The 144,179-nt window shown below is 40.3% G+C and overlaps 2 protein-coding genes across 2 annotated transcripts; one reads left to right on the top strand and one right to left on the bottom strand.

Annotated features, from left to right (window-relative positions):
- Positions 1–50,797: 50,797 nt before the first annotated feature.
- Positions 50,798–88,386, bottom strand: mmp15b (matrix metallopeptidase 15b). Its single transcript, XM_031739452.2, has 10 exons — positions 87,456–88,386; positions 76,371–76,519; positions 75,928–76,050; positions 75,303–75,610; positions 68,929–69,090; positions 68,579–68,775; positions 65,722–65,860; positions 60,382–60,532; positions 58,276–58,394; positions 50,798–56,682 (listed from the first exon to the last, which is right to left on the bottom strand). Exons 1-10 carry the CDS (start codon positions 87,570–87,572, stop codon positions 56,174–56,176), a joined length of 1,974 nt encoding a protein of 657 aa, XP_031595312.1. The 5' UTR covers positions 87,573–88,386; the 3' UTR covers positions 50,798–56,173.
- A 7,014-nt stretch (positions 88,387–95,400) lies between these two features.
- On the top strand, positions 95,401–97,635 carry LOC120441114 (adhesion G-protein coupled receptor G5-like). Its single transcript, XM_039614872.1, has 5 exons — positions 95,401–95,450; positions 95,572–95,632; positions 95,803–95,900; positions 96,903–97,018; positions 97,359–97,635. The coding sequence occupies exons 1-5, from the start codon at positions 95,427–95,429 to the stop codon at positions 97,633–97,635; spliced, it is 576 nt and encodes a 191-aa protein (XP_039470806.1). The 5' UTR covers positions 95,401–95,426.
- The last annotated feature ends 46,544 nt before the right edge of the window (positions 97,636–144,179 follow it).

Raw genomic sequence — 144,179 nt, 5'->3', positions numbered from 1 at the left:
ACTCCACCTAGAAACACCCCGGCCAGATGGTGGAGTCTAACTCAGGCAACAGTGCCACTGCGCCACCGTGCTGCCCATCAATAAATGAATTTATTTTATTCATTTGGTTTATAAATTAATTATTCAGAAACTTGCATCATAATCACAATATCAAGACAATTCTACATATATCGATTGTGAAGGAACTAAAGAGTGGACAATCAAAGTTGATCCCATTTGTTGTACGTTGCGGTGTCTAACACTAGAGGGCAGCAGGTGACGGCTAATCTCGGTGGCCAGTCAGCTGAGGAAAAATTAATACAGGGTTGCACTAGATTTATAAACTAGAATTTCTTTTTATTCACTCAAGTGATCTTGGACCTGACTTTAGACCAAATTAAACAATGCTCAAAACAGTAACTGTTGAACCTTTCCTAGATACGGACGCTCTTTGTCTTTCAATAAAGTAAAATTGTGCCTTATCACCACTATTATGTTACAAGAGACTTGCATAAGTAAAAAAAACAAAAACATTATCGAGACAAAAGAAGAATTAAAGGAGCTCTATTTGACAATAGTTGTCAAAAGGATTCAAGAAATATGCTGAAAACATCCCAAACTGAAAATCTACATTTAGCTACGTGTGTTGGATCAAAAAGCTGAATTGTGAGTTGGTTCATCCCAAGATGGAAAACCTAGAGCTTACCTTATCTTTTTGCAAAAAAATTCAGTTAACTGTTTTCACTAAATATGCTTCCTTCAGCATAGCTCAGAGCTGCGATTGAATGGGATTTGCCATAAGTTTGTTCTCTAAATGACTGTTTCCAGAAACCTGAGCTCAGTCTGTAAAGCGCTCGTGAAGCCACAAAGAGGACATCTTCTACATTAACACTGGATTTTCTCAGCATGACTGTAGGGGTATTTGAGGATGCATTCTCCTCTAATGAAGGTGTTAGATGGAAACTCTACCTTCAAGCCACAGTCTAAAACACCTTTTTAGGGCCCCTCATAATAGGTGAGGACAAGCCATTTGTTGTTGATAGCTTGTTCTCAAGTATCTAGTAATCCATCAGAACTGGCGGCCTATTGTGCCACGTAAGCACAATAGGCCGCTTTACCATCAGTAGATCCCCTTTGAGTGTAATAATACATATTATGAATGTAAATCAGTTATGATAATGGAAGACCCATTGATTCTTCTTGCCTTTGTGCAAAGCTAATGCATTATGGGTCCGATTCATTACATTGCATCACATAGAACCAAATGACCTTCGACTCCTTTTTTATCGTAACTGGTTCTCAAATTACCCCTGAAGGCGAAGAAGTATTGCTGGAGCTTGAAAGGGGCTTCACTGTGCAATGACCGGATTCACCCATAACCAAGTTGACAAATAGCCCTGTGTGAATGAGATGGAAATCTGAAGAAAGACCCCATCTTTTTTTGTGATGACACTAAAAGCCAGACTATTGAATTTGCCAGTGGAGTTCAAGCACCCATCCAATGAATGTCCAGTGTTCACAGTAAACACATTGTTGAAGCCCCGCTTTGCAGCACATTCATCTGTAGTGAGGGGCAGGTGGGGGTTATGGGGCAAGAAAAAAAAAAAACAGAAAAAGTCAGGAGATGGAGTGAGTGACAGCGAGAATAAGAAGGAAAGACAAAACAGAAGAATGAATCATGCTTAATGCACAATGGGATACTTGGGGCTGGTGCCACTCCTCAGCTAAAGTTGGCGTGATTTCCCAAGAGACCAAATTAGTTTTTATTGTAAGTTTGAGGGCTAAGAGAGTTGTGGGTAAGAGTCGTAAGTGAGCAATGAAAGGGGCACCGGAGAGGTGGGAAAGTACATGATTTGTCAGCAAACTGTAGGCAATGATAATTCACATATACCATAAAGTACAGCAGACCACTAAAGAGCATTCCAGTCTGCAGCAGGGCCTAATAATCACATTGCGGTGCGTGAGGCTAGATAGGCCGGCTGCCCGTGGTCGGTGGCAGAGGAGCAATTCTGGCCGTCATAATGTTGATTTCTTGTGCTTCAGGTTTGATGGTTACATTTATTGCAAGACTTTTTTTCTTCTTCAACAGCTTAGCCAAAAAAAGCCACTCAAATCTTCCCTTTTTTAAGCATCACAGGCAGCAGCTTTGTCAGGTTATTCACCACTTTGGTCAAAACTGTAGTGAATCTTTTGTAGCTCATAATTGTTCTGAAATGCAGTTTCTGACTTTTGTGATCCTTGGACATTTCCTAAAGTACCTTCACCGCATCGTTGCTCCAAAATGAAAGCCACACAACTGCTAACATAGCTTTGTAGCTTTGTTCATTTTCAGCAACTCAACATCTCTGAACCCTTCAACTCTCTGACAGCTTTTTTCCCCACATTCTTCCAGTAATCTTCCTTCCTTCCTTACACCCTTTTCCCCCTCTGACCTCTGACCTCAAGTCCAGTCTCTCTTAACTAATGATAACTGATGAGACAACCGGACTGACCATCAGACTAAACAAAAAGTCTCAAAAGTTGTGCGATGGTAAATGTCAGGGAATAGTTAATGCTGACAGTGTTTAACAGAGTAAGAAAAACTGCAAAGATGTGGCGACTGCTGAAAAATCTTTTCAAGTCAGAGCTTTAGTCAGATATCTTCATTCTTAGATGAACTTTATGGCTCTGCTCCAAATGCATCTGTGTCTTTAGCCTGTAGCCAGACAACACGTCCCACCTAAACTCTTAAGGCTTTCTCTGCTGTGGTCTTCCAGACATAGTGAAATGGGTCTTAAATTGAGAAAAAGGAGTTTGCCAAAGTAAGCTGACAAAATCCTATGCCTATATTTAAGATTTGTCTCCTTGTAAGTTACTCAGGGTGTTGAATTAAAAAAGGATTAGGTGCAGAGAAAGAATTAGATGGATTAAAAGGGATTCTCAAGCTGCACCACAAATCCATAGCTGATGTGGTAAAAAAAAAGAAAAAAAAGATTGGTTGTAGATGCTACAGCTCATATTAACAAGGCTTGTGAGGGATGGAGCTAACACTCGTCACACATGAGTGGCAACACCAGTAGACTGGGCAACAAATTGCTCATATTTTACATGTTTAGAGTGTTTGGAGTGTTTGGAGTCAAGAGTCTGACTTCCCTCTGCTTCTCCTGCGAGTTGATAGACAGACAACACTTGAGAACAGCTTGCGTTCTACACTGCCAGCATTGAGCCAAATTGAGCCTGACAAAGCTGGAGGGAAGCTGCTGTGGCTGTAGTTACACTCTCACTGTTTACCGGATAATAAACGATGTTGAGAGATCAGCAACATTTGTGATTACCCCTGAAAACACAACTGAAGCACCGAATAAGCAGTTTATTTTCCACTGAACTCACAGATGTACACACCATAAGCACAAACAAGGAAGCTCATGAACAAGTTTTTGAGCATAATGGCACATTCACAAGAAACAGATGGATAGTTTCCATAAGGAGGGGATTTCTTGGACAAGTTTGGTTGCGTTGGAAACATACACATATGCATATGAGGGTGTGGCAGAACTGCACGAGTGACAGCCAGTTGTCTAGAGGGTAGGGAGTAGGGCAAGGAATATTTGTTGGCACCAGACTGAAGGTTGACTCTGCCAAACTGAGCAGAGCCTCAACACTAAGGACAGCCTCTGACCAGATTTTCCCTGCCTGACCAGACCTCACCCAACTCCAGAATTTGGAACATTAGCTGGCATGGCATCTGGTGACAAGGACACCTGCTGAAAGTAATTTCAGGGTCACACTGTGATTGCAGGTCCTAATTACACAGGGACCTGCAATCACAATAGACAACACAGCATGCTTAGTAGTTGTGGCACTCTTTTTAATTTTTTTGATATAAAATAGACAAAAGCATGGCGATTCCACCAGAAACACTGCCCTGCTTAACATTTTTCTTGATGAAGCTTTAATGTGGTGTAGACAGTGGAGCTGCACAGGTGCAGCGGTGCAGCATGGGCCAATTCTCTCAAAACACTTCTGCAGCAACATGCAACACCTTTGCTTTTTTAAATAATAGTTCTAAATCTTTTGAACTGTTTTTATATATTTAAAAATGGTTAACGGGAACAATAGGCTCACTCTCTCAGTCACCAAAGTGTCCTCGGGCAAGATACTCAACCCCATGTCGCTCTTTGAGGATGCTAGATAGAAAGCATCTAGGAGTAGAAAGAAGTGTTTGTATGAATATGAATCTTAGAAATATGGTATCTAACCAGATTCTTACTCTGGATGGCATTACCTTGGCCTCCAGTAACACTGTGAGAAACCTTGGAGTCATTTTTGACCAGGACATATCCTTCAATAAACATATTAAACAAATATGTAGGACTGCTTTCTTCCATTTGCGCAATATCTCTAAAATTAGAAATATCCTGTCTCAGAGTGATACTGAAAAACTAGTTCCTGCATGTATTACTTCCAGGCTGGACTACTGTAATTCATTATTATCAGGATGTCCTAAAAACTCCCTGAAAAGTCTTCAGTTAATCCAAAATGCTGCAGCAAGAGTCCTGACAGGGACTAGAAAGAGAGATCATACTTCTCCTGTATTGGCTTCCCTTCATTGGCTTCCTGTTAAATCGAATTGAATTCAAAATCCTGCTCCTCACATACAAGGTCTTAAATAATCAGGCCCCATCTTATCTTAATGAGAGCACTTTGCCTCCCATTCTGCTTTTAAATACTCTAGGAACAACAAATAAGTTGCACTGAATCATACTTGTTCTTAACCTCTGTCTCTCTTCCACAGCATGTCTTTATCCTGTCTTCCTTCTCTCACCACAACCGGTCGCAGCAGATGGCCCCGCCCCTCCCTGAGCCTGGTTCTGCTGGAGGTTTCTTCCTGTTAAAAGGGAGTTTTTCCTTCCCACCGTTGCCAAAGTGCTTGCTCATAGGGGGTCATATGATTGTTGGGTTTGTATGTATTATTGTAGGGTCTACCTTACAATACAAACCAACTTGAGGGGACTGTTGTTGTGATTTTGGCGCTGTGTAAATAAAACTCAAATCAAAAATTGAAGCTGAATATGAGTGAATGAGGCATGTTGCATAGAGTGCTGGAGCAGAAAAACACTATATACTGTAAGAACCAGCCCATTTACCATTTATGCTTAAAAGTGATCTTAAAAATAGATATTCTAAATATTCTGTAGCCAACTAGTCTAAATACTGAAGGAAACCTGGAAGCCACTTTTCTTTTCTTGTTGGAAACCATAAATTTTGAGATAGTTTTGAAGTCTTGAAACAGCAACTCCATGAAATGTGATGTGTGAACTTCATAGCTACTGATATCACCTACAAAACAGTTTTCTGATGTTTTATAGCATGGAGAAAATATGAAAATAGAATCAGATGTATGATTCCATCTGAATATCATCATTTTATCAACTTTTTTTGTCTTCCTTGTTTGAAGAAAAGTCTCGCTGGAAATAAAAAATGATCAGTAAAAACCAAATGCTTACCACTCCTTACAGCTCCAAACTTGTAAAGCAGAACTCACAAAGAGATGCTGAATGAGCCTTTCACTTTTCCCTTACCAATTAGCTGACTGGTCTGAACTGGATCTAATGATAATTTGGTCTGCCGCAGCGCCTCACACAGCTCCTAATAGCCTTCTCTTTAATAAATCTCAAATGCAATCACTCTTCCATTACCTTCAATCACACAGGCTTACACCATTAAAGCACTGCACTGTATAGATTATACATGATGACAGCAATCCAATCGGTTGTCTTTTAAATTGTCTCAAGTAGAACCAGAGGTTGGACACAACACAATGCGTGGTGTGAAGTCAGCAGTTTTGGTCACACGTGAGCCTCATAACTGTTCAATCTTGCCTTTTGTTGGCAGTCAAGCTGCGTTTTTTAGCTTTGTTTCACATTAACCACGCTGTTCCCCATACTCGGTATATTCTGCTAGCCATCGTAATGCTGAGCCTCACTCTTCCTTGCCACTTTATTAGCTTTGACCTTTGCGTGTCAATTCTAGTGTTGATCCCGAGCCAGAGAGACTGTGCCAGAATCTAAGCCAGAAATAAAGGGCTAACACATGTTGCATTTTATGAACAGTGCAGCTATGGATTGTACTCATACAGCCACGAATACAGGTCTGCAGGGACTATAAAACCACGCTGGGCTCTCACCCCACACATCCCCCCCTCACACACACACCCTGCAACTCTCGCTTGGGTCAGACTATCTGCGTATATGTCATCCCATCTCATTCGTCCTCCCTTACTCCCATTTCTTTCTTCACCTTCACCCAGCAGGACAGTCTTTAACACATGCTCCCATCCCCTCCCTTAATTTGACCTTCCCAACCCTGCCATCCTCTCCTTTGACTACTGCAAAAGCTACAGGCTCACGCTTCATCATTCCTCCTGTATTCTCGTAATTCTGTGAACCCACCACCACGCATGATTAGGTCACCTCTACTCCCCTTCACTCTCAAGGATCCCTCATGGTCAAAAGAGTGGCGTCCTTATCAGCTAATGGTTTGTTTGTTTGTTTTCTGCTGTCTCAGCATCTTTTGAGTTACTGATAATCTGTGACTTTATTGCCAGACAGTTGTATGGCTCATCTGCACATTCTGAAATCACAGAAAATGTGACTACATATGATTCATTCCACATTCAAGCTTCTTTGTGATACAAATAAATTAAACTAACAGTTCTCTGCAAAAAGTGAATATACAAAAGCCAAAGCAAAATGATGCAATGATGGGGAAATTTTGTTTTTTGGCAATTACTCTGCCTGGTAATCACTACCAATATAAAGTACAAACCGCCTCTTTTACAGAACAGGCAAGCTTTCAAGAAAAAGGTAGATGGCCATTAGAAGTTTTTTTCTTGACAGCTTTATTCCATTTTGGAATCTCTTTCCAAAATATGAAGCACCACAGATCAGTGATGCTGGTAAACATGATACTGTGTACTGATGTTACTTCAGAGGACTCGTGCATATTAAACTGAAAATAAGTCTAGCTTCTCTAACAGCCCTAGAGACATGCTGCAGACCTTAAATTGCATTAAAAGTAAGCCAGTAGGATCTACAAGTGCTGTTTACATGAGAATATACCTACAAAACTGCAACGGCGTGTAGCAGAGCCACCATATGAGCAACTTTATCTCGTTCTTCGTATTATGCATGCTAATACATGGGACCAGCTTTTTCAGATTTAGTCATTGTGCCATGGGGGTAGTATTGAAGGATAGACCACAAACTATCCATCCATCCTCTTCCACTCATTCTTATCAGGGTTGTGGGTGGCTGGAGCCTATCCCGGCTGTCATAGGGCGAGAAGCACTGTACACCCTAGACAGGTCACGTATCACAGAGCTAACACTTAGAGACAGACAACAATTCAAACTCACATTCACACCTATGGGCAATTTAGAATCATATATTAACCAAACCCTATTAATTAATTGCTCATGGACTTCAAGCTGGAGAAAATGCCACACAGAAAGGCCCCAGCCTGATGTTAGAACTGAAATTCAGACCTCCTTGTTGTGAGGCAACAGTGCTGACCACCACACCACCACGCTGTCCGACCACAAGCGAGTAAAAATAAAAAAAGATCATCCTTTTGAAAACAGGAATGTTTTAAACAACTGTTCATATTTACTGGATTCTGAGATACAGTAAGGTTTAAAAAAGTGGAATTTCTGACCTTGTGGTGATACCAGAAGAAAGCATAGATCATCTAAAACAGAAGGATTCTTCCTCCTCTCATCCGGAATATTGACTGATGTAATAAAAACAGAACTTTTGATACTTTATAACATGGGAAATGAGCCAAGTGTCTATTTTGGCAAGTTGCATCTCATTCATTTAATGAAACTTGTGCAGAAAATTTCATGGAAAATTTTTCTTCTACATTTTGAAAATTTTGAGGTTTAAGATAATTTAAATGGAAGAGATGAGGTGGCAGTAGATTTAATATGAAAATACAGGAAACTTGGCTCACCATATATTTTAATATCCATTTCACAGATTTGTTGGTTCATCAAATATGACCAAGTACATAGTACACATTGTACATGCTGATTAAACATGCACGTGGAAAAGTAGTTTGGTAGAATACTCAGTAACATGAACAATATGATAGTGAAAAAGGATGATACAGCCATGTTTGGTATTTACTAAAAAAAAAAAAAAGATGTATTACTCATATTGGTGAATTATTAGTTTGGCTTTTCACCAAAACAAATAAATACAGTAAATGTTATTTTTGTAGTGGCTGTAGTTGTCCATGCACCCTCATATTTACAGACTTATCTAATATTCACTTGTACAACACATCACCTGCATCATCACGCCATTTTCAGAGCAAAAATTAAAAAAATAATGGGAGTTCATTTATTGCCAATATGAAATTTGAGACAAAATCAACTATTCTTTGTTTGTCTAAGAAGCAAAAATGTCTTTTTGTAATATTTATTTTGTAATATATATTTGTAACTTTATATTAAACATCTCACCGATCTCACAGATATCTGTCTAAGCTTTCCAAGATTCCTGATGATCTTATTTCCACTTGTGCTGTTTGATGAGTTTTATGCTCCTTGTTTTTAATATGGCCAACTTTATCTCTGACAGGAGCCAGAGGATGTGTGGGTGATCAAATATTCATGTCATCTTGGGTACATTTAGAGGGGAATTTAATATATTTTGAACCCCTCCTAATTACAGTGATCCTGCTGTCTGCATGCTAATACCTGATGCAAAGTGACATGCTGTATTAAAATTCTTTCCTCATACTAAACATTGATGAAATGAGTTGAATTGGTTGAATAAAGACTATTTTTACAATTCAGTGGAGTCGAACTACCTAGTTTATTCACAATAATAAACTACCAGTAGGTTTTTCATGTTGTAACTTCAGTCTATAAATCTTTCACACAAACAGTGGCTGGATGGATGAATGGATTTCCACCATAGTCGGACGTTGCTGTTCAGCAGAGCAGTAGGATGTTGAAGGTATTGTCATCAACCACTCTGTGCTTCCTTTCTCCACTTCCTTCTTCCTTTTTGGCCAGTGGCACTGCGAACGAAGAGGGTCTCCCTGTCAGAGAGTCAGTGTGCATGTGTGTTTATTTGTGTGCGCACGAGTATGTGAGTGTTTATGTTTATTTAGTCTTGATCTCCAGGAAAAGAAACACTGATTTCATCCTCTCTTTACCTCTTTTGCAGTTCAGAAAGTTTTATCTGAATTGGTTTGTGCACGGATGCACGCTTGTATTCCTGTGTGGATGCACAGGATTTGCAGGCCACTCCAGGACACTGACATGCTCTTTGATAAGTCATTCCAGAGTAGCTTAATCCAATCATGGGGTAGTCTGTTTGCTTATAAAACCACAATAGGCAGCTGTTGCCATCCCTCGATTATCCATTAGTCTTTTGCTGAGCTCCCACACAAGTTCCTTTTGCATGTTCACACAGGCTTTGCGTCAGCTCAAGTAAAATTTACAGCTGTGCCATTTATTTCCCACTTCTTAATGATTAATTTAACTGTATTCAGAGGGGATTTTCTGTGTTTAGAAAATGTTTTTGTATTTATCTCCATGGTGAATGTTTTTCCCCAAGGCGCAGAAAAACTGCTATTGCACTGAAATCAGATGGACACAGCTCTGCTTTCTCCTTTAATCTTTAATCAAGTATGAACTGGATATTGTAGTCACTCATTTAATGTGTGTAACAGCTGAATTTATTTGTATTATTATACTTTTCAAAAGTGTTCACTGCTCTCTAGACTCTGTAAAAAAGATCAACAAACTTTAATCTTTTAATTCAATTCAGTTTTATTTATATAGCACCAAATCACAACAACAGTTGCCTAAAGGCGCTTTATATTTTAAGGTAGACCCTACAATAATACATACAGAGAACACCCCAACCATCATAGGGCCCCCTATGAGCAAGCACTTTGACGACAGTGGGAAGGAAAAACTCCCTTTTAACAGGAAGAAACCTCCGGCAGAACCAGGCTCAGGGAGGGGCGGGGCCATCTGCCGTGACCGGTTGTGGGGAGAGAGGGAAGACAGGATAAAAGACATGCTGTGGAAGAGAGACAGAGATTCATAAGGATCTGAGGATTTAACAATTAAAAGCCAGACATTCTCAAGACTTCTCAATACATTACATATCAAGAACAGTTGCATTGGTACAGTGCAGTAAGAATAGAATGATCCTGATATTTTTGGCATGAACATACTTTGAATGAACTTTGAATGACTCATAGAATACACTTCACATAGATAATATTGATTTAATATTTCTGCAAAAATAAAACAATATTTCCCTCACTTTATAGGAAAATGGTTAATGAGACAATTTTCAAGTCAGTCTAATTAATCGGTATGCATTTTCTTCAACCCCTCTATTAATCTTCCTTAAGTTTATTAGTAGTGATGCCAATGGTACACATCATTGTATTTTATGGTTTGGTGGTCCTCTTTCAAAATTAAAAATGATTCTCGCTGCTATTTTTTTCATCTACAGAGCTCTGAAAAGAAATGCTCTAATCCTCGGATAGACTTTATCACTTCTTCACTTACTGTTTCTTGCTTCTGTTTCAATTTAACATTAAAATGTGTTTTTCTCATGATCATAAAAGTCACATTAAACCTACTTTGAGTCAGTGTTGTAAAGCCATAAATCATTCACACTTCCAAAGAGGAAATGCTTCATGTATGTGTATTTATAAAGGCAATAAGACCTCTCGCTGCTGATTCCCATCAGCGGCTGCCACTGTGATCTATCGGCTAGGCTTTGTGGGCGACCTGTTTTTAGATGGAGGGAATGTCACTGGATTTATGTGGCTAATGCCAAAACAGCTGCTGCCATGAACAGCTGAATGAGGCCTCATAGTCAATATCTACATCCAGATTAGTGTCGTTCCGGAAATGTTACAGGTGAAGGTTAAGACAATAGAAAGTGAACGTGTTTTATAGTATAGCAAGTTTGCAGTTTTTGTATTGATGTTAAAGAGCTTTCACTCAGTCTTTATCTCCTTGTCAAACAAATACACACTTAAATACACACACAGAGACATACACCAGTTTCTCTACCAGCCAGCTGGCTCTGAGCCCATCTGCATCCTGTCTACCATTTATGTTCCCAGCTCGTCCATAGAGTCTGTGTGTGTGTGTGTGTGTGTGTGTGTGTGTGTGTGTGTGTGTGTGTGTGTGAGTGCGCATGTGTGTGTGCGTGCACGTCTTCCTGTCGAGGACCAGTCCCTTTCACACACAGTCACATTTCCACACCCAGTTCCGAACACAGCTCCATCCTCACAGTTTCCCATTTACCCAGTCACACTGCCGTAGTACATCACACACGCACTAAAGTGTTAGCTGAACTTGCTGTTACTGGAAAGGAACTGTTGGGTGGAGCTTGGATGAATGAAGAAGAGATAAAGTCAGAAGGCTGGGCAGGAATTAAATGTATAATTCTAATTCAGTCTAACTGGCAAAGAAACAGTCTCCATGTTGATCATTGATAGGTGTGCAAGATACACAGCACAGATGTATAATGTGCAGCACAGTAATTTCCAGAGAATCTAGATACTAGCAATAAAAACTGTTCACCAGAGCGGCATTTAAAGACTGTACTTATAATGGCTTGAAACGGGAAAAAAGGACCGTGAAATACAAGATTGATCCAAAAGGTCTGATAATAAATACAAAACTCTTATTGATTGATTTACTGATCTTCCCTTTGAGATCCTCGTGCACTTGTGGTCCACCCCCACTGCTCCTATAATGTTTAGATTGCTCTGTGGAGGTCCTATTCTGAATACTAGTACAAGATTATTTTGAAATGGTCTAACCTTTTCAATACACAGTGGAACACAGCACAGTTGCAGTGGTCTCCCTCAGGATGTTAAAGCCAAAACTCAGAGTTGACTGTCTGGGTGCAAATTCCAATGCACGACCCCCTTATTTTGATGAAAGAAAATGAGCATGCTCTTTGTTTCACTTCTAACCTGATAGGCCACATTTAGACTAGACAAACTGGAATCTTACACGTAAGACTGCTATTAGGTCTCTAGGTCATAGCCACAGAACAAGCTGGGTCACACCATATAAAATCAATCAAATATGAAAAGTTCAGAGAATTTTGTTGCATCCTTCATGTACTGGCAGATTGCAACTATGAAACTGTTTGAAATATGAAAGTAACTGTTGCATGGCTTCAGTCATACTACAGTTATTGCTTAATTTGCACAAATTTAACATTGCTGTGTAATTGCAGTTATGGGACTTGCAAGGAGCTTTCTTAAAAAGCGGCAGTAAAAAAAAGTCAGCAAGGAGAGATAATTTGGAAGAATTAAAGAGAAGAGAAACTGATTCCGATGATCAGTCATGGCAGAATCAGTCCCAGTGATAATATGATTTGGGATAGGACGCCCAGAGTGTAGTGGCTGGTAGAGCTGAAGATGAAGATTGAGAGTTCGATGGAGCTCTGAGTGACTTTGGTGAGGTGGTGATGGTGAGGAGGAAGGTTGCATGAATGGGAGTCTGAAAGCGCGACTGATGGGGAGCACCGATTTAAACCACTCAGAGCAGAGGCTGATTGGCTCAAAGAAGAGGATGATTGGACCAGAGTAATGACGTCAGTATTAAGACTGACAGGATAGTGATGTAAAGAATAAATTAGCAGCAGAACACCCAAGAAAGTAGGTGGATGAGTCATTACAGATCTTGTTTACTGAACTTATAAATAAGCTTATTTTCAGAGTTACACGACAAGAGGAACCTGAAGGGGAGACCGCGCATCAGCATAGGATCAGCAATGTATTTAAAGTATTTGATTATGTCCCTATATTAAAAAAAAACAAAGAGAAGTATCTGGTCTTCAGAAGCACACAGAAATAAGCCTCTAAGGCTGCATGAGAAATTGTAATTTCCCCTCTCCTTTCCATGGCTGTTGCATCCATCAAGACTCTTCAGGGGCTTTGATGAAGCATCTTGGATGTTGTGTGTTATTTTTCACGTCACACATACAAACCCAAAACCTTGTAAGAGGGTTTGGAGGCGAGAGAAAAGAGATCTGTCTAGATTAAGAGCAATAAAATTTGATCCCAAAGTCACAGTGACATATGAGTATTACTCGAAGTGGCTGCAAGCGGGAGTTACTGCGTGTGTGTGCCGGTGTCTGTTTGCATGTGGGTGGGTGAATCCCTTTATAAACCTTGGCTGTTAAGTGGAAATGGAATGTATAATGCATAATGACAGCTATGGATCTCGTTGGAAGCAAACACGCACACACACACACACACACACATGCAGAAATCAATTGTGGCCCCTTTACGATCTAATATGCAACAATCTCATCACAGACAATGTTGGTAGTAATAAGTCTGGGAATCAAAGCTCTGCTCCTCCTTCCAGTGAGTGCAACAGCTTCCCATCGTCTCTCTTAGAGGCGGCTGCCAACCAAAAACAACTGCAACTGATGGAGAGGAAGCACAGCAGCTGTAGACAGAGACAGTCCTTCTTAAGTTTAATAGTTTAATTTCATTACTGGATAAGACTGACAATGTCTGAGTCCACGTTGTCTCCCCAGATTAAGATTCTGCAGCTACTTAATCTAGTGCTTAATGTCTGTACACCTCATAACATTCCTCCTTAATAATTATTCGCTTAGGGAGCTATTTATGTTTTCACATTTGCGTTAGTTCCACAGTTGTTCAAGCACAGGTTGCACTGTGTAAAGCCATATTAGCATTTACTCATCAGTACACCGAAATAACGAAACAATAAGACTCAGGCAGATACACCGAAAACAGCAAAGGATAAATGATATCTAAACTCTCTAAACATGCTGTAAGGCATGAAGTGTTCAGATTACAAGTTGCTGAATGAATGATAAATTGTAAGAACATTTTTTGAGCTTTAAAATACATATAGATAATATGGGCTGATGAGAGTTTGTAAGAAACTAACAAAGAGAGAAGAGAAAGAGGAAAACTGATTTGTGTTCCCTAACATCTTACACAAACATTAATCTGATTTGTGTCCACGCACACCAATTAAACATTTTGCATCTAGGGAAAATATATGCAAACAAACTGAAGGGAATTAATATAATTTGTATGTGGAAAATAACAAATAAGTCACAAATATGTCCTTACCTCCTTTTCTCCATCATTAATGACCGATAAACTTACAATTATTAATCTAGAATAAGATTTTAGGTTTGACCTGTTTCCATCTTGCAGTTGATCCTGGTTGGCAGTTAGAGCAGGAGTAGGAGCTCACTGTTAGGTCCCCACATAGGAAGTAAAAGTTGGGAAACAGCATATTTAATGGCTGCTAAGTGTCTTCATGTATCTTGTATAAAATGAAGTTTCACTGCAGATAAATCAGTTTTTCTTCCAAGAACTGGGAGACCCATAATCTTAATGACATGCAAAAATTTGTTAATTAATGTGTAGGTCGAGCAGCTAAACCGGCCTCTGAGAAATAGAGGATTCTGATTTACCCTGATGACGTGTATCAGCAGATACTTTCAGTTCTCTGTCTTTCTTAAATGTTTTTGTTGTCCTGTGGACAAGGCATTACAAATATAATAGGTTATTAGCTTATGACTTATTTTTCTTTGGGAATGTTGCATTTTCTGTGTCTTCTTGTAATCTAAACAGCTCAGTAATGTGCATCTACATCACTCTGGGGGACTCAGATCACTGTTTCTACTCTTTTAACTACATTAATTTTAGAACTTGCTAGACTGTTGATCCTGTAATGCACAGGCCCCCTCCTGTCAGATCTGGCAGTGACCCAAAGCTGCACATCATGGTTTAAATAACTCGAAAGGATACCAATCATTTTGTATCATAACAGATAAAAGTCAAATGTATCAAAAACAGAACAAAACTACAGCTGACTTGGCTGCCTCTGACCTCCTGAGACTCCACAAAGGACTTCATGCTGTGTCTGGCACCTAATTAATGAAGACCCCACCTTTTTATTTTCTCCTCTACATCCATTCACTACTTTTGCTTTTAACTGTAGGCACACACAACCTATGATTGATGTTTTCTAATCTTTTTTTCCTTCTCTTTTCAAATAGCAGCTTTCAGACTGAGTAGAGGTGTGCATCTCTCAAATGCGCAAGCGGTCATATTCATACTTATTCCAGTTTTTTCATAGTAGATAATTTATTTCAATGGGTCACAAAATAGAGGACATGTTGTGACATCCTATACAGTAGTAAGAGAGAAGAGTTATTGCTGTATGAGGAACTTAAAGACATTCTGTGACTGAAAGAGAGTAGAAGAAGAAATTAGAGAATCGACGAGAAAGAGGTGCACCCTTCAAGGACACGTCCTGTTTGTACTTTTTGTCACTCGTCCAAATTTCCGCACTTGAGAGCATAAGTGGAAATAAATCAGCAGACAGCCCGAACGTGAATGGGCATCAGCAATGTTTGTGTGTATCTGTGTTTGTGTGAGATAGCTAGAAAAGGAGTACACACTCATTTATTACCTTTGGGCCAGACAAATTGCGAGTGAAAAACCATCCGTCATTTCTGCCCCTCCTGCCCCCACCCTGACTCCACCCCCTCAGTCTCCATTCACATTGTCCCATCCTCAACAAGGACCAGAAAACCTCTATGGCTATAATTGGTGAACTGTCTGCACTGAATGACTATCACATCAGTCCTCTGTCCTCCTCACTTTGTGCTTTGTTGTGTCTAATTTGGACCGTTTTTCTGTTTTTCTTTGAACATCCACCAAAAAGTATCATTTCATTTCTCTTCCATACCACTTCATCCATCGCACTTACTATTTTATCCTTCTCTTTCAAGCTCCCATGTCGCCTCTTTCTACATATTCATTTAACTGTGGCAAGGCGTATTGTGAATGCTAATAGGTTCCCACGCTCACAAGGTACAATACAGTGACTAGTAAATGACTGTGTGTGTGTGTGTGTGTGTGCATGTGTGTGTGTGTGTAGGAGGCTGGGCGGTCAATCCACCGTTCCATTAGCCTGATGGAGTTTCTATTAAATTAGAAAGTCTCTCTCTCTCTATCTCTGTCTCTCTCTGTCTCTCTCTCTCTCGCAATCACATTAGTGCTCTTATCTCATTTGTGGAGGCTCTGCAGGCTGGGAGGAGAGGGGGAGAGTGCAGGGTGGAGTTATGATCTCAGAGTGGACATGAAAAAGGACAAACCCTTGTAAACAGAAAGACAGAAGGTGGGCAACTGATGTGTATCTGCAGTACGTGTGTGAGCCAGTACGTCTGCGTGCACGTACACGTTACGTATGGATTCGTGTGTATGATGAGTCAAATTTTTCAATTGTCAGGGATGCTTAAAATGGAATTGGTCCATTAACAACTCTGACAGACATGCCAGCCTTTAATGCAGCCTGATGACAAAATGCAGCAGAGACGAGCTGAAACGACTACTGTGTGTGGTGTGTGTGTGTGTGTGTGTGTGCAACTAAAGAACAGATGTCTGTAAAGCACATAGTGAGGAAAATGTGTTGGTTCTTACTTTGATGGTTTTGGACTTGAATTATAATCACATAAAGGCAGATTACAATAAAAACAAAATGAATTTGAATTGGCTTTAACTCACTTTTGGCAATCTAAACCTGAAAGTGAGTCTGAAGTCTAGTGGAAGTTGACACGACACTCATACCTTTGTCTGTAATCAATCATTAAGCACGGATTACCAGGCATACCACATTGCACCTAACACAAACAGAAATGAAATAAAACAACAATTTGGGACTTTACAGGGACTTGCTCTTCTAACTAAGAGGTGTGCCAACTGTCTGGCAACTTGAAGGTGACGACAGTATTCAGGCACATTGACTGCATCCAGCTGCCTTTCAGAATAAAAACAATTACAGCATTTAACTCATTTTAAAGCCACTAATCTTATTTAGTTTGTGTACAAATCAAAAAATGAAGATGGAATAAAGGAAGACGATAAAAAACTGATTTGGAGGAGTCTGGGTTCCCAGAAAAAATGCCACTGCTGTTTATTTGTTTTGTTTAAAAAAAAAAAAAAAATCCAACAGATCCAGAACAGTTAGGATGATCAGGAGAAACACTTAGATAAGGAGCGACCGAGATAGATTTAAAGTAATAAGCAGAATCATTTATAAGCCAGTTAAGTTTTCTTAAGCACGTCGATTATTTCAGACAAATGAAGATTAATGAGAAAAAAGCATCTTAAATTGGAAACAAGAGGCTAATTCCCAAAAGCTAAATCTAAATGTAAAGAGTTTGAGAAAAATGGTGAAAATCTCAAAGTGATTTTTAACTAAACTCAGTTGTAAATGGGATAAGAGGCTGAAAAAAAGAAGAGCTAGCTGGAAGAATTGCTTTTCCTACAACATGATCAGTCAGAATTTAAGGAAACTTATACATAATGATCACCTAATTGGTATCCACCCAAATAATACACGGAAGCAGTGAAAAGAAAATCAAATCAAGTGATCAAAAGCTGTAATGATGCCTTTGATATTACTAATGTGTGTTCGTGTGTTTGTGTGTGTGTGCCCAGTACAACAACAGCAGCACAGCAAGAGCTCAAACAAATATGTGCTCGAGGGCCTATGACAGAGTTGTTAAACCTGTGATTGGTGTTTTTACTTCATCTGAATACTTTTCCCACCTCTTCATATTTTTCGCTAGAAAGACACCTTTTTTTAAGTTTGACTGTTGATTAAATAACAGAAAACTTTGTATATCTAGAAGTGACTGTGTTCAGCAGATGACTATGTTCCCCAAAGTAATTTCCAAACCAAATGTGTTGACAGTTATATTATAGTAATTATAATATTTTTTTTTCTGCTGGTAATTAAAGCCCCTAAAGACATCTCATTGTCTTTGTTCTTGCTAGAGGGCTGCTATGACCCAACAAAATAGCTGCATCTTACGTTTGAAATATTACTCATGCAGGATTGTTACTGTGTGGTATCAGACAGCGCATTCAAAAGACTGTTTCAGACAATTGCCATTCCTTTCATCTGCCTGCAATACAAATGTTCCTTTTATCTCAGTCCTTCTATCCACAGCATGATGGTTGTGCTCATTTGGAAAGTTATGCATTGTATTATTTGAGTCCACTATATTCTGTAGGACTTAAGGGTATCTATTATGGTTTTATTTTATGTCATATGTATATGTTACAGTGATGGATACTTAAATAATGTTGGTTTAAAGTTCCAGATAATTAAGTGCATGCAAGTGGGCCCTGTGAGGGAAAAGGCTGTTCTTCATACTGCTGCGAACAGCGATTTTCAGACATTTTTTACTACTCTTTGCTTTCTGTGATGTAAATGACTCTGGCTGTGAGCGCAGAAATACCCCCACATGCCAGGCTGCTTTGTTTTCCAATCAGGACAAAGCTGGTTTAAAAGGAGGGGTAAGCAAACTTGTTTCAGATTATGAGGTTAAGGGTCTCACCACAGACCAAGGGTTATTATAAAATATGAATCACACAGAGCTTGGCCCTGTGCTGGACTGGCAATGTAACTGTCTTAGGATGAAAAAAAGACCCAAATTCAGGATACATGTAATGATCTTAAAATCAAAAATCCAAATCTTTGACCAAAAAAACAGGAAGTGGTCACACACTTAAAGATACTCAGTGAAGGCAAACCATCCAAGCAAGCGGCAACAAGGAAAAGTCCCAAAACAGCAAAAGGTCAGTTACAATAAACATGATGAAACATACCAAAAACACAACGGACATGTGGAGGCTGGAAAGCTTGACAAAATAAACAAGACTACACGACAATCTGGCCACTTGGAAATGATACACATGAAGTATGCATACTGAGGTGGATGATTGGCTAATTGGAAACAGTGTAATTAACACAACACAGGTGACACTGATTAAAGCAGCAGTACAGATACCTAGGGCTGGTCCTAACTGAGTGAAGTGACCCAGATGTATCCGCCTGGCAGTCATAGTAAGCACACAAGATGCTTCATTGCTTACTTTAGAACTAGTTCCTTTAACAGAGGATACACTGGAGTATCCTTTATGCAAGAAAAGGAAATAATATTTCACATCATTCACAATGACGGTCATCAGATCATGTTAGCCAACTGAGTGAAGTATGAACATTACACAGCTTCTTTTTGAAGTGTTGCATTGTGTGAAGAACATAGATTTATATAAGCTCTCCAAATCCAAATCCATGACATAGTTCAGTTTGCATTAGTGATGTCTGCTGTTGTACTGTCAGCTTTTAGAATGATCATGAATTAACTTTTACATCAGGTCCGGTTCGGTTCCTTTTTCTAGACAGTTCAAATCCTTTTACACAAGGTGATCATTTTAAACACTGGTTGTCTTTAGTATGGCCTGCAGGAAACAATATTGTAAGAAGATGAGGTAAGGCAATGAGGTAGCATTGTGTAATGTCACTACATTACATTTTAAGCAGACTAGTATTGGATTCTCTAAACACCATGTTTCCAAAAGCCTTGCAGATTCTCCGTCACACCTTTCCTCGACCCTATGAGGCTTTCCACCCAGGTCAAGGAAAAGTGATCAGGAAAGGGAGGTAGGTGTTAGGTTTTTGGGCTATTTTACCGCATCCCAAGGAGGGGACATGGGGACACGAACAAAGACAGGAAGTTAACTGACAACAGTGTAAAGAGGCTAGGAATTAAAATATAAAATAAAACAGGAAATTATTTAACAGGCTCAAGTCCTCCCGTGACCCTGAGTTGAGCCACTCTAGCAGAGTCCAAAAATAAAAACATGAGGTTGGAAACAAGCATGACAGATTTCCTTTAAAACAATGCTGTGGACAACGTACTGAGCGTTATGATGTTTCAGGCACAAACATAGGAGTAAACAACAAGATAATGTCCCCAAAGATAGTTTATACCTTAGGTCACATTAAAGGTGATGTAAGGTTAGAGGTAAGGGTTGAGATAATGAATTTAATCAGGGCATGCCATGTTAAAGTGCAGTATTTTGTGCAAGAATGTCTGTGCTTGATCACCTCCAGCCATCCAAGGATGTCAGCCCACCTGAACAACCGAAGTAGCAAGCATGTGGCAATAACAAGAGATGCAGTGAACCAAGCGAGAAGAGATGGGCACATGGAGACATTCCGGCATGGAGACCTGTTAAACGGAGACAATGTGTCCCTGGAATGTATAATTATCAGCATGTGAATGAGTGTGTATGTGGGTGTGTGCAGGCGACAGTGAGCCATTAGCCAGGTTTAAATGAAGGTCTGCATCAACAGCAGCCATTCTAATAATGACTATCTTGGTCACAGACAAACTAATGTACGAGTGGCGTCTCCGATGTCCTATTGTCTTTATGTAAGAGTGTGTTTATGTGTGTGTTTGTGTGTGTGGCTGAGTAAGGAAACATACCTCTTAAATTGGCCAAGGTGACACTCGGTCTCTATGTGCAGACGCTGTTCATAATGCACCTCTGGCAGCGATTGGGTTTCTCTGTTCTGCTGAGCGCTGTGAGCGTTAGACATATATCAGCATCAAACAGCAACAGTCACAATGTATCTGACTTTATTATCCTCATCATCAAACTTTCTTCTATGTAATTTTATGTTAAAACAGGATTTATATACATCTATATCATAGGTGGTGTCTTGTTAATGTAATGCATCCTTATGAAGGTGACCTCATATGCACGCATGCACACTTGCCGGCACTTATGCAAACACACACTCCCACATGGTTTCAGAGAACAGCCCCTCACCTCTAAATCACCCAACCACAGAGATTAAATTCAAAGGCTGCAGGTAGTGACCTCACCGCTTACCTCATTTGTTGAACCTCTGTGATTGGTTAATGGTTAATGTGAGCCATTTAGTACCATCTGTCTCAGTAATTAAATAGTCTCTTTGTTCTTCCCCCTCCTTCAGTCCAGCCTTTGTTCTTTCAGAACAGTTTCAGATATTCTTCTCGTCAGCTGTTTTTGATAGTTTTCCCATGTTGCTGAAACCCTCTCAAACCCTAACCCTATAGCAGGTTCATGTCCATGATATTGTATAACAGAAGCTCACTTTCATCAAAAAGCCATACTAGAGTAGTTTTAGCTTCAAGGACTTGTCAGTTCAAGGTTTGCAATTGTCACAAATTGCAGTAAATGGAAACTGCTACAGTCAGATTTAATTGGGTAAGAGAAACCAGTCAATATAAAATGTCATGCACAGTCCCCTGTTGACTGAGCATGCAAAATGCAGCTCAGTGGTTTAGATTAGTGAGGGTCAAGCATGCAGAATAGCCCTTAAACACTGTTTGGGTCAAATTGACCTGTTTTGACATTTGACAGTGGTAAAAATGTCTTATCTGTCATTCTTTTCACCTGAAATGTGATGACCTTTGTAAAAAAATAGCTGTAATTATACAATAATGATACATTTTAAAATTTTATACTGTTGTACACTTTCTACAAATGTATAGATATTGAGGCTGTTCCGGGTCATATCTATTGAGACAGATTTTAGATCCACCAGTGGGGGTCAGATCAAAGAAAATGTTTTTTTAGAAAACCTTGAAACTGTAAATACCATGTCTGTGTATATGTCAGATGGGAGTGGTGATAGAGTGCGAGAGGGACCTTGACACTGTCATGAGATCTGTCTGTTTTACAACCACATTTGACCAGATTCCCACAGAGACAGGCACTTGCTGGACATTAAAGGATTCCCAAACAGAGAACTAGTAAAACAGCTGAGGAGTGATCATATATGATGCATATAAGGAACAGAGTCATACTGAGGTTAGAGGGAGCCCTGAGAGAGGGTGACTTCACATAGACATGAGATCTGTAACAGGACAACACAGTGCTGGGTGGTTACCACTACTGGCTCATAGTGAGAAAGTTCCTGGTTCAAATCCCATCTGGGGTCTTTCCATGTGGAGTTTGCATGTACTCCATGGTTGTGAGTGCTTTCTTTTGTGTTCTTTTCTGGCTTCCTCCAAACAACATGCATGTTAGGTTAATTGGTAATGTATACTAGCCATGGATGTGAGCTATATGTATAGAATAAAGTGCATCTTACATTGTGTGTACTGCACTTAAGCCATATTATTTGATCATTTAACTGAATTATCAAATGAAACTTCCAAAAGCATTACAAATTGAAAGGTTGAGTTCAGTAATTTGAATTAGTGATGATCAAGGTTGGCACGCAGCGATCAGCTAAAGTTTTGCTTCGCTGCAGCCACACCCCTGTACTCTGAACTTCACCAGTCCAACTGGATGAGTAACGATAAAATAATACTATGGAAAGAATTGGAAAGAAGAAATCAGAGGCCAAAATCTTTTTGCATCGCAGGGTGGAAAATGTGATTTTTATTGATTTTGTCCATTTGAGCATTTTTTTTTTTTTATTGGACCTTATTCACTTTTGGATACAATCTTAAGTGACCATTAGCAGAACTGCAGTACTTGACTTCATTTTTCAGCTTCAGTTGGTACTTAGTTTTAGCTGCTAATTTAGCACACATAGTTTGAGCTATATATTTACATATTTTCAGGGTCCGGAAAATCAAGGTGGCAATGGCCATGAAGCTTAACTGGAAGCTCAAAAGTGCACAGTTAAAAAGCCGGTGGTTGACATCACAGAAGCTTTTTAAATATTTTATAGATGCAAAATGTATCAGAAAAAAACACAGGCAATCTCCTTCCCCCTTACCATTACCTGAAATGTTTGTTCAGTTTCTGTTGTTTCCCAAAGCAGTTTGTGAAATCGATGGTTAGGAAAATCATTACCAGTCTAGATGGAAGTATTAAAAATAATCAGTTAATGTGTAGTAACATAATATGTACCTGCTGTGAATAACGTTTCCTATATTACTTCAATTACTACATTTTACTGCTTTTGTTGTTGAAGGCACCAAGGCTCTTAAATATTTTTGCTTCCATTATGCTGATGCCCAAAGCGAGAACATGTTATTCTCCAGCTGTTACAAAACAATCTGTTGTACCCTGTTTCAGAGAGCACAAAGACTTTATTATCGTCACCACTGCACCAATCAATTGACCTTCAATGTTCAGGCCTCCAAACTGCAACGTAAGTTTGCGCGTGTTGATTCTCCCAGGGTCTTATGTCTCTACGGGTCCTGGGAATCAAACACAGCAGAGGACAGTAAACACAGCTGGGGTCATGTGGGAGGAGGGATATATGTTCTACATGGTCATGGTCAGTTCAGCAGAGAGTGATATAGCAGCAGGCTCTGTAAAGAAAAAGGAACTTTTAGTTTTAACACAGGAACACCAAGCAGGCGGGAGAATCAGGTGATATCTTACACACTTGTCCTTTCTCACATGTAGCACACTGCAAGAAATCATTCCTTCTCACTAGCATCTCTTCTGGGTAAGTCCTAGCCTTTTAATAAAAACTGACACTGAGACAGGTTTCTGGATCAAAGGTTTGTCAGATACATTATAAATGAAAAGAAACAGGCACCAGGTGAAGGGGATCATGCACAGCTTGGCGTCTAATGCCATCTGTGCAGTCTGTGGTGTGACGTTCACAACTGTTTCATATCCCCTTTCATATGTTTACTTCCTTACTTCTTTCTGACTGTTTCATCCTACATGCTACTTGAAAGATGCTTTATTTGTCAATAACAGCCAGTGAACCATGTAAACAAAAACCTGATTGGGAAATTACACAGAAATGTGAAACTGAGTGATATAAAAAAGAGATGGAAGAACTTTCTCACGGATTCCTGAATGTTCTCTAAAACTGCAAAAAATGCTAAAAACATAGTTCTATCTTTTATAGTTGACAGATCCTAATCCTAATCTATTAGTGTGTTAACTAGCTCTACTAGTTAACATACTAATAAGACGCTACAACCTCAATTTACTTTATTTGTTAAATAACTATAACTGAAAAGTATGGTAGAGAGCTTAGTCTGACTTTGTTCACTATAAAAGGACACAGACAGCATGTGTGAATTAGAAGGTCAAGAAAAAAAATTGTGGTCACAAAACACGTTCTCATGAACTTGGCTTGATGGGAGTATAAATTTACTGGACACTGGGGTTAAGTCTCAGTGGTTTCCAGTATCTGACATCATTAAGGTGTGAAACTGCTGGAGGAGGTATAGTGACCAGCAATGTTGCCCAATATCCTGTCTAACCACTGCCCATCCTCAAGTCACTCCATTCACACACGAACCCGTTCCTTAGGTTTGTCTCAGGCATCAGCTCTAGGTGAGCTTGTCTCTTTCTGTCTGTATGTCTGACTTTCTTAAATTACTTTTTTAATGAATGTAAAATGCAAAAAAAAAAGGTTTTATTTGAAAGTGTTCTATCAATTTTATGACGTTTTGTCACTCACGCTCACTCAAACACACCCACACGAACACCACTTCCCACAACAACAGCACATAGTCACAAACGTAGTTGTAAGAGGAAGGAGGTGATGTCACCAAAGTCTCTTCCTCCTCCACCTCTGCTCCACATTTCCACCACTTCTTCTGATATGTCTGTAGTTACGTAAAGGAAAATAAGTGTAAAATGCTCCTGAAAGAAAGGAAGGAAGGAATTAAGCCTATGTTGAATGACCATATAAATGAGGAAAGAAGAAAAAAAGTCATCTGATAACATGAAAACCAGATACACCAAACATAAAAGCTTTGATAGTGTGAACTTTGAGGTCACAAATTATTATGAGGTAGCATTTCGCATTCAGTTTCCTTGCTGAGGGAGCAAGCTTGTCATTAACGAGCTGCCACTTTGTATGTGTGTGCATATATGTGTGTGTTTTGCATGTGTGTGTTGCTCCATCATTTAGTCCACTCCACCATTCTATGATGAATTAGTATGACCCTTGACCTCCATTATAATAGCTGATAGTGAGTTATGCCCATGGGTATCTGTGCCAGCTAAATCATTTAGCAGGAGGGACTGCATTACAGAAAAGACTTTTACTACACAACTCTAAAAAATAAAATGAAATAAGACTGCTTTTTAATGATTTGACACGGGATAAGTTCTGGGCTTTGAACAGAAGCTAAATACTAAAACCACAAGTGTGACAGAAGAATATATCACTACAGAAACATTTGATTCACTGCAGTCACACTTCTCACATTTGAAATGACTGATTTTTTTTAAAATTTGTTTTTAATGTTCAGAAGATTTGAACATGAGCTGAGACCTCGATAAAACGCATCTGAGATATTAAAACAAAGAAATTATTCATTGTCGCAAACACGTGACAAATACACAGACAGAAGGGCAAAAAATTAGGCTGATGTCAGGTAAAACTGTCACCTCATATATGTATGGCTTGTGTCAACTCAGCAGGCATATTGTTAAATGAGAAAAGTTGACAGCAGTTATTTAAATCAATACTGAATATCAAAGCGCCTCACTGCATTATGTATTCCAGTGTGTTGCCTCATTTGATTGTTTTTCCTCTACATAAAAAAAACCTAATGCACAAAATAAAGAAATTCCTGCATAAAAATTCATCAAATGCTTGTGATTTTTGTTAAAATAGATCCATGTGCAACTTTAACCCTGCATCTTAAAGCTTTGCAGTGCTTTTCAACATGACGCCAAAGGCGTCAAGTAGGGACCTGTCACAGTTTTACCATAACGTATTGCATCATGTCACTGATCTGTATTATGCCAGTGTCTTTAAAAAGGTGCTAGTATTTCACACCAAGGGAAAGACAACAGGATCATTTAATGTGGAAAATGTCAAATGGCCGTTTTTTAGTGTGGCAAAAGATTAAATTCAGCTTATTTATATAGTGCCATATCACAACAAAAGTCGCCTCAAGGCACTTTAAGGTAAAGACCTAACAATAATACCGAGAATACATATCCTTTAGGAGCAAGCACTTGGAAGGAAAATCTCCCTTTTAACAGGAAGAAACCTCTGGCAGAACCAGGTTCAGGCAAAGGCAACAATCTCTCTTAACCAGTTGGGGGTGAGGGGAGGAAGACAGGACTCATGGTGATACATTTGAGATACTCACAGTTTTAAAATACCATAAGTTATTAGAAGGAATACTATAGGTTTCCTATCCCATGTAACCATGCTGAATTAAAGTCATCTGTCTCTGAGCGTACTAATAATCTGTTAACTTCCCCACCTCTCCTGGACTTCTTGGGAAACACAAGACTGTAATAGCCCAAAGATTTTCATGTTCATAACTCATATAGTCCAGATCCAGATGTCATTGCTGTAAGGGCTGCAAACAAAAAGACATCAGTTACTGGAATATCGAGAAGGTGAAGAAAATAAAGTCCAAAACAGAAGACAGGGATAAAGATTATCACCAGAGCATATCGCCAAATAGGTAGTCATTACATTAATTGAACACTTTCCTCATTTTGCTGGAGGACTTCCACTTTTAAAAACTGCTGGTCTGGAACCATGGTGGTTGGATAATTAGCCACTGCTTCCCCTTCCGCCCTCTCCACGGTCTCTCCTCTTTCCCGTCTCTTTCTTTACTCCTTGAGGCACTTCTTCCCTTTGTGACCCTCTAATCCATCAGGGTTTTGTTCTTTGCCTTTGTGGCTGTCAGAGTGGGAAGTGTGGTCAGAGTGTTGAGACCATCCTTCTTTATTAAATATCCATTTAAAAAATCTATTTAAATATGCCAATAAAAATGCCCATTAAAAACAAAGTAATACATAATCAGCAGTAAGCAACAGTCAACTGAAGCTCAGCCATTATTATAGCCAGTGATATTCCAAAGGTGATGAGCATTAAAGTGAAACCAATCGATACTTAAATGGATGACTTGGTTTATACAGCTCTGATATACATACTGTAGCACTTTCTATGGTATTTTTGTTGTGATGAGTCTAAGACATCACTCTTTCAAAGAAGCCAGCCAACACCGAGACAGAAAGATTTTTAATGGACTCTGCCACAACTAAATAGAAATAAATAGAAATAAGTTCACATTGTAAATAAGGTCACATTGTCACATTGCTCACTGATTAGTAAAATATCCCAGAAGTTTGCTTGTCTTTTATTTACCGCTACAGGAATAACTGCATCTAATAATTGAATATATCATCACTTTCCAGCTAATCTTCCTTATCTGAACTTTTGGGTCTCAAGGCCAGCCTTTCTTCTTGCAGTTCACTTACTGAATGATAAATGCAGACTAAATCGAGTCATCGGTCCTCCCAGAGGAAATAGCTGTTGAATTAAACCATAAGGTCACTAGCAATGATGAAGGCTTTCACTCTTCACTTGACTCCTGGGATTTGATCAGTCCTCTTAAAAGTGCCTCAATACGGCTTAAAATAAAGCTCAACTTTTCATTGCGACATGCACAAACACATGGTACAGTATCAAACACAGGCAGCAAGAGCAGGCAGCAGTGTATGAAAGACGATACGCCTGTTTACTTGATGACCTTTCAATGAACTGCAGTCAGTCTACCACCCATGGTGCATGGTCGCTACACGTAGGATGAATAGCTAGACTTAATTACTGAACTCATATGGAAATCCTCTGAAACACAAGAGAACTGCTACAGTTGAGCAGAGTAGGCAGACTCAATCTGATGCAACCCTGTAATTTACATAAATTGGGATGACAGACATGGAAGAATAAAAACGAAATGTGAAATGCCTTGTGTTTATTGTCTGATTTGTGCATGAATGTGTGTGTGTGTGTGTGTGTGTGTGTGTGTGTGTGTGTGTGTGTGTGTGTGTGTGTGTGTGTGTGTGTGTGTGTGTGTGTGTGTGTGTGTGTGTGTGTGTGTGTGTGTATGCACGTGCACGTTTGTGTGTAAGAGATACAGTAGGAGGTAGTAATTACCGGCCTACACTAGAGATAGAGATCAAGATGGAGGGATGATTATGGGATCAAAGAAAGAGAGTGGGTAGTATGAACTAAGAGTGATGGACATTCACCCAAATACTGTCTAAAACTCACAAGCAGCTTAGAAACACTGGTACATTTATGTTAGCAACATTATTCAAAATTACTACAGCAACTATAATCTACAGCTGTCCAGCATTTTTTCATGTGCATCTATGGCATTCTACATCCACCAATAGAGTGTCAATGTAATAATTACAGACATTTAGTATAAATTAGTATCTTGATAGCAAACTGTGCACAGAACCATATAAAAGCCATAATTGCTGTACTGATTTAGCGAGAAGCTACCTCTATTGAGAGTTAAGGACCAGCTCAGGAGCACCTGCTTCCACAATGGCCATTTTGTACTGGGAGGTTTTGTTGGTATTTCTGTTAGTATTCACAGAGTTGTAAATCTGGTAACAGGGCACATAAACTGGTAACAGAACAACTATTTCCTACTTCTCTTGAGAGACTACGTTGTAGAGCAGTAGTCTTCTGCCGGTGGTCTCCTTGGTAACACTGGCTCATTTCCTGGTTAGCATGCTTGGGTGATTTGAGCACACCAATGTTTCCTTTGGGATCCCTATAATGAACCCTGTCTGGCCCACTGTCTAGATTGAAGTGATACTAAATGAGGAAATGGGAGTTAATAAACAAATAAACATGACATATTGAAATTAAACATTTATTAGTATTTATGTGCAACCTTGTACACAACCTAAAAAAATGAAACCAATATAACAGTATCAAAAAAAGTTCCTCAGGTGGTCATCCAACTATTCATCCATCTATCAATCCATCTATTTTTTGCTGCTTGTCTGGACTCTGGACCTGGGCAGCAGTCCTTCAGCACATCTGGGATGAAGCTGAGTCCAAATGTGAGTCAGTCCTCATGGGCTCCAAATAGACTTCAGCACAAAAATTCCCAACTTTACAGTCAAAAAGTATGTATACAGTAATGTTTTAAATGGTTTGGGACTAGCTACGTAAAATTACATGCATAGCTGCTTTTAGCAAGGCTAAAACCAGCAGTCATCTGCTAGTTTTCACTTCGAGAATAGAATAGAATAGAATAGAATAGAATAGAATAGAATAGAATAGAATAATCCTTTAATTGTCCCACAAGGGGAAATTTGGTTGTAACAGCAGCCAAAAAGACACATATACAAACAAACAGTACACAGGACACAGAACAGAAACATACACAATTTTTCTTACATATTCTGTAATTCTACTACTTAGAATCACAAAATCACCCCTCTCCATTGTGTTTCTACTGTTTGTGGCTTTTGGGGCATGTTTTATTGAATTTATCTGAAAATGAATTGCTGCCTTGTTAATTGTAAAAACTGTACAAGAACTGTGTAAACAAGTTTTCGATGAGTGTAGTATTTTATTTGTATGCTACCTCGCACCAATAATCAATACCTGTGTCTGTGTGTTGCTAGCTTTCTAACTTTAGTTGATAACTTAGCACACCACTCAGCACAGCTTAGCACTTTTTCCTCACAGCAAGATGATGCTCAAACCAACAATATGTCTGTTATACCCCATTCCTACAAGACTGCTCAAAGAAGTTCTACCATTAATTAATACACCAATAAATATGATCAGTCCATCTTGATTAATGGGCTACGTGCCACCGGCCTTTAAGATGGGAGTAATTAAATCATTACTTAAAACGCCATCACTTGACCTAGCTGTCTTAAATAATTGTAGACCATCCCCCAACCCATCCACCATCATTTTATCTCACAAACTCTAGAAAAAGTAGTTGTAAAACAGCTGACTGATCATCTGAAGAGGAATGGTTCATTTAAAGAGTTGAGTCAGGTTTCAGAGCTCATCACAGTACAGAAGCATCTTTGGTGAAGGTTACAAATGATCTTCCTATGGCCTTTGGCAGTGAACTCATCACTGCCCTTATCCTGCTAGATGTCAGCATTCAGTAGTACTGTTGACCATAATGTTTTATTACAGAGATTAGAGCATCTGACCCTATATGTCTGACCCTGAATCCTCCCTTAGTTATGTTGCAATAGGTGTAGGCTGCTGGTGGATTCCCATGATGCATTGAGTACTTCTTCTTTAGTAACCCTTTTCACTCACTATGTGTTAATAGACCTCTCTGCACTGAATCATACTTGTTATTAATCTCTGGCTCTCTTCCACAGCATGTCTTCTATCCTGTTTTCCTTCTCTCACCCCAACCAGTCGCAGCAGATGACCGCCCTCCCTTACCCTGGTTCTGCTGGAGGTTAAAAGGGAGTTTTTCCTTCCCACTGTCACCAAAGTGCTTGCTCATATGGGGGTCATATGATTGTTGGGGTTTTCTGTGTATGTATTATTGTAGGGTCTATCTTATAATATAAAGCTTGTTTGAGGTGACTTTTGTTTTGATTTGGCACTGTATAAATAAAATTGAATTGAATGTATTAAAGGTGTGTCTGCTGTGGTTTGAATCATGTCTATCTAAATTTAAAAACGTTTTCTTTACACACAAAGGTGAATTATGGAGTCCCACAGGGTTCTGTGCTAGGACCAATTCTTTTTACATTATACATGCTTCCCCTAGACACCATCATTCAAATACATACATTTCTATGCAAATAATATCCAGATTTATCTATCTATCAATGAAGCCAGATAACTCACACCATAAATACTTGGATGACTTCTAATTTCCTGCGTCTAAACTCAAATAAAACTGGGGTTATTGTACTTGACCTTAAAAATCTTAAAAACTACTTATTCTGGATGGCATTTCCTTGGGCTTCAGTAACACTTGGAATCTTGTTCAAATTAAGACTATTTTTATTTTGAGGTGAGGTATTTCCTCCACATACATTATGCAAATGTACTGTTTATAAGATTGGGGAAACCTGCAGTCAGCTGAGACTGAAGAAGTCACTTGGATGAGTGTTGAAACGTTTCTCCCACTGAAATCTTTGGCTCACAAGCCAACAATACTTTCACATAGGACAGATGAGGCGATATCTGCAAACTATCAACATGAAAAGAGAGCATTCCAGTGAGAAGCAGGTCAAGACCAAGCTGCCAGTCTCTCATAGATCATGTCCAGTTCTTCTTTTTGTCTGTTTTACTGGAAAGAGTGCAGCAAGGGACAAATTCATTCACAAAGGCACAAATATCTATCCATTTCACATGAAGGACAATATTCTGGCTCACATCCACAATGATCTGTGCCAGCGGATTGGCTCGCTCTTTTTCTTACATGACTTGGCAGACTCTCTCTTTCTCTCTCTCTTTCTCTCTCTCTCTCTCTCTCACACACACACACACACTGGCAAACACAACCAGCAGTACTGCTCAAGTGGTGCTAAATCATATATTCAGAGTAAACAATCCTTTAGATGGAAACAGGCAATTAGTTGTGCAAGCATACTGCATGCCTTAAAGCACTAATATGAACACTGAAGGTAAGAAAGCTGCAGAGACTGAGATAAATTCGGCAGTTTGGAAAAACGACTGCTTTCGTATGCAGGGGTTTAAAGAAGTCGACTGCAAATTGATCTTTCAGATCTGTCTACTTCCTAATAAACACCAACTATTTGATTCACCAGCTTACTGCAATTGATAAAAAAAGATATGATGTGACTCGTTTCATTTCCTCCACAGAAACTATGAAAATTCTCTCATTTTCTGGAAATCAGAAAAAAACAACCTTTTTTTTTAAATAATATAACAAAAGAATCTTTAAGAGAACACACATACTCTCTCTCTGTGTGTGTCTCTCTCACACACACAAACACACTCATTTTCATATCTTAGTGCTTACCCTAACCCTACCCATCAAAAGTTATTGTCTACCCCAACCCATTAGCCTAAACCTAGCCATAACCTAATTGTAACCCTGACACTAAAACCACATTTTGAGCCTCAAAAATACCTTCAAATTCGTGGGGACAGGCATTTTGTCCCAATAAGTGACTGTTCGTCCCCACAAGTATAGTGCTATTCCAATTCTCTGTCCTCACAAAGATGCCCAAACATGTACACACAAACAACACTGAATTATAAAACGCCTCTTTCTGCTCAGGTGGGAAGCTGGTTAGCTTTGCATTGACATCACTTGAGCTCACTAGATACGTTTATTAACAAACAATGACGAAGGTCTGAATTCCCCACCCTAACAAAATAATCATCACAACCAGAAATATGTTAATTTACCACAAGCTGCTTACGCAAACTATAAAAGGACTAATCAGCCAAAAATAATTAAGACCCCTGTAGGTTTGCAGTGGGTGTGCTTGGCCTTTAAACCCATGTTTTGTTTTGTTTTTACCAAAACCCAGATGTCACCACAGGGAGCTATTATGAACACAACACTGACATTTTAAGTAAGACTTGTCATTGCCTTAACAGATTTGAGAAATTTGGAGTAATTTTCAGAAATTTTCCCAGGTCACCTGGTACGTGCAAATCCACGTTGACAGTACTTGTAGCTCTAATTTATGTTTCTGTTAACTCTCATTATCAAATCACAGTTTAATGATCAGGAGTGAAACAACATGGATAGGGCTAGTATAATATAAACATAAAATAAAGATCAAAGACAGAAAAGCACCTTATTTTTCCCGGTGAAGCGCCTTCGTTGAAGGCAAAAAGAAAAGATGATAGAAGATAATGCATCCATAGAACAACAGTGCCCAAAACGTCCTTCTAATTCAACTGAATTAAGATGGTTAAAACTTCATTTTTATCAAAAGGCAAAACACAAATATACATAATTACACTTTACAGCAAAGAAAACAATACAGATAAATTATAATTTAGTGCAGGTGTACAGAAATAAGGGGTTCAAAAAATTGTTACAGCCACCACATCTGAACTGACAAAGAGGACACATAGAGATAAAAATAAAGGATAAAGGAGCAAAAAATTGGAAAGAAAGTTTTACATGTGTGATCATGAGATGATATTTCCAGAGGCTCAGCCATAGAATTACAAGGGTATTTTTGTTTCACAGAATGAAGTCAGCTGGTTGTCCGTAACCACAGAAGGTGTTCCAATGAGACGGTACTTTCTGGTTTTGTAGTTTCCCTTCCTAATACGGTCTTCAAAGCGTCTAGTTACAGCAGCAAAGTGAAAGTCAGAAAGCTTATTGTTAAATATCCAGTTGTGTAAAAGAACCGTAGCCTGTGGCATCAGCTCGTCTGTAAATGTACCTAACTGAAAACAGAGCAATCTAACTTGAAGCTAATGGGTCTTAAAACACACCAGACATTTTTTTTTACTTAAAAACCACTCATGCCTAAATCAAGAACCAGGGCTCAAATTCAGAAGAGCATCCAATTTCGACTTAATCAGTTCACTGTTTGCTCAAATTAAATTTTTGTGTCTGAATAATGGAGGGAAATGATTTCTGCACATGTAATGTAATTAATCAAAAAGAAAAGAAATGTATCTCCTTGGTGACATGCATCTGCACTCCAAAAAACTGACATTAGATCTTGAAGATTAGCTACCCTTGAAGCTTTTTTTTTTTTGGCTGCTCCTTTTAGGAGATAGCATAGCAGATCATCTCCCATCCTGTTTCCCTAGATATGGAGGCATTTAGCAATTTAAAAGCTAAATTAGTTGATAATGACCTAAAAAGAGAGTTCAGATATCAGAGAAAAACAGTGTAAGTGTTATGTGATCAGCTAATACTAGCTTTCTTTGTTAGCAAAGTGCATCCAGACTGTGCATCTGGGTTTCTTGGACAGCAAGCCATCTTATTCATCCGATAATTGCATTAAAAATGTCAAGACGTGCACATGGTCACACCCAGCAGAGAGCTAAAGCATCTACAGCTGCCCGTTGGGCACTCATCTGCCTTTAGGCATATATTTAAGACTTTTGATTTAATTTAAACAAGGGAATTATATAAAAATGCCCACATTTAGGTGTGGTGAAGAAAAATTATGTATAGAAATGAAAATATGTGTTTTGGGCCAGATTTTAAATGTGCTTATTTTAGTTGTAAAGTTGGCCATTTTAAACTCTATGGGAACTCAGCCTCAAGTGGCTATTTGAGTAACTGCAGTTTTTGAATGCATCATTATTTCAGCATCAAAGTTTTTTATTTGGTGCCAGTAATATATGGATGCTGTTCTACAGCGATATGTTCTTCATAAAAACAAAACCTCTCTTTTCCATTGTCAAGCGTACATGGGTAATTTTTGCATACCAACACCTACATTTCTTCAGCAGTATGCCGGTATGCTTCATGTTGCTGATGACTGCTATGACAGTTACAGCCTCTATATGGTTGTATTGATGTTCAGTGAGTTCAGAGAGGTAGTGCTGCCTACAGCCTCAATGCGCAATTCCCCAAATACTTGCATTAAAAAAGCAAACGAAAATGCACGCAAGTATTTTTAGGGATATTGTCTTTGTCAGCCTGTTTGAAGCAGCCTCATTACATGTCTGAATTGTGACAAATGGGCAACTAAAGCTGAACAAGTACTTCAAACTTTGTAAAACAAAACAAAAAAAACCCCGTAATCCGCAGCAGCATGACATGAAGAGTGGCCTCTATGACTGCTCATTGAAACTGCGAAAAGCCAGAAAACTGCCTTTCCATGTCTTGCATTTGTCAATGTGAGTTACCTTACACAGAGACACAGGAAAACACAGACAGAATTATTCATGTGGAGGACTATTCGTACTGCCAAGAACTGCATTCAAAAACTTCAAGTCCCTTGTTTCACAGAGAAGTCAGAAACATGTCGCACCAGTACTTTTTAGTTCATGCGGCACTATATCTGTCACCGTCTGATAGCTGCGACTTGTAGCCAGTGGGGAAAACATCACAAGACCTCAAAGCTCTGCAAAGATGCAGACACCCGCACAAGCAGCAAGTCCCACAAACATAAACCATTGTGTACACTGCACAATATCTCATGTCCTGAGGGATGTACGCCTCACTGTAATTGCCCTTATGAGACAGGAGACCTATAACTTAGCTTTGTTTAGCTGTATCCCCATCAGCCCCTAACTTCTTGTCTGCTTGTGGTTGAGGTCTCATTTCATTATATTTAAAGGCTCATTCTTAACATTCTTAACTAACCCTCTCATTTTGCATTAAAAGTTGTTTTGAAGCAGTGTAAGGATGAAATAACATGTTATCTTCCATTCCAGCATCCTTCCTCTTACTTTATTGCAAATTGCTGTACCTGTCACACTTGGTGGAAGAGCTTCAGAGCTCAATACAATGCTGTTTTTGGGTGATAACTGCTTCACAGCACTTGATTGTACATGGTGGGAGAAAACAAAGTATTTGGGGGGTTGGTACAAAAGTTGACACACAGAAAAGGTCACAAAGCAGACAGTGCAATATGTGTCTTGCAACCTACTGTGCCCCCAGGGGACCCCAGACAGACAGCTTCCCATAGAATGTATCCAGCTGCTTTGGCATGTGCTGTTAAACATGACAAAGTTCATAAAGTCTGAGAGACATTTAGAGAGCATATATTTCCATTCAGAGAGATCTACATGTAGAGCATCATCCAGGAAGAGGTTTAATTTACACTTACGCACCTGCATGACAAGAATAAATGTTGACTAGACAAACAGCCCACTGCCACAATAAAAACCCCCGTAAATCTACCGAGCTACCTACTGTCTGTGTGAATGTGAGCATCTGCATCACCCCGGGGGCGTAAGTTTGTGGTCGGATGAGAGGTGGTTGCTAGTTCGCTATCTGTCTGCATTCCTGAGCCAGACGCAAAAACAAGACAACACAGTACCGATACAAACACACACCATGCCACAGAGAATAACTGGGTGGAAGTGAATATAAAGATGTACTTATTGTGGCATCTCATTCAGCATTCACCCAGCGTCCATCCTTTCTTTTCTTTTTTTTCACTTGTCTCACTTCTGCTTCTGATCCAGAACTCTGGCTTACAGCCTAGAATCATAATACAGTGTAATTATGTTAAAAAGTTTTACTTTTACCCAGAGCAGCCAGTGATGATTACTTGTATTTCACTGCATTTGATCACTCTGTTTACTTCCTCTGAGAATAGACCACTGCTCCAAATATACTACAGTAAAGGTATGACTTCTCAGCCCACAGACAGTCTGGCTAAGAATAACCGTGAGAGTTTTCATTTGTGGTCATATCTAAATGTGGATTACATGTGCATCACACTGTCTACCACTAAAAGACTTCGTCTCACACATTGTACTTACATATGTACAATTATGGCTAAATGTATGAACACCGAAGAGCCGAAGAAATAGAACAGAAACAGAAGGGTCAGAGTACAGTGGAACTTTATACAGTAGCTTTAGGCTGTGACGCAAGAAAACGAAATGTTTTGCCCAGATTTGAAGAGTGGAAAGATGTTATTCAACTGAAAATGTTTATTAAGATATATTTTTTATCATATAATACACAACATATGTTTGTTTGTTTGTTTGTTTTTTTATTAAAACATAAAGATTCCAGTAAGATCAAATCAAACTCTTGGTCCACAATAAACAATGTTTCCAAGTTTCCAAGAGTTTGATATTTGACCTTCAGATTTCAATGTAATATACATACATTATACAATGTGATGCCTAGGATGCAATTTACATAAACCACAGAAGACAAAGACTGACATCAGTGGACAAGGAAGTATAGATATACACAGGTTAGGCAGACATCTTATACGTCAAACAGTCAGTGAGGATGTAAATGGGGTTCTAACTGAGAAAGTGCAAAACCATGAAAACGGAATTGTGCTATTTAATCTATCTTGGCTTGTACATGGATTTCTTATTATTATTGTTATTATTGCAACTCCCCAAATAAACAAGCAAACAAAAAAATGAACTGGAGAAACCGGAGATGTCACCATATTAAAGATTTAAAAACATCTTTGTATATGCTTAATTATAAACTAGATACTTAACATGTTCATGTTCATGTTTTGTCTTGGAGATGGTGGTGTTTATTGGTTTTTCGGGGGGGGGGGTTAGTCTTGCATTTGAACTACTGGCTAAAATTTTCATATCAAGACAATTAATATTATGTTAAAAGTGTTATTAATTTACTATATTTTCATTGTAGCATGCAAAGTGTTAATGCAGTTCTATTGAGGAGGACAATGATGGTGATGCTACAGCTCAGAAACACCACTAAAGATGCTTGTTGCTGGCTATGTGGTTGAGAGGATGCTAGCAACTAGTGTTGAGCACTCAGGTTTGAAGCCACCATTTCTATCAGCTGCTGTTTCTAAAGTAGAATCGCTGTGGTGATCAAGTCTCTTTTTGGCCGGTTTTCATCTTTGCTGTGAATTGTCGGCTTTGTGTTCATAAGCAAACACTAAAAGAAAGATTGTATATGTGTCCTCATGACTTATTTACTTGCTGGAGTAATTAAGCAAGGACTTAATCGTTTAAGTGCTTCTTACTTTTAAGATTACTTACTGAGTAACGACTCCAACATTGCTAGCAACATTGAGTCCCCGTGCAGTTGGGTTAAGTCATTATACTTAGTAGGCTTAGCGCACTCTGAACAATGAACATTAAAAAAACTAATTGTAAATTGGTGCTTATTTTTAGCAATGCAACAATACTCTAATGAGTAAATTTTACCAGCAGATACTGCACACTGGTATGTCGTCTGTCATATCCCCGATAGAACACAAAGAAGCTTACACCTCATATAATACACTTTATCCACCCCATATATTTAATCAATCAGTAACAACAGATTGCAGTGAAATAAAAATAATAAAAACAAATAAGATTCCACTTTCCAGAAAAGTATGAAGACTATTGAGATATACATGACGACTGTAGGATAATCCATTTCTCTGCTCTCTTTCTTCGTTCTGTGAAAAAACAATGTCAAAACTCCCCAGAAAAGGATTGCTGTTGGCTGATAATCATGTATCTATAAAATGAGAAGCAAATGTAAACCGGGCTGTGTTCTTCCTGTTTGTGACCTCACTTATGCATTTTGCTGGTGGCCAGACTCAGGGATGATGCATGCTCGCTGCATGTTTTAAAGGAAAATGGTGCTTAAATGTCAGAAACTCAGCAGCTCTATATAACGCCCACCTTTGACTGGTTATCAACACTGTTAGCCTGGTAGAAGTCGTAGGCAGATTGCAGACAGACAAGCGGCCACCTACTCAGCCCACTCAGCCAGTCAGAAGTACATCCAGACTGAAGCCATTGCCCTGAGGCTTGAATGCATGCAGAGGCAAGAGTCAGTCAGACTGCACTCCCTTTGCACAAGAATGCTTTATACAGAGACAGACATGACAGAAAAGGCACAGAAGTTATTAGACCAATAGAAGCAGGGGGTGAGAAGAGACTGATAACCAGCTGCCCAGAGAAAATGAGCAAAGCTACAGGCATCAAACACAGCTAGGGAGGCACTGGCTCTACATATTTTCTGTTCAGCTAAAATTCAGCATGATTGAAATCACAAACTAAACTACATTACCGCTTTCCTTTTTCATTTCTAGTCTAAAAGAACATTACTTAAAGGGAGCAGTTTGGTAAATTTGCAAGTTTAAATTTAAAATTAGAAGTCAGGTAAATTGAAGGTGCACAACAACTGAACAGCAACCGGTCTTTCTGAGTCAGTGTCTCACTCTCTCTCTGTTATGTGTTTCAGTGTGCAGGCATATCTTAACTTTGAGGATGCTATCACAGGAATCCTTCTGGCCAGAGGCGGGAACTGATGGAGAAGCTGAAAAGAAGACAGAGTAGTCTCGCCTCGACAACACAATGAATGTGCAAGAGTCACACAGGGAGATGAAGTGAGCAGAGAAGGATTCTGCCTTGAAAAAGATGAAAATGGGAGAGAATGGGAGCCGAGATGTAGAGGCCCAAACTGAAAAGTGTTTTATTCTATCTCTGTTAGCATGATATGAAGCACTGTCTCACAAAAGCATATAAAAAAGAAAAAGCCATGCCCAAATTCTCTGACTAAGTTTACTTACAATATTTATAGATAAGTTTTCAACTTTCTAAATTAATATCTTAATTAATTACCATAAACAAATCGTTATCATGTTTTGATAAACAGTATTGCTCATGCTAATGTGACTCAAAATAGAACTGAATCCCCTCCAAACGACTGCTTCTTGAGGATTTTTGCTGAAGGTACAGTACGTCTTATCGTGCCTTCAAGCAATCGTGCCTCATACTGTGCAGCATCAGATACAATGGAAGTCACAGCATGAAATGACAAGCGTGGCACTTGATGACACTCTGCACCTCAAGGGTCTCTTTTGTTTCCAGTCTACCCATGTCTCTGGATTAATGGGGCATTGCTGTCAAAATGCTAAATGTAGCACCTGCAGCTATAGATCGTGAAGCTTTATTGCATGGCGCTAACTCATACAAGGCTAGTTTGAAGAAATATTCTTATTTCTGCATAGATGAGAAGATCAATACTGCTGCCATTGCTGTGTGTTGAGTCGCTGCAAGGAGGTAATTAACATAAAGCTTGTGCGTCATTGTTGCCCTGCTTTAAGTTATGCTAAACTGAGCTGAGATAGCCGCTTCCAGATCCACCTCTGTACTTGCCAGACCTGTGAGTGGTAGGCTAATGGTCTAATCAGCTAAATCCTAAGAAAGAAAACAACCATTAAATGCATATAAATAATAATAATAATAATAATAATAATAATAATAATAATAATAATATATACATCACTAGCTAATATCTAACATGACACCATAGCAATATATCCTGTGCCACAGTGCTGCACCAAAATCCTCTATTCATTCTGTAATTAAAGTACCATTTTAAGAATTATCGGTATTGAAAATTTGATTTGTCAGTGGCTATGTCACCATATAAGTAGTCCTCAATTATGTGGAATCCGTTAAATCTGTTTAGAGGCAATAAAGTGACCTAGTTTGATCATGAAATCTAGGTAATCTTAGATTTCATGGTCAAACGTATGAATTATAGCCCCAGAAGAGGGTGAAGGTACACAGCATTGTTCAGATCTTTAGTGCATAGAGATTTCTACAGATGTTATATGCAGAAGCACTGAAGAAAAAAAGACTTTGAGCCAAATAATTTGTCTTTGGCTGTCACGTATCCTGCATCATAATACAGGTGTAACATTATCACTGATTTTTATGATTTCTAGTTGTGTAGGCTCATGTCTCTATAGACATGCATGGGTGCTGAGCCCTCGCTCCCCGTGAGCAATTAGGTTGATGCATCATTTTTTCTAGAGTTGTGACCAATGGAGCAACTTGTGCATAATCTGAGTATAAAGTTGGAGCCACGAGCAGTTAGCTTAGCTTTGTTTAGCATAAAGACTGGATGCCTTTATGCTAAACAGCAAGCTGGTTGAAAAAGATGCAAGCGCTATGCTAATCGCTGCCTCGCAGCAGCTCAACATACAGAAATGACAATGAAACTGATCATCTCATCTAAACAGAAACATTAACATTTCACAAAACTGTTCTTTTATGAGTCAGTGGCTGTGCAATAAAGCTTTCGTTATCAAACTAGCTGCAGGTGCTACATTTAGCATTTTGACAGAAATATGGCATTAATACTGAGACACGGGTATATTAGAAAGACAGGAGACATGTTGATTCATACATATATAGAGATGTAGATGTATTTGAGTGGTTGGTTAATTATCTAACCATCTTATCCTAAACCAGAAAGTGAAAAAATAGAGAAAATAATTTTTGAAAAACTGGTAAATATCTAAAACAAGCAGAGTTCCTTTCTCCTTGGTGCATTAGACTTTCTCAAACTCCTTTAACTTCTTTCTCCATTTGGCATCTGTTTGTTTACCGATAGTTTGGCTCACCATTCCTGCTCCAGCTGCCTGGAAAACATGACAGCATCTCAAATGCCTTTCCAGGACCAGGGGTTCCCACTCCTGCTGTGTGGCCTACTAACATGGACTCGTCAAGCTCCAGATGTCCCTGCCCTAATGGGCGGCAGTGTTTTTCCAGATAAAGGTGTATGCGTGTGTTTGCCTGGGTGCCACCCTAACAGTTGTTAGACTGCCCAGAAAACATTAAACTAATCTTGTGTCCAGATGCTCACCGTATCTGTGTGTGTCCACATCAATGTGTTTTCTGCAATATCAGCTGAATAAGCTGCCATAAACACACACCCTTACAACAAACACTAGCATGCATTTACAGTCTGTTTTGGAAGCTGCTGTTTTAATGTGACAACAAAGAACAAAGAGTAATACATCCAGAGGTCCGAATGCATTTCTGAAGGCTATGGATGGAAATAGTTTTGAGCAGCTCTTCGGTTAATTGTGTATTCCAGGATGACTCAATAACCCAGTTCCCATCTGACCCCTTTGCACTTTTTGTTTAAGCATTTGTGTGGAGGGCCTACCGCATTAACTGCTGTTCCAAGTCAACTAAACTGAAGTGAGTGATTAAGCACCTGTTTTTTGTTGATATGCAAGAAACTCCACACTTACAGATAATAGTCCCATATGATTATTTCAGAAGGACTCCATCAGTAACACTCTAAAAACTAAACAAGTGTAGCAGGTGTTCTGCTACTCTTTGGTCTAGTGGGTCCAGAAGTCCAGGAATTTGGACAGCAGATTGGCTTATTTCTGCACTACATTCAGACTCAACAAGCTAAACAAACACTTGTGTGATTCACATTCACATACATCCAGCCTGGTGTGACTATAACTGCTGCACAGCATGCATGTTGGGTTTTGAGCCTCATGTTCCCAGCCTACTACTCAAAGGGAACAGAGATTGATTAGTGAACTGGCATCAACTCTGGCAATCAACCCATCGAGCCATACTAACCCTCTCCTCCTGGAGCTGAGCAGAAGTAACATCCTGCAAAAATAACAACACAGAAGAAAAGAATGAAAAAGATAGATGGGGTCCAAAACCGATCCGGTGTATTTTCCAATGAGCAATGATCTTAATACATGTATTTGATAGCAACATTGCAGAAAGATGCTATTCATGTTCCTGTTTCTGTCAGAGAAGTGAATACGTTCCAAAACCTGCCACTGTGTTTCAGCTTTACAGCTTAGTTAAGAGATCATTAAGCAGCCACAAGTACGAATCTGCGTGTCCCAGTTCATTAACTGGGAAACTTGAAACTCATATTTTATGTGCTATGCTTACACCTCATGTCTTTTGCACTGAATGTGTAAGGATCTAGAACTACACCCCAACACTGAAGAGTTTCCAAAATGCAAAGTTATTTATTGAAAAGTTTTTTTTAGTTGTTTCTTTTATTTTATTACTTTGCAGTTTGATTACTTGGAAATTGCTGCTCTGATCATTTGAACCAGTTAAACCACTTTTGATTCTGAGTATGCATACATTAAACAAAACTATTCCCAAACTATTAATTTATTCAGGGTAAAAAAAAGTAACGTAAGCTGTATTGAGGAATAAGAAAGATTAGTATGTATGAATATCTATAATGCTGCATTGCTGAATCGAATGAGTGAATGAAGGGAACCATGAATGAAATATGTAATTATTTTTTATTCACTCACAAGCTGCACAAAACGTCACTCAGGGCTGCCCCTGGCCCGCAGGCCGCACTTTGAGAACACCGGTTCAGACATGTTCACTCATGGCCGATTTGGGACTTAGAGCCACCCTGCAGCAAATCTCAGTCAGTGTTGGTAATGTAGGATCAGTGTACACAGACACACACCTACACACACATAGACTGTGTTGTACACGGTACCCAGTCTATTTAAGCTGCAGAATTTCCCATCTCTCCTCTCACACTTCAGTGGTGCAGCTGCTCCGCATCGCTGCCTGCTGTTTCAAACCCTCCACTACCCCAGCATCCACTTTTAGGCTCTGGAAGATGTGTACTCATCACTCCCCAATTTCTATGTGCATCATATTTGTGGGGAGAGATGAGCTTTGAGCACAGAAGCCAAACTAACTGCTGCTTTGATGAATCGTTTCAGACTCTAGATGTAACTGAAATGTGCTGCTGCTCATCATCAGCACTCCTCTCTTGTATTGTGAAGACTGCTCTTTGATGCAAGCACGGTGCACTATCGCTCACACAGGTATGCATCTGTGTCCCCCGCGATGTTTTCCTCATTAACTTTATTGCATTCCTTAATTATATGAGCTTTCCTGCCAGTTGTTATGATAGCATCCACATTCTCCGCATACGCTTCCTAATGCTACGCATAAGAGAGATCAGCTGCGCACATCCTCACACAGATGCAGTTTTTATTATACAGATGGGGAAACTTCAGATCACAGTAAAACACAGGAGCAGGTTTGCTTCAACTCTCACCACCTCATCTGGCTTGTCTTTGCGATCTCAGCTTCACAGAGCACATCTCTGCACAGAATTTCACATCAGCCACTGCAGAGTTGATGTAGGATGTAATAAAAAGTTTCGACAGTTATATAAAGACAGTAATATAAAGTCAGGAGAATGCAATGACCAGGTAAGTCTTCCCAAGACTGTTGCTGAAATTCCCAGTGGATTTTTATGCATGAGCTGAATGTAGAAAGTTAGATATCTCCCCTTTTAAAGCTGTAAGTGAAACCTACAGGGTGATGGATTGTGGTTTATCTAGGACACGATGATGTAAGTCCATAATAACTAGAATGACCTGTGGGAAAGGCACAAGATTTTACTCTTTCATTTAAACAAAGTTTAATTGTCCTATTAAGTCATTATGAAGAAATTAGTCATCTAAAGTGAGCATCATTTCTTCACTTCCTCTTCTTCTTCACTGCTTTGATTCTGTGCAGGTTAAAAAAAGTTAAAAACACAAGAGACTGTGGGAAGCTCGTCTGTCTTCTGGACTCATTTGGTGTGGAGATGAGGTCAAAAATTTCTCTCAGGAAAGGAAAATGGACAAACGATGGAACTCTTGTGAAAAACTGCAGCAGTGTCAGCACCACAAGACACAAACCTACATGTTCGGTATCTCTAACGCTCATTGTTTTTCACTTTTTCTTGATTTTCACATAGTTTTTGCACATTCTAACTTGCATTTTATGTCACCTCACATCAACAGCACAGGTTGTAATTTTTTTATTTGTTTTTGGTTGTCATAATTTAGTTTAATAATCTCTTTGTGCGAAGATGACAGCTGAGAAAATGGTTCTGTAATGGACAGCAAAGGAAAATGTGGGCTTACACTAAAAAAACATAAATGACATACATAAAGGAGTAAAAATCAGTAATGTATAATTATCTATCATTACACCACATGCTCTGCTTTGCTAAATGTGCTTTTAAAATACCCACTCACCTGCGTGTGAGCATGTTAATTCACACATTCTTTGCCTGTTTTTACTTATAAGTGCATCCAGGTGTTGTATGTGGTCTCACGAAGGAGTCCAGATGTTCTCCCTCAGCAGCAAACTAAGCGACAAATCCCCACATCATGTCAAGCACAAAGCTTTAATATAAAATCCTTCACAGGTAAATGCTGAGTAAATGTCTCAGTTTAGGCTCAAAGTCTGGTTTTGGTTTAATTACAGTAATTATGTAACCCAGACTACTCCTTTGGGGAATCATACAGAATCATCAGCTTTAGTCATAATTCAGGACAGATCCTCTTACGGCAAGTAAGCTTTTCTTTTTTAAATTTAATGCAATAAACACTGGTTTGATAGCATAATATAGGAGGTACAACTGAAATAGGTTTCCAAGTAGCTTCCTGAATAAGTTTAAATTTAAGGTTAAACTTTAGCAGTGTTATACAAGGTTCTGCTTGAGCCACCGTTTGATTGCAAATGTCCAAGTTTCATTTCATTTCATTTTGTGACTGCACGGATTCATCTGCGAGACACTACATAGCAATACACCAACTGTGTAAGCATCCTTCAGGTGGAATCTTGTCCACAGTTTCTGCATGTGTAGCAAAATTAGGAGTAAAATACTCACTTTTCCTTTTAATGGCCTGGTACAGCATTTTTTTTAAATTATATACACACTTTAAAAAATTCAATAAAAAAAAAACAGCTCCAAACATTTCTGGCAGAGAAAAAAAGGATTAAATAAAAGGATATGGTAACAAGACTGGGATAGGATGAGAGGCAGCAGAGCACACTGTGGACATAGGTTGGCAGCCTTTGTTGGGCAAAACATGAATATTGAATATAAAATGTGTTTTATTAAAAATGAAAATGATTGAAATAAAAACAAAAATGTGTTTCATCATTTTAGCAGTGCAGTCAGCAGCACTGTAGCCTCAGAACAAGAAGGTCAAAGCATGCATGGGGTTCTTTCTGAGTGCTACGGCTTCCTTCCACAGCACACTGACCTGCATGTTAGGTTAACTGGTAATTTCAAAGTTTTAATGATTGCCTCTCTCTGCCAGTGTTGGCACTGTCATAGAATGGTGACCTGTCCAAGGCCCGTGACAGCTGGAATCTCCAGGTATCTCCAGGGAGTTGTGTTTATCTGAAAGAAGTTCATAGAAGTCTGGTGGATAGGTTTCAATGCTGTGCATGTGTCAGCAACCCAAAAAACCCAACACGGAAGAAACAGATAATACATTTTTGTTTAGCTGTTAAATGAAATTAGCTGCTAAATTCTGTGGTGCATTCCAAAGTGAACATTTGACATAAATACACTTTCACTCAGAAGCATTCCTACACTGTAGCTATGAGCTGCACCTCACGCTCCACCAGAGCTTTACAAGCATCAGGAGCACACTGACCAAAATGTTGGCAGGATCGCTGCACCCTTTGCTGCCATGAAGCCAGGACCAAAACACGCTACACTGAGATGTATTACAGCTCCAGATGTTACAACATTACCTCACCATTAAACATCAAACGAGAAGAAGGGAAAGAGATGTGACAGAGGGCAGGAGTGGAAGCTGTTCTTGTGGTGAAGCATTTTTTTGCTACATCACACATCCATGCACAGAGAGCCTTTGTGGATGTTCTGAAAAAGCTCTCGGCATAACAAAATGAATACCACTCTTTTCGGCTTCATTTAGCTTGAAATTGTTTGAAAGTGTTTTTCTATCTCGTGTTTCTCTTAATGTATTTTATTGGGTTTTTTTCCTAATATTGTTGCATTCTGTACATTCCTGATGCTTTTGTTGTAGCCTGCTTAAATGGTTTTACTTAATTTATGGACATTCATCCAGTCTGCTCTTATCTTCCCCTGCTGTATCTCATTATCTACCGCAGCAGATTTACCCCAGCCTCATTAAAGTTTCATCTTATTTAATCAGCTAATCTAAATAAGTTATGTCACACCTAAAGAAATAAGCCAAAGTACATTGTTCTTTGGATTTTTAGTGCATTACACACCCACATTACATTTCTTCACAATACTTTACAACAAGGGTTGTATATAAGTATAGTAGGATTTTTCTTTCCTGGGATAAATGTGAAGAATGAAAAGAAATAAAAGTATATAGTAATTAACTAAATTCAATACTGCAATGACTCTGAAGCCTAAAGATAATCATAGACACAAATATATTCAGTAAAAATACAAATAACTCCAAAATTATCAGAAAACCTTAGGACCATGACACTAAAGCATCATCAGTGACATGTCAGTGAGTGGATATCAGAAGACAGGATGGCACGACAGAATCCCAACCCACCTGCTATTAAAGAATTCTGTTTATGAGGGGCAGCCAATAGGAGGACAGCTGGCTCAAAGAGAGTGTGGCCCTAAAAGGAAGTGGAGCTAAACCTGCTCATTACAGACTGTGGTTACACTCAGAGGCTGCACTAAGACCTATGATAAATTAATAAAGATTATTTTAAACTGAAATAAATGAAAAGAATGGAAAATATAACTAAGCATAGTAGACATGATAGTCCCCCCTTTAAAAACTCCGGCAAACCTTCAAGAAGTCCAGCTCAGCAACTCGATTTAGAGGAGGTGAGAGGCTAAAGCTCTCTGTGTCCGCATCCACCTGCCAGTAAAAGCACCTAAAACCTAGATTTAAGTTCAATTCAGTTTTATTTTTATAGTGCCAACTTATAAAAACAGTTGCTTCAATAAACTTCAGTAAACCTTTAACAGGTGAGATTCCAATAAGGAGACATCACTTGGAAAACTGAACATGATTTAATGAGGTAGAGAAATGAATGTGTTTGGCGATTAGACTCTGATGACCCATCTTGGCAGAACCAAATCCCAGCGGTGGTAAAATTTAAGACAGGACCCCCCGGAGTCTAGACGCTGGTGGTGATGAAGATGAAGACTGAGGCTTAAGAAGAACTCAGGCTGAGGTGTCTGAGGGGGAGATGAGGAGGAGGTGGGTTTCATAAAAGCAAGTTGGAAAGGGTAGATTTAAACGATGTGAAGCGGAGGGCTCAAACAAGTCCGGTGAGAAGGTGATTGGACTAGAGTAAACATGTTAGTAATGAGATTGACAACTTGGGAAAGTGTTAGTGATGTAGAGAACAGAAAAGTAGCCCAACACCCAGGAAAGCAGGCAGAGTGATTACAGATCTTCCTCACTGAACTCACACATAAGCTTAAAAAACACTTACCTGTCATGCTGCTGAAAATGTGCTTTTTTTCCCTGTGAAAAGTTTGCTTTAGCATCGATATTCCTTTTCTTTAAGGAAAAGAATATATAATTGAAATTATAAACTACATTTAAATCTGTTAAAGCCCAGTGACACACAGGTGAGCCAATGCGATCAGGATACCCAACAGGTGTATGGCAGTAAAAGTCCTCTTAAACAGGTGGCACCACCTTCAGACTCCTGCAGCAGAGCCAGTAACTGTGGCTGTTACTGATTAAGTTCCTGTCCTTTAAGCATGTGTGTCTTATGGGCCTGAAGGAAAGTTATATTTCCACCTGGCGGAAAGAGATGACTGTAAGTAATTACGGCACTCCGCAGGGTGTACCTGGTGATAACTGTGGCAGACAGATTTAACAAGCAATCCTAGGACTTTATGTACGCAGCAGGAAAGCTTTAAAAGTATGTAAACACAGCAGAAAGCAAGCCACACTCAAATACGACGTACACACGGGACATGCACAAATTAAGCTTGTTTACAAAGTGCACAGAGGTATGTCTGATGAAGGAGGGAAAGTAAGTGTTGACAATGCAAAGTAGGTCATTATCCAGACAGAAGGTCCGTACATCAGTTAGGTTGAGATTAAAGTCAATTGTCAGATATGGTTTGTTAGATCACAAAGTGATGTCTTACTAAATATTAAAATTACTCTGAATTTTTAAAAATATCTTTCAGCATGCTTTGCCCACAACCTTGTTTTTTAAAGGCAGTGATCAACACGCATCAAAAATTCTCCAAAACCAAAAGGGACCCTACAACCAGCTAGAGAGGCAGATATTTCACTCAGCATTGAAATGAGTTGATTTTACACATGAATCAGGTCCGAGTCTTTTCCACAGTTGCTCTTTGACACATGAAGCACACAAGAAAGAGTGTTCTGCTGGATCCAGCGTGCAGCAGATGGAGCAACCTATAACCTCTCTTTGACAGTGACTCGCTCTGCTTTCATGTAGGTGCAATCGGACATCACACAGACTTTGTGGAAGCGAGCTGACGATGAAAAGAGTGTGGCTGTCACATCTAACTACATTGAATTCTCACACACGGTTACAGTTTTGCATTGGTCAGGCGGCCAGAATGACTGCAGATGAAGCCACTGTGGTCTGGGTGTGCAAAGGAACTTTTTGTTTGATTTTCTGCTGGCTTGTTTGAGCGTTTGATAACTCACTTCAGTAGATATACCATTTAAAAGTAGAGACTAGTGTTCATCTCCACTGAATTCGTTGGCATTTTCACAAATTAAAGGATCCATTTGTGACCTTTCTTTTTTAAACATTTCACACAGAAAAAAATGACTCTGCCCAACTCAGGAGACCAGGGAAAATAAAATCTGTCATAGAATATGTCCATTAGGATTTCAGGGTTTGCTACACAAGTGGTCAATTGGCTGGCATGCTAAAGCAGAAAAAACAGACAGAGGAAGAAAATCAATAATAATAATAATAACAAGAAAACAAGGTCATAGAAGCCTATCACGAGGAAACTGTGCTATGCTTTGGAGTGCTGAGTATGTGGACAATGGCACTAAGGAGAAAACACAGCCTATATCAACAAAGGAGGAAAAAACAGGTGCAGAATAATAGGACAGGGAAGCAAACAATACACACTAATTTAGATATATATTTTGGTGATTTATTGGTTACATCCTTTAGGATTTAATGTCATCTTTACACATTTTTAACATTACACCCAACAGTTGGATAGATTTTTCACTCTGGATTACTGTCGAGACACAGTGTCCACCTGAAACATCTTTGGAGACTACTCAGTGTAGCCTCCTTGACTAACCGATCAGGAAAATTAAGACAACAGAACTTTAATGTGCACTATCAGAAATACATTTCACTAAAATCTCCATAGAGGTATCACACCACAGCTTGTCGGACGTCAAGGTATCTGTATCATTTTTCAAGTATGAAAATGTGCATGTACGTTACCCAGTACTGAAAGCTGAATAGCCTATTTATACTGCTTCTTCAATATTTTAAGATAAAATAACTAAAGAAACTCCAAATCCAAAAAGAAATTTAGTAAAATATCAAATTTACTCTTCGATTTTTAGAATTGATAGTTTTCTTATTTATTCATGCATATTGTAAGCACTATTGTGTATGCTGGAAGCACAATGGTGCAGAAATTAGCACAGCAAACATGTCGATTGGTCAGGTTAAATTCATATGTACAGATGTGAGATAAATAAAACTTTAATTGAGAAGACAAGAGTCATTTCAGATCCACTTCAAACTTGTGTTTGAATGAATAAATACTGTACCTGTTTTAGTACGTTTTTTTTCTGTACATTAAAGTAGAAAATTATCACAAAAAGGTTCGTACTCTTGTAGTTTGTTACAGGTACAAACTACAAGAGTTAAAATAGTACGTCATGTTAAGGGTACGACCACAGATTGTATAAAAAGATGAACTTAGCATTAAATCAATTTGAATGCACAGTTTCTGTGTTTAGGTCATGCTAACACTAGCAGGCTTGGTTGGCAGTCTGCATCCATACATAAATTGTACTTACAGATGCATTGCAGGACACATTTCCCACTATTTATTGCTAAATAACAGACAAAAAAAATACCAGAAAGTACAAACCTCCCCTTTAAAAAACTCCCAATGGGTCATCAAATGGTCAATAAGTTATTGTACAGCTCCTCGTTTTGGCCCACCTGTTAATTAAAGCAGTTATAAAGAAGTTAATCATCATTGAATGTACTGTTGATAGCAAAAAGTAGATAGTACAGTTGATATAAAATGGAAAACTATCCATACAGATCAAAAATGTTCTTTGTAACAGGCTGTAAAATTGCTATTTGATACAGTTTAGTTGGGTGTTTTAGTCTGTTGGGACTGACTCAAGTCAAATGCCAGAAACTGCAGATTTTGACAGTTGGTTTCATTTTTCAGCTCTGGAAGTTGCCATTGGGTACAATGGCAGTCCTTTAAGGAGTACCGCTTCTGTGGCAAACTTTTGTAACCATAAAGGTACAATAAGGTGCTTTATTTTCTGAGTGTAGCAAGAATTTGGGGCAATTACACCTGCATGAATGAGAGTAGGTGTCACTTTATTTAGTCTTGCAGACAACTTGCTTGCACAAAAATATCTCATTAAAGTTTGCTGTCAGGCTGCAGTTCTGCTGTTTGTGTTGTGGTGCTTTGAACAATGAATTTCCTCTCTGTGTGATGACAACATTGCCTGTGCGGCTTCATAAGGGCTCTAAAAACTGCTTGCTAACTTCCTTCTTGCTCACATGGTTTCCTGGCAATCTGCCATGCCCCCCTCCCCTCTCTCCTCCTCCCCTCTCTGGGTCCATAAGGCCGTTGTGTTGCCTGTCCCGTGTGAGACAGGAAGCAAGGCCCTATGGACAGTGACCTCACCGCAGGAAGAGAGTAGAGGGTGTGTGTACTGTATGCGATTGTGCAGGATTGTAGTTTGTGCTGCCGCAGTCACTACACAAACAGAACAAAGACACAATTTGTAGATTTTCAGAGGAAAATTTTAATGTGTACATGTCCAGCATGGCTTGTTAACACACTCTACTAGAGGTGAACACACAACACAAATGTATAAAATCTTACGTTTCCTAAAGAAAATAAAAACACAACCAAACCCCCGAAAATTAAAATAATTGGAATGTTATTAACAGAAACAAATCAAGTTTGGAGAGAAAAAAAATGCACAAATCAAATCAAAATAAGACAAATGATCAAAGACAAACAGAGGGTTTTTTTTCCATCTAGTCCCACACAGGGTTGAAGGTTTTTTTTTTCTTTGTTTGTTTGTTTTTTCTTTCTTTTTTTCAGAAAATCACTGAAACATTATTCAGGCAGTAATGAAGAGAGATGCTGTGAGATGCCATGGTTCATTATGGCTGGTCAGCACAGAAGTGACTGAATCCTTCAAAATATACTCTTCTCTACAGTAGCTGCAGTTAGTGGATGGAAACAGTTTTCCTAAGTTACTCGGTTTCAGTGTCTGTTTGAAGCACGACGAGCGATGATCCGCTGCAGACGGATGCTGAAAGTCATTTGTCAGGAGCTGTTTTTGTTTCATTCCCGAGCTGAGCGGTCGGGTTTGCCGAGTGGTGTTTTCAGATGAGTGGTTTCAGAGTGGATGGGCTCAGAGAGCAAGCTGAGATGCACTCTGGGAAAAGAGAGAAGCATCTGGACAACCCACAATCCCCTTGGCTGGGGTCACTGTAAGCCACAAAGTTAACCCAAGACAAACTGAAACAGGAAAACAGTCTGTCAAGTTCAACAGATTTTGTTTTAATCTTTTTTAGTTCGTTATTTATTAATCTGTTTTTCCTCCTAGAGTTTGGGTTTTGCACAGGGCTGATGCAACGACTTTTTGAAGCTTGCAGTGATTAGGCAGTGCAGAGATACACTGTGACAGTGGGAAGCTGCAAGCTAAAAAGCACACTGTGTGGAGAGAGAAGACACGGCTACAATACAACCTGGCTTCAGAACGATTGTGGAGATTTTAACAGATGTTCATTAAAAAGAACAAAACATCAGGGCTGAGTGAGAAATGCTTAGCGTGCAGTCTTTACAGAAACACATCCTGAGAGAGATGAAAGCTCAGACTGAGATCAGCACATCCTAACCTTACCTAAAATTTGCATTAAGGGTATGCACTTCAAACTGAACTTCACCTTTTGCAAGCGTTGAATCTGAATGTGACATCAACAAAAATCAAAGCAAATCGCTCCAAAGTGTTAAAAGTTGCTGAACAGGGAGGTGGATCTACCAGCAAGCTTTGCTGTGAGTGACAATAATGTGTTAGTGTGTATGTATTAGAGAGACAGAAAATAGGGGGAGGACAAAGAGAGTGAGAGAGAAGGCCATTGTTTTTATTATGATCCCCTCGGGCTTTGAGGGCTGGGCCGAGCGCGGAGAGACGTGGAGTGTGGGAGATTTACAGTCAGAACACAGGCCTAGCTTATAGAGAGGAGGGCTGATTAACTCAACACCTCTAAACGCACACAAACGAGCATCAATCAGCCCTGACAGATCTCTTTCCTAACCTTTCAATACTTCTCTTCTGCTTGGTGTCCTGAGACAAATAAACTGTATTAAACCCGCCAGTGTCCCCTCACAGAAAATCGCTTAAACTGCTGAATCACCAAAACTGTGTTTCTGCGTGAGGCAAACTCAGGTGCACTCGACCTCTCTTTCAGACTTTTGAAGTGGTTACTTTAGCTTTGAAGTGGTTAACTCCCTGTGGGCTCTGTTTGGAGGTTATAGAGGAGAATAGGAGGCTTAATAAAGAAGAACTCCATAAACAACTGGGTGTCTAGCGCAATGAGTAGGCACTTTCTGAGTCTGTCCAGACGCTGGGCTGTCTGAGCGCTCATTGATGTGCCTGAAGGACCAAATGGAAGAGCAGGACAGTAGAGGAGAGGGGGAGGGAGTGCTTTTAAAGCTGATTAGCTGCGTCCGCCAACCCCTCCTTCCCCACAAAAGCTTCATGATGAGGAGATGAGGGATGGACACGGGACACCGTTTCCTGGCAACTGCTATCGACCTGCCTCAGATCAATCTCCAGACTTCTGGTGACGGCTGAGTTTGCTCTTCCTTTTCCTCCTTTCAGTACGGGTGTCCTGTTAACTTCAGGTCTGACTACTTAGGTGTCTCACTTTGTCCTATCTTCTCCTAGTGGGAGGCCTAGCAGAACAGCAGTATCAGGTTAGGCCAATGCACTTATACCTTTATCCATGGACAGAGTGCTGGTGCCCAGTTTAGAACCAGTTTAATGTATTCCAACCAAAAAATGACAAGTACTGGTGCCAAAAAGCTGGCACCAAACATTGTTTTGGATATGACAAGGTTCTACAGAAAAATTCACCCATGACTGTCTGCCAGAATATCCGCAACACTGAAATGACCCCAACTACTATTCATAATTTTTTATAATATTTGATTCTTCACCTGTGGAAATATGGGGTTTATTAAAAGGCACCAAGGAAGAAATGGCTCTGCACTGCACTGACATGAGCACTGGATCCATGGAAAATAAGTATGAATGCTGCCAATAAGGAGGCTCTAAAGCATGCATGTGCTTATACAAAACTACAAGCGAAACACTTTGACAAGCTTTCTTAAACGAGGCCTGTCACCTACTGTAAGCGAAAGTTTCCTCTTTGGCCAGCACTGTTGCTGAACTTGCAAGGGAATCTGGGTCACATGGGCTGTTGCCAACTCTCTCTCCCTCTTCTCTTTGTCTCCTCCTTCTTCCCACCCTTCCTTATTCCTGAGATCTAAACTTTGCAAGCTCAGGGAGACGAGGTCAGCCATGTTCCCTCAGTCCTCCTTCCCCCTTTCCTTTTCTCAGCTGCAAGAAATTCAGACTCTCGTTACCCTCCCCATTTGTGTAACCTGAGCTGGGTGAGCTGAGCCCACCCCCCACCCCCCAGGTCAGAGTGGCAGCTTAGTTCTAAATGCTACCTCAGATAAACCTTCCTCCAATTTATGTTTGAAGTCAAACCTCTGAACACTTTCACTCACACACTCATTTTATGCCTTATCTTCAGGCATAAATTCATCATGATGAGATAAATTGCTGCCATTACGAAAAATGTTGACTTTAAAAGGTCACTACACCTGGTTTTAGCCTTTCATGACTCTTTATCAGCGTAGTCACCATTTTACACCAATTTCCAATGTGTGTCTGAATGCACTGACAAAGACTGAGAACTCTGTGTAATAAAGAGGCAATTTTCTGTGCATGGCTTCTTGAAAGATGAAACGAAAGCCGACTGTTTTGACTCAGTAAGGTCAAAGTTTAGTTTAGAGGTTAACGGCATTTGCGCACACCTGCTGTTATTTGATGAGGAGGATTAGTCTGTGTTCACATAAGCCCTCGTGGCCTGAGCCCACCCTGGTGCTTACAGTAAGACTGCATATCATCCCAGAAGTTTCTTTAAGAAATACTAGCAGTAAAAGATGCATCATGTACTGCATGGCAGACGAGCTGCAATCCGTGAATGCTCTGTAACAGCCTTAGCTTCGTTTCCCCCTCATTTTATGTCTCTCGCACACCCTCCTGTGTTATTTCACAGTGAGCTGACTTTGTTCATTAACTATTAGTCCGTCTCCTTCACGGCACAAAGGACAGGTCTTATTTTTGACATAAAAGAGGCTCTCTGAGAATTAGCCCCACAGTTGAGAACTAAAGGAAGAGGTCCCCTTTATAGTCTATTTATCCTTTCAGCCAGAGAGGTCTTTAACAAGCTTCCAAATAAGGGAAAGAAAGAAGGCAGACCTATTGTCCATCAGTGTGAACACAAGATATGGAAGGCGGTAGTCATCTTAATTTATTTGCAGTGCCAGTGTTTCTATCTGTTATGTCGTATATTGTAATGTAATCATAAGAGTATATGGGCTGATATCAAAATGACTACATGATGGCCTGAAACCTCAGTGAGACAATCACACAGAACGTGACAGTCACTATTTCACTATTTATACATAAAACACTGTGGAAGTTAATATTATGTTTATCTTAAGGCAATCTTAATTAATGGACAGGAAACCAAGTGATTGCTCTCTCTGTTGATTACATAACTATGTGAATGTGTTGCTAGTCAATTCTGTCTACTGGCATAAAAAACATAAAATGGCTGAGTGCGGTTTAAAAGCTTAAAAGCTTTTATAGCTGCCGGACTGGAAAACTAAATCTTTTCCGGAGACAAAAGTGGATATAGACATAGACAGAATAACACTGTGTGTCTGCAGAGTGCATCGATTTGTTTGTCAATGAAGTTAAATAGCCAATTGTCAGTCTTAGGCTACTGTATCATATACCTAGCAAAATGTCATTTTTCACTACTTTGCATTGTCTAAATAAATAATATGTTCACTAGAACCACACAGGCTGACTGAAGGTTACAAGAAATTAAAAGTATGTAATAGCCGCACAGCTCTGGCTTCATTATCTTGTTTGTTTAAACCCTGTTTGACTGATATACATGTAACCTTCTCAGATCTCACAGTGAATACAGAGTAATTATTAACATAAATAGGAGAGACTGCAACAATAAGATTTAATGATTTAAAAACAAACCTGCCCTCCTCTGACTAACAAACTGAACTCTGAATTAACCTTCAGACTTACAATCACACCCTAATCACCATCAACAAGAGTCAAAAAGAATAATATCTGAGCTCGTAGCAGGTCCCAAAACACCTCTTCAGAGATTCTCCTGCAGAGAAAAGGAAAGACAAGAAACACGGAGCTGATGAGAGGACGGAAAGAACCCTTCTGGACCCCACTTGAAGCACTGTGGTCTGTCTACAAATCTTTTTAATGCTTTGAATTTCTTCCTTTTGTGGCAACTGAGATAGCATAAGCAGATGTCAGGTTATCAGCGAGGAAAAAGCCCCTACGGAGATTAGGGGAAGGAGGAGGGCGGAGCAGAGATGTGAGAGAGAATAGACCGGCCTTCCTGGCTTAGAAGTAATAATAACAACAACAACAAAAAAGTCACATAAAATGAACCAAAACAAAAAGAACAAAACTATGTGCAAACTTCTCTCATATAAATAGTCTACAGTCACTGCATTGTAGAGCACCATGGGAGACAGGAGGAGGTTAGAGAGGTGTGTGTCTATGTAAGTGTGTGTGTGTGTGTGTGTGTGTGTGTGAATGTAAGACATAAGTTACGCTCGCGTCTAGTTTGTGTGTGCCTATGTATCATTACAGTATTTGCATGGATCTACTACCACAGAGCTGCAGGAGCCACTGAGCACAGAGACTGGAGACAGATGGATCACTGGGAAGAGGGCTAGATTAGAGGAGGAGGGGCATCTAAGGTTTAAATCAAGTTCAGCGTTCAAGGACCTAACATCAGGGGTCAGACCCAGTCCTGAAGTGAGCGTTTGCAGTGCACCAGCAGGCGTGGCGCCCCTTTGCTCTGCAGCGTGTTGATGATGGCATAGATCAGTCCCAGGATGCACAGCACCAGAACCAGTGGGATGGTTACCATCAGGATGCTCATGGTCCGCTCCTGGCTGTCGTCCACCTTCAGTACCACGTCCACCTCATTGGTCTCCTCCTCGCGTCCCTCGCGAGACTCTTGATCTTTGTCACCGTCTGAGCCTTTGTCTTTGTCCGTTCCTCCTCGATCTGTTCCGTCACGGTCTTTGCCCTTGTCACCGTCACGTCCTGCATCGGGGTTAAATGGCGGTCGGCTTACGTCTGGGTATTTGCGGCCCGAGTCTGTGTCTGTGTCTCTGTCGGGATCCAGGTCCACGCTGCAGCCCATGAAATCTCTCAGGATGGATTTTGGATAGCCCGGCTCGCTTTTCATACGGTGGTTGTCAAACTTCCAGTACTTGGAACCCTTATAGAAGTAGGTGTATGCTGAAATATAAAAGAAGAAAACATGAGCCCACAAAAGAATGTTAAAGCATGACTAAAATAATAATTTGAGTTTTTGAGAGATCTTTAAAGAGTTACCAGATAACTGACAGCTGCACAGATTAAACAAGATATTTGTACATCTTAGAGAGAATGACAGTCTGTATTTGTTCCCCATTAGAGAGAAGTAGGTGGTTTCTCCATAATATGAAGGTTTATACTGAGCTACGCTAACATGATCATTTAAAAAAAATCAAAATGATATTGAGCCTCTTGTCTTACCCTTGGCAAAAAAGCAGATTAATATAATTATCAAAAAGTCAAACTGTTGCTTTAATAACTTCAATATTTTACTCTGTGTTCAGTTGAGGCAATTAGAATTACTCAAGTGGCTATTGTCAGTCCAATAATTGCTTATTCCTAACATATCTGCAAAGAAAAAGAACTCTACACCCAGAATGTTCAATAAATCCAATCATAGCAAAGCTCAAAATCACCTTTTTGGGATTGTTATACTATTAAAATCGATAAAACTCACAAGCTGAGGGACTTGCCTCTGTTTGCACTCTCTTAATCAACAAACAGGTGGAAGTAAAAACTGTATGCAGTTTTGGTCTAGTTTTCATCCATTATTTATGAATTGATGTTGCTTTTGAACACCATTCAACTGAAGAACAGCCACTAAAGACAGCACGTTTTATGAAATCAGTGATTTCATAAATCATCTCAACAAGAGTGTGCACAACTCTTAATAGAAGTCAGCTACCAAGTTAAACACTGAGTGAGCAAAATAAAATTCAAATAGACAAGAATAGAACTCAAAACACTTAGACTGCATGAAGCTCTTAAACTATAAATTTGCGTCCTGAGGAAACAAGACACTGAGGCTACGTCCACACTAATGCGTTTTTGTTTGAAAACGCATCGTTTTCTCTCCGTTTTGGCCTCCCGTCCACACTGAGACGGCGTTTTCCTCAAGGAAAAACGCTCTCGAAAACGCATACATTTCAAAACACAGCTGCCCTGGCGCAGTGTGGACATTCGAAAACGCAGACTTTCTAAAACTATGACGCATTTTAGTCATGTGATGCAGTCATGTGACCATTAAAACAAAGCGGAGTGTATTATACAGCAGTTGTTTTGATTGCTCTCAATTTTGACAGCCCTAAAAAAGATTATTATCAGTTTGTACATGCTCCAGATAGCTTTTCTTCAAATTCTTTAATTCTCACTCGCTTTTGAGCATGCGCAGGACTGGAACGTAAGCGTTTTGGGCCATTTCAATGTGGACGCACAACTCTGTGAAAACGACTGAAAACGCTAGTGTGGACGCGGAGTGTTTTCAGACGAAAACGCCGTTTTCAAATCTGTCCGGGCTAGTGTGGACGTAGCCTGAATCACTCCTCTCCAATAATGAACAGCCAGAAGCATTTTACATGTCAGCTCAAAATGACACCCACACCCTCCCCCATCTCCTGATGACTGACCACACCCTGATTCTTTGTTTCAGGCATGTCTCAGTCTGCCACAGACCCTCTTCTCCCCTTTCCAAACACACACAAATACACAGAAACTACACCGCTCTCCTCAGCTCACCTCCATCATCGCTGAGGAAGGCCCCCTTGGGATTAGAGGGCACTGACGTTCCCCAGACACTGATTGACTTCGGGTAGCCTCTGTCAGCTGAGCGAGACTGCTCGTTGAAGCGCCAGTACCTGAAGACAGCAAAGCGGGAGAAGGTTGATACTGTTTATCAACTGTCTAAACAAGAACAGAGCAGACGTCTTCCTCAGTACACTACATGCTGGGTCTGCACAAAGTGCATATCACAGTACTGCTTCCACAGAATACTTGTAGTTGTTCTGTGAGTTAATATGCTGTGAGCGTTCTGTACACATATAAAACTCCAGGGCGTGTATTTTCACATTTCCCTTACATATGTGTTCGTGCAAAGGATTTTCAATGTGGCTGCAGGACTATAAAGTATAATATTATAAAATAAAGATAATTATTACTGCTCCTCCTGGTCGCACCAAAATCAAATCACCCACTTTGTGGTAGTGAAAAGAAAGCATGTTTGAATTGTGCAGCTTAGCTTTGGTAGAGACTAACAGGAGCTTTTCTGCACAGTGATACGGTTAGGGGGTGCAGTTCAGTTAGAAAAAATAGTTCCTACATCAATCAGCTCACAACAAGGTCTATGGATGGCTTCTGAGTAACTGAGACATGATTTCCAAAAAGAGTAATTGCAGATGCTTTTTTTATTCCAACAAATGTAATCGACTTCTATTAACTTCAAGAGAATCCAATATATCGCCACAAATGATATATCCAAAACTGAGCAACTAAAGACACATTATGGACAAAATAAATCTATATACTTTATTTTGAGTTGAACTGTGCTTTTAATACACTCTGGGTATTTTAAAATCTCTCTCTATATAATAAAAACAGATAAGTGAAAAAAAATGCTGTTCTTACAGTTTTATTTCTGCTGGTATTTGGTCATAAAATCTAGTTGTTTTTTTGTTTTCTTTTCTTGTAACTTGATGATAGAGAGCAATATAACAAGTCAGGGAGTCAATGTCTGAAATCCATCTCACATCAGCCAGGATGAGAGCGAATTCACTACAATCATGATACTGATATCATGATTGTGACAGAGGAAAAGTCTGTGGACTGCCAAAATGAGTAAGATTCATCATTTATGGAGCATGATGGTCTGCACTAGATGTCGTAGCAATTTAGCATTTAACTGGTGAGATATTCCAGTCTGGACCAAAGCAGGACCAATCAACAAATTGCTTTGGCCTTTGTAGCTGGGACGAGTGCAAGTTGATCACTAGGTTTCAAGACATTGCTGCCCTCAATAAAAACAGAATGCAATGATTTGCAAAGCTCATAAACCCTAATTTTATTAACAACAGAACACAAGAAGTATCAAATCATTAAATTGACACATTTCATAGTTTCATGAAAAAGCTAATTTTGAATTTGACAACAGCAATATATCACGAAAAAATGCAGCGAGGGCAACGAAAGACTGGAAATGCAAGTAGGACTAAGGAGAAACAGGTGAAGCAACTAATTAGGCTAACGGACAACAGATTGGTAACATGACTGCGTACAAGGAGAGCCTCTAAAGGCATCGAAAGGCACCATTAGCACTGAAAGTTTTATACAGGTTTTACAGAAACAAATGTTCCCACCAGATGCCCTTTTTTGTTTTTTAAGGGAAGACATTATATATTTTAAGAAGACGATGTTAAACTGCATACTGCATCTCTTACAAAGGCAGGTTTTGTAGTAGAAGTGTCTGGGTGTTGAACTGGGCTGCCTGCAGTCACCAGCTAAAAATGTTTGGCACATCATGAAACGAACAGTACAACACAGAAGGCCCAGGACTGTTGAGCAGCTCATATCCCATGTCACACAAGAGTGGGACAATATTCCTCTCTGAAATTTCAGCAAATGGTCTCTGAGTCTGTAAACGTCAGTTCCCACACATTTGCGGACATCTGTTAAACAAAGGAGATGCTACACGGTGATAAACATGACCCTATTGTGTTTAACACTCCTTAGATTAAACATTTGATTTGTCAAGTGACCCTGCAAAAACTTGACAAAAGAAATCAAACTACAGATGTCCTTTTAATGCAATATACTCAGTTGAGTGTCGGACAGGGCACAGGGCTATATTACCTGTCTCCTTGAAAGAAGTAAGTGTAGCCAGATGGCTCCCACCAGATGGCTGTGTCTATTCGGTCGTAGGGTATATCTATACCATAATCGACTAGCTCAAGTGGGTAGCCTGGTTCCAGGTTAGCCTCTCTGAAAAGCCAGAATCTGTTTCCTGAGGAGAGGAGAGGAGAGGAGAGGAGAGGAGAGGAGAACTTTTATGTGATCCTTTCTGATGTATACATTGGGGCATTCCCCTATCCACTCTTACCCTTATATGGAAAATGTTACCACACACAATCACATTGTATATGCCACATATATGGTTACCTACACATCATAAACCTTTGAGAATGTTTGTGCACACACATTTAATTTGCTAGCAATTACGGATAAGAACAGTGCCACAAACCAAACTAGCATTTACACACACTTGTAAATAATAAGAATGCAATAATGGATTGTTGGCAAGCAATCAAAAAAAAACTCAGCAGAAGTGAGTATGACATCCCTGACTACAGAGTTTGGGTTTGGCCTGTAATTATGCACTAGGAGTGGCTTGTCTCATGTCAGGCTAAAGCACATTTTGTTGCTGAAGGGAACGTTTTATTGTTTCTCACAGTATCTGACAGGGGGCTGTGTTTCACCATTACATCTCCTTTTGGCTTCATTCTGCCTTTCCCTCACCCGCCCATCCATCCACCCACTTCTGGCCCCTTGCTCCTCGTTTAAAAAGAAAGCTCTACACTCAGCATCTGGATAGAACAAGAGGTTGACGCAATGCTTCCCAGGGTTCCTGCGGTGCACAGCCCTCATGTAAAATCCCATGACTTATTCCACGGCTTTTCAAGGCAGTGCCAGAGCACTTCAGTGACATAAAGATCCGATGCCTTTTTTTCCCCTGGAAATGTTTTTCTACAAGGATGAACAATGTTGTTTCTATTACAGCTGGCCTTGTTTTAGACAGGAGCAGCAGGGAAACCTCTGGGTAACACAACAGCTGTGCAACTGGCTTACAGTAAAGATTTACTTTACTTTACCGCACTACAGTAAATCAGTACAATACAAACATCAATTCATCCATTACTGTATTTCAGGCAATGCACAGATGCAGGATATTTGTTACAACAGCAGAATATAGTAATAATTTGTGTTTTGGCTTAAGCGATGAGCTCGATTGTAGAAATTGGGCAGTGATGAAAAAAATATACCCGGGAGCCTGCAGGTGGATGTAGGGCTGGTAGAGCGGTAGAAACAGCAATTTTTCTGCATGAATAGATCTCTAGACTGTGTGTCAGGGTTTCTTTACTGTCTCCATTGTGCTTTGGTTTGATTTGTCAGTTTGGCTGGCTTTTCTGTGCTTCTAGTTTCTAGTTTGGATATAAAATAATAAACAAATAACAGCTCAGTTTATTGCTAATGTAAAAACACGTACAGTGTTAATATTTGGTGTCTGAATTAAAACAGTTGCCATTATTATTACTCAAACCCACATTTCAGATCTCAAAGTCACCAAAGGAAGAAAATCCTTTTCGGCCATTATTTGTAGCTACAACAGTCGAGACTACTATAATCCAGAGTTTATAACAAAACATGTTTTAGCTGGAGCCAAAAAATTCATCACCATTGACACACAATTTTAAGTGAAACCTGTTTTAGTATTTCAATTTAAAATAGTAGCACATAATATTGGTCATCAATCACAAAGATATGTCACTGAGTCAAAGTATCATGAAAACTTAGGACTGAGTTGAGGTGGGTTGAGTGGCTTGCAGATGCACAGGATCTGTGGACAGGTTAAAGCACCATAAAGAGCGCAGGCGATATGAGGTTTGGAACTTGGAGGTGTTGAACGGTATCAGCTGATGTGGGCTTGTCTTAAGATCAGCTGATTGTGCCTGAAGCTGTGCTTGTTTCTTGGCCCATGATTGAAAACTCTATATCACAAGTCTACAAGAATTCATGCACAACTGTGATAAGTGATTGCTTTAGTCACCACCAGAGAAAGTAAATGTATTGACTGATGTGATGGGTTTAAATACAGGTGTTCATAATAGGCATCCTATTGTTGTGCTTGTCCCCCTTAATCCTATACTCTGCCAGTTTCCTTTCTTGCCTCCCTCTTTCCTCTTCCTTTGTCTCACTCTTCCTTTGCTTAATGGCTTCTCGCCAAATGTCATGCAGAGTCTTGCTGATGACATCATTCTCCTCATTATCAACAGCTGCCCGAAAGCCCGAAGCACCCAGAATCAAGCAGCCGAGTTCTTCTTTTTTCATTCAACTTTATTCGCTGTTGTAAAAGACAAGCTGCTCTCAGAGTCTGTGCCAAAATAATGAGCTGTTTTAAAAAAGACTAATACTCAGCATGCTGAACACATTATGTACTGCTGCTTTCTTAAGGAGGTGGGACTATGGATATCTTTAATATTATCTGTAGAAGATAGAAAAAGCTGCAGTCAGTTTTACTGCTCATATAATGGATTGAAACTGTATTTCAATCCATTATATATGGTTGTAAAAAGGAAACCAGATGTGTGTGTGTGTGTGTGTGTGTGTGTGTGGGGGAGGGGGGGGTTGTTGTTTTTTATGCACGAGAGTGCACATGTTTATGTGAGATATATTTGTGGTCCATATGCCCACCTCATCTATAAAGGTGAAACAAATAGAATATTTCAACTCTTAAAAAATCTGACCTGCTCTGACATTAGCAAGACAGACTGATTTATGATAACACCTGGACCTACACACCAGATGTGTTTATCTCCTAAAATGCATTACAACTTTAATCAGTTTTTTTTTTAAACTGCATAACACTAGAATTACTTTCTCATGCCTGGATGCCTTGCATGAGAAAGCCAATGCATGAATTCTTGTATTATGAATTCTGACCTTAACCTTTGACCTCTACAATCTAATCAGTTCAGCCTTGAGTCTAAGAGAATGGTTGTACCAAATTAAATAAATAAATAAATTCCTCCAGTCATTCATTAGCACATTCGTGATTGGGATGGATGTGCGGTCAAAGGGACCCTGATCTTTGACCTCTTTTGACCAAAATCTAATCAGTCATCCCCGCTTCAATTCAGACTGAAAAGCTGTTTCCACTGATTGTTGGAGGCTTAAAACTGCACACGTACATGCACTAATATGCATTTTTCTTTACAGTTACTAAGTGATAAACTGAATTAATCCCATTTGACTTCTCATATTTGGTATCAAGGTGACATAAATCCTTTAAAAAAAGACAATACGTGTAAAATTTGTAACAGCAATTGATCTTTCTGAGTTAACTTCAATAATTAATTCCTCCAAACCATCAACGTGTCTTTTAGACCCCATTCCTACAAAACTCCTCAAAGAAGTCCTGCCATTAATTAATGCTTCAATCTTAAATATGATCAACCTATCTCTAATAATCGGCTATGTACCACAGGCCTTCAAGCTGGCTGTAGTTAAACCTTTACTCAAAAAGCCATCTCTAGACCCAGCTGTCTTAGCTAATTATAGGCCAATCTCCAACCTTCCTTTCATATCAAAAATCCTTGAAAGAGTAGTTGTCAAACAGCTAACAGATCATCTGCAGAGGAATGGCTTATTTGAAGAGTTTCAGTCAGGTTTCAGAGCTCATCACAGCACAGAAACAGCTTTAGTGAAGGTTACAAATGATCTTCTTATGGCCTCTGACAGTGGACTCATCTCTGTGCTTGTCCTGCTAGACCTCAGTGCAGCGTTCGATACTGTCGACCATAATATCCTATTAGAGCGATTAGAACATGCTGTAGGTATTACAGGTACTGCACTGCAGTGGTTTGTATCATATCTATCTAATAGACTCCAATTTGTTCATGTAAATGGAGAGTCCTCTTCACCCACTAAGGTCAATTATGGTGTTCCACAGGGTTCAGTGCTAGGACCAATTCTATTTACATTATACATGCTTCCCTTAGGCAGCATCATTAGAAGACATAGTATACATTTTCACTGCTATGCAGATGACACCCAGCTCTATCTATCCATGAAGCCAGGTAACACACACCAATTAGTTAAACTGCAGGAATGTCTTAAAGACATAAAGACCTGGATGGCCGCTAACTTTCTGCTTCTTAATTCAGATCAAACTGAGGTTATTGTACTCGGCCCTGAAAATCTTAGAAATATGGTATCTAACCAGATTCTTACTCTGGATGGCATTACCTTGGCCTCCAGTAACACTGTGAGGAACCTTGAGTCATTTTTGACCAGGACATGTCCTTCAACGCACATATTAAACAAATATGTAAGACTGCTTTCTTCCATTTGTGCAACATCTCTAAAATTAGAAATATCCTGTCTCAGAGTGATGCTGAAAAACTAGTTCATGCATTTATTACTTCCAGGCTGGACTACTGTAATTCTTTATTATCAGGATGTCCTAAAACTCCTGAAAAGCCTTCAGCTGATCCAAAATGCTGCAGCAAGAGTCCTGACAGGGACTAGAAAGAGAGAGCAGATTTCTCCTGTTTTGGCTTCCCTTCATTGGCTTCCTGTTAAATCCAGAATTGAATTCAAAATCCTGCTCCTCACATACAAGGTCTTAAATAATCAGGCCCCATCTTATCTTAATGACCTTGTGGTACCATATCACCCTATTAGAGCACTTCGCTCTCACACTGCAGGCCTACTTGTTGTTCCTAGAGTATTTAAAAGTAGAATGGGAGGCAGAGCCTTCAGTTTTCAGGCCCCTCTTCTGTGGAACCAGCTTCCAGTTTGGATTCGGGAGACAGACACTATCTCTACTTTCAAGATTAGGCTTAAAACTTTCCTTTTTGCTAAAGCATATAGTTAGGGCTGGACCAGGTGACCCTGAATCCTCCCTTAGTTATGCTGCAATAGACGTGAGGCTGCCGGGATTCCCATGATGCATTGAGTTTTTCCTTTCCAGTCACCTTTCTCACTCACTATGTGTTAATAGACCTCTCTGCATCGAATCATATCTGTTATTAATCTCTGTCTCTCTTCCACAGCATGTCTTTATCCTGTTTTCCTTCTTTCACCCCAACCGGTCGCAGCAGATGGCCCCGCCCCTCCCTGAGCCTGGTTCTGCCGGAGGTTTCTTCCTGTTAAAAGGGAGTTTTTCCTTCCCACTGTCACCAAAGTGCTTGCTCATAGGGGGTCATATGATTGTTGGGTTTTTCTCTGTATTTATTATTGTGCGATCTACTGCACAATATAAAGAGCCTTGAGGCGACTTTTGTTGTGATTTGGCGCTGTATAAATAAAATTGAATTGAATTGAATTGAGTGTGCAAGACAAGTCATCATAGTCATCACCTACAGAATAGGAAGCATGCATCCATCAGTACGTGTACCAGTATTTGCTGCTTACCTTTAAAGAAGACGAACCTGCCGTCATGTCTCTCATATGCAGCATCAATGTCGCCAGGGAGACCCCTCCAAAAGTGACCGATTGGCATGGGGTAGTTATCCAGAACCCTGTTTCTACGCACACGCCAGAACCAGCGGCCCTGAGGGGACACAGTACAAAAGTTTGTCTTAGTTTCTTATCTTTTCAGTTAGCTTTAAGAACTTCCTCCTAGCTGAGACTCATGGAAATACAATCACTGCGAAGTAAATCAATGACAGAAGTGCAGGAGGGGAAGAGCTTCATATCACATCCTTAGCTTTAAAAACAATTCTATTCAGAGAACAAGCAAAAAGACGCAATCATTTTCTCAAGTCATCCATGCAGTCACCCCAGCTGAGGTCACATACACTGTTGCTTTTTTGTCCTCTATGCCAAGCAAACTGAGCTCTGCAGGATAATTAGACCAGAACGTACAATAAACTAACAATAGCAGAACACTAGCAGGCTAATAATAGTCAGTCTCTGCTCTGCTGGTTTTATCATGTTCCCTCACTGCAGTCTCTCTGTTGATCAGTCTGCCATGAGATAGCATTTTAATAAAGAACTGTGGTGTTTGTTCATCACTTCAGCAACAAAAAAAAACAAAGGAAAAGAAAATGCATATTTTTACCCAGTCCCTTAGTGAACATTCATATCTACCGCAAAAAAGCAGCAGACAGAGTTTAACCAGCAGCCCCTAGACTAATTCATAACTGGTGAGTCAGTAGCCCTGCTTGTCCTGGATACTATAACAGTAAAATGCTGGGTGCTGCTTCTTTCTGGCAAGCACAGCTAGTTTTGTCCTTCATGCAGGACACACTCGCAGACAGGACGGCGCGGCACAGTACAGAACGGAACACACTGGAGATGTGTTGGTGCGAGGTGAGTGAGACAGAACAGGGCCGAATCCAACTGGATGCTCATCCGTTTGTCTGGTCGGACAGCTCCTTTCCTACTGAATTAACCATATTAGAGCAGATCTCAGTGTGGGAGTTTCATTACTGAGAACTGCTCAGTGTGCTGGCTCTCTTTATGTCGAGACCTTCTGCTGTGAAGTGGACAAAAGAAAGAAACTTTTCCTGAAGAATGACAGCACCTTTTTTCCTTTAATGAACAGGACTCCATAGAGAAAAGAGTGGAACTGGTGTGCTACAAATTACTCCTACTCATTCAGGGAGCAATTTTGTCTGTGCAGAATAATAGCAGAGAAAACCAATGTCATATCATTTATTTGAATTTGGACGAAAGCTGACCAACAGACCAATGTTTCCACACATAAAGCCACACTGTCCTCGGCTAAAAATGAAGAAATAAAGACGACTGTATTATAGTATTATAACCTTGCAATTAACTTCCAGGCCAAGCTGGGGAGGAGTGATAGAGAGAAATGTGAATAAATGATAATTACACCTCAAAATCAACAAACCTTGATATAACCACATGAATAAATCTAACCAGTGAATGTATATTTATTGCTTTTTGTCTGCATTTGCTCTGATCAGGTAATTTCTATTTTTGAAGCTCATTAACTCATTAACTGGTTAATTTTGGACAATGAATAATAATGTCTCATGACATTAATGAAACCCACGAAGACAGACATTAACGTCTGCGATGAAACCCAAGAGCACAGATATAACTGCTTGACCATGTGTAGCATATGTCCAGGCAGTCAGATTTCAGAGTGTGTAATGACTGGTCAGTGTCACACACACTTAAGAGTCCAAGACAGGAGCTATTCATAGACTGATCTGAGTATTTGGGGAGGGAGGGGGTGCAGTAGTCTGCTGTGTGGACTACAAAACAAATGAAAGATCCCACAAGCAAGAAATATTCACATCTGTGGGGGTTTTTCAGCTCTCCAAACACCCCAGATCAAGTTTGCTATCTACAGCTGCTTTAAGCCTTAATGCTTCAGTTCAATGTCAGATGTCAAAACAGCAGAGCAACATTTCTGGAGGTGAAACTGAGGCTTCTTTAAAGTAAAGCCTGCATGTCCCCTGCCCCACTCAGTATAATATCTGCAGCTCTCTTCACTAGTCAATGCTATCAACACTGGACACCTTTTCTGGCCTCTCCCATGGAAACACATAATTACTTATCTTTGCAGAGCTGCACTATGTATAGACCAACGCCAAAGGAAGAAGATCTGAAATACATGGGAGGAAATGGAGCCCTACCTGCTGCTGAAAGTTCAATAAGTTCAATAAATTCAACTGAACACACAGCACCTGCACAATGAAAAAGTGCTGAAAAACCTGATTAAATAATATAAAAATACCCTAAACATATAATAAATAATGAGACAGGAGCTGCAGCCAATAACACGATCAGTTTAAATACTAGCATCTACAAGACAAATCTCATAAAGGTTAAGACTCAGTTAATATCTAACTGCTGCCGCAGCTAATGTTTTGTGTGGGCCCAGAGGCTCTTTAAACACCTGACCAGCCCTCAAACCCTTTTCACTGTTCTCCGTCTCATAAAAGAACACCAGCTCCGTGGTTTTACAATCCACAAGCACCTGATTGAAAACAGACGCCTTGTTGGCTGCGCATACGCCATTTGTCGTAACTCCTTTCTCAGGAAAATAATAACTAATATATTGAAACGGTGGAGTTGTCATGAAAGCTCCTTTGTTGGAAGATGACTTAATTTCCAAGGAAGGTCATGCTTGGAAATAAACTCATGGTGGCAGAACTTTTCCATGTATTGCTTAATGAAGCGCCCTGAAGCAGCTGTTGTGATCTGGCATTATATGCATGAAATTGAATTTAATTGAATTTAATGTTCACAACTTTACAAAGACTCTCAATTTCTTAATACTTAAACCATTTACCTTGAAGACAAACATCTCTCCTCGGAGCATAGCAACAGTGTCAAAGTTCCCTTCACAGATATTGGGTCCATAATGATCTGGCCTTTCAGTGGTCCTGGGCCTGTCAGGTTGCCGAGGAGGTGTTTGAGGTGGTCTGGGCTCTGGGCGACGTGGTGCCACTGTAGGCAAGGCCTGGGTGGGACTGCTGTCAGGAGGACCTTCAGGAAGTCACAGACACAATACTTTAAACTGAGGGGATAACTGGTGAAATGGTGCACACTACTAACTTGGTTACAATTTAATATCAAGGATAAGATTTCATGTCTGCATCATTTAAAAGATATGTGTGAGGATTAAAAATAAAATCCTACCATAGATCTGTTGTATCCCCCGCCGGTCATCCTCTGGCAACTGGAAGTTCTCTGTTTCCATCCACTGGTAGAAGGGAGCCATGATGGCTAGAGGATTGTTGGAATGCTCTAAGCCCAGGGCGTGTCCCAGCTCGTGGACTGCTACCAGGAAGAGGTCATTACCTGTATGAATAAGAGATAAGTTAGAATAAAGAAGGGGAGAGGCAAACAAATAAAGGGCTCACAAAAGCTAACTGAGTTCAAGGTGCACTGCAGTACAAAATGCAAGATGGAAACCCCCAACAAAGTAAACCACACCCAGTGCTTGCTTAGTGGGTTCAATCCAGTCTTAAAGTTTCCACAATCTCTATCCCTCAACACAGAGAGACTTTTATAGGCAGAGGATTTAACAAATTGGTAACATCAGACACAATAGCCTTTAACATAGAGATTTTAATATTGTGAAGATTTTAGTTCTTGTCATGAAGAACAAAGATGTCTGCATCTTTAGTTTCTTGGATGATGTGGATGTATCAAGATTCTTAAATTCACAGAATGCTCGGTTTGCTTGGGGGGTAGGTGTTGTAGAGTTCAGTCATTGTTAGAGTCATGAAAATGTTGTTATCAAAGGGTAAACACGACACTCTTTACAGAGTTCTGTGTTATAAACCCAGCTCGTCTCCACACTCACTACACTTCAGTGCACCAACTGTGCACACATCCTCCAGGCAGAATGTGTGTCTCCGCAGCTTTCGCAAGCACATCTGTAACCAAGTGTAATTTTCAACTAGCAGCAAGTTCTGTTGACCCTCCAACATGCAGTGCATCTTCCGAGTAATCCATCCAACTGCAATCCGAGATGGTGGAATTGGAGTTTGTTCGACCACAGGAGACCATGAGAGAATCAAGGAAGCTGAGAGACATCAAGGATAACAACAATAGTGACCTGACCAGCGAAACCACAGCAAAACACAAGAAAGGAAGCACTGTGGTAGGTGATTAACAACTTTCAAACTAAGAGCAAGGGGACTGTCTGATGGTAAACTGTTCACTGTCTTCAATAGATGACAAATCCTAAATAAATCACAAAATATTAAACAATACAGAAACACGGTGGGTCTACAGACATACAGGGATGATCAAAGTTAATGAAAAACTAGGGGATGTATAACTTGGTACAGAATGATGGAAATTACAACATGCATCTTACACATACACATACATGACTGAACAACGTATAACAAGTCTACATATCCATAACATTTCAGACAAAATGAATAGGAACGTCTGTTCATTCTTTTCTCCTATTTATGACACAAAAATCTCCTCAGATCTAAAACATTAATCACACAGATCTAAAATCTGCATGCATTTCATCCCTAATCACACATCCTGTTATCCACTGCATGCTAATGACTGCAGCTGATATGACCACTGCATCTGAACAAAAGACATTTGAGATTCTTTTTAAAGAAAATAGAGAGAAACACATTTTTACATCATATTCCTACCTCACCAAGACATCCTGTTATCCTCTTTGCCACTGCAATAAACTTCCTACTGTTACACAGGAGGAAGCTGTGACGATTTTAATGAAATGACCACTGCAGACCAACGTCCTCTCAGAACATCAAAATACAGTACTTTGATCAGAGTTCTTTTGACGCCCCTCATTGCGTCATCAATACATCAAAAACCACAAATGTTCTATTTGAGAGGCAAACCAGATTTACATCTTCTCCCGGTGGTTTCCGTAAGCCAGCTCAGCTCTCGCATCGTGCATCTATGCTTCATCAGTCATACCTACACCCTAACAGTTCATCTCTGAAGCGAACCTTAGTTGACCTCAGCACAGGCTAAGCCATCCTGTGTTGTGATGATTCCCTCCAGTCAATACCTCTTTGTTTCTTTTCACCACCGCTTCCTGTCAGCCTGCAATCAGTTTCTCCCCACTGAAGACTGAAGAATATAAAACATTCAGACCTTTAAATTATAGATTCAACTGATTATAACTACCTGTAATATTTAATATAATACCAATCATCTGAGTGCATCTGATAATTGGCCAACATGAATTGGTCGATGATTATAAAATAGGTAATAGCAGGACAGTGACATCCCATTTTGTTCACCCTATAATTGGCCATACAGATTGGTCGGATTGGTGCCAGTGACATCATGCTGTTGGGTGTGCTGGTGATGTCACTGCTGTACGTGGAACAGAAGGGGGGATGCTGTAGATTGCTCATTTTGTGCATCTCCTCATTTCCTCTTTGAAACACACACAGGATACACACAGTTCATCTTGTAATTCCAGAGTCACATGAACGTCCTCACGGCATGCTAAGCGCCAGCTAACACTCGAGGGGAAGAAATAGAAGAGGGTAAGACAGAGTGGTAGAGATAGCTCAGGATGAATGAAGAGAGATAAAGAGCCCTTTGTGAGGTAACTGTGACTACCAGTTTGACAGAGAAAAGCAAGATTGCACTTCAAACGTCTTAGCCTGGTTAAGTTCAGCCAGTGTCTCTACTGCTAATTCACACACATACATTTGACCTATTTCAACTCCCTAAAGCTTTGTTCCCTTGTTTATCATGCCTCACACCTCATTCATCCGCCACAGGGAGACTATCAGTGTAAAAAAGGGCAGACTAAAGCAGCACCTAGACAACCAAAATCCACTACCCAAGTTTGCTCTGCCTTTTGCCAGAAACTTACTCATCATCATCAGTCTCATCTGACCACAAAAGCTTCTGACCTTTTAGTGCTACCAGCTTACCACATTTTGTCTGAGCGAAAGGTGTTTGAGTTTCATGGATAACGTGTAAAAGCTGTTTTTGTTTTCCCTGCCAGAAAGCCTGATTAATCACACTGTGCGTCACAAGGCTTACACCAAAACTCTTTAGCCTAGTAAAAGAGCTCTGTCTGAAGCTGAGGTCAAGGAAAGGGAAAGAAAACACCATGATGAGTGGATCAAATGCATTTGTGCTTTTATCGTCAGCTGCTGTCTTTAATTTTTTATGTCCAACTATTGATTGCTAAGCTGTGTTTGTCTGATGCAACTCAAAAGGAGGTCAGAGGTGAGAGCTCATTTTGTTCTGAGGACCCTTCAGCAAAGCATATGCTGACTAAGGCTTTAACGTCACTCTTCAAGTCTCGTTTTTTCTTTCAGCACATCTGCTGCTCTAAGAATAATCTTCTTTCTGGACATTATACAAACAACCCCTGTTATATTGACTAAAAGTCTTCATCAACACCATTTCTTTGTTTCATTGTGTTCATTTGAACTTGTCCTAAAATGGAACCAGACTAACTGCTTTATTATTTCAGCCTTTTTTCAGTCCACTGATTTTAGTTACTACTAACAGCTAATCCACATATTTTTGACCATTTTTTGGAAAGTTGAAACTATTATGACTCAGTTATTTTCTTATGCAAAAATTTCAAATGGTTTATTCATACAGCTATCCATTCAATTGTTAGAGATCTGTATTTTTAATTGTATTTCTAATTTTAACCTGTTATTTAAACTATTTAAACATTATAGTTAATGTATTTCTCCATACCTGTAGCTAACAATTTTGACTGCTAACCATCCAAAATGAACTTCAATTGAAAGTGGAAGAAAATGGGTGGACTACATACATGATATTTAAAAGTTTATAAAATTGAGAAAGAAAATTGTTGCTGTTAAAAATAAATACTTGTAACTTTCAACTGTCACCCCATCAGGCACATACTAGACCAAGGGTGGGGAACTCCAGGCCTCAAGGGCAGGTGTCCTGCAGGTTTTAAATATCACCCTGGTTCAACACACCTGAATCAAATGATCAGTTCATTGTCAGGCTTCTGGAGATATTTTAGACATGTTGAGGAGGTCATTTAGCCATTTAAATCAGCTATGCTGGATCAAGGACACGTCTAAAACCTGCAGGACACCAGCCCTTGAGGCCTGGAGTTCCACCACCCCTGTACTAGACCAATCTGCATGACCTCTGTCCTCTGAAAGAGAAGAAGAAAAAAAAAGACAAAGAAAAACTTGCATGTCACACAAAAGGCTACATTTTTGACAAGTCTGACTACTTAGACATGCCAACTAAAGTGAAGACCACATGGAAATTTAGCTGCACTTTGCTTTCAAGCGGTGTAAGTAGCGTGGTGCAACAAAAGGGCCAGTCTCCACATCTCCCAAGTGGAACACACTCCCACTTACAGTGGCATTCCATCCCTGTGATCTGCCCTGCAACACGTCCCACACACAACTGATCACACAGATACAGACTCGTACATGCACACACACACAACACTTAGCTGTGTGTGTCAGCTGGATATGCAGATAGCAGACAGGCCAAAAAAGGCTTTTGTTGAAAAGCAAAGTCCCCATTTAATCAGCAACAGCATTTTTGTCATTCTTCATTTCTGCGTGTAACTAGCTTAGTGCTAGTCACTGTTATTAAGGTTTTTAACTGGTTAACATGGGCTCATCCTACCAAAGGTAGGCCTGAGGGCGTAAATATGAACATAAAATATTTGACTTACTTAAATATGATTGGTCTAATAATTTGTCTTTATAAAGCCAATAACTGCTAGAAGCAGCAGCTACACCCAGACCAAGCTAGATATGAAGCTTCTTCTCTCATCAACCCAGAATAATTACATTATGGTGACTTATAGAATAGTTTTTCCTCCGGATATAACGCCTGTTTAAGTTGGTCCTTAGTGAATCCTCTAATGAGATCAGTTGTTGATACAGTATTATTTTCAAAATCACATAAAAATGGGCAGCACCATCCTGATCTGTTGTGATCATTCAGTATTTCACTAGCTGGGCCCACGTCCTCATTTTAGGTTTGACAGCGTTTTAGTAGGTAAAAGTGAATGCTTTGACATGAATTGAGCTGCGGTTTGGGGAAGTCCTCGAAGGGGACTGGCGATGGCTCCCGGGCCTGGCAGATCCCCGTGCACTAAATAGGAGTGAAGAAGTTAAAGAATAGAGAACAAGGAGGGAGGGAGGGAGGGTGGGGCACATAAACGAGAATGATCAGCTTGCAGAACTGGGGGAACCTATATAGATGACAACCGGAAGGAGCGTGTTTGGAGGCGTGGTCCTGCTCCTGAAATTCCGATACATAATCTCCAAACAAATAACTAAGACAGAATGGGTAAATATACTTAGTCAAAGGAGTTTGCAAAGAAAAAGCGTCTGGACTTCTTTAAGTTGCTTGAAGACGTTTCACCTCTCATCCGAGAAGCTTCTTCAGTTCTAAGGTCAAATGGCCGAGAGTCCCAGATTTAAACTCAGTGGGAGTTTCCCCCCAAGGAGGGACAAAGGACTCTCGGCCATTTGACCTTAGAACTGAAGAAGCTTCTCGGATGAGAGGTGAAACGTCTTCAAGCAACTTAAAGAAGTCCAGACGCTTTTTCTTTGCAAACTCCTTTGACTACGATGACCTGGATGACTGAGAACCTTCACAGACGTAAATATACTTAGTAGCTTTTTAGAGTGAGTAATAATTGATTTTAAAGCTCGGGAGGTCACCTCAGGGTCTTCTCAGGTATGAGGAAGTTAAAATTCAACCTTTTTTGTATGGGTTTTTAAATAAAAGACAATATACTCCTTCCAAGTAAACATACTAGTACTGGCTCAAATTTAACAGTGAGGCAAATTATGAGCTTTTGATTCAGTGGGAGAACATTTTCCAGATGAGTTTACCAATGTGAAACCCACAAGGCTACATGACTAAAAACATTGATAATCCAAGTTCAGTTATGAACAGTTTTTACTTTTTAAGGCCTTTTAATAGTAAATGTGTTTTTAAGACATTTTGAGCATTTATTTTAGAATTCTAAGGATTTTTGTTTTTAGGGGGGATTCATGGCTATGGCTAAAGTCAGGAGAAAGATGTTAACATTATCACTTGGGGTATATTTCAAATTTATAAGGGGGTACACTGGGATAAAGACTGAGAGATGTCACAGGGAGTCCACTTTTAAAGGTAAGTGGAGCAGCTGAGCCTGACAAATGAGAGATGATGTAACTGGCTGAGCCTTGCCAACTCCAGTTAGCTGTGGGGGAAATCCACGGGGACAGCTGTTATATAGATCCATTACAACCGGCACAACATGACACGACCAGTGCTGAAAACTGCTCATCAGCTGGGCCCCCACAAAAACGCCTCAATCATCCAGTTCTACAAAGAATTTAACCAAATAACACACTGTTGATATCCAAACCCTTAAGACAAAAGCCACAAAACAACAATCTGTCTCTTGGCAATAAAACATTCTCCTATATTATCAGCTAAGACGATTTAAATTTTTCTATTTAAAAAAAACTCTTATCTTAAAAAAATAATAAAATCCATAATGTAACAGATTGAAAGGAATCTTTTACCTTGTACATTATGGTTCCCTATGGTCCATGGTTCATCAGAGTCAAAATGCGTGTCTCCACCCATTCCAGGTCCAGGGAAGTAGGCGTGAGCCAGAAAGCCCCCCTCCCCGTCAAAAGGAGAGCTGTCCCCATGAAAACCTGAAGCGAAGAAGATCATGATGTCGGGCTCCTTACGGCGTCCATATTTGATGTCCTGGTAGGGGATTTCGTCAAAGCTCAGTGGGGTGATCCTCTCCCAGACTTTGAAGGCCCGCCTGATGGCCTCAAACGAGTTATACTCTCCAATTTTTGGAGTGTAGTTCTGAATACTATGGGGAAAGAGAGAGAAATAGAAAAAGGCCAGTGGCCAATATAAGTTTGAAGTAAAATGTATTAAGCATTAATGTTTTTCATTTATATGCTGTTAGAAATTGTCAGTGTCTGGCAAGAAGAAGATGAGAGCAAACATCTTCAGATGAGGCAAGTTTGAGTTCTAGCACATTGCAGCAAATGTATACTTAATACAAAAAACATAAAAAGCAACACATAAAAGCCGACTTTATTCAAGCCTCAAACAGACAGAGATTACATTCATTTCCTCTCTGTACTGTACATTTGTGGCAGGTCTGCTCATCTTTGTTGTTACCTGTAAGTGAGGTGCTTTTTGTTCCATTTATGTCCAGTGAGGGCATAACGTTTCCGCCGAACGTTGGTTTTGATCTGGCCTCCAAACTTGTCAGGCACACCGCAGCGGGGTCTCTTCATAGCACTGTTGAGATGAAAGAAGAGGTGTGTGTGTGTGTGTGTGTTTATGTTGAGAGGATGAAGCAACCAAGAGAAGAGATGAAGGGGAGCATTACATTAAACCTTTTGGTTCTGCTATATTTTCGTGAGCAGTTTGTCTCAAGCAGCTGTCTATTCTTTCACACTGCAGAGGATTTTTTTTACCAGCATTCTGGGACAAATCAATCAATAAAAGATTCAAATGGACTGTTTAGTTAAAATTTGTGACTCGTGTTTACTGCCAGTTTACTTGGGCCTCATTAATGGATATAATGTACTAAAACGCAACAGTTAAGTCATGCTGACCTTAGGGTTTGAGCGTCAATCTGTCCAGTGACCTCCAAACCGTAGAATCGCTGCATGTCGCTGATAGCGTCGGACAGGATCTGAGCCGATCGCATGGTCGACATCTGTCTGCTAGCCTGGGGCAGGTAACCGTACATCCTCAGCCATGCCTATACACAACAGAAAAAAAATGTATCATCCGAAGCAAGCTTACTTGAAAATAAGCTCATTAGAAAGAACTAAATATTATCATAAGACCAAATATAAAAATAGCATACTTTTCATTTTAACAGCTTAGTCTACACAGACGAGCCTGTGGAACAAGAGACTTTTGACTTATAAGAAGAACACAGCAACAGCTGTTTTATAAGCATATTAGCAGTTAAAGCACTGAAGAGCTAAAAACCATAAAGTTTGTCTTCTACTTGGCTTATGTAACATGTTGACATGACAGAGACTTGCCTTGATTTTTGTGGGAAACTGCTCATGATTATTATTTCTGCAAGTGTACAATCCTGGTTTCCCACCAAGCCTGACCCGCCATATTTTTGGTTAAGTGTGTTAATGTATTTTCTGAGATTACTTTTCCTGTTTCTGTGCATAAAAATGTCTCAAAGGCATATGTTATGACCTCATACTGTTTTACCTGTTCACATGATAACGGTCCACTTATGTCAACTATTCAAAGTAGGTTAAACCCATTCATCACTGTATGTAAACAGGGTTAAATGTGACTAAGTGTGCTTGTGTAGTCCATGCTGTAAGTTGGTAATACACTCCCCTGTGTGTCTCTGTTTCTCTCTAGCTGCTGCAGCTGCCTGATCTAATAACTTTTACCGTGTAAACTCTGCCTCTTAAAAAAAGTAAACTGCTCTTTCAAAATGTATTCTGCTGTGAGTTGTGCTGTATTTAATGCCTGGTATACAAACTGAAGATGGTAGAAAACTTAGCGAGGCCTTCAGCATCTGATGTATTAGGGGAGCGTGAGCCCAGTAGTGTGGAGGGTGGGGGTTAATGACAGACTTGAGGGAGAAAACATGATACTTGTCTCAATCATAGATGACGCAAAGACTATTCCACCTGTTATGTAGAAACCCAATATCACAGGCGTTTGTGCACACACACTCACACATACAAACATGCACACACGCACACACACTCACACATACAAACATGCACACACACACACACACACACATACACATATGCACATGCACACACACACACACACAAACATGCACACACACACACACTCAATACAAACATGACACACACACACACACTCACACATACAAACATGCACACACACACACACACACACACACATATAAAACATGCACACACACACACACACACACACACATATAAACATAACACATGCACACACACACACACACATGCACACACACACACACAAACATGCACACACACACACACACATCACACATACAAACATGCACACACGCACACACACTCACACATACAAACATGCACACACACACACACACTCACACATACAAACATGCACACACACACACACACTCACACATACAAACATGCACACACGCACACACACTCACACATACAAACATGCACACACACACACACACTCTACACACATAAATATGCACACACACACACACACTCACATATAAAACATGCACACACACACACACTCACACATACAAACATGCACACACACACACACACTCACACATACAAACATGCACACACACACACACACACACATACAAACATGTACACACACACACACTCACACATACAAACATGCACACACACACACACTCACATATACACATATGCATACACACACACTCACATATATAATATACACACACACACACACACACACATATATATAAACATGCACACACACACACACACACACACACATATAAACATGCACACACACACACACACACACATACAAACATGCACACACACACACACACACACATACATAAAACATGCACACACACACACACACACACACATACAAACATGCACACACACACACACTCACACATACAAACATGCACACACACACACACACACACATACAAACATGCACACACACACACACACACACACTCACACATACAAACATGCACACACACACACACACACACATACAAACATGCACACACGCACACACACTCACACATACAAACATGCACACACGCACACACAGAAAAAACCCCTCCATATTGGGGTAGTCTGTGATACTGACACTCATACACATAGTCACATTCCCAGTGGTAGTTCAGGGATTTGTTACCGTGTGTGTGTGTGTGTGTGTGTGTGTGCATGTTTGGTCACGCATGTGCTATAGCTGTGTCTCTGTTTTCAGCTCTCAAGCTCTCACACCCATCTTTCACAATGCAAAATGCTACCCAATAAAGGCCTTATTTACTTACCCACTCCTTCAGAGGCATCAACTGACTCGTCCTTTTGAATGTTTTTTTCTTTTTGTCTCACACGCATCTTATAACCCTGATAGGCTCGCGACCCCTCCCCCTGCAGCCTGAGCTGGATAAGTGGAAGAAAACCGAATGATGGATGAATGGATGGATGGTAATAAACAAGCCAAAAGGGCAAATGCTACTACTCCACAGTGGAGAAAACAAGAAATACTTTGCCTGCTTGTGTTCTTCTATGATTAGATGTGATGAACTACCATAAAGGGAACATAACGCCTGACTGATTAATCACTCCAGGTTCTCATGGCATTTCATGAGCTCAATTAAGGTAGTGAATGACTCCTGTCACCCTTTGACTTATGGTGTTTGTTGAATCAGCAACTCCTTTCTATTTACCTGAAGCCAACAGGTTTGTTTCATTAAAAAAACAAAAATGTATTGGGTGCTTCACCAACGTTATACAGCTGCAGATCATTTCGAAAACTCATCTTCCAAAGAAAGATTATCTTTGTAGTAAAAGACAGAGTTTATTTCCCCAAAGCCTCACAAGCTCCAGTATTTCTGTGCTTGGTCTGGGTCTTTCAAATGAAAAGGTTCCCAGTGAAAACACAAGTAACACAAAGGTAAAGTACAGTGAAGCAAACAGATCATTATACAGCACCTGAGAGCTTTGTATTTACACTGCGGTCTATTCAATGACCAGCTGAAGTCCAAGCATGAAAAACCAAAGCATTTCAGCTCTAAGCCAGTGGAGAACTTTGCCCAAGGAGCTTCTTCATTCACCACCTTACAGGTTTTAACCAAAGGTTCTGTGATCTAATACTTGCCATTTACACACTGATAACATTGTTTTTGGTTTGCAACGGTAAGAAAACCTCAGAACAAAAGCTTTTTTCTGGCAGTAGAGTCATTTGTTAGCACTGTGATTAAGTGTGCATATGTGTGCGTCCGTGTTTTAGAGCAGAAAGAAGTGTGTAGAGGTCAACTGGATGTGACCGTGACCCACCGCTGCCTTAAGATAAGGAAGTTGCAAACACACACGTGCAAACTAACGTACACTTCCTGAAAGACTTATCTAAGGATTCTCCCTCTCTCTTACAAAGTCAAGGCAAAGAAAACAGGTGGTGCTGTTGAAAAGGCACTCTTTTCCTTTCAAATAACTTTAGCATGCATGTTTTTACTATTTAACAAAGATCAACACTTCTGTTATACTTTCTACAGCTGCAGTTACTCAAAGATCTGAGAAAATGTTGTCATTAGAGATCGCACACCAGGCTGCATGTAGAGTTTCACTTCTTATTTTTTAAATGTTAAATGTCAAAAACACATCACCCAAATGACAGAGAATCTGTAAAAAGAATTACTGATTTTCACTTCAGCAAATGCTCTTCACATTTCCTACTGTCCATCAAAGGAAACCAAGCACTTTGCAACAGCAAGCAAGGGACAATTGACCACAGCAGACACAGAGGAAGGAGCAGTGGGAGAGAAATATCGATTTCTATCTGAATTCCAATAAAAGCACACACACACACACACACACACACACACACACACAAACACACACACAGTGGGTGAGCCGAGAAAGAGTGAGACCCTGAGTTTATTTCCCTCTATGCAGTTTATACCAGTGAGAAGACTGAGTCACCGTTAACATCACATACAGTGCTGTGAAAAAGTATTTGCTGCTTTCCTGCTTTCTTAGTTTTCTTGCTTGTGACATTTAACTGGGATAAATATGCAAAAAATTAAGAATCCAGGAAGGGGCAGATATTTTTTCACAGCACTGTATATCACAGGACAGTTTACCATATCTATGCTGCCTAAGCCCAGCCAGATTTAACTGAGGCTGCCCACTGACTGCACAATACACTGATAGAAACTCTGGAATGCAAAGAAAAGTCTGCCTTCCAAAGACTCTTTTGTCATGTCAGCCACTTGCTCATCTCCTCTGTGATCAGCATCTCCACATGGTTGCTGTAATATTACCTGATAAACACAGGAATTGCCTTCATGTACACATTTGTACACACTTTATGTTTGGTGCTTTTGTGGCAGGCGTGTGCTGTTGTCTCTACACGTGTTTTCTCTGTCCCATTGCTTTTAAATCTATGTATATTTACAACAGGCTGTTGTCAGGTACAAGGGCAGAGTTTCAGTGCTATTAGGAAGACGTATGGGGGCTTATGAACCCTCACCTCCATCGTCTAAAGTAGTAAAGTACTTCTGCCTGGCTGCTCACTTTCCCTCGTCAGCTGAGCTGAATACAAAACAACGTAAGGAATAGGAGAGGCTTGTGTGTGTATGGGTGTGTGTGCATGCTGGGCCTCGTCTATTAAATGGTCTTTCAAAGAGTCCTTGAGCTTACCTGCCAAAACCAGACCCAGCAATATACAGGGAGTTGTAAAACCTGGCAGTGTGTGTGTGTGTGTGTAAGTGAGAGAGCATTTGTGTGTGTCCACCACAATGTCAGCCAAGATACTAACAGCTTTTATTCCGAGGCTTGGTCTGCTGCCATTTTTTACCTCCTGACGTCCTACCAAGAGGATGGATAAGTAAATGAGAAGTGAGAGAGAAAGTGAGACCGACAGAGGAGGAGGAAGCAGAAGAGAGTTGTATTTGTTTAATTTGGAGGGATCAGAAATGCAAGCAAGTCATGCGGGCTTTCCTTTGTCACCTGCTGGTTTATTTTAACAAGTTAATTTCAACAAAATGATAATGAGATGCACTACAAACTGGATGCTTAGTTTGTTCACACACTTCTCCAAAACCTTTTACAGCAGTGCAGTTTATCAGTGGGGGTTCATTTAACACATAATGGAAATAAGTTATGTGATTTAAAAAGAAAAATTATGAAAATCTAACCATAATATTAGTCTTATCACAGCTGCCTATAATGACCTTAAACTAACTACCGTTGGCTCAATGCTCAATAACTAGCTAGTTAATATGAAATGATTCATTCTCACCTATGATGTAACAATTAAGAATGTCTTGTCTTGTCATCAGCGTTCTTTCATCCAGATCAAAAACACATTGTTTGCAAAATCCAAGGTACAAACTGAAATTGTCAACCAAAAATCAAGGTATGAACCACACTCTGAGTTTACATCCAGACATGTAACTGTAATTTTTAAAATATTTCATGCTTCAGAAGTTAGGGGCTAGATTCAGCCCAAGACGTATCTCAACAGCATCTCAAAAGCTGAGGTCTGACAGAAGCTGCTGTGGCGTCGGTGTGGATTCAGCAGTCAACTCGTAAGACTTGCATTTCATTAAGACTTCTCTGTTTCTCTCTTTTTGTGAGTTGATATAAACACTTGTGGTTTGAAACAGATGAAAAACTGAGAAGCTTGTGCTGCAGTTCAAAGGAGTGTCCAGTGCTGAGCAGCATGTTAGAAGACCTACCCACTGTTCACATGACAAATATGAACAGCAATAAAAAGTAGAGTAATCCACAATGGAGTCAATCATGCAATGATCTGATGTTTAGCACTTTTACCTCAGAGCAATAAAGTTCTGAGTTCAAAAACAGGAGCATGCAAACTGTGTACAAGTTTGGTTTCTCTCACCATTGAAACACATGATAGGTAAACCCTGATTACAGTATTTTAGCCTACAACAGTCCACAGTTGTGTCAACGTTTCTGACACTTCTTGTAGAAAACAGCACAGAATTAACAGCTGTTGTAGCGTTTACCATATTCAAAGACACGTAAACACAAAAACACATATACACAAGAGCACAATGTCCCTAATGCACGATGAGAAATATCATTCCCCTTCCATCACTTCCCCAACCGTCACTGTAGTATACATGTGTGAATATGATAGTCAATCACGAGGAAGAGGAGGGACAGTGTGCAGAACCTGAAGAGATGGAAGTTTGCAGATTGGATGGCTGCAAAGAGAATAGCAGTCTACTTGTGTTCTGCAATAAGTCACCTATTACCCCCTCCTCTTACCACTCTCACTGTTTCAGCAACAAATTGCTGCTGAACACATTTTGCATTCTCTCTATAAACCAAGCTTTTCTTATCATGTCCATGTCTGCACTCCCTCATCCGCTCTCTCTCCCTCTTATTCAAAACTTTTCTCTCACAGTTCCCTCTCCTCAGACAAGAGGGTCCATTGTATTTCCTGACATGCCCTGGAGTCCCAGGCCCGCCATGCATGCGCACAGTGTGTGTGTGTGTGTGTCCCAGTTAGAGAACAGCTGTCACATTCAGCCATCACATGCCGCACAGCTGAGACAGAGCGCTACCTTCCCCGTCAACTCCCTCCATCTTTGTCCCTCCTTCCCTCTTTCATAAACAAATCTATCAGATCTCTCTCCGTGTTTCCCTTTTGTTAATCAAAATATCTCAGATTCTTGTCACACACACTAATAATCCCTCTCTTTTTCCTCGTTTCTTTTAACCTCCCACTTCATCCTTTTTGTCCAGACAGAGTAGGAGTTGAGATTTCAGGTCGCATTCTAAAACACAGCCTGAAGACTGGATCAGACTTCCACACAGAGTACTTCAATATGTGTATAAGTTTCAAAACAGGTATTTAATTTAATTTTAACACAATACAACACAGCTTCTTTGAAACAAACCAAAATATATATTACTTCATTTTGTATGTTGATTATGTTGCACAATTTACACTCATTTCTTCTTTATTAGCCCCTTTATGTTATTACTACTGAAATTCAAGCATATTTTCCACTCACACATTGAAAATACCAAAACATAAATCTATAGTGAGTCAACAACAAACAATAGCTCTTCTTCTAAGGTTGTCAAGTAACATATACTGTAATCTGAGAGTCTCCATTCTGCAAGATTTACTGGACAATTTCTGATTTTCAGATTAAGCGATCAGTTTTTGTGTTGCTGCAAAACACTAAGATTATCCTAGCTGGTCAAGTGGAAGAATTGATGCGGGCGATCGTGAAGAGGCAGGAGAGATACCTTTATGTTCGTTCACCAACTGGGCCAGCAACAAACCTTGCTCCTCAGTCCAGTTCGGCTTGCGAGTCCTTTTTTTCTCCATTTTCTGTGTTTGTAGGATATTTGTTAACCAGCCTTTACAAATAGACCAGCCAGCAATCACAGACATTGATAAAAGCTGAGCCGTGTTACCTTCGTTAAGACCACACTGAACTTGTAACATTGTGATTTCTTCTTCATTAGGGACAGCCCCTTGAGATAGGCGATCGTGGCTCAAAAGTTGGGAGTTCGCCTTGTAATCGGAAGGTTGCCAGTTCGAGCCCCGGCTTGGACAGTCTCGGTCGTTGTGTCCTTGGGCAAGACACTTCACCCGTTGCCTACTGGTGGTGGTCAGAGGGCCCGGTGGCGCCAGTGTTCGGCAGCCTCGCCTCTGTCAGTGCGCCCCAGGGTGGCTGTGGCTACAATGTAGCTTGCCATCACCAGTGTGTGAATGGGTGAATGACTGGATATGTAAAGCGCTTTGGGGTCCTTAGGGACTGTTAAAGCGCTATATAAATACAGACCATTTACCATGCTACAGGTGCTTATTATAATTTACTTTAAGGCAGCATTTGTACATTTGCAAAATGAATCATAGCACTTGTGGCATAGCACAAGAATTGTCACCATGTTTTCTGCATACTGACTTTACTTGGGTGGGCAAAGCCAATTAAAGGGTGGAATATTTTTTTTAGCCATCTGAGAAAACAGTGTGATTACGTAAGTAATGGGTAATCTCCTAATTCTTGACAGCAGAACCACCAGGTCACATTTGTGGTGATCATCAGTGACATTTCTTTGCCTATCAAGAGAGACTCTGTTAGAGAAACTCCAGTTTCCCTGTTGTGGGCAGCAGCAGGTGACAATATTCTTTGTTCTGCTCTGAAGCTCAGTTGGGCTCACAGACTGTACATAAAGGATGGATCTAGCCACCAACACTTACTGGATAATAAATGTGCATTGTGAAATCTCAACCTACCTTTATGAATCATCATCAGTTTAGATTTTAGAAAGCAGAGGTCACAAGTTCAGGGAGGATCTTTGGAACCAAGGAACACGGCCTAATCCTTCTTTCTGGTGCCAACAGGCACCAAAATGTACATATTAACTTCCTGTTGTTTTCGCTATTATTCAAAACTGCCAACTGAGATGATCACCTCATCATTAAAGTGTTTACGAGGCCCTGTTGGCCACTACAAAGAATACAAGTTGCGTTTCAGACCAGAAACCTCCACCTTTCATACATCGCCCTTTACAGGTACACTATAACCACACTAACCTGCAGCAGGTGGATAACTAGAGCCACTGCTACAAGCTTACTGAGCAGTACAAGGATTGTCACCATCTGGCAGAGATGAAGAGAAGCTCACTGATGAAGCAGCTAATTATTGCTCCATTTTTTTGAAATCACAAAGTGTATACGTATATATAAATATAGTGTCATTCTTCAGTACCTGCTGCACTCCACAAATGAAATCTGATTTTCTGGAAAAGATTTTCTGTTTACCATATTCGCTGTTATTACATCAAATTTCTTTACTGATATGTTCACTGTTTTAGTATTTTTTTTATTCATATAATTCTAATTGTCTACATATTACACTAAAACTCATCAACTTCAAAAGTGCAGTTATTTGAGTTATGCCCAAGAAAGCTGTGTAATATATATGCATATATATTTTAATGGTTACCCTAGAAATGCTTGGAGGGTAACAGTACTTATCTCTGCCCTGATTTTCATACATATTAAGTTTTTCTGAGCCATGTTTTTTTTTTCTTTTTGTAATATCCTTAGTTGGAAGCGGTCAAGCATTTCTCCAAATACTCAAACTGTATGTGCCTCAACAAATTAGAAAAGCACAGTTCCCAGGATGCACCGAGCACTGACCTCTGCATGTATGGAGAACTCCTAAGGTTAAACTAACAACAGGGGTTCAGTTGTTACAAACACACATGCACATTTAGCAACAAGTGGCTAGAAATTTCTCATCAGTCCACACAATGTGGAAACTCTTTGTCTGTGCATTAGCACACACCTGCACACACACAGATACACACACATTCACCACAACTATGTTAACAGCCCATCAGGGATTGTAAACTGACCGACAACCAGACAGCAACCCCCCCACACCAAGGTCAGTGAGTTTGGTAATGCAAGCTCACCTCTAATGATTGGGAGGTCTCAGTGTCTGTCAGTCTGTCTCTCTCTCTTTGTCAAGCTACATACAAAAGAAACTCCAGCACTGATCAACTTTTTGTCAACTCTTGTCTGTTTTTGTCTCTCAAAACAAACAAGTGTGATGGATGAACTGCTGGACTGGTGAAGTAAGAGTGCAAGAAGCACTGGTTCAAGTTCCAACTTGATACTCTGGCATTTACTGACACACCTAAGTACACATGGAATAAATGTGTACCACTGGTTTTACTGGTTACAAGGAAGCAAAACCTACAAAAAAAGAAATAGCCAGTGGATATTTGAGAAATGAGCTGGCTTCCAAAACAATTTATGAAACTTCGGCTCTTCAGGTAATGATTAGTCACAAAGCATCTTTGCATGTGTGTACTTAAGATTAACCATTTACTTAAGTTAACTGGCAGCACTCCTACATTCAGGCATAGCGCTCATTAAAGGAAGACAAGACCAGAAAAACTACAATATATACATTTACTAAAATGTGCATAATTTCTGAGTCATCAGCTGCCCAGCACTGTGTGCACTCCAACAGGTGGATAACAATGGAGGAGGTCCAATAGTAGGACATTTTTTTTCACAAAAAGTCTAAAAACATAATTTGTGAGAAAGTTTTTATTAGAGCTTAGAAATATTATTGCCAAGTGTTGCTGTTGCCAACCAGCCTTCACACAGATATATGCAGATATATGTGATGCGTGCTTAATGCGAAGAAAGTTTTAAATGTGTACAGAAACATGTATGTGCTATCAAAAGTCTACAGTGTGTATATATAATTAACAGGTGACACAAGCGCATGTAAGCAGGTGACTCCCCCAAACCTGATAACAGACATAATAGTGGCTTGTTGCACTCTTGACTCTCACATCTGCACCCAGGCAAACAGAAAAAAGAGCACAAATGGAAACCATGCCTAAATCTGTTTTAACTCAGTAGGGATAACATTAAATGAAAGAAATAAACGATATATTTTCATTTGAAAGCGAAACAAAATTATGTTCCAATATATCACTCCAGCATTACATTATCACCGGGTGTGCTAGAGTTTTCAAACTGTGAAAAATGCAGAAATACGTGTATTAAAAAGAGGGGAAAAGACAAATTAAGTGTCTGATGCACACTTGCTGGAGAGGGACCTCCAAATGTTCCACTTAAGGTGTTCCCTCGAAATACTCATACAAAACCTACATCATCGTGTAATAGGAGGAAAACAGATCGTGTGCTCTGCCTTATTTTTGATAGGCATGGACATATTGCGCTTCCAAGGGTAACTATCAAGTCAGTACGCCGTTAAACAGATGAGTAACGTTTAGGACAACTGTGGTTAATTTAATTAACGTGACATTATAGAAATCTACACCCAAGTAAAGCAGAACTCTTCCTGGCAAATCAGTGGAGAATCCCTGCTTTTTGTTGACTGCTTTAAATAAAGCATTTCGATCATTTGCGATGCCTAAAGGCGCCCAAAGCCTCTCACATCTTCTGTGCCGTCTTACCTCTGTGTTAAACGCGCTCTCTTCCGCTGCACGCGCTCCTACAGCGCACAGCCAAAGCGCGAGGAGGGTGCGTCTCCAGAGCAACCAGAAGCAGCTGTCCCGCGAGCTAGTGGCCATGGTGCGGGCTCGAGGGGAGCTCCTTCGTTGTAGTTCGATCCCAAGGGTTAAAAAAGATCTCTCAGTCGTGTTTTACTCGCTGGTTTGTGCCGTAAAAACAACCCAAACTTTAGTAAACTAGTCCCTACAGTCTGCAGCAATCTTCAAGAGCGCATCTGCGAACTACCGAAGAGCTCCATCCCTGATACAGTTAAAAGTAAGCAAAATGTTCCCGTGAGTGCACACAGCTTCACTCCTCCAAGTTTTTTACACCGCTGGCAGCGAGTGTCACCTTCCTTCGCGGACTGAGCTCTTATCAGAAGCGGGAGTTGCCCACGAGAGCCCACGCCTCATTTAATTTAAATCAAAGTCGCTCCTTAATTAGTAACCTCCAACGTGCACTTCAAAAAAAGAACCAGCAATGACCACTATCAAGAAACTGTGTTTACCACAGGAAAGCTTGACATTAATTTTACTGCGAACATGTCCGGATCCGGTGAGCTAATAACCGCGTCTCGTGATAATAATGCCCAAAATAGTGCAGCTGAATTTAACCAGAGCAGCAAAGTTGCAAAGTCCAAAGTTCAGCACACTTGACCGATTCCTTCAGCAGCAGCTGCAAGAAATAAACAGTCGAATATGAATGTTTCAGATCGGGACCTGTCCTTTAAAAACACATATAAGACGGTTTCTTTGCCCTTTAAATATCCAGTTTTCCCTTTTCTCGGAGGAAATCTTCTCGGGAGCCCGGTACTTTGTTAGTTGCTCTCAGTCCTGTCCTGAAACGGGTCCCGTGTTGTCACCCTCCGGGACCGGGACGGACAATGGTCCTCAGATCCTGCTGTTACTGCACCTGGATCACGCTAACGGCGTTTTCCTGCCGTGCTTTTCAAAATAAACGCATAGTCGCTTGCCTGTGGGGAGGGGTCTGTAAACGAGGATGCAAAACTTAAATTCTCCCATTTTTCTCATTTATTTTCATATTAAAATTTCATCTTAACCACCAAAAGGAATATTAAGCAGCAAACGAATTAACTCATTTTTTGGCTTATCCAAAAATGGCACAAATAGCACACATTAATTAACATGAGAACTTGGGTCCGTTGTAAAAATACAGAATTCAGTCTAAGGCACTCTGATGGTATTTAGAGAAAGAGTGACAACTATCTACTGCTGGGTAAGGACATACTTTTTTAAGGTGCACTTATTTGATAAATTTGATAAACATTTGATATAGGCATCAAGAGGAAATGTAGCCTACCTCCTAACTCCACGATTTTCTATTAATGACGATTATTTTGAAGGCAACACATTTCCGGTATTAGCTTATCTGACCTAAAATTGACGCTCTTAGTAGTCGGACTGATGTGGTTTTCCACGAAAAACGAGATAATCGACTACATTAGACACACAAACACATACATACTCTCTAGTAATTATAAGATATGCGACGTAAAACACTCATAAGGTGACTATAAACTTCTAAAAACTCAGTCATCAATCAATGTGACATCATTGTTATTGTAAATTCCGTTCAGTAACAGTACTTGAATATAATTCCACAGAATTTCTGCTATTGTTAAAAGTTAACAAAAAAAGAACAAACTTTGTTTTGTTTAGAAACTAAAAAGGTGACTGATAAGCTGTCAAGATGGACTCAGGTGAGATGAAAGCACCTGTCATCAGTCAGAGAGGTTGCTTAGACAGAGATGTCCCTATCAATGGATCCAATCTAGGACAAGAGGAAACACCTCCCTGCTGAATGTCTCCGGTTAAACATATAAACACTTTAACCACTTCCAAATACAAACATAAGGGTTTATAGGGTCTTGATTTCTTAAGAATATGTCATTTATGCAGTGCTTGATATTGCAGGATAGTGCAGCAAAACAACTGAGTGAACTTTTAGCTAGAGGTCTTTACATGGGAAGAGGTAATGTTTTCAGACACTTTGCACAATGTTTGTAAAGGATTATTTCCTCAGAATTTGAACGTCAGCCCATACAAATCAGCACATAGTAAATTCAAGTTGACTCTTGCAAACACTTTTTACTGTAAGCTATGTTGAGAGTATTTACAGTTGTGGTCATAAGTACATACACTCATCATGGGCATTGTCGGGAGTGCTGGAATGTTATGCTGCTATTATTTGCTGCTATTAGTATAATCATCATTACCATTTCATTATTAAGAGTGATGTTGCATTCAGATGCATTCAGATGTTCAAATATATTGGTATTATATTAGTCTTTATTACAAGTCCAGAAGAACTATAAAGTCTTTGTTTTGACTTTTGTAAGACAGTTCAATACTGATTGGGTTGTTGAACTCACACATGTGTAATTCATTAAAATGCCGTCTAATTGCACCCGGCTGGATCAGTGGTTATTTTGGATTCCTCCTCAACATTTTGAACCTTAACAGCATGAGTGGTAATTAGGGGCTTTGCATGATTTCTTTGACCTTATACATTAGTTAATACACTCATAAATTAAAAAGAAATATTAATTCCACACTGTAAAAATCACACAAGTAAAAGTCATGTAATTGATACACTGAGATAAATAACTGTGACTACATTATTGTTGTTGTTGTTGTTTGTGAATTTAAATTGGAGCAGTTCCACTCAGGAGAGTTTCATCATTCAAAATCTAAAAAAAAGCACAAGTACTTCAAATTTGTTAAATGAACACAGTATTTGAAAAAAGTTACTCTGTTAGACTTAAGTGCTTTATTTAAGTTTTGAGAAAAGTTCTAAAAAGTGCTAAAAAAAAAAAAGTGCTAAAAATTTTCATCCAGCTTGGTGAAAATTTAAAGAAACATAAGCAGAAGATGCAAAAAAGAATTTTGCATCTTGGGAATATCCATGTTATTATTATTGTCTGTAGCTCCCTTTTCTGATTTCACAAATAGAAAATTTGTGTTGTCACAGCTTTTGTGTTTGTTTGTTTGTTTTGATGAACACCTGCTCTGTGTGAGTCATGGTTCACTGCTCTTTCTTTCTCCAGGTGAGCAGCCATTACATACTGCTTACATTACAGACTGAAGGTGAGCTATGTTCACATCAACTAACCAAACACACAAAAATCCAAATTTTTGGGACACGGGCAGCATTTGTCTCCCAACAAGAAAACCGAAACACTCAAAACACAATGGTTTATAAAGGCATTGATAGCACTGCAATATATACTAATAGTGTTTTGGATATACATTATTTTGTGCTATGCTTTTGTATAGATTACAGAAATTTATCAGAAACACTGTAGTGTCATTCTGTTATTCTATTTACTGTATTCCAGTAATAAAAACAGGTTATATGTCATTATATATGTACTATACATGCAGTTTTAAGACCTGAATGTACACAGTGTACATGTAAAATTTAAAATGTAGAAAGAGTCTAGTGTACTCAATATGATCACATTTTTCCCACTGTAGTGTTTTTCATTGTCTCTATACCGTGAGGGCCAGAATGGACACCTGCATGATGAGCCAGTAAACCTGCCAACAGACAGACATGAAGTGCCACAAATACACAAATATATAGATGTTGTATAAATCTACATTAGACTTGAGTTGGTGGCTTTAATTCAAGTTCATATGATAACAATACCAGGTTCATACATCTCTCACCACAACCTTGTCTCTGGCCTGGCATCAGACTCAGGAACTTTGTTTTCATACCAGAAAAGTAACACAATGAAAAAATTAAAAAAATGTGTTAATTCATTTGTATGTTTATGAAAAAAAAGTTCATAGTATGCAATACTTTTATTGTTTTAATGACAAGAGGAAAATTACAATATACACAAAACTATGAGATTCTGTAGATAATGTTCAACCTGCTGGGGATTTGTTTGGTTTCTTTAATGCACTACTGCCATCTGTTGGTCATTGCAGTGACATAATCCAATTGGCCTGTGATGATAAATTGCTTTCAATTTCAGAATGAATTAGCATCTAAAAAGATAACTTAGTGCTGAATGTGTGAACAAAATATATCTACAGTGTCCACAACTCAGTGAAATGTTTTTACAACAATTAAATATCAGTCTGTATTTGCTGTACACTCAGTGGTGATTCAGTAGAGGAAGAGATGAGTGATTTTTTAGTTCTCAACATGTTTCCTGTTTTCTTATTCAAAAAGTAATTTACATGAAATGGCAACAAGCTCCAACAAATATTTCCAGGGTTTTTCATTTGCTTTTTTCCTGCTGTCACATCAGCTGTGTTCTGCACTTTTCTCATATAAAATCATTTTAACCGGGACTCAGCAACATGCAAAGGTAGGCTATGCTTTTGCTGTCTTTGTGTTTGTGATCTAGATGAGCTTTCTGTATTGATGCTAATATTACAGTTTTAATATTACTGTTTGAAAAAAATATTAATTTCAGATATGTTCAGATGTAAATGTTGTGGGTATTTGTCTTATTTTTTTCAGCCATAGATACTTTTGAAAGCAACATATTTTTGCAATTGTTTGTGCAAATGTTGTTAAACATTGGATTACACGCATGTTTTAAATTATATTATCCATTTAAATCCTGAATTAAATCATTACCAGAAAATTGTTTTTGAAGGTTTTTGAAAATGGACTGTTTATTGAACCTCAGGAAAAAGATTTGAAAAAGAAATAAAATTTAATTTGCATATGTGAGTTTTCATTTGTACCATATTTGCTACATCAGGCATTTTTTTGGAATTTATTTCTTAAAAATGTATTTTGCAATATTTCACAGTGATGATGTAGAAAAGGTTTGTATATCAAAAATGATATAATATAATATAACCTTGCAAAGCCCAGTATATCATATTATATTATACAGCAATGAGTGATATCTTGTCGTGTGAGCAGGTCTGCTGTTTTCATAAATAAATGTAAATAACATAACATTATGTAATATTTTGTGAGTCACCCGTTGTTGATTCACAACAGGTTGTTTGTTCAAGTCTTTTCACTGTGACCGATAGAAGTCAGTGTTCATCAGTACTTCCTGATTGGCATCAGGAAGTATTCCAGAGATAGAACAACAAAAAAAATATTACACTCGTGTTCAAAGAAATGTCTTTTGATCAGTGGGTGGTGGTCTGGGCTGGCATGTTGGGGGTTGTCTCTGCTTCGTACCAGGTGGTACTTGGGCACCTCTAGCCCTGTTCTCTGCTCATGTCAGGGTGACTGGCCTTTGGCTACCGGTGTCCTGTGGTTCTCTACCACCCTTTGGCCGTGGGCGCCCCATCTGGGGTCATCGTGGTGGGATGGACGTGCAGTTGCTGCTGAGATGTGTGGCCTCAGATCTACAGTATTCTTAGGGGCTACTAACGCACGTGTGGGCCGATGGATCAATATATTTTTCGTTGACAACATTTTTACACAGGCCCTGTGAGCACTGACAGCAGACAATTTGTTCCTTTTCATTACGGACACTGGATTGTCCAACTCTTAAGAGAACCAGGCGCTCCCCTACCATCCCTATGTGCTTGTGCACCTTGTAGAACAGAGTTTAGTATGTAGGTGATACAGATGGGCAAAGAAAAGCTGAAAAGTTTAAAAAAGAAAGAAAAAGAATGAAGAAATAACGCAGTAAAATGTGCCAAATTAACCGACAGGTTAGCGGTCAGCGTGCTGCTTCTGCACCGTCAGGAGCAGTACTAGTGCAATAGATCAATAGCACTGAGAGTGAAACTGAAGGTTTACAAGATGGTAGTGTGACTAGATATGATGTATGGGAGCACTAGCAAAATGACAGGAGGCAGAGTTGAAACTGTTACGATTTTCATTGGGAGTGACCAGACTGACTAGAGTAAAAGCAGATCTATCACTGGGACAGTCCAGTGTGAGCCCTTTGGAGACAAAGTTAGAGAGGCAAGGCTGGGATAGTTTGGACATGTGGAGGGATAGTGGATATATTGCACAAAGGAGGTTGAACATGGAGCTGCTAGGGAGAGAGTAAAGAAGAAGACCTCAGGGGAGGTTCATCGATGTAGTAAAGTAAGACATGCAGAGGGTTGGTGTAACAGAGAAGGATGCTACACACTGGGTAAGATGGAGGAAGATCATCGATTTTGGCGACTCCTAAAGGATACAGGTGAAAGAAGAAGAAGGAGATTGTTGTTGCTGGTGTTGCCACATCAGTACTGTTTAGGATTAAATTTACGCTGTTCTTAAAACCCACAGACCTTTCACAAATTTGTCTCTTAAATTAAAAAGTTTTATCTTCTATAATATCTTAATAAAACTTAAACCTCATCAGGCAGTATTTGCTATGACAAAGAATTAGCTTCTTCTGTGACAAAGTCTATGATTGGTTGTAAAGCACAGATACTGTTTGAAATTAATCCTCTCCACTTCACAGGATGAAGTGCTGGCTTCTCTGGTGGCTGCTGTTTTTTTCTCACACCAACCCTCTGCATGCAATCCTACAAAAACAGACTGGAACACAATGAAAGATAAAAAATTAGGATTTTCCTGCAAGGATCAGTGTCCGAATAAAGGTAGAATACTTTAATATTGACCTAAGACTCACCCACACATCTTTGTTCTTCAGTGATACAGTAAATCAGAATGTAACAAAGTTTTCAGATGAAAATGTGACAGATTCTGTAGGACTTTATTAACCTAATTTTAGGGAAAACGTGCATATGTTTTATTTATTTTATTTCACTGATGATTCCTGTTGCTGTATGAACTATGTAGACAACATTCTTAAAAATGGAAGCCTTGACGATGCTATCAAGTAAACAGTTTCATTCCAAATCACAGCATACTTTTTTTTTTCTTTTACCCTTTTGGAGTTTTATATTATTTTAAAACTCTTTGATCAAACATGTATGTAAGAGTGAAAGACAGAGAGTTGAGATTTTAAGGTATTTAAGACAGGTTGTGATGTGAAATTAACAGAAGACTTTACATCATAATGAGGCATCCTAATATTTTCTTGTCCTTTTTCACAAGAGCAATTATGCAGCTAGAAGAGTTTCTAGAGGAAGAAGAAATAAACGGAACTGTTTCATCAATGAGTTCTGACAGTGTTGTTGCCCTTGTGTATAAACCCACTCCTTTGAAGGCCTCAACATTTATGCCAGTGCTAATGAGGTATTCAAAAAAATCAGATTTCAGAGTTATTCAGAATTACTGTGGTACTGATATTTTAACTTGCTGGGAACGCTTTAGCAGCAGAACTGAAAATATCAGTTTTATCTACTATTTTACTATATATAATATACTATAAAATAAGAAACTATTGTGAGTGTTGAACAAATTCAACACTAAACTACAAACATTAATTTACATACAGAGCTTTTGAATTATGAGTTTGTTCCAAAATACATACTTTATGATTTTTGAATGTTTAAGTATTAAAGAACATGTCCATGTTTTCACTACAGGAGTTAAGTGAAATAATAGTGAAGTTATTTATTTATTTTAAAATGCTGATCTTGTGACCTGAGGTGTGTTAGTTCTTTAACTTTTATAATAGTAAGCTAGTAAATCCAAAGCTGTGGGAACTGCTCTAATTTTAGTGATAAGAGGAAACACACTAGAAACAGAATTGTGCATAAATAGATGATCTTTAGGTCGTTGTATTCAGAAAATGTGAATGCAGTAAATAAAATGTAATACTGTATACATTTTTAGACAGTTAATACAAAAGGAAAAATCACCACAAGTTTTTATTGACAAAACAAATTAAACTAAAGTGGTTACAGATTAGACATCAAATCTTACATAAATCTTTCCTGGAAATACAAAATGATGAATCTTTGTTATATTGTAGGATATTTTGATCCCCATATAAAATATATGATGGAAGACTGGTTGGCCTGAGTGTGCAGTGCAAGAACATATCAGGACTGCAGCAGCGTGTCAACATCACTATGAATCTTGCCAAGCAAATAAATGTAACTAGTACTTAATTTGATCATTTACTTGAGGTGTCCCCTAATGCTGTCATGTTATATAATATATATTATATTTTGCTCAACTAAAGTTACTAAAAATTTGGTGTGTATAATATTAAAGCATTCTGTGCCATCGGAAACCCAAGAACTCTCATGTCAGTTCTTTAACTTCTCAACACACAGTGAGTAACCAAGCTTCACATCTGCCATTAATAGTGTCTAAAACTGATATTTACTTTGCAAAATAGAGTCATTGTTGTTTGTGGTTTTTCTCCAGATCAAAAAGGTGAGCTGAACTAATGTGGATGCAGAGTATCTTATGCATAATGATTCTCTTTGTTTTATTTACCAGATTTTAGTGAGGACGGAAGCATTACCCTATGGACATATGGTCAGAACCATGTCTCCTGTTCCTGTGACCATCTGACATACTTCGGTGTGTTGCTCATGGTAGGAATCAACTTTTTTATTTTTATCTAGTAATATGTATATACATACATACGTGTGTGAGCATGATGTATATATATGTGTATATATATATATATATATATATATATATATATATATACACATACATATATATATCTCACTGTAATATTTATATATATCACTATTTATATTTTAGTGATACATTATATCAGTATAATATAAATACATGAAAATGTAAGAAAAAAAACATATCAATATTGAGGATGATTTATTGTAGGGACATGTTTCTTGACTGGCTTTGTTTCTTTGACAAAGCCTGAGCTCGCTTAGCCAATCTTTTTATCATTTCTTTAAGCACTCTTCAGGAAAAGTTCTTCAGGTTTCTTAAAGCACTTCCAATGCTCTTCTTTGGATGTTGACTGCCTTTTGTTTTCTGTGAAGACGATCCCATCCTTGCTTGAATAATATTGAGTTCTTGTGTGTTTTTCTATACGGGTGTTCTTTAACTGCAGTAATAGTATCTTTGGGATAATTTCCATGCTGAAATTTAAACATTTGTCAATCAGAAGCTCACAAGATGGTATTGCATGGTCGATCAAAATCGGACAGTACTTTTCTGTGCTCATAATTACATAAATTCTGATAAGACTCCCTTCACCACTGGCTTAAATGCAAACATGACAGAGCCCCCACCATGGCATACAGATGTTGCAGACATTCACTGTTCTACGTCTCTCCTGACTTCCATGCCAGAAAACCAAACAAGAACCTTCATGACTCTATCAGACATATTGCCACTGTTTCAGTCCAATTTTTCTGTAATTTGCTGTACCTCAGTCTTTTGTCAAAAAGGGCTTCTGCTGTCTAATGAGACCATTTCTCATGTAACTTTGGCAAACAGTAGATGGAAACAATCATAGTTTCAGCTAAAGAAACAACACTGGATTGTATCTTGAATTCGGTGCCCTTTTTATACATTATGGAAATGCTGCAAAATGATATGAAAGTGCATTTTCTCTACAGGTGCCTGCTTCCCCATCACCTAAAGAACAGGAGAATTTAACATACATTTATCTGATTGGCTGCAGTCTCTCTCTTTTTACCCTGCTCATCACTGTTTTGCTCTTCATCACAAACAGGTAATTATTCATTTTTTGCTTGATGACATTCTTTAAACCTTAATCCTCCTGTCCTCCACATTTTTAGTAGCATCCTCCTGTCCTGCTCCCATGATTTCTTCAGCATCTGCTCTCGTCTTTCAAGTCTTGCCCAGTTTTTTTGTCAATTAAATATCCTTTTTCCCTTATCCCATCGTCTCTCTTCATCTTGAAAGAAATGTCAGCTTTTTATCCATATTTTTATTATATATTCTTTCATCTCTGACTGGATTTGGACCAATTTTATTCCAAACAGGATATGACCAAATAATCTACATGAACGTTGTGACTTACCGTGAATCACATCTCCTGTATTTGCCAGAAAAGTCAGAGAAGGTGTCTTTATGAAGGTTCACATCAACCTCATGATCGCCCTGATCCTCCTCAACCTGCACTTCCTGCCCAGTCAGGCAGTGGCAGCAGTGTCCTCCTCTGGGCTCTGTTTATACATGGCTCTTGCCCTTCACTACTCCCTGCTGGCCACTTTCAGCTGGATGGCTTTGGAGGGATTCAACCTCTACCTTCTCGTAGTCAAAATCTTTGACATCTATGTCAGCAGATACTGCTCAAACTCAGTGTGGTGGGATGGGGTGAGTTGAGTACTTCAAACAGGAAGTTCTCTTTATCAGACTGTAAACTGTGGCTGACTGATCAGTTTGCATGTTTCAGGTGTTCCTGCAGTCATTGTGTCAGTGGTGCTGATCATAGACAGAAGCTTTTATGGTCCTGTCTCTGTGGATACATATAATGTCAACAAAACTGCAATGTAAGGAATGAATTTGTCAACATGTAACATCTAAAAAAATATTTTGATTTCATTTTTGTCAGTATCTCTAGCTCCCATTAAACTCCAAAGTAAGAAAATTTGGATGCATGAAAAATCTAACCTTAATTTATATTTATTAACTCTTTTGCACGTGCATTAGAATTTCTGTTTATTTTTATGTTTAGAAGAAAAAAGAATCTAATTTGTTTAAGTTAGCACACTGACTCACCTACATCTTTTTAACAGAAACCCTCTTTCACCTTTCGGTGTGCATCATTTTTATCATCATCTATTTCATTTCTTTATAGGTGCTATATTACCAATGCTGACGTGAAAATGGCAACTACAATGGGACTGTTCGTCATTGTGTTTCTGTTTAACATGATTATGTTTGGGGTGACAATCAAACATGTTTTCACTGTTGGACAAAGCAGAGAGGTAATTTTCCTCATCTTTTTAAAATAATCTTTAAGTCTAGATAAGTCAGAACTTACCAAAATCTCTTTTTCCTCTTCCTCTTCTTTTTAAATTTCAGATTTCTATTCTCTTTTTACTTGATATGAATACTCTATAATGGTTAACTTTAAAAAAAAAAAAAAGAATGTTATGTACTTGTAATATTTTACCATCACTACTTAAAATTTTGTTTCTATTATACACACACTATATACACTCTATAAGTGAGCAAAAGAGTCCAGAGAACCCAATTTCAAACAAACTGAATAGTTTTTGTGGTCACTCTTAAAATGCATTTCAAGGACTCTGTTAGTTTCAGGTCATCTAGAACCTGCTGTATTATGTTTCATGCTCTTTATTTATTAAATTATTTTGGACAGATTGAATGCAAAAGAGTCATGCAAAGCATTTGTCCCCTTCTGGGAGTTGGCATTCTGCTTGGCTTTCCCTGGAGCCGGGTCTTCTTCTCGTTTGGACAGCTGACCACTCCTGGCCTCTACCTCTTCTGCATCCTGAACTCACTGCAAGGTCAGTACAGTCTGCAACTATGTGTGTCTCGGTTGAAGGTACTCATCAAGATTAGCCTTTTAGCAAAGTTAAGGTAAACATGAGACCTCACATATAACCTATTCTGGTCATATGAAATATGGACCCAACATAATTTGCCCAAAAAGTCACTGGTTAAAGTGCACACACTATCTATATCATAGACATTAACTTGGTGCAGTTAGGCTAATAATACTATGATGTGTCACAGATACTGATGCTCAGAGTTGGTTATAGGATAAAGAACTGAGGGCTCCAGAATTTTAAAAGAAAGAAAAACAATATTTTTACCCACCCTTATGTACTGTGGCCTTGTAATTCTGAATGTTGTCTTAGCATTAAAGTTAACTTTTGAATTCGTTGAATAAATGTGCAAATGTTATTGTACAATAAGAAAAAGCCAGCTGATTCTGAAGGGTCAGGATGTGAACTTTTAGTTGATTAAATATGGAATATCCACATAGATTCTCAAAGTTTTTTTTATGGTCCTCTGGTCTCTGAGAAGAAAGTGCTGCAAAAGAGTCATTTACAATAAAATTTACTATAAAAATTGTATAACATTTTCTAATTTTGTGTTCCCTTCATCCTGCCCTATGAAAGATAAGCCTTTATTTACAGCCTCAAGCTGAATAAGAAATGGACAGATACAATTGATTTATAAAAATGTATATATATAATATACTATAAAATAAGAAACTATTGTGAGTGTTGAACAAATTCAACACTAAACTACAAACATTAATTTACATACAGAGCTTTTGAATTATGAGTTTGTTCCAAAATACATACTTTATGATTTTTGAATGTTTAAGTATTAAAGAACATGTCCATGTTTTCACTACAGGAGTTAAGTGAAATAATAGTGAAGTTATTTATTTATTTTAAAATGCTGATCTTGTGACCTGAGGTGTGTTAGTTCTTTAACTTTTATAATAGTAAGCTAGTAAATCCAAAGCTGTGGGAACTGCTCTAATTTTAGTGATAAGAGGAAACACACTAGAAACAGAATTGTGCATAAATAGATGATCTTTAGGTCGTTGTATTCAGAAAATGTGAATGCAGTAAATAAAATGTAATACTGTATACATTTTTAGACAGTTAATACAAAAGGGAAAAATCACCACAAGTTTTTATTGACAAAACAAATTAAACTAAAGTGGTTACAGATTAGACATCAAATCTTACATAAATCTTTCCTGGAAATACAAAATGATGAATCTTTGTTATATTGTAGGATATTTTGATCCCCATATAAAATATATGATGGAAGACTGGTTGGCCTGAGTGTGCAGTGCAAGAACATATCAGGACTGCAGCAGCGTGTCAACATCACTATGAATCTTGCCAAGCAAATAAATGTAACTAGTACTTAATTTGATCATTTACTTGAGGTGTCCCCTAATGCTGTCATGTTATATAATATATATTATATTTTGCTCAACTAAAGTTACTAAAAATTTGGTGTGTATAATATTAAAGCATTCTGTGCCATCGAAACCCAAGAACTCTCATGTCAGTTCTTTAACTTCTCAACACACAGTGAGTAACCAAGCTTCACATCTGCCATTAATAGTGTCTAAAACTGATATTTACTTTGCAAAATAGAGTCATTGTTGTTTGTGGTTTTCTCCAGATCAAAAGGTGAGCTGAACTAATGTGGATGCAGAGTATCTTATGCATAATGATTCTCTTTGTTTTATTTACCAGATTTTAGTGAGGACGGAAGCATTACCCTATGGACATATGGTCAGAACCATGTCTCCTGTTCCTGTGACCATCTGACATACTTGATGTGTTTGCTCATGGTAGGAATCAACTTTTTTTTTTTTATCTAGTAATATGTATATACATACATACGTGTGTGAGCATGATGTATATATATGTGTATATATATATATAAGAAAAAAAAACACCCAGCACGCCCCTGCGGGCGGTTTATCCTTCAAGCTCGGGTCCTCTACCAGAGGCCTGGGAGCTTGAGGGTCCTCTTGCAGTATCTTAGCTGTTCCCAGGACTGCGCTCTTCTGGACAGAGATCTCCGATGTTGTTCCCGGGATCTGCTGGAGCCACTCGCCTAGCTTGGGAGTCACCGCACCTAGTGCTCCGATTACCACGGGACCACCGTCACCTTCACCCTCCACATCCTCTCGAGCTCTTCTCTGAGCCCTTGGTATTTTTCCAGCTTCGTGTTCCTTCTTCCTGATATTGCTGTCATTCGAACCGCTACATCGATCACTACAGCCGTCTTCTTCTGTTTGTCTACCACCACTATGTCCGGTTGGTTAGCCACCACCATTTTGTCCGTCTGCATCTGGAAGTCCCACAGGATCTTAGCTCGGTCATTCTCCACCACCCTTGGGGGCATCTCCCATTTTGACCTCGGGACTTCCAGGTTATACTCGGCACAGATGTTCCTGTACACTATGCCGGGCCACTTGGTTATGGCGCTCCATGTATGCCTTGCCTGCTAGCATCTTGCACCCTGCTGTTATGTGCTGGATTGTCTCTGGGGCATCTTTACACAGCCTGCACCTGGGGTCTTGCCTGGTGTGATAGACCCCAGCCTCTATGGATCTTGTACTCAGAGCTTGTTCTTGTGCTGCCATGATTAGTGCCTCTGTGCTGTCTTTCAGTCCAGCTAGGATTTCTGGATATCAGCCACCTCCTCTATCTGCCGGTGGTACATACCGTGCAGGGGCCTGTCCTTCCATGATGGTTCCTCGCCTTCCTCCTCTTTCTTGGGTTTCTGCTGCCTGAGGTATTCACTGAGCACGCTGTCAGTTGGGGCCATCTTCGTGATGTATTCGTGGATGTTTCTTGTCTCATCCTGGACTGTGGTGCTGACACTCACCAGTCCCCGGCCCCTTCCTTCCGCTTAGCATACAGCCTCAGGGTGCTGGACTTGGGGTGAAACCCTCCATGCATGGTAAGGAGCTTTCTTGTCTTTATGTCAGTGGCTTCTATCTCCTCCTTTGGCCAGCCTATTACCCCAGCAGGGTACCTGATCACGGGCAGGGCGTGGGTGTTGATGGCCCGGATCTTGTTCTTACCGTTCAGCTGACTCCTCAGGACTTGCCTGACCCTCTGCAGGTACTTGGTGGTTGCAGCTTTCCTAGCGCCCTCTTCGTGGTTCCCATTCGCTATGGGGATCCCCAGGTACTTGTAACTGTCCTCTATGTCTGCAATGTTGCCTTCTGGTAGTTCAATCCCCTCAGTTCTGACTACCTTCCCTCTTTTTGTTACCATCCGACTACACTTCTCCAGTCCGAACGACATTCCAATGTCATTGCTGTATAGCCTGGTAGTGTGTATCAGTGAATCGATGTCTCGTTCACTCTTGGCATACAGCTTGATGTCATCCATGTACAGGAGGTGGCTGACAACCGCTCCGTTTAAATAGTCGGTATCCGTAGCCAGTCTTGTTAATGATCTCACTGAGGGGTTCAGGCCTATGCAGAACAGCAGTGGGGACAGAGCATCTCCTTGGTAGATCCCGCACTTGATGGTGACTTGTGCTATGGGCTTGGAGTTGGCCTTTAGTGTTGTACGCCACATCCCCATTGAGTTCCTGATGAAGGCTCTTAGGGTCCTGTTGATCTTGTACAAATCTAGGCATTCCAGTATCCAGCTGTGGGGCATTGAGTCATAGGCCTTCTTGTAATCAATCCAGGCAGTGCACAGGTTGGTCAGTCTGGTCTTGCAGTCTCGGCTGACTGTTCTGTCTACCAGTAGCTGGTGTTTTGCGCCCTCTGGTATTCTTGCCAATCCCTTTCTGTGCCCCGCTCATGTATTGACCCATGTGCCTGTTCATCTTAGCCGATATGATGCCTGACAGGAGCTTCCATGTAGTACTGAGGCAGGTTATTGGTCGGTAGTTGGATGGGACCGTCCCTTCTTGGGGTCCTTGGGGATCAGGACCGTCCGACCTTCGGTTAGCCATTCCGGGTGTCTCTCGTTAACTAGCAGCTGGTTCATTTGTGCTGCCAGACGCTGTGGAGTGCAGTCAGCTTCTTCAGCCAGTAGGCGTGAACCATGTCGGGCCCTGGTGCTGTCCAACTCTTCATACTGGAGACCCTTTCTTGGATATCTGCCATTGTGATGGTTACTGGACCCTGTTCAGGAGGTCGCTATGGTCTGCCCTCAGATCCACTAGCCACTGAGCATTGCCGTTATGGGTTGCGTCCTTCTCCCATATGCTCTTCCAGTATTGCTCCGTCTCCAGCCTTGGTGGTGCTGTTCTGTTATTGTTCCCTTGCCACTGAGAGTACACCTTTGCTGGTTCTGTGGAGAACAGCTGGTTTATTCTCCTGCCTTCTCTCTCTCTGGTGTACCTCCTCAAGCGGGTGGCCAAGGCTGTGAGTCTTTGCTTGGCAGTTTCCAAGGCCTCAGGTATGGACAGCTTGCTGTATTTCTTATGCACCTTCTTTGTCGCACCTTTCTGCAACTCCGTTAGTTGGCTAACCTCCCTCCGTGCTACTTTGATCTTGCCCTCTAGCCTCCTTCTCCATGGAGGGTACTGCCCTTTACCTTTTAGCAAAGTTAAGGTAAACATGAGACCTCACATATAACCTATTCTGGTCATATGAAATATGGACCCAACATAATTTGCCCAAAAAGTCACTGGTTAAAGTGCACACACTATCTATATCATAGACATTAACTTGGTGCAGTTAGGCTAATAATACTATGATGTGTCACAGATACTGATGCTCAGAGTTGGTTAAAGATAAAGAACTGGGGGCTCCAGAATTTTAAAAGAAAGAAAAACAATATTTTTACCCACCCTTATGTACTGTGGCCTTGTAATTCTGAATGTTGTCTTAGCATTAAAGTTAACTTTTGAATTCGTTGAATAAATGTGCAAATGTTATTGTACAATAAGAAAAAGCCAGCTGATTCTGAAGGGTCAGGATGTGAACTTTTAGTTGATTAAATATGGAATATCCACATAGATTCTCAAAGTTTTTTTTATGGTCCTCTGGTCTCTGAGAAGAAAGTGCTGCAAAAGAGTCATTTACAATAAAATTTACTATAAAAATTGTATAACATTTTCTAATTTTGTGTTCCCTTCATCCTGCCCTATGAAAGATAAGCCTTTATTTACAGCCTCAAGCTGAATAAGAAATGGACAGATACAATTGATTTATAAAAATGTTTTTTAGTCAAATTTACAATTTTGTACATTTTCAATAACATAAAGGGCATGCTTCATTTTAGTCTTACGTGTTGGTCATTAAAGATGTCAGTGAGCTGCACGATTGCCAATGAAAGGAAGAGAAGGCTTTGTTAAGAGGACATTCAGCAGTTGGATGGATCACCTCTGCCTCCACTTTTTGGAAATTGACTTGAATCTTTAATATGAGGGCTGGGCTGGACTTTTTCAATGGAGATCTGAGGAAACATTAGATTTAGATAATAGCTGATGTTGCATATACTTACTTTCACGTAAGAGCTCATATAGGACCTTATTTAAATAGTAATCATGTTTATGCTATTGATTAACACAAACTTTAATCTTTGTTCACAGAGTCCAATTTAGAAAAACTGTTCAGGATAAATGGTGCATCATATTAACATACCTTCTTGTATGCAGTAGACTTTCACATACAAGTTTATTTTACTGTGTATGCACTAACAGTAACCTAATACAGTTGAATTATTATTTTATTTGAATTATTTGCACACTCTCGCACTTCCTGAATTCAGTCTGATCCTTTGTTTCACACGCTGTTCTTTGTGCCCCGCAGGTTTCCTCATCTTCCTGTGGTTTGTGATGTCACTGAGAAAGAGCTAAAACTACAAAAAGCAGTGAAACACCTAGTATAGTGATGGCTGTATCATCAGAGAACTTCTGGAGGTCACAGCTAGTGGTACTGTATCTTAAGTCTGATGTGTAGAGGTTAAAAAAGAAGGGAGAGAGCACCGTCCACGGAGAATTGCCCATGGAATAAGGCAGGGGTGTCAAAAAGAATGGGTCCGACATAGACTGTAATGTGACCGACAGATGGCTTTCGAAAATGTGAATGGCAGAAATTGTAGACTTAACTGTATTTTTAAATCCTTTGCTCTTGATACAGACCTACTGGTCCTCTATACCACACTCAGGAATTAATGTAGTATTAAATTAAATGACAGAAAAGTTCCTGTTTTTGACTATCTAATTTCGGGGGGGGGGGGATGAGCAGCAGGTGTGTTCTAAAGGAGAAGGCAGGGGCAGAGAGAGACAAGGGGAGGGGCAAGAAAGAAGGAGGAGGAGAGGGAGAAGACAACACCACGCCCACACACTCCCACAGCCTCACAGGATGTAACATTCCCCTAAACAAAACACAGAATAAGTTCATTACTACGCGCTGCGTGAGAGTGCATCAGCCACCAGATTTTCACTCCATTTCTTGTGTTGGATAATAGGGGTGGGTTTTAATAATCGATTCATCGATTAAAATCGATTCTGGCTTGAATAACGTGAAATCGATTCATTAAAATCCTGAATCAATTTTTTAATATAAATTTTTTTTGCCCGAAACGCCAGAATCTCAGGTGAAATCTCACAAAATTTCAACAACCACCAAACAGCGAAGACAGTAAATGAGAGCAGGTACACGGATTCTGCACAAGGACGTAAACACAGCGACCCGCGGATCAGAATCAGTGTGATGTCGCCTTTCTCACCCGACGGGCGCTGCAGCTTTAAGCGGCTGCGCGCGCTCCCGTGGACGGCAATCACTTTCTGGCAGACAATTACTTTTTGGCACAACAACTGCACGGACATGGTCGGGGCTGAAAGCCGACAGCTCACTGATTCTGATGTTTCGGCAGGTCCGCGCTTTGTGTTCACGCCCTTTTTGCGCTGATTCTAAAGATGTTAGTTTGATCTCTCTCCAAACAATATCGACTGAACCAGCAGCAAAAGAAGATCCAAACTACGCTTCACATAAACATCGTCATGAAATCACTCTGACTTTTACTGTTTTGCTTCCACCATGATAAAATCACACTTCATGCACAGCTCTCTCTCTCTCTCTCTCTGTACTTCGAGAACAGTTTCCCGTCTAAAAATCTGTTTTCTGCATTATTCGCTTGCTTGTTACGCACAAGTCTACTGTTGTTTACAGCGCTGTCGGCGGCTGTTTTTTTTTTTTTTTACATACTTCCGAAAAGAAAACCTAATTTCTGCCGTTCAATACTGAACAAATTTAAACTTTTTAAAATTATGCAAAATGCAAAACGCTTAGCCATGTCTCTAATAAAACCGCTGTAACGTCAGAGGTAACGTTCATATGTTGATTAATGGTTTTCTTTCGTTTTTGATATACTGCAGAATGTAGCTCCCGTCAGCCACCACGCGGACAAGTTCTTGTTTACAGATGATTTATTCAATGTTCGGCGACAAGATCACTCAGCGTCGTCATCATCATCATCATCATCATCATCATCGTGAGAACTACCCAAACAAAACAATTACAATAAGCCACATGTTTACAATAACACTGTTATAACAGTAAATCCAAACAAAGGTATAGACACATAAATGCCTTCTTATGGCACTTTCACTGCACTTTCATTGAAACTCAAATTAACAGAGGCACCCTGAACCAGTGTTGCCAACTTAGCGACTTTGTCGCTATATTTAGCGAGTTTTCAGACCCCCTAGCGACTTTTTTATAAAAAGTCGCTAAAACTGAAAGCGCGTATCGCTTTTACTCTCAACAAGCAGCGGGTGCTGTAACGCAGTCAGTTCTTCTTTTAATCTTTTACTCTTCTGCTGTTTTGTGGATCACAAGGTTTAAAACTACTTATAAACACACACAAACACAAAGTAACTCCACCAGAGTGCCTATTTGGTCACTTTTGCGGTCCAAGCCGGGTAAAGGAGCAGGGTTGGGTGTGACATTAAAAAACAATAATTGCTAAAAGAAATTTAATTTGTAGTTCTAAATAAACTCTAAATGCATTTAGGACGTTTTTACTCACTTTATGTCTCTTCCACGATGTTATTTCTCTTCCAACAACTAGGTTACAATTATATTAGCGTGACCAATTATAAATTAGGTGATGACGTCATTTAGCGACTTCTAGCGACTTTTAGGACAGCCAATGCGATTTTCCTTACTGAGGAGTTGGCAACACTGCCCTGAACACACCTCATTGCCTGCTGTAGCCAAGCGGGAGAAAGTCCGTTCTTGGCGACATGGTAAGTCCACAATTGGGTTTAATTTAACTCAACTTATGTGTTCTTTAAAACTTAGTCCAGTTTAAAGCAGTAGGATGATGCAGCAGAACTCACAGGCGCCATGCTTCTCTGCTCTTGTGTCACTACAAACTCAGTCCGTGCTGCACGTTACTTCCGCTACCGCCAATTACAAAACAAAGTTCCACGATTAAAGGAAACTTACAAATATAAGCGCAAGGAAAAACATTGGAATACTTCATTGTTAGTTACACTCCCACCAAATCACCTGTGATTTTCCCATAACACTTAACATGTATGGATATAACAAGAAATCACATTTAACATTAATGGAACTGGTGGTTTGGCAAAGTGACTCTTCAGTTAGCCTCCAGTAGAGTTACAGTCTTTTGAATAGGTCTCTCCAGGTAGGTTGGTTTTGTGGTGCGCTTTCCTCTAGCATCTAGAGTTGAGTCACTGATCAACAACTTCACACTTCTCACCTTTCCATCCTGTCCCAGATAGACATCTATGATCCTTCCCATCTTCCATTGACTACGTGGAGCAGAATCATCCTTGAGAAGCACAATATCATTGACTTTCGCATTTCATCTTGCTCTGTTCCATTTTTGTCTGCTCTGAAGATTCAACAGATATTCCCTTTTCCACCGTTCCCAGAAGCTGTTGGCTAAGAACTGTACTCTGCGCCATCACTTTTGCAGGTACAGATCTTCCTTGATAAACTTTCCAGGAGGTGGGGGAATAATGCTTGACTTCATTGTCAGGATGTGGTTAGGTGTCAAGGGTTCTGGACCAGATGGATTGTGCAAATGCTCTGTTGTTAATGGCCTGCTATTCACAATTGCCATAACCGTGAGGAAAGGTTCTTAACGAACTGCTGTCAAGCCTTTTAGCTGATTGGTCGAGAACGGATGCCAAAATATTACGCACAGTGCGTATTTGCCGTTCCCAAACCCCACCTTGATGACTTGCAGAGGGTGTGTTCATAACAAACTCACATCCAATTTTCTTGAGGTTCTCTCCATCCATCTCTTTCATGGCTTCAGCGAACTCGTGCCTTGCACCAATGAAGTTGCTGCCTTGATCACATCGAATTTGCCTGACACTTCCACGCAATGCAATAAACGAGCATAAGGCATTGATGAATGCATCAGTTGTTAAGTCATCAAGCATTCTCAATATGTATGGCTCTTGAGCACATGCATGTGAGTAAAAGCCCATAACGCTTAAGCTCCTTTCTGCCATCCTTGACATAGATAGGCCCAAAGCAGTCCATCCCACAATATGTGAAGGGTGGCGTCAACTCCGTGCGTTCTTGTGGGAGGTTTGCCATCCTTTGTCCTTCAGTGTTCCGTCTAAACTTCCTGCATTTTGTGCAGTTGTAAATATGAGAGGAGACTGCCTTACTGCATCCAAGAATCCAAACACCATTGGCTCGCAGCTCGTTAACAGTCATACCTCGACCTTGGTGCTGCACCTTTTCATGATGATGCTTGATGAGCAGTGCTGACAAATGGCTTTCTTTAGGAAGGCTAGCTGGGTGTTTCACATGGGGGTGAAGACTGGACATTGTTAAGCGCCCACCAACCCTGAGTACACCGTGCTCATCAAGGAATGGGTTTAATTTGTGCAATTTATTTGCCTTCTCAATTGCCTTGATTTGCCCATTAAGCTTGAGACTCTTCATGGTTTCAGCAAGGTGTGTTTCTTGAACCAGTTTGATGAGAAAAACCTCTGCCTCCTTACGCTCCTCCAAAGTGGTGGGTTCACTAAACCTTGGTTTGTGGCCTTTAGCTGCCCTTGCTCTGCGTTTCAGTATGGCTACAGCTTGTACTGCTCTTGTCCAATCTGAAAACCTTGCCAGACGATCTAGCAGTGACCTCTCTTCCCTTGAGTGAATTTTGTGAACATGAGTCTTTAAGTAACTCTGGGTCATCTTCTGATATTTCTCCCACCGTGAACACACTACTTGGGAGGTTTAGCTGCCACAGAAAATTTGGACCTCTAAACCAGTTAGATGCCTTGAGCTGTTCTGCTGTCTGTCCCCTAGAAGAGTGATCAGCGGGATTGTCTTCTGAAGCAACGTAGTTCCATTGGTCAGGATGTGTACTCTGCTTGATACGTTGGACACGGTTTGCTACAAAAACATGAAATCTCCTTGCATCATTGTTGATGTAGCCAAGGACAACCCTTGAATCAGTCCAAAAGTATTCCTGCAGGCCTTCCATTTCAAGCTCTTTCTGGAGCATGTCACTTGTGCGCACTGCCACCACTGCTGCAGAGAGCTCAAGCCTTGGTATAGTTGTTACCTTTAAAGGAGCTACCCTTGCTTTCCCCATCACGAGGGAACAGTGCACTTCTCCCGATGCGCTTATTGCTCTCAGGTATGAGCACTCTCCATAACCTGAGGCACTGGCATCCGAAAAATGATGCAGCTCGTATTTCACAAGGTGCGACAAAGCCAAGCGGATCAAACACTGAGGCCATGGTGGACAATACCCCTCTTCTGCTCATGGGTTTTTCTTTCACCACCACTCTAAACTGGAAATCATCTGATGTGACACACCATTGCACACCAAGGGCTCTCTCCATGTGTGGTTCATGAAGAGCCATATCCAAGTTGTTGGCTCCTCCAGCACACTCTTCCTTTGGGATTGATGACAACACGTGCTTACTGTTGGAAATGAACTTATGCAACCTTAAGTTGCCAGTGTTGCAAAGCTCCCTTGCTTCATTCACTAGCTGGATTCCCTTTGCTTCGGTGGATACACTAGTCAAACCGTCATCAACATAAAAGTTTCTTTCTATGAAGCGGACGGATGCTTCGCTGAAATTCCCCTTTGCCATTGCAGCAAGATGTTTGAGACCATAATTAGCACAGCCTGGAGATGAGGCAGCTCCAAACAAATGGACTCTCATGCGATAGACTGCTGGCTGTGCTTCCAAATCTCCATTCTCCCACCAGAGAAAGCGGAGGTAATCTTGGTCTTCTGCCCTCACGTGAAATTGGTGGAACATACGTTCTATGTCGCACATGATTGCAATTTTTTCCTTGCGAAACCGACACAAGACACCAACAAGGGAATTTGTCAGCTCTGGACCAGTCAACAGATGATCATTTAAAGATGTCCCCTGAAAAACCGGGCTGAACAGTCAAAAACAACGCGGATTTTCCCAGGCTTTTGCGGGTGATAAACACCATGGTGTGGAATGTACCACACTGGGTGATTGTGGAGATCAGCTTTGGGGATCTTCTCAGCATCTCCACGTGCTATGGTCTCTTCCATGAAGTTTTTGTAGTCCTGGTAATATCCGCTGTTTCTCCTTAATTTCCTTTCTAGGTGCTTAAGGCGATGGATAGCACACACCCTATTGTCTGGCAAGCTCGGCCTTTCTCTTTTAAATGGAAGAGGCATCTCAATGTGACCATCTTCCTTGTGTTTGATTCCTTGTTTCAATTTCGACAAAAACTGGAGGTCATCTTGAGAGAAGTGATTGTCCTCAGCAACTTTCTCATTAAAGTCACATTCAAGCGCCTTAATTATGTCAGATGAGATGACTTCCTTGATCTGTGTTCTGCATACATAGTGAACTTCCTGTTTGGGACTCGATGGAAGCTGAAGATCCGGTGTCACTTGCCTTATGATGACTTGATGACTCACTCCAATAGCGTCTCCACAGTCTACGTATGGGTTGCCATGTCCAATAATGCTCCATCCCAAGTCTGTTCTCTGTGCAAATGGTTGATTTTCTTCACCGCACACCACTTCTCTAGGAAGGAGTGCCTGAGAACAGTTGTAGCCAATTAGTAGACCAACATCACACCCTTGACGAGGAGCAATCTTATCTGCAATCTGCTCAAGATGGGGCCATGCCATTGCTGTCTCTGGTGTGGGTATGTGGTCTCTGTTCGCCGGAATGAACTTTCTTGTGTGTAGGTTGTAGGAAGAGTTATTTTCTTCTCTGAGCTGAATCCTCTAACTTGCAACCCAGAGATCCTTTGGCAAGCTACAACTTTGTTTGTAGAGGCCATAGTAGATAACTTTAGCTTGACCTGTTCCCCCTTTGCATTTAGAGAATCTGCTGCCTCCTCAAGAATGAAAGTTGTGTCACTTTGCGTATCAAGGAGAGCATACACAAGTGTTTCTCTTTCAGGCTCTTTCATCATTGAAACCCACACAGGAATGATTGTGGATGTCTGAATGTTGGTGTTGTCATGCTGAACTCTGTTGGATGTTGCTTCACTTATTACTTTAGCTTCCCTTTCTTCTAGATGTTCATTGCTTCGTTCTCTGTGTCTAGCTTCCTGCCTTATTCCTTCAGTCTTTCGTGTCTTCTGTTCTTCTCTTCGATCATCATGTAAGCAAGTTGGATGCCTTTTCTGGCATGTACTGCAAGTGCTTCTGTACTTACAGTCTCTCGAGTGATGTCCAGGCTTTAAGCAACCAAAGCATAGCTTATTATCTTGAACAAACCTGTGTCGTTCCAATATTGGTCGTTCCAGAAATCTTCTACATTTGTACAGACTGTGGCCTGGTCTTTCACAAAACAGACAACTCATCAGTGTTTGTTGTTAGAACTTTAGCTGCAGGAGTCTGGTTTCGTTGTGGCTTGGCCCTTTCTCCATCGCACTGTTTCAAGGCATGGAGTGAAGTCACAGGATTGCATGCGATCCTGGCTTCCCTTATGAGAAACTGCACAAACTGGCTGAAGCTTGGAAATCTGCCAGTCTCCTCTTCTATCGTCAGGACTTTCCTATTCCACCTTGATGTCAACCAGTCGGGGAGCTTGGAGAGGATTTTTTGATTCTCATTGCAATCATTAAGAACCTCTAGACCTTTAATCTGGCTTTCCGCAGCTTCACAGCTCCGTAGAAAGTCCACAAATTCCTGAAGTTCCAAACTGTCCTTGGAGCCAATTCTGGGCCATGCACTGAGTTTGTCTCTGAAGGCTTTGGAAATAAGAAAGGAGTTTCCAAATCTCTCGTCTAAGACTTCCCATGCTGCCTTATAAGCAGCCTCGGTGCCTAACAGAAAATAGTTTTCAACAGCCTTCTTAGCTGGTCCACTAACATACTTGCACAAATAGTAGATTTTCTCAGAGGCTGGTATGTTTTTTCTTTCGATTAAAGTTTGAAAGGCAGCCTTCCAGTTCTTATACTTTAGCGGGTCACCACTAAATGTTGTCGGCTCTGGCATAGGAAGACGACTGGCACTAATAGAATCTGCTAATACCATGGCAAGTGCTGCGATGCCACCATCATGCTGTGGATGTATAACAGCTTGTTGTGGTAAGTGTAACTCTGGTGAGTCACGTATGTGACTTGTGTGCTGAAATCGGTCCCCTTCCCTTTGGCTTTCAGTTTTACATTCATGCAGTAACTGCTTAATTTCTTCTTCTGAATCTTCATCTTGCTCTTGCTCATACACTTGCATGGTTGCCTTAGCCACCCTTAACTGTTTGAGTGCTTCCAATCGTTCCAGTTCCTTGCATTTGTCTTCCAAAACCTTTTGCCTGGCAGCATTTTCAATCTCAAGTTTTGCTTGTAGCTGTGCTTCTTCTTCCTCCATTCTTAAACGTCGTCTACAGGCTTCAGCTGTTTGTTCTGCAATCTGTCTTTTATCTTCTGCTTCCAGCTGCAGAAGCTCTGCTTGCTGACACTGTTGTTCATGTAGAATTTCCAATGTTGCTTGGGCTGCAGCGATTTTAGCAGCAGCTTCTTGTCTGCTCACGGATGACGCACTGGAGGACTTAGAAGCGACTCTTGATGCAGTGTGTGACTGTTTGTATTGACTGGAAACCTGTGAGTGCTTACTGACGCCATATGATTTCTCAGACATTAAAACAGATTCATTTACATTAAACTGTGGTTTGACTGGTGCCTTTCCTCTCAAACGTCTTTGTGCAGTCTTAATAACAGTTCTTGTTACCTCCTCGCAAGTATCAATTCTGCGGCGTGCATTGTTATCAGGAATGTCCACCTGGCGCCAGTTTTCATATGCTGTGTTTAGTTCGCTGGAAGCAGTGTTAATGTTGTTCATTATTGCTTGCAGCTCTTCATCTGAACAATTGTCAGAAATTGAATGGTTAGCATCCTTTGCTAGAACCTTCCACTTTTCATACTTGATCTTAAAACTTTGCTCCAACTCCTTAATTCTTTGGTTTAACATTCCTTTTCCCTTTTCAGTTAAGGTTCTTGACCTCTGGCTTTTACGAGGTGGGTTTTGAATTTTTTGTTGTGGACACTTACTTGTTGATGGATGAACATCTGATGTTACTTGAACTTCTTGTGGACCATCTGTGTTTTGCAGAGGAGAACTGCACAGTGGAGGGTTTTGCTGAGGCCTGGTGACAGTCTCTGCCTCAGGATTGTCACTAAGTTTAGAGATTTGTGACTGACATGTTAGGCTAAGTAAAGGAACAGTGCCAACAGGTATCTGATAACATAAAATAACACTGCCTTATAGCTTGTAACAAACTTGGTTACTTCTTTTAAATAAAACCTTGCGTAAAATCCAGGACTGCTTTAGTAGCTTATTCTTATAACCCTTAAACACATGTCTGCAATTACTAACAACCCTTAAAGACACAAATATTTTAAACTCTTGATCAATTGTAAACTTGAACCTTCTTGCTTGCAGCTACAATGAAGCCACTGTAGGACACCCTTATTAACACTTTAAAGCATCCAAACTTGCAAATGGTCTTCAGGTTAATTTTCTGCAGCACACTTGAGAAGATCAATATGTCCTTTCTTTGAATTGTTAGGATGAGCAAACCCGTTCTTGGCTTGTGGCAGGGGCCTGGGGACCCTTGTAGAGACGCTGGAGATGACTTATGTTCTTTTCTTTCTCGCCCACTCACAAGGAGCAGGTGAGTTCTCACTGTAGCTCCCGTCAGCCACCACGCGGACAAGTTCTTGTTTACAGATGATTTATTCAATGTTCGGTGACAAGATCACTCAGCGTCGTCATCATCATCATCATCATCATGAGAACTACCCAAACAAAACAATTACAATAAGCCACATGTTTACAACAACACTGTTATAACAGTAAATCCAAACAAAGGTATAGACACATAAATGCCTTCTTATGGCACTTTCACTGCACTTTCATTGAAACTCAAATTAACAGAGGCACCCTGAACACACCTCATTGCCTGCTGTAGCCAAACGGGAGAAAGTCCGTTCTTCGCGAGCACTACTCCTCTCCACGGTAAGTCCACAATTGGGTTTAATTTAACTCAACTTATGTGTTCTTTAAAACTTAGTCCAGTTTAAAGCAGTAGGATGATGCAGCAGAACTCACAGAGCGCCATGCTTCTCTGCTCTTGTGTCACCACAAACTCAGTCCGTGCTGCACGTTACTTCCGCTACCGCCAATTACAAAACAAAGTTCCACGATTAAAGGAAACTTACAAATATAAACGCAAGGAAAAACATTGGAATACTTCACTGTTAGTTACACAGAATATTTTTATAAAATCCCAGGCCAGGAAAACCACCTTCATGTTTTTCTGTGTTTTATCTTCAGCTACTTTGACACAAAGGCATCTGCTGTGACGCTCACACCTTTGATAAAGTCGTGGGTCAGCTTCCTTTTTATAGATACAAAAATATGTAAATGTACTGATCTGAATTATAATATTTCTGACTGTCAAAATTTCCCAGATTCAAATTGAATTGAATTGAGTTGAATCGAATCGAATTGAATCGAATCGTGGAACGAATCGATTCGGGACGTTGTGAATCAGAAACGAATCGATTCTAGAAATCAGTGACGATACCCAGCCCTATTGGATAACCAGATCATAATCTTGCACCAGCAATGCCCAGCGCATTAGCCGCTGGTTGTGGTTGTACATACGTTGGAGAAACGTAAGGGGATTGTGATCTGTATACACAGATACTGGAAAGGAGCTAGAGCCCACATACACAGTGAAGTGCTGCAAGGCCATCAGGTATGGCAGGTCAAACAGTTCAAAAGCTTGATGAATATGGTAATCGGGAGATCATTCCGTGGTGTTATTGTTTCTTTCCCTAAAGGAATGGTTTGAAAAGTTCCTCCACCACTTGCCATTTTCAGCTAACAATAGATAATTTTTGGATATACAGTAGGTATTTATTCAACTAAAGAAGTAATAATACTTTATCATTCTTCAGCCAGGAAAGAGTGCAGAAAGGTGAAGATGTCCATAAAGCAGACAGAGACCACACAGTTTGTGGTCTCTGTCTGCTTTATGGACCACAAACATACTGTTTGTGGTCTGTTTTATTCTGATTCAATTTTTCTGGTTAAATTGGTAAATAGTGGAGGAAGATTTTTTTTGTTTGTGTGTTTTTATTTATTTTTTTTTTATTTACGTTCATTCTCTTCTGCTCATCCTGATAGCAGGGGGGAAGAGGGAGGAGGCTGGAGCATATGCCAGCTACCATAGAGCGAGAGGCCAGGTACACCCTGGACAGGTCACCAGCCTGACCCAGGGCTTGAAGTAACAAACACACAGTCAGTAAATGTATGGTTGGTCTATGTATCTACATCTGATTTGCGATGGTGGCTTGAATTCAAGTTTAAAAAAAACAGTACCAGGTTCATATACAGGGCTCGCAAAATTTCAAAATCCCTGGTAGCCCTTCGGGCAGGGACTCTTCAGTTTGTGGTAGCCCAAAATAAATTTAAGTAGCCCGAATAAAAAAGAGAGCAATTTTTTGATTAATGTTTTGTTTCCTGTTTTGTTTCCGTTACAATATTATACATTAAAGTTTAATATTGTAACGGAAACAAAACATTAATCAAAACATTGTTGAAACACAAATTAAACATTGTATAAAAATTACAATCATCAACTCAAATACTTGGTTCTAATTAAACAGAAATTTCTATGAACTTGTAAGAACTGTGTAGAACATGAATCAGTCTGTGTCAGGTCCTGAATTTGAAATTTCCACTGAAGTCACGGGTAAGAGATAAGTGAAACCAAGATCTAGGACATTTTTTTTTTAAGTTTGCAAAGACTGCTAAATTTTGCCAATGGTAGTTCACTCTTTGCAACATAGCATGCTGTTCTAAACAGATTTTTCAGGTTTATTTTTAGTATGTTCTTTGCAATTGGTGTTTGTTCTGGGAAAGATATTGCAAACTGAGCAATATTGCATTTCTCATGGGTTCTAATGGGGGTCTTTCTTAAAATTACTGGTCCCAGTAACAAAGGCGCTTGTCGACTCAGAAATCGAGGAAAACCAACAACACCCGGCAGAACATTATGTTATTTCAGGGGTGCACATAAGTGGTCCATGAGTGCGCATTTGCTGTCAAAATAAAAGACGCGCACCAGATAAGAAGTTGCAGCGCAGCGTTTGCGTACATATAAAAGGCGCTGTTTTTTTGTCCGCTAGAGTGGGATTTTCACGGCATATTCTGCACCACATCTCTGTGTGTTCATCATTTGTTTGAAGCCAGCTCACCTCCTGCAACCACTTTTCCGAGAATACGGCGCTTCTTTTGCGGTTCAGACTCCTGACATTTCTCTGGAGGTGGAGGAACACCAAAGTAATTGCTTAAAGGAGCTTCTTCGACATCTTTAAGAGTTCTAAACAAATATCTGTCCTCCTCCAGAAAATCTGGAGGTGCGGCGTTACAACTTCTTATCTGGTGCTGCGTTTTTATTTTGACAGCGAATGCGCACCTGCGGACCACTTATGTGCACCCTTGGTTATTTAGCTCGTCATATTCCAGCCACAGAAATTCTTTTGTCCATGAAACCATAAAGCTGCACTTTCTTTTTCCCTCATAGTCTGATTTGTCATAACTTTTCCGTTTTGTGGTCGGCTTTTCTTTGGCTGTCACTTCTTCACCCTGACTTGTCTTATTTGGCTCAGCAGAGCTAAAATATATATCCTGCTGCTTTTACACACGCACTCACATAACGCTCAGCGATTCTCTGCGCAATCAACCTCTCACATGTTTAAGTTTGCTGTGGGAGATTTCACTTGTCACGTTTGAATAGTAGCTAATGAGTGATAAGACGATGTCAGAGGAATTGGTGCGCAATTAATCGTCACTCACCAATCAGTGCTGTCGCTCTCTATACACAGTGTCAGGATCTGTGTTGTGGATGAGAGAAGGAGGACCCAAATGCTTGACTCACAGGTAGGTAGGTGAAGGTTGGTATTTATTGCCGATGGAGTGAACAAACAGAACAGAGGTAGGAAATGGCTGGCTGGCTGGACGGCTGGCTGGACGACTGACTGAATGACTGAAGGACTGACTGAAAGGCTGAATGGCTGGCTAACTGAACACAGGCGTAAACAACAACATAACATCAATGACACGACACCGGACTGGTTGAACTGAGGAACATAAATACACAGGCTGAGTGAGGAGCGATTAGAAACTGGTGAGCACACAGCTGAACATAATGAACTAATGATAAATGGGAAGAGGACTGAACATAATGCACATGGACCAAGGTTAACACAATAAAACAGGAAGTGAAACAGGCAGAAGATAAACAATGAGGACGAACTGAAAACACTGGGTCAACGACCCAGAAACCCTGACAGTACCCCCTTCAAAGGCGGCACCCGGCGGCCAAAACAAAAAAACCAGAACAGGGAGGGCAGAGGGGCCCAGGGCGGAGGGGCGGAGTCCCAAACAAAAACAGTTCAGGTGGGCGGCCACGCGGCCAGTGGCTGAGCCCGGACAGTTCAGGTGGGCGGCCACGCGGCCAGTGGCTGAGCCCGGACAGTTCAGGTGGGCGGCGAGGAGGGCGGCGGCGCTGAAGTCGGTCCGGTGGGCGGCCGGTGGGCGGCGGCGGCGGTCGGTGGGCGCCGCGAGGAGGTGATCCGGTGGGCGGCGGTGGGCGGCGATGGCGGCGGCGCTGAGGAGGGTGATCCGGTGGGCGGCGCGAGGATGGCGGCGGCAGCTGGGTGATCCGAGGAGGAGGTCCGGTGGGCGGCGCTGAGGAGGAGGTCGGGGCGGCGGCCACTGAGGGCGGAGGTCGGTGGGCGGCGCGAGGAAGGGCGGCGGCCACTGAGGAGGTCGGTGGTCGACCACGCTGGCGATGACGTCCAGCTGTTGGCCTGGAAAGTGGCCAGCGATTCCGAGTGCAGGCTCGGGCGGCGGCGGCAGCCGCAGGACCAGGCGGCTGAGTCTGGACCAGGCGGAGCAGAAGCCGAGGCCAAGGCTGTGCCAGGCGACTGCATGGGGCGCCGGCGGTGATGGAGCAACAGCTGCAGAGTCGATAGGTGCGGAGGCCTCTGGCTGGAGACAGGCAGGGCCAGGAGGCGCGGAGGCCTCTGGCTGGAGACAGGCAGGGCCAGGAGGCGCGGAGGCCTCTGGCTGGAGACCGGCTGGGCTGGAGCCAGGAGGCGCGGAGGCTGGGCCTGGGCTGGAGACCTGGCTGGGCCAGGGCCAGGAGGCGGAGGCCTCTGGCTGGAGACAGGCTGGGCCAGGAGGCGCGGAGGCCTCTGGCTGGAGACAGGCTGGGCCAGGAGGCGCGGGAGCAGACTGGAGGACGGGAGCAGACTGGACTACAGGAGACTGGAGAACGGGAGCAGACTGGACTACAGGAGACTGGAGGACGGGAGCAGACTGGACTACAGGAGACTGGAGGACGGGAGCAGACTGGACTACAGGTGACTGGAGGACGGGAGCAGACTGGACTACAGGTGACTGGACAGGGAGCAGCCTGAGCTACAGGTGACTGGACAGGAGCAGCCTGAGCTACAGGTGACTGGACAGGAGGAGAGTGAACTGACTGGGCTGGAAGCTGAACAGCAGGTGAGTGAACTGACTGGGCTGGAAGCTGAACAGCAGGTGAGTGAACTGACTGGAGTGGGGATGCTAAGGGATGAATAGAGGTGGGTGAGGCTGACGACGGAGCTGTGGTTGGTGTGGCTGGTGGCTGAGCTATAGACTGTGCTAGTGAGGGAGATAAAGCTACAGCCTGGGCTAATAAAGCTGGTGCCTGAGCAGGGGACACCTCAGCTAGCCTAACCAGGGACAGTGCGAGGGCGTGAAAAGCTGGATCAGGCGGTGGATGAAGTGGTGAACTGGCAGGTGGAGAGGCTAGCTCTTTTGCGCTTCTAGGGAGGTCAGGCGGGGTTCTGGTTGCCCTCAGCCTGGGCGCTGGAACAGGCACAGGAGGTGGCTGGACACCAGTCACCCCACCCGAGAGACAGGAGCAGGTGTGGAGGTAGACTGGGTCGCAGCTGCCCTCGTCCTGGGAGCTGGCACAGGTGTGGGTGTGGGCTGACTGATAGGAGTGGAAATACTGACGGGGTGAGTGATATTGACATGTCTATCGGGATTAAGTCTGGTCCTTCCACCACCACTATTTACAGTCTTTAACTGAGCTGTCTTTGGGAAGCAGAGCAGAAAAAGTCTTCCCAGTCCACATCATCGTCTAAGAGGAAGTTCCCCATGGATCGGAGATGAGTCTGTTATTTATTTTATGTGACGAATCAAATGAGGAAAGTGGCAAACAGTCACTGGGACTCACCGCCGGGAGTTGCTGGGAATAGTCCATTTTATGGCGGGCGTGAACGCCGCTTTCTCTGGGAAGAGGAAGCGGGCGGGGTAAACAGATGAGCCTCTGGCGCGGTAGCCTCTGTTGAGCCGAGGTGGGAGGCGTAGCCGCTGTGCCGTGGCGAAGTGGAAGAGCCGGTGAGTGAGACGGCTGGCGGGCGAGCGAGGAGCGGAGCGGCGGGAGAGTGAGCAGCCGAAGCTTGGCCTGTGACGCCCACTCTCATGGCGAATGCTCCGATGCAGGTGAGGCAGCAGGTGGAGAACCGCGGCGTCTCCGAGGCCCGCCCAGAGCCAGACGAGTACCTGCGAAGACGTGCTCTCCCTCAGCGAAGAGCCGCTGTTTTCCTCTAAGCTCCTCCGTCCAGCGAAGGAGCGCTGCCTCCTGCCGCTCAAAAGGTTCAGAGTCCGCTGGGTCCACAACGCGGGGTCGTGTCATTCTGTCAGGATCTGTGTTGTGGATGAGAGAAGGAGGACCCAAATGCTGGACTCACAGGTAGGTAGGTGAAGGTTGGTATTTATTGCCGATGGAGTGAACAAACAGAACAGAGGTAGGAAATGGCTGGCTGGCTGGACGGCTGGCTGGACGACTGACTGAATGACTGAAGGACTGACTGAAAGGCTGAATGGCTGGCTAACTGAATGCAGGCGTAAACAACAACATAACATCAATGACACGACACCGGACTGGTTGAACTGAGGAACATAAATACACAGGCTGAGTGAGGAGCGATTAGAAACTGGTGAGCACACAGCTGAACATAATGAACTAATGATAAATGGGAAGAGGACTGAACATAATGCACATGGACCAAGGTTAACACAATAAAACAGGAAGTGAAACAGGCAGAAGATAAACAATGAGGACGAACTGAAAACACTGGGTCAACGACCCAGAAACCCTGACACACAGTTCGCGCGATCGCAAAGTGAAAGCAAAAAACAAGCGCAAATTCAAACGCGATTTCAATATGTCACATAATGACAGTGGCTCATCGATGCCAATGACATAATTACTCAGCTACATTTCCGAAAGAATGCAAAAGCATTGACACATTTTTCCTTCCTATGATAGCCCGACGGGCAGGGCTGAGATAGATTTTGGTAGCCCGACTGGAAAATTCGCTAGCCCCGGGACGTCGGGCTAGCGATTTTGCGAGCCCTGATATATCTCACAGATCTGTCTGTGTCCTGGCATCAAATTCAGGCATTTTGTTGTTATTCATCATTTACAATGTAAAAAATAAAACTAATGAACTAATAAAAATATTTTCTGTTCATAGTTATTTAAAAAGATAATGATAAACCAATACAGATACACGTCGATACACGTCGTTTACAAGTTCTTCCAGGCTTCAATATTAATTTGATAACCTTGATAACAGGAAAGAAGATCACAAAACATAAACTATGAAATTTTCAGTTTTGTATGTTTAATTTGATTGTTTGTTTGGTTTTTTGTTGTTTTGGGGGGTAATAGCAGTGAAATACAGCACTTAGCCTCTGATGACAAATTGGTTTAAATTAAATCAAATTAAAAGTATCATCTAAAAAGAAAACTTAGTGCTGAACGTTTCAATAGAATGTAAATACAGTGTCCAGTACTAAGTGCAATTTTAAGTGCAAGTTTCACTAGTTTAATGTCAGCCTGTATTTGCTGTTCACTGGTGTGTCCATGAAAGAAGAGATGAATATATTTTTAGTTTTCTGTCAGCCGATGCTTCCTCTTTTTTATTCAAAGAGTAATTTACATGAAATGTCAGCAAGATCCAAACAATCTTTTCAGAGTTACTCATTTGTTTTTTCCCTGCTGGCACATCAGCTGTGCTCCTGATTCTGCTCAGATAAAAAGGACTCTGCACCATGCAAAGGTAGGCTGTCTTTATGTCAAAGATCTAATTCAGGTTTTTGGCCTTTTCTCCATACAAATTTACTTGGTAATATGAAGACATATAAATGTAAATACTGTACCTCAGGAGGTAGAGCAGGTCATCCACTAATTGGAAGGTTGGTCGGTGGTTCAATCCTGGCTGCTACGTCTGCATACCAAGTGTCCTTGGGCAAGATACTAATGCTGTGTTGCTTTCTGAGGAATCCATCGGAGTTTGATTGTTCAATAGAAAACACTCGGGCATATAAAAAGGGCTTGCATGAATGAGGCATGTTGTGTGCTTTCAGTGCTCTGTGAGAGTAGAAAACTGCTACATAAGAACCAGTCCATTTATTATGTTAATGTTTAATATCAGGAATTACATTATTAATATAACTTTTAGTAGTGGTAGTGTAAGAGATGCAGCATAAGTGGAGTCAATCTATAAAATTTGGCTTTTTCTGGCCTTTTTCCATCTTACTTGCAAGGTTAGCCTCCTGAGGTGTCTTGTTGTACTTGTACTTCCTGCTGTTTCTCTTCTTTGGAACTAATATTTCTTGAAAACAATAGTTTTCTCTTTCTCTAGCTTGCTCTTGTTCTTATGCAGCACCACATCCTATCACATGCCCCCGTCGGTTATATTCTACTTTTTAAAATTCTGACTATTTCATGGGTGAACCCAAATCACATGGACCAGTGTTTGTTATTACATCTCTCTATTCTGAATGTGAAGTTTTCCATTTCCCTGTTATTCATACATATTATCAAAGTTTTGGCTTTTTCTCTATAAAAGTTAATTGACTTTTTACAGTGGCCTGCTATGGTTAATAATAACATGTTCAGTCATTAGTAAAATCAAACCTTTCCTTCACTGTAGCCTTTGACATTCCCCAACATTTTTAAGGTGGATATAATGTAATGCCTTTAATCAAAACACAGCTAATATAACACAATTTTCTTAATGCAAACATCAGTAACTCAAAATTAGCCACCAAAGGGTTAAGTCTGCAGCTCCACACTCTCATGTGAAGCTACATTCTCCCCCTCTGCTCTCTCTTATCCTCCTGCTCCTGCAAAAACAAAACAAAACAAAGTATCCACCCATCTGTTGCACGCTCGGTGAATTGTTGCTCCACATTTACTAATCCTAAAGTCTGTGTCGTTTTGTCTCAGTATCGAGTCAGTCAAAACTTTTAGTCGTCAGTCTATCACAGTCCAGTCACATGCATACCTTCACACACACATTCATACCAGATGTTGCTGATAATGGAGTCTCACGCGCAACCTATTCGAGTATCCATCACCAGCAAGATGACGTCATCATTTTAAAGGAAACAATTCCTTGTTTTTTGGACTGGATTGACTCGCTGCAATCCTTTTAGACTCAGGACTATATGATGTAATCAGTGTCCCATATAAGTGAATTTCTCCAGAGCCCATTATAATCATGGAGAAGCACACGTTGCAACTGTTTCCAGTGAGAATATTTCATAGCGCTTTAAATTTCAATCTGTTAGGCCTGGTTTAAAGAGCTGATTGTTAAATCATGAACTCACAAAATATCAAAATATCACCACCGGTGGATCACACCTCTCCGATTTTCTTATCTCAGTGCACTGTAACAAAAGCAAAAACAAACGTAACCAACAAAATACTCATAAAACAACACATACGGGGGCCCGTTGCAGACATGTTCAAGCATAAAACCATCTTTCTCTCTCTTAGAGAAAGAAAATAATCCAAACCTCACTGATAAAATCAACCTAATGCTAAGCAAAACCCAAAAATCCACCGAAACTTCATCAGAAAGTTTTCCTCCCTCCCGGGACAATATTGTATAGAAATGAGAACCTCAGGTAACACGTCTTGATGCATTCTCACTAATGCAGGTAACACCTTTTGTTCCTCCTTGAATTAAATCTCAATCACAGAAAATGCGGCGCTCCAAAATAAAACTCACACCATTAGTTCATCATTTTCACTCTGTACCACTGCTCCTTATCAGGCTGTGTGAAACACAGCAAACAATTCATTCAAGGCCTTGAGCCATAAACAGACATCACGCACAGACATTGTTTTCAGAACCAAACTGTTTTAGACCTTGTCCCCTAAATCTACATAAATGACCTCTGGGTGACAAAAAACACATTTAACCAATAATAAAACACATTTTAAGTAATCAATGGCTTCTTCTAAAAATTATGTATTTGGATGTTTGTGTGCATTTTGCATATTTTGCATATCAGCATAAGCATTTGTTAGCAAAGCATTCTTCATTGCATCAGCATGTGTGTGTGTGTATCACTCTTCATTGCACAAGCGTGTGCATGTGTATGTGTGTGGATCACTTCTCAGTGAATCAGCATTTCGATTTGTGTGTGTGTCATTTCTCACTCAATCAACGAGTGCACATGTGTTTATGTGTGTATTTCTCTTCATTCTGAGTCAGTGTATGTAGATGTGTGTGTTTGTGTTCATCACTTTCCTGTTCTGGTGTTCTGGGTAAACCACAGCCTGAAGCGTCCCCTGGGGTCCTGCCCTCCTCCATTTCAGCCTGTTTGCCACCCTTGCTGCTGTTCAAAGTTCAGTCTGTCCTGGTACTGGCCCCAACTCAGGCAGTCCTTTTCTCCAGTGTCCATGTTCATCGCAGGTGAAACCTTCATCTTCTCCTTGTCCAGCTCCTCCTGAGCCATGCTCAGTTTCTGCTCTGATACCTTGAGCTCTTACTGAGGGCAGAAACCTCAGAGTCTTTTCCGTACACGTCATATTGAGGCTTATTGATGTTTTCCTTGCTTTGCTCCAAGGGCTTCTGCAGCTCTGCTGTCCGGCTCTTCTCAGAAGTCAGCTCCTGGCCGAGCCCCGACACCTGTGCCTTCAGCTTATTTTTTCTTCTTGTGCTTCTGTCCATTCTGAGGTGCCTCCTGACCTCAGTTGCTCCTCCTGTCTCTGGCACGCCCTTTTTGCTGCCCGATCATCCGTGTTGGTCCATCACTGTCCTGCACAGTGTTAAATGCAGAGTTATTATGGTCAGCATTCTGTTGCTCGGCCTCACTTTTCATCCGGGCTTAATGGGCGTCTCGTCACAGCTCCGTCAGCTGAAGCTGTCTGGAAATTTCCCCCGTGTAGTGAAACAAGCCTTGGATTTAATGCTCTCCGTCTCTGCAGCATGAGATCGCTTTCCTGCAGCACTGTTGACATTTTCAGATTGTTGTTATGGGTCCAGCTGTTGCAACATTTGGTCAGGGTCACGTCAAAGATGGTAGAGGGGAGAGCAGGAGTCCAGGTCAGCCTCGGCTTTCCGGGCTAGCAAAGCAGCCTGTAATTAAACATAAAGAGAAAAAACAAAAACAAAACAAAAACAGACGAACAGGAAAATGATGTTGTTTTGGCTGTGTGATTCAGAGGGGAGAAACACCGGGCCAGGCCCTGTGTCAGCCTTCTCTCCCCTTTTTGTTTTTCTTACCATATAATCAACTCATAACCCACCAAGTTGACAGGACAACACAGGTACATATTAAAATTCTTAAGATCATGTTTAAAAGCCCAAAAAGCAATTTCCTTCCTTCAGTAATCACTTCTATTATTCAATCAGCAGAAAACCTCTCACAATTTGACTCTTAACCACTAAATTTGTTGTTTCATCGCTGGTTGGTCATACCAGTCTCTTTCTTTTGGAAGTTAAGTTGTTGTCCTGCAACCCAGAAAGTTTATTTGTTAGTAATGGATAAACTTCATCATTTAACAACAGGTGTCTGTTAATTTTCGCTGCTTTAACCTTGCTGGAAAATCTTCACATGTTCATGTGTGTAAGCTGTTTTTTCATTGCGTGTGTGTGCATTTGTAGGCGGTTTACTTTTTACTTTTTTCTCAAACAAGTGTTAAGGTTCAGATATTGAGGAGGAATCCAAAATAACCACAGATCCGGGCTGGTGCAATTAGACGACATTTTAATGTACACACGTGCGGAGTCCAAACACTGTGCAGTGTTGAACTATCTTACAATAGTCAGAACAAAGACTTTATAGGGTTGGCAGTCTCAATACAGCATACGTCACTCCAAAACTTCAAGACTTCAAACTTCAAAACTCCAAGACTTCCGCAGGCACAAACATCCTCCACTGCAACCACTGAACATCCAAGGTATGGACATCAAGGCTGTGGACAGCTACAGGTACCTTGGTGTTCATCTGAACAACAACCTGGACTGGACTCATAACTCAGACGCCCTCTACAGGAAAGGGCAGAGCAGGCTGTACCTGCTGCGGAGACTCAGGTCGTTTGGAGTGGAGGCCCACCCTGAAGACCTTCTATGACTCTGTGGTGGCCTCAGCCATATGTTATGGTGTGGTCTGCTGGGGGAGGCAGCATCTCTGCTGGGGACAGGAAGAGACTGAACAGGCTGATCCGAAGGGCCAGCTCTGTTCTGGGAGGCCCTCTGGACCCAGTGGAGGTGGTGAGTGACAGGAGAATGGTGGCTAAGCTGTCATCCCTGATGGACAACATCTCCCACCCCATGCATGAGACTGTGAAGGCACTGAGCAGCTCCTTCAGTGGGAGACTGCGGCACCCACGGTGTGGGACGGAGAGATTTCGCAGGTCTTTCCTCCCGCTGCTGTCAGACTCCACAATAAAGACTTTTGCAGCTGATCAAACACACAAACCCACACATGTGCAATAAGACTGCTATATGTGCAATTCTTCTTCTGACGAAGTTGTGTTTTTGTATTTTCCTACTCAGTTGTATATAGTATTTGTATTTCTATTTTATTCTATTGTATATATTATTCTATTCTATTTTATTCTATTGTACATAGTATTTTATTTTATTTTATTGCATTCCAGTGTTTTCTAATTTCTGCTACATAACTTTGCACTTTTGCTGTAACAAAACAAATTTCCCACCTGTGGGACTAATAAAGGCCATCTTAAAACCACAAACGTTCAGTTAACTTTGAACATAGTTTTAAAAAAGAACATTGTCTTCGGCTCGAACCCCAGGTGCTTCCCCCAGCTCGTCTTCGCTGTCGCTTATCTCTGGGACATCTGGTGTACTTCCTGGAACAGACTAACACGTACGCACCCCAACTTTGCAGTTATAGCAAAACATGATTAAACTCTTACCTATATAAATGAGTCTACCTAATATGTGTGTGTATGTATATGTCAGCTTCTGCTGCCCTTTGTTTCACCTCTCAGCTCCCCAGCTAGACCTTGTAACCTTTCCACCAGACAGAAGGCCAGCATGTACACAACTGAAACTATGTGTGTGTATGTGTGTAATAATCTTGACTGATATATAAAATATATAAAACAAATGTTTCAATCTAATACAACTACTTAAAGCTTAATCAAAGCTTAATCAGAAATACAAATGCATCAAAGATGATAATGACATCATCCAAACTGCTCCTCAGAATTACTTGCACTGAGACTGTGCTTTCAGTTTCACTTCTGCAAAGCATGCAGTTTCCTGTCTTATTTTGAGGATACTCAGCATTAGGCCTTTTCTTTCACAATGCAGTCTGCCCATAAACTTTTAAGATTATAGATTCAAAAGCATTTCGGGTTATAAATTCAACTCAACAGTTTAAAGTGGTTCTTCCTGGACCTGTAATAAAAGCTTAATTGGGTGCCAATATGTTTAAACATTTAAATGCACTATCAATATTAATAATTAATGGAATGATAATACTGATCATAAAAAATAGCAGCAGAAATAGCAGCAAAATATCCTTTTAATCTCTACACAAGGCATTACCTTAAAAGGAGCCTTTCTCTCACATTTCTCTGCTTGTGTGTGTTTTTGTTTCACCTTTTGTTGTGATGCTCCGGACGCCTTCCCAACCTCCACAAGTCCGTTGGCCCCAATTTTATGTGTTACAGCTTCTCTTAATTTCTCCTCTAATTCTCTCCTCGCTGCTGTCAGTTCCACAGCTGCGGATTCTTGCTGGGTGTGGTTCCCATTACTATAATTTTGTTCTGGCCGCTGTGCTTGTGGTGGGCGGTTGGTCCAGGTCCGTAGCCACCTGTATTAACACACTAAAACATACAATTAGTATTTCTTTTCTTAAGACGTCCATTCGCTCCATCTGCCTAGATTTCACTCTCTCTCTCGCTGGGTTCACACTTCATACAGTCAGGCAGTTGCCTTTTATGGGCATGCAGAGTTCCGGTCATAGACACAGCTACTCACACCCAGCGGCTGCAAAGCAGTCTTCACATTATCTATGCACACACTCAGCCACAATCAGCCGCTCCTCAATATAAATGTATAAAAACCAGTAGTCATTACTCCTAGAAACACACACATCCTCAAGAAAATTCACTGTATTTAATCATTTATTCATACTCACTGTGACAAATGCAACTCATGTAAAGAAGATCCCCTATAGGTGAAATTTCAATTCGGCACGGCCCTGAAATAAGCATGCCTTTTATCTACATAAAATGAAGTTGCTACACCACATATGCTGGTAAAATTCGTGCCTAATCACCCCCTAACACTAGAATTACTGAGCCTTTTTTCCCTGGTGCAAGTCCCTACTACTAGATTTACTGGCCTGCGCAGATTTGCGTAAATTCCCCGACCTTAACACCTCTTGGCACCCCGCTGAGATTTTCACAGGTCGTCAGCTCCATTGTTCTCCTGCTTTTGTTGTGCAAACACACCCTCCCCAACCCCCTAACCATGAGAGATTCAAGTTTTTTTCCTTCCCTGCAAGGCTGCTTTCCTTCCTTACCTGCCTGCATGCCTGTCCATAAACACATATACACAGAGTTGTACATATATTTATATATTTATATAGCCACACCTTATATAATATGCATAAAGTCTAGTTATACACACAGACACATCTATATCATATATACACACACACACATATATATATATATATATATATATATATATATATATATATATATATATATATATATATATATATATATATATATATATATATATATATATATATATATATATATATATATATATATATATATATATATATATATATATATATATATATATATATTGTATATATATATATATATATATATATATATATATATATATATATATATATATATATATATATGTATATATGTATATATATATAAAATGTTTGTATAGTGCACTTTCTATACTGTGCTCTGTCCACTTTTTGCAATGACAATGCAGATTTTCCACTTGTGGGACAAATAAATGCAGATTTGCTGTGTGTGTGTGTGTGTGTGTGTGTGTGTGTGTGTGTGTGTGTGTGTGTGTGTGTGTGCGCAACATTGGCATTTGTTTACTCAGATCCAAGGCAGGCCAAACCTCTGTGTTACAACCTACATACAAAGACAGACATTCACAATATATGGGTACACAAGTCTGTTTTATTTCAAAGTGTTTCAAACTTTACAGGGTTTGCAGACCCAGTGTCCATCATCCCTGCATTTGGCACAGGTGAATTTCTTACATGTTGCACAGGTAAATCTGCTGCGATTCCTGTTGCAGCTCTCTTGCACCTGGCACTGCGTTGTCTTTACAGTCCCTGGCACAGCAGCTGCAGCAGCCTGCCTCTGTGCTAAGATTTCCTTGTGCTGCATGAATCGGCAACGAAGTTGCTGAACTAGAAGACGCAGAAACGATCTTCTTTTGCCTGTCCACCCTGTACATGCCTTGTACAAAATGTAGGCATTCACTGCCGCCAGGTCCAGCATATTGTAGAAAACCGCTACTGGCCACCTGCGTGTTGCTGATCTTACGGAATACATCCGTGCCATTTGGTCCAACACGTCTACACCACACTGTAAAAGCAGAGCGAGAGAATCATGAGTATATGTTTTTTTCTATAGGCCTGTATAGCACACATCAGAAAACATTGTAGCAGTGGTGTAAAATTGTACACACATTCACATACCTTCATGTGGTTGTAGTCTGTGATCGTGTTGGGTTTCCTCTTTCTGCCGTCACCGATCGTCACGTCTTGGTGCATGGAACTTAGAACACACACAGTCTTGTGTTTTTTTAGGTGCATAAATTGTCAAGGACACACTGCCACTTCTAAGCACTGAAGTGGAGAATACCTCTCGCTTTGCAGTATCTTTTGCAAGTTGAGGAAGTTCACGCCGGACTTTATTCACCGTGCCCAGTAATGTTGTTTTGCGCTGCAGCAGTCTGTGCGACAGTGACAGTGAAGTAAAGAAATTGTCCGTTGTGACATTTCTTCCATCATCCAAAAAGCTCCATCAGTTTCATGACCACGTTCTCTGCCAGCCTCTCCCTTCTGACGACTGGGGTCCTTTCCCAAGTAAGGAGATGCACTGCAGACATATTTGGTGTCCAAATCCGTGGCCATCCAGAACTTGATCCCAAATTTGTCTGGCTTGGTTGCAATATACTGGGTGAATGGACAACGAACCTTGGTAGGGAACAGCTGTTCATCTATGGTCATGTGTTCCCCTGGAGTGAAACTCTTAGCACAGTTCTCGTTGAAGCGTGTCCAGATGTCGGAGATCGCTGCAAATTTGTCTGTTTTCACCCGTTCTGCCCGCGTGTCCCTGTCATCAAATCGAAGGTGTTGCATAATTGAAATGAATCTATCTCGGGGCATTGTATATATATACAGTTAAGCCCAAAATTATTCATACCCCTGGCAAATTTTGACTTAAAGTTACTTTTATTCAACTAGCAAGTTATTTTTTGACTGGAAATGACACAGGCGTCTCACAAAAGATAATAAGATGATGTACAAGACGCATCATTGTGGAAAAAATATTTCTCAGCTTTTATTTACATTTGAGCAAAAGTATCATGTCCAGAATTATTCATACCCTTTACAAACTGTCACAGTCTCTGGGAAAATCCAAAGTTCCATACCATTCCAAATAGTGAAAGCTGTTCTAAAGCATCCTAATTACCCTGATTAATTGGAAATAGCTGTTTTAATCAACTCAACAGGTGAAAAACAGCAGCTCTCTGCAGGTGGTCTGTGGACATTCATGGCTAAGACAAAGGAACTCAGTGAGGACCTGCAGCTGTGCATTGTGGCTGCTCACAAGTGAGGAATGGGCTACAAGGCCATATCCAAATGTTTTCAAGTTCCAGTGGCTACAGTGCAAAGTATTATTAAAAAATACAAGATGTTCCGCACTGTGGAAAATCTCAGAGGACGTTGTCGGAGGCCAAAAGTGAAACCTGTGCTGGCCAGGAGAATAGTGAGAGAGGTGAAAAAGAATCCAAGGATCACCACCAAGGCCATTCTGGTGAATCTGGGCTCTGCTGGTGGCAATGTCTCAAGGCAGACAGTCCAACGGACACTGTTGGGTTCCACGGATGCAGACCAAGGAAAACGCCACTTCTCCAGGCACTTCTAAGGCATGCAAAAGCTCATTTGGCCTTTGCAAATGCTCATCTGGACAAAGAAGAAGATTTCTGGTCTTCAGTGTTATGGTCAGATGAAACAAAAATTGAATTATTTGGTCACAATGATGTTGCCTTCATTTGGCATAAAAATGGAGAAGCCTTCAACCCAAAGAACACCATCCCCACTGTCAAACATGGTGGTGGGAACCTAATGCTTTGGGGGTGTTTTTAGCCAATGGACCAGGGAACCTAATCACAGTAAACAGCACCATGAAAAAGAGCAATACATGAAGATTGTCAACAACAACATCAGGCAGTCTGCAGAAAAACTTGGCCTTGGGAACCCGTGGACATTTTAGCACGACAATGACTCAAAACATACAGCAAACGTGGTGAAGAAATGGTTAGCAGACAACAACATTAACGTTTTGCAGTGGCCTAGCCAGAGTCCTGACTTGAATCCAATTGAGAATCTGTGGAGGGAGCTAAAGATCAGGGTGATGGCGAGAAGACCCTCCAACCTGAAAGATTTGGAGCTCATTGCTAAAGATGAATGGGCAAAATGCCTGTGGAGACATGCGAAAAGCTGGTCTGCAATTATAGGAAGCGTTTGATTGCTGTAATAGCCAATAAAGGCTTTTTTCTATTGATTATTGAGAAGGGTATGAATAATTCTGGACATGATACTTTTTGCTAAAATATAAATAAAACCTGAGAAATATTTTTTTCCACAATGATGCCTGTTGTACATCGTCTTATTATCTTCGGGAGACACCTGTGTCATTTCTGCTCAAAAAAGAACTAGCTTGTTGAACAAAAGTAACTTTAAGTCAAAATTTGGCAGGGGTATGAATAATTATGGGCTTAACTGTATATGTATATATATATATGTATATGTGTATGTGTGTGTATGTGTATATATATATACACACACACACACACACACACAGATAGATAGATATGTGTGTGTGTGTGTGTGTGTGTGTGTATACATACACCAATATTTTTGAATACACGTGTCCATATTTATGCTTCCAGATTGTTTGTATAGTGCACTTTCTATACTGTGCTCTGTCCACTTTTTTGCAATGACAATGCAGATTTTCCACTTGTGGGACAAATAAATGCAGATTTGCTGTGTGTGTGTGTGTGTGTGTGTGTGTGTGTGTGTGTGTGTGTGTGTGTGTGTGTGTGTGTTGTGTGCAACATTGGCATTTGTTTACTCAGATCCAAGGCAGGCCAAACCTCTGTGTTACAACCTACATACAAAAGACAGACATTCACAATATATGGGTACACAAGTCTGTTTTATTTCAAAGTCTTTCAAACTTTGAACGAACCTTGGTAGGGAACAGCTGTTCCCTACCAAGCATTTCTTGCAGCTGGCAACAACGGTCGTGCATTCAGTATAGTTGTGACTTCCGCAAAAATGTGGTCAAAATCTCATGAGTAAGTTGAAGCATTTCTATCAGGCATTTCTGAAAGTTGTAACACAGAGGTTTGGCCTGCCTTGGATCTGAGCAACTCTGAGTGAGCAAATGCAAATGTGCCAGGCCTCAAGGACAATGGGTGGTTTGCACAACAAAAGCTGTAGGAGAAACAAGCTGACGACCTGTGAAAATCTCAGCAGGGGTGCTTAACACCTCGGGACTTGCACCAGAAAATAAAAAGCCAGTAATTCTAGGGGTATTGGGTTTAGGGAAGTTACGCAAATTTGCGCAGGATAGTAAACCTAGTGCTAAATCAGTGGTTCCCAAACTTTTTTTGCCAGGCCCCCCTTTTTTACAAGAAAATGTTTGCGCCCCCCCCCAAACGCATCCTCCAAACACACACACCCATATTTTGTTTACAAACTCCATTGCGGTTTATTTCACACCTCAAACCAGGGGCGATTTTAGCCCATTTTTGGGGGTGCTTCAGCACCCCCAAAAATGAATCAAAGCACCCCCAAAGATTTCTTACTTTTTTTGACAATATTTGCTGTTTGTGCGACACACTGCTAAAAATATAAAAAGCATACAGTGCTTGGTTGAGACATAACATTTTAACAACAAAAGTATAGATATCCCCCCCCACTCCCAAAATAGTTTGTTCCAGCTCGCATTTCCCCTACTCTGGCTCCGCCGTTGCTGCCAGAGCGATGGTGGCTGAGACGCAGCGGAGCGGAGGTGTAAGTGCCTGGCTTAAAACAGGACATATTAGCTGCATTTAACCTTCAGTTACTCTTTATATAGTTAGGTAGGAGTCAGGCCATGTTTCTTTTTAGCTGAAAAACATTACACTCAGGTAACCTGCAGTGTTGAAAACTTGTTTTCCGGCGATGTTTGCTGCCCTACAATCCGTCCTATACTGTAGTAAAATCAGCGACATCTGACCGTCCTGTTGCTCCCATTGAAATGTATACAGCCTATTTAAAATCTAAAACTTAAAATTGTCCCTAGCCTACTGTTGTTACCACTGTCCTGTTTTAAATGGATACTAACTAGCTAACTGACCGAATGCTCATTAACCTTATAACAACTGTTGTGTGTGTGTGTGTGTGTGTGTGTGTGTGTGTGTACAGAGAGACAGCCAGGTTCATAATAGATAAAAGGAAGTTTTTTCAAAAAAAGGAGCCACATTCAGGTAAAAGTGTAAAATCAAATGATCCGTCAGTCAAGAATAATGTTGGATCAGTATTTCAATATTTAAATCTTTTATTAGATGTTCATGTGGTTTGGTTATTTTCCTTTTGGTTGAAAGTAAACTGAGAGAGGACTTTTTGTTAATGATCTTAACAGTATTTTTTCATATTAATGTAATTTTTCATCTAATTGAATACAATCTATTTGTGTATGATTGTCAGTCCAAAGAGGGAGAGAGGAAAGAGGGGAACGTGAGGAGAAAGTAGAAGGTCAGGAAGAACCAGGTAAGAAAACAGACAGGGAACAGTGACAGGCACAACAAACTGTTAAACTGACAAAGAGAAAAAACCTGATTTTACTCATACAATCAGGAAGTTGCGTTCTCCCTGCTATACAGAATCTGCAAAACAAACTGGGTTGAAACACTTTTGACCCTCTTTAACAACATTCCAACATAACATTATCATTGTTTGGGGAGATTAAAATTAATGATATATTTTTATGTGGTTCAGCCACAACTCTACTAAAACCTCAGCCAGTAATAGGTAGGCCAACCTTTGGACCATCCAGTTGTCTGTATGACTGCTGCAGTACGTGCACCACATTTGTGCACTATCAGAAAGTGCCAAACAGCCCTGGTGGAGTGAGGAGCTGTAAAGAGAAGCAGAGTGCTCTGTTTATAGTCTAAAAATGTTTTAAGCTAGCTTGTTTCAAAGATTCTGTACTGCAGCTTTAAATGTTTTCCAAAAGCACACATACACTTACCTTATCAGTGTTTCTCAAACTTTTTACAGTGTGTACCACCTGAGAAAATGTCAAGCTCTCCCAAGTACCACTATGAAAGCATGAACCCGATTAAATATTACAACACAAAATTAGTATTATTAAATTAGTAAATTTAGTATCTGCAGTAAAGATTTTTATTTGTAATAATTTATTCTGTTTTGGGAGTGTTTTTTTTATGTATCTGTATTATATTATACATACACATTAAAAGTGAATCTCTGTCCAAAAAATGCACTCAGTTTACTTTTTACTCACTATGAGCATCATTCATTATCCTCCCCCAGTAATTAAGGTTGGGATATGTATTTTTTTTATTCCAATCCATTCTTCTTTTGCAGCATTTAAATAACCTTTATCTTTGATTTGATGGTTTTGTTACAGACTTTTCAAAAAAGTGTTTTGCTTTTCTTTCACAAATGTGGGGATTAAATTGTGTTAAAATGTACAAAACAGTGATGTCATGTTTTGTGATGAGGACCCAGGCAGAGAGAGACTTGTTGAATTTAAGAATCATATGATTTAAGAAAGAAATTTGCAGACTTGCACAGAGATGGTAAAATTATGATGACTGATAATGGAGACGAAGACAACAGACGATGAGGACAGGGAGGAACAGGGGTTTAAATGCACCAAGGAGACAGTCATAGAGAACTCGGGACAACTGGAGACATTTAAGGATGCAGGGACTGAGAGACACAGGGAAGAAGTCTCATCGTGACGAATAAAGTTTATCTTGCCTGGCTGGGCAGCTCTCTGGGTGCTCAGCACCCCCAAAGCTCTGATCCTAGAATCGCCCCTGCCTCAAACATTTAGTAAACAATTAAGCAAATACAAGTAAACGGCAATAAATTACAGGTAGTAATAAAATAAACTACTAACTCTTTTACGCTACGTCCACACCTGCACGGGTATTTTTGAAAACTGAGCTGTTTCTATGCGTGCGGGCCTTTCGTCAACACGTAAACGGCGTTGCGATTCACCGAAAACGGAGATTATTTAAAACTCCTTTTTTGCGTTTACGTGTGGACGAGGATTACAGAGTTCGTCACGCAACGACAAAGGTGCCTCTTTTCACGTCACGCTGTGCCCCACGTTATTGTTTACATGAGATGAATTGCAGAATAGCAGATAGAGACAAAATACTGTTACTGTTAATCTGACTATCTTCAGGATTTACACACTTACATATACACGCAGTTACTGTCCCTCCATTTAGAAAGGCAGAGGCGTCACGGTGTAATTATTTTACGTGTAGTTGTTTTTTTTTTCCTGTGTAATAATTTTCAACATTGCTATCAATACATTTCTCAAAAAATGCCTCTCTGTGCAAAATGGGTTCAAAAACAAAAACAGCTGTGGGATACTGTTTGTCAGTGATTTGGAGAGCCCAGCGCTGCTCCCGACGCAGGAAAACTAATTTTGCAGGGGAGACCTACCTTGGCACTTGTGCAGGTGAAGCCAAAGGGAAGATATGCTTCACCATATTTTCCTGTCTTTGGCTTGGAAGGAAGTTGGTTTGGAAACATATTTGGCGATGCTTCATCTCCTGCTTTGCGTTTGTGTGGGAGCCCCGTCAAAAATCTGTCCACAGTGTCCAAGCGCTCTTTTTTTTTTTTCTTTTCATACCGCGCCCCCCCTGCAATGGGCCCCACACTTTGGGAACCTCTGCCCTAAATAATGATAGAACCAAAGAGTAAAGTAAATTAAATGTAAATGCTTATATTATTGAACTGAAAGAATAACCACTTAAAAATCTTATAAAATCATGCTTCACACCACAAAAATGAACCAAATCATTTTATGATTTTATCAATTTCAAATAAAATTTTCTTTAAAGTCTGTCTGTAGGTACAAATCAATTTAAACTTTTCACCAGACTTATGTTAAACTGCCCCTAACAAGTCCACTTTATTGCGTGCTCATAGATTTTCTTTTATCAGAGTTATTCACCAAATGTACTTTGTTTAAGTTTATTGATCTGTCACGCTTATTAGTGGCTCATGACTGCTTAAAGCCTATGTCTTAACTTGACCACAGGGGCAGAGCATCATTCAACCCTCCAGAATGACAAACTCTACTTTCTCTGTATCAAGATAGCTCATACTCTAAATACACCATACATTATACTAAAATCAAAAGGTAACTGCATTTTTCAAACATATCTATCTATGCGTTTTCAAACTGAAAGAAAAAGAAACTCAAACTCTTATAGCATCACGTATACATTGCTTGAATCAAAAGCATTTTCAAACTCTCAAACATCCAGCTTTGCATCACAAGAGAAATATGCCAACCACAGCCATTAATCATATATTCACAACAATAAATCAAAACTCATTTATACTATTATGGTGAGCAAAATCAGCATCTTATTTACAGGCTTTTAACAATATTTGCAAATCATGATTATAAAACTCAGTAATACGCTAAACAGGAAGTACATGCCCTCTGTGCGCTTCACAGCAGCCACCTCATTTGCATGTTCACACACAGTCTAAAAATAGCTCGCGGCGCTGCAGCGCGCTGTTGTCACACAGAGCCTCCTTCCACACCAAACTCTCTTATTTTATATTACAAAGACGTTGTTAGGGTTCAATGTTGAGAGAAGAATCCATAAATAACCACAGATCCAGGCGTGTGCAATTAGACAGTATTTTAATAAACACATGTGTGAGTCCGACCGCTGTGCAGATTTCAGCGTCGAACTGAACTTACAATCATGAGACAAGGTTTTATATGGGTACAATAACAAAGCCCCCTCTTTTACAAAAAATAGACAATAGTACAGCTTACGTCAATCCAAACCACAAAATGTTCCATGACCTTTAACATAGCTCTAAAGAACATTGTCTTGAATCGGTAAGCTTCCCTCTTCGCTGTCGCCGTCGGGTGCACTTCCTCTAAATCGCCGGCACACTTCTGCATTTCTGCCCTACCAAAATAGATCTACCATGGTGTATGTGTGTGTGTGTGCGTGCGTGCGAGGGCGTGCATGCTGTGTACTGCGTGCGTGTCATGACCTCTCACTATTTGTCTGTCTGTACGTGCAGAGTTTGCATCTGCTTTCTGAACCTTAGTTGACCTCAACTTAAGCAACTTGAACTTTCCCCTATCAGTGATCCCTCTAACTAAGTGTGCGTGTGGTTACGTGTATGTCCGAACCAAGACTATGTATGTGTACTCTACTGAATTAATGTTTTGATCAAAAGCCTCTACTAAAAGCTTAAATCAAAGATAAATGCATAATAAACTCTTTGGCTCTTTGGCTTGCACTCGCTCTGCTTTCGGTTTCACTTCTGCAAAAACATGTAACTTCCTGTCCCTGCAGTCAGCTTCTCCCCCACTGAAGACTTCAGTGTAAGAATATAAAAACATTCAAAAACCTTTAAATTATAGATTCAACTGATTATAACTGCACCTGTAATAAAGACTAATATAATACCAATATATTTGAACATCTGAATGCATCTGAATGCAACATCCCTATTAACATGAAATGGTAATGATGATTATAAAAATAGCAGCAAATAATAGCAATAAAATATTTCTATTCCCCACACTCCCACTCTCGACCTCTGGACCACCAGAGGTCGCAATACATTTATGTTGGGTCACCCTTGGCCCATTCAACTGCTTCCCTGTCCACCCTGACGTCATGGACATTAGGATCACTGTTCTTAGCTCTGACCCTCTCTTGGCATCCTGTGACTTAACAAATCAGACAACCTCATGTCATCTAGGTGGTCTTAGTTATAAAATGCCCGCTCCCACTTGAGAACACTTCATGCTTAAGTGGTCTCTGCTCCTCTTCTGGGTCCCACTCTAGTGGAAATCTGGCCACCTGCAAAGGAAACAAAACACTTTCTCCCTAGTAACGGCTTCCCTGCCTTATGTCCCTCAGTTGTCTTCTTTATTCAAACCTAATGTTACTCAACCTAATGTTACTCAAAACATGAACCTAATTACGTATTTGGTTTTTCGACATTTATTTTCATATCTTATTCAACATTACTCCGCATTTGTAAACCTCTGAAAGCGTTGTCTTTAAGAGGATCAAAGGAAGCACGTCTCTGCATGTGCTTCCTCTCGCTCCTTATCTGATCATCAACATCCTGTGCACAAACTGTCGCTGCTGCTGCAAGTGCCTCTCATCTAAAGTCACCTATCACAAGCAAAATCATCATAAAATCATTATAAGGGCTTATTCTACTAAAAGGATCAAAGAAAAACAATCACTTTAATCACTCAGTGTAAGCACATAGTTAATTGCTCCTAGATAAACTTCATCATAGCTAAAAGCTGAACTCTAACTGTATTTTGAACTCCCATTTCCTGGGTGATAACCTGTTTGAATATATCATTTTATTTCATTTTGCTGCTTTTAATGTAATGTCTCCTTCTAACTTAAACTTTATCAGACTTAACCAACATATATAAGCTTTCTCCCTTTGCTTCTGTTTTCTGTATTTCTGTATTCTGTAACTGCTTTTTATATAAGAGGACTAAGTTAGAGCTGCATCTGTTATCTCAATATTTTATATGTCACTCAGTTTAGTTACAAGCAAAACTCCTATTCAGTTCCTCTTTCTGTCATTTGTTATTGGGCCAACTCAAATTCAGTTAAAAGCTAAAGGAATTTCAGGCCCTAGGCCTCACCTATGTTTAAACCATATGTGTTTGTAAGCGTGAATGCTGTTTATCCTTCTGTTGCTCCAAGTCCCCTACAATATATCGACTGAGACATAACGCCATCGAAGCTTATGACCTTTAAATGGACCGAACCTCAACTCTGTTAATGAGCACGACTGCAATGTGTAAGAAAAATCATTTCTACATATATAATCTCCAATATTATTCATTTGAGTCCATAACACTTTTAACATCCTCATAAAAAGCTCTCCTCTACCCTAGAAATAAATCTATTTACTATCTGTTTCTAAAGCCTACATTATAACAACATTCTAGCATTATGTCACTGTGACAACTTATCCTAAAAATCAAAAGAAATCCCACATTTTCTACTCATCAAATGTTCACTATTTTCCCCAAAGCATATCCTTTATTCCCACCGTTTCCCCTTTAAATTTGGTGTACAACTTCTTTTAACCCCAGCAATTTATCTTCTAAACAGAATTCAGTTCATTTTACTCCTTTCTTTTAACAAATCCTCAGTTTTACTATATCTAGATTATCAAACAACCCCAATCGTTATAAAATCATACTAAAACCCATTTCAAATTAGACAAATTAAATCTTAAATCCCTCTCTTTTTTTGACACATCTCATGTGGCAAAAAACTCAAAATGCTCCACCCAAGCTTAACAAATTAAAAGGAAAAAAAAGGTTAGTCATTTCATTTCTCAGAACAGCTCAGCAATTCTCCTCTCCGGTGTTTTGCTCCAGCCCTGAAAACCTGTGTTTAAGGAACAAAATCAATTTAATCATCATGTCAAATCTCCACAAACTCGCTGCTCCATCGAACTCTGGATCCTTGGAATTTCCTGAAAACAAAACCTGTGTGTTAACCAGAACTTCACATTTCATACTCAATTTCCCCACTTATGATCCAATCTGTGTCATGACAAAAACAAACTTAAACAGAACAGTTATTAATCATGTGTCACCTCAGTTCATGGTAACTTAAGTTACATCAATGTTTCCCTTTTAGCATTCAGCCTTCTATAATGTAATAACATAATCCAACCCCAGTAAATAATTTTCTCAAAGCACACATCAATATCCCAAAATCAGCATCCCCAGATTTAAGTCTCCCACTTGTCCTTTCATTTATTTCCCCCTTGGTCCCATCACTCACATTCACTCCCATGCATTCACACCTTATGTTTTTGCTGATACTGCAGCCTTCCTGCGACGTCATCAGATGCTCCACATCAGCAAAATGAGCTCAATCATTTGTTTTATTTCGTTTTCCTTTTTAGGAAAATAGTTCTCTATACTTTTGACTGGATTGACTCGCTGCAATCATTTTTTAGACAGGGACTCGCCGCCACTCAGTCTCTGATTGTAATCAATTATAATTCTGTAAAGCCCACCTGATTTTCGTGCTTGGTAATTTTGTCAACGCCGTCCGCTCACTCTCTTCCAGGCCTGCTTAGAACAAAATGAAAAAGAGAGCTGATTATTAGCTCATCAAAGTACAAAACAAAATCACCTGACAGGTTTTTTCCTGAGTGCACTTACTACTACAAAAATTTTTTTCTGGGCCCCTCTCAGACCTATCCAGGTCCAATCAAACTCCCTCTCTTGAAATAAAACAACAGCCTCAAAAATCTGAAACAATCTTAAATTTCACCCGCTCAACACACCGAAAACCTCGTCAAAGATCAAAGACCGTTTGCACAATGTCACCCTTCCTCACTTTGCCATGTGTTCATTCAGCACAAGATAAAAACCAATTTCAACCACATATCATCCTTAAATTATAAATTTCCCGTCCAAATCTGCCCCTCTGAACAGACCTGACCACCGTAATCAAATATCCTGATACTTTACCATTATACTCTTCAACAGCCACTGCTCTCTCTTGAACTGAACTGAAAGCCTCCGACACACACGCACACAGGAAGTGTCTCTGCCCCAGCTAATTTGCATAGACACAGCTCAACAGCCAACTTAACAAGAGGAATACATGTTTAAACCTTATCACATTATTGAATTATTTTCATTTTCTTTCTATACTAATCACTTACTTTGATCAATCAATGCAAGAGCACTCCTGAGTCACTCTTATAGACACTTTTCTTTTGTTTTTTCCATCTATTTTAAATCTTTCCATCAATTGTATTAACCATTCACACCATTCTCTCACTCATACAAGCAGCAAGCAGATCTTCATTGCATACGCTTATGTTCTTAGCCAGGTTTTAATCAATGTCTCTATGCATTAAGCTTCATAAGCTTGTCTTTATAGAGTTAATGCATTTTCTGTTTGTGTGGGTTATTTATGCATCTATGGCTTCGCAGTCTGTCAGACACCTTTCCAATTCTCCAGTTAAACAGTCAGTTTTCTTTTTCCCCGAATTACTAACCGAAACTTTTGATTTCCCACCTTAAATAAATCCCTCCTGGTCTTCAGCCAGGAGCTAGGGCTTGCTTTTCAGGTTCCTGGACACATCATTCTGTGAACAATTCCACCAGAAACTTGCCTTAACTTATCCCTTGATGTTACCCTCTAACTTTCTTCCGACTGCTGCTGTGGAGAATTGGTCCGGTTCTGCTTTACCCCTGAAAATAACAAAACTAAGACATTTTCATTATTACCACAAGTGCTCAAATGACCCATTTCTCTGTCTCTGGTCAGAAACACCAATTATGCCATGCATGTAAGCGTGTTCTTCCTGCATTTTATGTTAATTGGGTGTAAACTGCTTCTTCATTAAATTAATTCATTGAGTTTCTCATTGCATTTCTATGTATTCATGTTAATGTACACTACGTGTAAGCTGTTTCTTCATTGCATCCTATATATTCATATTTAATTTATGCATTTCACCACTGAGCTTTAGATTCAAACTATCTCACTTCTGATTCATTTCAAAATAATCTCACATGTAACAATTTGTATGTGTGTTTTCTATTCATTAAGGTAATGACAATTATTTTCGTTCATTATTCTTACCTTTTCTAATGTTTACCTCTTTGTTATGCTGTGGTGGACATCCCTAAACAATTCATGAGTTCAGGTTTCAATTTTCAATCCAATTACATCCTATATTCTCACAGTCAAACTCGTCCAGCTTCATCTCTCACTGGTCCTCTCTGCACAATGTCCTGTTCGGGCTTCAAAGCTCCAGCAAACACAGTCTCAACTCAGCTGTTGTCTTCTTCTCCGTTTCTTTACAGTCTTTCTTTTAGATTAAGTCCCAGCATGGCAAAATATCACTCAATGTCCAGTGCTCTTCCACAATTCTTTATCCCACTGTTCAACTGCCCAGCCTGTATTTTCACAGTACATGTTGCAGTACTCTTACATGCTGCTGCTGGTCGTCAGTCGTCATCAGGGTTAATGGATCAGTGGCACTGTCGTTTGCCTGCTGTATTCAAGTCCACGATGTTCTGTCGGTCTTCATCAGGCGATTGACTGTCCTTTGAACTTCTTCTCCGCTTCAGGGACAAAGTGAGAGATCCAGCCGCACAATTTCGAGCCAAAAACTGGCTTATTCTCCCAATTCTTTTAATCTACTTTTCTGCTGCTGAACTCAAGGTTGCAATGTTGAGAAAGTCCACCTGTATTGACACACTAAAGCATACAATTAGTAATATATTCATTTTTCTTAAAGGCTTCATTTGCTCCATGGGCCTCGTCTGTCTCTCTGTGTTCTTTCTTTACACACTCAGTTCCCATATATGGGCATGCACAGTTCCTGTTCACTATTTCCTGTCGCTGCAGCCCCGGTACACAGAGCCATATTTCCTGTTCTTCAAACTAATCTAACTCCTTTGTTTTTTTTTCTTTGTATTTATAGTCTAAAAACAATACACCTTCATTTCACTCACACACATTTAAACCGAGCTCTTTCACACATCCAAACAATTAACCAAGTGTATATGCTTATGTGTAGGGATGGGTACCGGTGTCCGGTGCCATGATGGCACCGGTTCTGACATAAACGGTAGTAACCAGACCGAAAAGCAGCGCATTTCTTCGGTGCTTTATTTCGGTGCTCTTTTTTTTTCTTGAGCCAATTCTAGCCAATCATTTTACGCTTCCGAGGAAAGTAGGCGGCTCAGGTACGTCACGCTCTTTTAGAGCAGAGCTACAGATTAAAAAGGCGAAGCGGTCAAAAGTCTGGCTGTACTTCGCAGCAAAGTATGCAAACTCAGCAGCCTGCAACAAGTGCTTTAAGCTGATACTGTGATACTGTCAAAGGAGGTAACACCTCGAATCCGATGAAACACCTGGCGACGCATAGCGTTTTTTTTTTTAAAGCCGAGAAATGCGCCGTGTTTAGCTTGCTGCGAGACCTCACACCGAGCACATCTACTGCGGGTGTGGTGCCTGTTATCGGACCCGGAGTTAGCAACAACCCCCAAAACCCGAAGAGTAGAGTCCTGGCCCCAGCCCTGCCATTGTAGTAGAAATGATGATGGCAGCAGCAGCCGTTCTTCTCTGCGTGAGTAGCTTAATGTTGTTCGTGTATAATTCACATTGAGTAGGCTAACCACGTTATTACATTAATGCATGTAAGGTGAACTAGCAAACATCATCATAGCTACATGCGGCTGTCTTCTTGTTTGGTGGCAGATACTCCCTTCACCCTGGCCAAAAGGCTAAAATGACCAAAGAAAAAGTGGAAAACAGTTAAACATGAGAGGTTTTTGGACCAATTTTGTGTTTTTTTCCATTGTTTAAGCACTGCTTCCAGCCAAGAGTGATACCATATATGCCCTACAGCTGCAGAAAAGGCTTACATTGTTATTTTTTTTTTACAAAAACAGCTAAACATGAGAGGTTTTGTGTTCTCCATTCTTTAAGCACCGGTTTGAGCACCGTTTAAGCACCGGCACCGTTTCAAAAGTACCGGTTTGGCACCGGTATCGGATAAAACCTAAACGATACCCATCCCTACTTATGTGTTTTTGAACTGAGAGAAAAAGACACTCAACCTCTCATACCATCCCTCATGCATTTCTTGAATTAAAAGCACTTTCAAACTTTAGCACATCCTACTTTTCATCACACAAGAAACATATTTCACACTCCTTTATTCCATACACATGTTTAAAGGTTCTAACCTCTTTAGTCATTCAGTAATCGTCTCACACACTGCCTTTTCTTTCAAACTCCCCTTTTCACTTACTCAGACAAATCACCCAGTCACTCAAATCAAATACTGACAGCATTCACACAGTTAAAATCACACAAAATACGCTTTCATACGAGTATTTTGGACATGCCTTCCATGATCAGAAAGAGCAAGTCAAAAGAAAAAGAAAAAGAAAACTGAAACCTCTCATCGTCTCACAGCTTCTCCCCACACACACATAACTGAAAAATAAAACACACC

Source organism: Oreochromis aureus, linkage group 1 (genome assembly GCF_013358895.1).
Source record: "Oreochromis aureus strain Israel breed Guangdong linkage group 1, ZZ_aureus, whole genome shotgun sequence".
Taxonomy (NCBI): domain Eukaryota; kingdom Metazoa; phylum Chordata; class Actinopteri; order Cichliformes; family Cichlidae; genus Oreochromis; species Oreochromis aureus.
This window is presented reverse-complemented; position numbering and strand designations above follow the sequence as displayed.

What these genes read in the sequence shown, in the direction of transcription:
- mmp15b (XM_031739452.2), bottom strand. Translation starts at nt 87,572, where the DNA reads ATGGCCACTAGCTCGCGGGACAGCTGCTTCTGGTTGCTCTGGAGACGC. An exon ending in TACTTCTTTCAAGGAGACAG is followed by an intron (nt 58,395 to 60,381) that starts GTAATATAGCCC and finishes TGCTGTCTTCAG; the next exon opens with GTACTGGCGCTTCAACGAGC. An exon ending in CTTCCTCAGCGATGATGGAG is followed by an intron (nt 56,683 to 58,275) that starts GTGAGCTGAGGA and finishes TTTATATTTCAG; the next exon opens with CATACACCTACTTCTATAAG.
- LOC120441114 (XM_039614872.1), top strand. Translation starts at nt 95,427, where the DNA reads ATGAATCTTGCCAAGCAAATAAAT. An exon ending in CTTTAACTTCTCAACACACA is followed by an intron (nt 95,633 to 95,802) that starts GTGAGTAACCAA and finishes TTTATTTACCAG; the next exon opens with ATTTTAGTGAGGACGGAAGC. An exon ending in ACTTCGGTGTGTTGCTCATG is followed by an intron (nt 95,901 to 96,902) that starts GTAGGAATCAAC and finishes TTTTCTCTACAG; the next exon opens with GTGCCTGCTTCCCCATCACC.